General features: G+C 33.2%; 2 protein-coding genes and 1 long non-coding RNA gene across 6 annotated transcripts; 2 read left to right on the top strand and 1 right to left on the bottom strand.

Moving 5' to 3' along the window:
- The first annotated feature begins 29,334 nt into the window (after nt 1–29,334).
- LOC113512973 (transmembrane protein 151B-like) lies at nt 29,335–113,669 on the top strand. Of its 2 annotated transcripts, none has more exons than XM_026896958.3 (8): nt 29,335–29,720; nt 97,706–97,854; nt 103,457–103,660; nt 105,117–105,201; nt 106,635–106,800; nt 107,667–107,790; nt 107,893–108,013; nt 108,429–113,669. In XM_026896958.3, exons 1-8 carry the CDS (start codon nt 29,670–29,672, stop codon nt 109,332–109,334), a joined length of 1,806 nt encoding a protein of 601 aa, XP_026752759.2. In that variant the 5' UTR covers nt 29,335–29,669; the 3' UTR covers nt 109,335–113,669. The 2 variants fall into 2 exon arrangements, with proteins under 2 accessions (XP_026752759.2, XP_031766926.2); XM_031911066.2 differs by having other exon boundaries at nt 103,442–103,660.
- Nucleotides 51,020–55,222, top strand: LOC128200557 (uncharacterized). 2 transcript variants are annotated; one of them, XM_052894365.1, is made up of 3 exons: nt 51,020–51,131; nt 52,267–52,564; nt 53,089–55,222. In XM_052894365.1, the coding sequence occupies exon 3, from the start codon at nt 53,094–53,096 to the stop codon at nt 54,963–54,965; it is 1,872 nt and encodes a 623-aa protein (XP_052750325.1). In that variant the 5' UTR covers nt 51,020–51,131; nt 52,267–52,564; nt 53,089–53,093; the 3' UTR covers nt 54,966–55,222. The 2 variants fall into 2 exon arrangements, with proteins under 2 accessions (XP_052750325.1, XP_052750323.1); XM_052894363.1 differs by lacking the exon at nt 51,020–51,131 and having other exon boundaries at nt 52,217–52,564; nt 53,089–55,221.
- An 11,029-nt stretch (nt 113,670–124,698) lies between the features above and the next one.
- Nucleotides 124,699–133,304, bottom strand: LOC128200566 (uncharacterized). 2 transcript variants are annotated; one of them, XR_008252775.1, is made up of 4 exons: nt 132,909–133,304; nt 126,878–127,059; nt 125,111–125,273; nt 124,699–124,942 (listed from the first exon to the last, which is right to left on the bottom strand). It is a non-coding gene; the product is annotated as an uncharacterized LOC128200566 (long non-coding RNA). The 2 variants fall into 2 exon arrangements; XR_008252774.1 differs by lacking the exon at nt 132,909–133,304 and having other exon boundaries at nt 126,878–128,584.
- Between the last annotated feature and the right edge of the window lie 10,875 nt (nt 133,305–144,179).

Raw genomic sequence — 144,179 nt, 5'->3', positions numbered from 1 at the left:
CGAGGAGTGTAGATGGTATATACGAAATATTTTAAAATAATTATTTTATTAAAAAATACGTGTTGTATGAAAATGCGAATTTTTGAGTATTTATAGATATACGTAGACAAACGTACGTGGGCATAGACGAGAGAAAGCGATCATTTGCACTAAGTATTTGTGATTATCAAAGACTAAATTTTAATTAACATCGTACGACCCCGCATTTATCAATATTGCCTATTAATTGGATAGTACTTAGAAATATTTTACAGAGCTTCAACATCGGTGAAATCGAGTCACAAGTTTTGAACAAGTTTTATTTCTTAAGCAAACAAATCAATGGTTCCATTACTTAAACAAGGGACAGGGCGACGTGGAGTGTAATCAGTCCGTCGGCTTCCTGAAAGGAAAAAAATGTTATTTAAAGTGGCCATCGCTTGAGGGAAAATTGGCAGAAGATTTAATTTCGAAGTAGGACATTCGACGAGATGTTGATGAGAACGCATTAATGTGATGTATAGAATAAATATACTAACGCTCATAATATCCAATGAGGCATTCAAAAACATTTTTTATTTGTTTTAGGTAACGTGGCGAAAATAACATTTTATAAAATCCAACGTGCTAGGGTAGGTTTAAATTAATACCCAGGTGTTGGACAGATTCAAACTTACGATATTTGCGGTATATAAATTGAGGTAATATAATACGGGGGCCACAAGGTTTTCCACTTCTATATAATCTGTATTTTGTATCGGTGTACCTTCAATAGCAAATTCGACGTGGGACAAATTTATTGTTATTTCGTGACAGGCGCCCATGCCGTAGCACGAAAATGGACAACGGAACGTAAACGATCCATTACTAATACGCTATATAGAATAGTGTCAATGTTGGGTCAGAATCGTTTCTGAAAATATAAAATGTAAGAGGGATAGATAGATATATAAATACGAGTGTAATAGCAATATTGATTATTTATAAAATCGCTTTGATTATTAAATGACACATATCGAAGTGTTTCACTTAATTTTTTTCCTCTCTCTTGTTATCTGCAATCGGCTTTTTCATAACAGCCATAATCAGATAGTGCCTTACGTGAAAGTTAGCGTTTTGAGGTGCAGTCCACTGACAGCTCTCTCAGAATGATTTTGTAAAGTTCTTCAGGCTTTAGTGTCCAGGTTCGATACAAGCCATCGTCTCAGTCGTGTAGATTGTTGCACTGTGACTAGTTTTACTCAAATGAATGAACGATTATCCGAATGAGATTTAATGAAAGTCTAGGAACGTAATGAGTTATTTTCATCACCAGTGATAATTTTTACTAAGTACATTTTTTACTACGTAATAATAGTTATCTTTTTACTAATTCTTTCTGTTCAAAATATGCAATAAGTACGTTTAGAAATGTTAGATTATTTATAAGTAAAAGGACTTACACTTTAGTAGATACCCATCATATTATGATGTGAAATTTTACTGTAAACATTATAATTTCATTTAATGATATAAAAGAGCGTAATAAGGTTTCTCAAAAGTTGGCTACGCGCGCATGACGTACCTAGTGTTACAAGCGTTTATAGGCTACGGTAACCCTATTTACCATCAAACGAGTCACACGCTTGTTTGGGACCATGATAGTATTATATTTTTGAAATTGTGTCTCTAACAAAATATATTTACAAAGTAAACGTACCTACTTTAGTCAGTCCTGTTCAATTTCAACTCGGTACGTCGAGTTGTGCATTTGCAAGGGAATTTACGTTGGTACGCATTGAATATTTTCTCACTTCGCTCACATGCAAGTATTGGCATCTCGGAAATGACGTGGGTACTCAGTAATAAGATATTAGAAGGCACACAGTTGGGGTTTCCACGTGAACGATTTAATTTTACGACCCATTACATTCCGCTTATTTCACTCGGTGAGGCTTTGTTAGTTGCATAATTGATTTATATCCCCTGTCAAAACTTACCTATTGTTAATTTCTTACATTCAAAAGATGTTAGAGGTAGCTGTTGTTTGTTATACTTGTTTATTAAATTAGAAGAGATCTATTCATCTGTTGTTATATGAAACACCTATCAATTAGACAGTGCTTATTGGAGTGAATATCTAATACCTATTTATTTATATATTATTAGACATTGGATATAATATTTTTTTTATATAATGTAATTGCTACCCATTATTTATTAAGGAAAATGAAAATAGTGTAAATTAAGAGCATTATATATTTAATAAAGGTCTAGAGGCAAATTGTATAAAAAGTACGGTTACGTTTGTTATTTATTTAGAAGATATGAAGAAGCAGAGAAAGAATAGTTTTGGTACGAAAGCTCCGTCTTGAAAATGAAAATATGTGACAACATTAAAAGATAGTAGTATAAAGAGGTAGCTCGGTAGACATTTACAACAAGGCATTAGTCGGTCGTTCTATTCTTTCTGCCTACTTTAATTCATAAGGTAGTTTGTATGTGAGTATGAATTATATATGCTTTGTTAAGTATTTGAATTTTTTTAAAAATGATATATTCACATTTGGAAATATTATTAATAAAATTAGTATGGCCAAGCTGGCGTTCAAAAAGCTCGGAGTGCTCAATAGAGTTTTTTTTTATAACACAGGGCCCAAACGAGCACGCGGTTCATCTAATAGTAAGTGACTATCTCCGCCCATGATCACCCGCAACATTAGAGGCAATGCAGGTGTACTGCCGGCCTTTTAAAAATGAATATGCTCTTTTCTTGAAGTTCTGAAGATAAGAGCAAAACCGTACTTCACTCCGAATCAAGACTATTATTGTACAAGTCGCAATTCGGGCCCTTCATAGAGTATTCTTATCTGTGGGTCGGAGCACCTAGATACCAACCTGGTCCTCTTGACTCGGCTCAAAAATGGGCTAAGAAAATAATCGACGATCCTAAGCTTATAGATGATGTCGAGCTCGTAAGTCTAAGGCGAGATTTTGCATCTCTTTGTCTGTTCTACCGCTTGTATAACGGATTATGTTCTGAAGAATAGTTTGAAATGATGCCCACAGCTATTTTTTATTATAGCACCGCTCGCCATCGACAGGGAATTCATCCTCACACCCTTAAAACTAAATGGTCACGTACAGTGCGATTTTAAAGAAACTTTCGCCCGTGAACACTCAGGCTGTGGAATAAGTTCCCTGTCGAGGTATTCCCTAGAGACTTCGGTATGAAGTTCTTCAGAAAAAGTCTACCAAAGATTCTTTAGGGTCGTCAACGCGCACGTAACACCTATAGTATTGGAGTCGTCCATAGGCTACAGCGATCGTTTGCCACCAGACAGCTGTATGCTTGTTTGCTACCTAAATTTCTGGTATAAAAAATGGGAGTTTTTTTTTTAACTTTTTAATCTTATTCCTTATTGTAAAATAATGCATAAAAAATTGAGAGAGATTAAATATATTCTTCTTGTTGAAATCATATAAAAACCTATATCTATAAGTTGCGTAATAAACAATATGATGCCACAAAAATTGTAACAATATCCGACGTCTATAGAAGCAAAAAATAATTGGAAACTCCTACATTGATTTTATAAGTTTGTACAAGAGCACAACTCTATCTTATTATTCCTCTACCCACACTCAATATTTATTATACAAAAGTATTGTATTAGATATAAAATTGTAAGTTTGATATCTGACTTCTTCACTCTATGACTCTATAAACCAGTAGTTCTCAAAAAGTACTATGTAAATGTAATAAATGTTTTAATAAATCGCAAAAATAATATATAACATCCCTAGAAGCGAAATGGCATAGGGTGTTGAAAATCCTTTAAGTATATTTGACTCACAAGTTTGCCAGTTAACTACATAGACTCTAGATGTAGATATGACATGTTTTAGACAGTGTTAATTTAACTGTGTCTGTACACTGTGAGTATACACTTGCATGTTCATTTTGTGTGTCCTCCCATGCGAATAATAGTTTGCATTATCTATTTTATACACTACCACAGATAATATAATACTAGGCACTACCTTCAAAGTTAACCTATGTAAAAAAATATAATATTCATACACATAAAAACAGAAAAACTTAAAACAAAATTAATAGACTGTAAATTCACCATTACACTTGGTATTCCGATAGCGAAGTGTAATTGGCACTTAATATTTAGAGAAACAGTATTCTCTAGCAAAAAAAAAACCTATGTGAAAGGTATTCAGATTAATATTTTTTTTATACAACTTAGAATGGCAAACAAGCTGACGGTCCACCTGATGGAAAGTGGTAACCGTCGCCTATAGACATGAGCAGCACCATGGACATAACAGAGTATACTGTTTCGCCCATGATACCCCCCCATGCGTTGCCATTCCTGAGGACTCAGATGTTATTCCTCTATACCCAGTAAATTCAAGCCATATCCCACCCTTCAAACCGAAACACAATCATGCAAACACAACTGCTTCACGATTGAAACACGAATGAGACAGAGGTACCCAAGCAATCGACTTTTGTACAAAGTCTCCCTCCGCACATTAATCATTAACTTTTGGAAATATTAACTTTTAAACTTTCGCATTCAGCAATTCAGCATGTTTTATGGTCTTATATAAACGGATGGGAGACGAGTGAGAACAATGAGTGGGTAAAAGAAAAAAAAAACTAGAAGAAAGAAAGAAAAAAGAAGTGGAGACATGACTGTGCTATATCGGTCTAGTATAGTATAGTTTAGTGTAGTACCAATTTAATTTTCTATTTACGTCATGGTTGACTGGTAGAGAACGCCGTTAGATTTAAGTCCGCCATATGTATACTTACTTATATAAATGTACATTGATATTAAAATAAATAAATAAATTAGTACTAATCAGTGTAGTAACCACGGTTAATGTGAGATTTGGGTCGAAACGTTGATTCAGCTAAATCATCATACTTTATCTAAATAAACGCGTTAATTTCTGTTTCTTATAAATTATAGAGAAACATCTTTGCGAGATACACATTTCAAATATTAATTAATTGGATTACCTGTCTAGTTTGGAGATCATTCGAGATTCTTAATCACATTAATTCAGACACCATTGATTAGATATCACTGGTTTCTAAATTGATAATTATTAATTCAGAAACCATAATGTCTATGGTGGTGAAAAATGGAAACCGCCTCCTAAAAGAAATCTCGGGTTTTTAAATAGAGATATAGAATCCATAATCTGTTTACTAATATAGAATAGAAAAGAAAATATTTATTGTCAGAGAAACACAGTTACAATAGAAAATACAAAAATATTATCTACATATAATAGAAGTGTTTTTCGTGTTTTTACTACATCAATTAACATGTTGTAATTCAATTTATTTATTCATTAAATATTCATTTATAGTATAGAAACATTTTGGAACTAACCATTTTTTATTGTCATAAATTGTGGAAGTAAACTTTTTGTAATAATATTAATAAATCAAAAGTTTTCTGAATGCTATGTGAACAAATTACATCACGAATTTCATGGCGAATGCGGTAAATCGATTTGAGCTATTTGTCCGTACGATAGTAATCGAGCTCGCGCTCGAAGCAGATTGATGACGCTCTCACTCCACACTCCACTTCATGCATCGTATCTCGAAATTTTATTTGGAAAACTTTTTAGTATGGATAAACCTGTGGAAATTCAGTAAATATATCTGTGGATCAGATTTATGACCTTATTCTATTGAATATCTACTATCCTTAGTTTAAATTGCTGTTAAATTGCAGTTGTACCCATTTGCATTTTTGTGGGACTGGTTGAAAACTAGGGCTGTGCAGCTGTACATATCGCACTGAGACAATCACAGCATCAGATGAGCCATATAATGTAAGAAAAAAGTATATATAAGGGAATAAAGCTATCTAGGAACGCCAATTTAATACATCATTGGTAGCTAAGAGCCGACCTGTAGCCTCTACAAATTGACATGCTATCCACATGTCAATTTGTAGAGGCTGCTCGATTAAGTGGGTTATTGGTAAGAGAGAAAGCCTTCATTACTCCCCCAATGGTGCGTATTATGTCATTCGTGAATAGTTGTTGCCTGACAGAATTTCCCAAAGTAATTGGCTTTATATTAGAGTAGCTAGAATAGTAGAATATTCCTGTATCCTGACTGTGTTTCGGTGTGAAGGGTGGGATATGGTATTGAAATTACAGGGTATGGAGGCATAAAATTTTACTTCTTAGGTATGGAAACCCATTGGGAGTACCATGGGCATTATAGTGTATCGTGTACAATCCATGGTGCTGTCCACGTGTATAGGCTTTTCACTTTTTTCCAGGTGGGGCGACAACTTGTTTGCCATTGTACATGTATCATAAAAAAAGTTCCTTAACTTTACCCGCGCGGATCTTGTGTGTTAATTTAAGATATGTCCTACCCATGTATATAATTTCATTCAAATCTGTTAAGTAGTTTAAGCGTAATTAAGTAACTAACATTTAAATATCTTTACAACATTTTTATATTTGCAATATTAATAGTTTGAAGTATTTAAAATTACCATTTTCTAATATATAAATTATAATAATAATATATAATTACTCCATCTTTTAAATTAAATTAATTGTTATATTTATTAATGCCGTATGGTCCTACTGTAAAGGGAACAGCCCCTTCCTTTCCCTTGGATGTCGTAAGAGGCAACTAAGGGAACATAATCGTTGGAAGATGGATAGCAGCTTCCCTCTTAAAATACCATTAAAGCCTAACTGCGGTTGCCAACCCGTCTGCCAAGAGTAGTGCTAGTGACAAAGCCCCTAATAGGGAGAGGTCTATGTTCAGCAGTGGACAGTTAATGGCTGATATGATGATGATCATGATGATGTATTAATTCAACAATTAAGAATAATTTGACATACAACGTCATTTATTAACGAAATAATAATTTTCAAAACAGATTCAGGTCTAGATCGGGTGGAAATTATTTAGGAATGTTTTGTTTGAATATTTATACCAGACTAAGCCCATTTACGAGTAGGCTCACGTAAGTAATTTTAAAAGAATACATCGTCAAGGTAACGTGTAGTCTTAACCATCTAAATAATATAGGCTTTATTTATTTCACTTCTAAATTTAATACAGAAAGACTAGTAAACGCAATATTTGTCACTTTAAACATATCAAGATATATGCACAGTATGAGGTTATGTTTAATAAAAAACAGACTTCAGTTGTGAAAAAAAAACGGTTATTTCGATTTAATAACTAAACTATTGGACCGTACATACATACATATCTGTCATGCCTATCTTCTTCGTTCTTATGTTGTCCTGCTTCGAATCAAACAAACCTCTTTCGCTTCTTTCACATTAATCAATCTTTTCATACACGCTCGCCGGTTACGGGTACTTTTAATTGGGCCCTTCTTCAGCACGTCACCTATTTGGTCGACATACGTCCGCCTAGGGCGGCCTCTACAGATATCTCCATTAATTATTGCTTGATAAATCTCTTTCGTAATTCTTCTTTCATTAATTCTCATCAAATGGCTGACCCAACGCAACATTCCTTTTTCGATTTTTGTTACTACATCGGTTTTTAGTCCACACTTCTCTCTTATCACGCTGTTTCTTAACTGAACCGAACTTGACAAAATTTTTGTGCGACCAATCGGTATAGATACAGATAGCAGCACTATATTATGTAGTAAGTCGTGTAGAGGCTACATTAGAAAGGAGGAAGTGTGTATTGTCGCCTTTGTGGACATTGAAGGGGCGTTTGATCGCACGACATTCAACTTGATTAATCAAGCAGTAAGGAAATATGGCATCCTGTCCATACTTGGTGGTTAGACTATATGCTTAAAGGCAGAGTTATAGAATCTGAATTACTAAGAGCAAAAATAAAATCCATTACTTCTAACGGATGTCCCCTTAGAAGGGGGGTACTGTCACCAATATTGTGGAATCTTGCAGTGGACTCTCTTATGACGTTACTAAATGAAGGGCCAGTCTATACTGCTGGATATGCAGATAGTATGGTTATAATGGTGAACGGAAAATCCCCAAATACGCTATCAGGATTGATAATAGCTCTACACTAATGAGAACGATAGTGTAGAATCCATCACCTTTTAGTAAATCCTGGAAAACTATGGTTATTCCTTTTACCAAACCGAGAAACCTAAAGTGACTCATAACGCCAACCATTCACTGCAAGAGACTAATGTGGTCGAATGTGGTTAAATATCTTGGTTTAATACTTGATAGAGGACTCACGTGAGACTCACTGTAAAAAAACACTAAGAGTCCTAGCTATGAGAAGATCTGCATAATTATGGTAAAGCTCGGGACTGAAACCACAAATAATGAGGTGGATCTATAAAATGATAGTGAAGCCGTTTTTAAGAAATGGAAGCATCGTATGTGGCCTAGAACTAAGATAATAATACACAGAAATACACTGAGTAAAGTACAGAGAACTGTATGTACGGTAAGTGCATTTAATAATTTCCTTCCACTGCATATAGTGATTGAAAAGGAGGCAAGGAAAGGGTTCCATAGACTGCAGGAGACAGAAATATGGAACATATCTATGCCACTTAAAAATTAAACAAAAATGGTAGTCGATAAAGATTTAGACATGTACATGGACATGAGGTATGATAAAATAACACCAAAATACATCTTCAAAAAGAACTTTAAAGTTCATATACCGCAGAGAGAAGAATAGGAACATGGCCCGCCATCTTTAAAGGAAAATCGTATATGGATGGCTCCAAAACGAAAACAGGTACTGGAGCTGGAATCTTTTCAAGTGAAAACGAAATAAGTCAAAGCACAGGTAAATACTGTACTGTTTTTCAAACAGAAATATATAATGTGCAGCTATGAATTTGGATAATAATGTATAAAACAAAAATTTCTGTATTTTATGTGACAATCAAGCGACTATCAATGCACTTGTGTCAACAAGAGTGAATTCAGTGTTAAGAGCTGTCGTAAAAGGCGACTAAGGGAACTTAATAGTCGATGGATGGGCATAACCGTTCCTCTGAAAACATCATCAAAGCTTGATTGCGGTTGTCAACTTCCTTGCTAAGCGTGGCAACTACTGGCACCCCCTTTATGAGGGAGACCTGTGTTAGTTAAGCAGTGAACAGTGATATAATTGATTCGGATAATAAAATAATTTTCCAAATTGAAGAAGTTATGAGGCAACAAAAAAAAAACAATCAAATTGAGAAACTATTATTTGAAAACGGTTAAAAACGCCAGAGTATACTATATGACACGTCTTTTTTCGATATTTTTTTACACCACTGAGGTGGTAAACAAGCATACGGTCCTCCTAATAATAAACAATTACCGTAGATATTTGTGAATGTGAATAGGTATCTGACAATATTTCCCTGAAAAATATTGATCCTTGTCGTTCCGGAACTCAGAAGCCCTTGACCCGGAACTGTCTAAATAACACTTTATGATACAGTAATGCAGTATGGCAATTTTCCATTAAAATACTGCATAGCGTTCCCAGTGACCTTGTGGACTTGGCACTCCTAGCTAGCCAATACTGGTTTGGATCTATCACATAATAATATATTTTTATGGACGTTGAAAACAGACTTGAGCAGTGTTTATATGTAATTGGCCTCTTTGTGTATTGCATAATTAATTGTGCTTTGAGACATTGTTCCATATTATTATTCATGTTTTTGTCATATACCATTCGTCTATAAAGTCGTAACAGGATATTGAAATATACGTAAATAATAAAATAATGACTTCAAAAAAGCTCTTTGCGTCAGCTTTAGCTATTTATTTATTATTATCATTAAAAAGTGAACAAAGAGGGTTGACGTTAGGCAAGTGGCCGATCGTAAAACTAAAAACCAAGTCTTTTTGTAATATGGACAAAATCATATTACGTCGACCCCAAATTATTGGGATAAGGGTAAGAAGATGATGATGATTAAAAAGTGAACAACAATAATTCATCATTATTATTCCAGCCGTTAACTGCCCACTATTGAACATTCGCCTTCTCTATAAGGGGAATTTTGCCAGTAGTTGCCATGCTTAGCAGGTGAGTTGGCAATCGCAGTTACGCTTTTAGAGATGTTTTAAGAGAGACGCTGTTTCCCATCCCTATCCTATTATGTTCCCTTAGTTGCATCTTATGACACCCCTAGAAAAGGAAGGACTATGCCGGGACCACACGGGCGAAATGATAATAAATGAGCTGAGTTTCTTGTCCATTCTTCTCAGCTGAAATTGTAATCCGAACTGGGCGGTATCTGTAAGATTCCTATAAAAATATTAATAAATTAAGTTTACTTGAATATTTTTTTAATAATAACATTAATTGAGTAATTTATAAGTAAGTAATTATTACATTCGAATACAGCCACGAAGAAAACGATGGATTTTTGGGTTTACGTTTACAGTGTCGAATGTCGATCTCATACAGCTAAGTGTTCTTACACTTGTTACGTCACTGTTTACGTCAGCTCGGTGGTTCTCCACTGGCCTTACGTAACTAGTCCATAAAAGACCGTATGGCTCTGTAATAATCGTAGGAAGAACTATTCCGTAGTTAGTGATAAAATAAGCTATAACTCGCAAAGATAATGTTAACTCTGCAAGAACTTAAAATAAAATCATTATGTGACTTGTATCAAAAAACATTAAGTTTTGTTGCTTGAAAATAAATGAAAATGTAAAAAAAAAAAAATAATAATAAGAAATAAGTAAAAAAAATATATTATTTTGCATTTTACGCGACTGTATTTTTCCAACACCTACGAGATTTGTACGTAAGAATTGACGTCGAAATTTCCAGTCCAATAATTATTAATAGATTAAATTATAGACATCCGAGTCTATGATAAGTAACATGTTTCCATAGACTAGTAATTTAGTTGTGAAAAAGCCAGCAATATTTTGATAGACGCCAGTGTGTCGCGTCTCATGGGCGCCGCTGGCTCGCTCTCGGTAAACAGATATCGCTTTGTTCATCTCATAGAAAGTAGACTGGAAAGCCTTGACCGCTTAAACATGCATGTCCTGAGCTCTGGTTCTATCGATTTTCCTCTAGATTGTCGTAAATATTATCTTCTTTTTATAAAGACTTTGAATTTTTTATACTTTTAAGAGACTTTCAAAGCGAGGAAATCCTCAATTCGTCTGATTTTTAACCGATTTAAAAAAAAAGCAGATTCTCAATTTGGTTGTATTTTTTTTATTATTGGAGAGTCCCACGATTGATCACGATCTCACCTGATAGAAAACGATGATGTGGCCTAAGATAGAGTACGCGGGATCACTTATAGTCTATTCACATTTGTTTTAAATTGGTGTAGATTATATTTGGATGGAGAAACATAAGCAGGAAGGGAGTTCCACTCTTTGGCCATACGCGTGTTGCAGGAAGACGCAAAGCGCTTCGTGCATATGAATTTATTATTTTTATTTATATTTATGTGTGTATTTTTTTTATGTTTATTACCTTCGTTAGTTATAAACCGATTTGAAAAACTCTTTATTTGAAAACATGTATTTAGTTTAACCCCAGAGAAATTACATTAAAATCGGTTCGGTAGTTTAATTTTGAAATTAAAATATTTTTTTTGTAGAACAATCGTAAATTATTTACAAACAAAATATTATTAGGGTTACTGATTAAGTGTGGAGTAATAGAAAATTCAAATGAACCGGTCAAGGCTGTTGACAGAGAGGTCTTTTGAGTTTTGAAACAGGTAAAAGGTTCATCCATGTTGTTTGGGAATGTCTTCCGTAACACATAGTTATAAGATGGAATGTCTCACTAGCCATATAACTGGAATTTCGGGTTTGCACAAGTTTCGGTCAATTATAGTGAGTTAGAATCTAAACAATGGCCATTATACTTAACAATAATATTTGCTGCAGTACGTCAAAAGTAATAACTACTAATATGTATTATATTGCTTGTATTATTCATCTTCTTTATACCCTTACTAGCTGTTGCCCGCAACTTCATCCGCGTCAATTTCTGTTATTATGATAAGATTTAATATTATTATGTTGATAAAACTCTTTGGCAAATAATTGGTAATAATGCATTGATTTTGGCCAACTTTGATTATCTTAAAAAAAGTTATAGTGTGTCAATCTTAAAAGATAAACATTTCAGACATTTTTTAGATCATTTAAAGAGGAATAATTCTTTCATACATATTTTTGGATAAGTTGAACCGTTTACGCAGCGTAAGCAACGGAAGCCCTCAAATATAAATAATTTTCCCCGTTTTTGCAAAATTTTTCCCTGATACTACGTTCCTATTGGTTGCAGTGTAATGTTATATAGCCTAAAGCCTTGCTCTATAAATGATCTATCCAACACAAAAAGAGTTTTTCAATTCGAACCAATAGTTCCTGAGATTAGCGCGTTTAAACAAACAAACTCTTTAGCTTTATAATATTAGGTTATATAAATTTTGGATTCGGCGTAATATTAATATTTTATCCATATTACCCTTGGCTTTTAGTTTTATAATCGGCCGCCTGATTGATGTCAACTCTCCTTAGGAATTCATTTGTTGGTGATATTCGCTACCTATGACATAGAGGAAAGTATCGAAAAAAAAAAGAGGGAGACTTTGATAGGATTGAAGGATTTATGAGGAAAAGGGAAAAGGGGACACTGCAGTTGCGTATAGTATACATATACATAGGTTAGAACCTGCAGTGGCTTGAGAGACTAAGGCCTCATACCTGTGTGTTCTTACTCTAGAACTGTACAGATCACTAGATCACCTTTGGTAGATAGATATTATATTACTAATATTGTTAACGTGATGAAAAGCTTTTGGATGTTTGTTACTTTCACGTATATGGCTGTAAAGGAGTTTTAATTAATTTATTTATTTAAATTGTGATCCATAGGTAACAATGGATATAACAATTTAAGAAAATTTGGTTTCACAAATGGTCTATGTATCCTAGAATTTAATATGTTGAATAATTTTTATCTATCAACATGCAGAACGTCACAGAATAAACAGGTCGTCCTTTATAAATGTGAAAATTTGCTATAAAAAAGGTTTGAATATTTTTTGCTCAATGAATGACATAATGAAATTTGGTATGCTGATATATCATACATATTAAACTAGTTGCCCGCGGTATTGAACGTGCGGTATTGTTTCTCCTTTAAGTTGAAAATTATAAAAATCTTTTCTTAATTATAAAAATGTTTACGTTATAAAATAAACCTATTCACCAAATTTTAGTTTATAAACTTACCTCTGGCAAGGTCGTAGGAAGTAATTAATTTTAATAAATAAAAACATAATCAAGGTATATTCTTTTAGAAAAATAAACAAATATTAGATTAATTACTACTGACTTGTAAGTTAGATAAAAAAAACCTGAATTTGAACTTCTAAAAATTTAATATGAAAACAATCCAGGCGTTCACTTAGAATAGGAGAATTCTTAAAGTTAATTTAAGTTCTTAAGTACATTTCAATAGTTGAGTGTTATCTCGGATAGTTTGTGCTTTGAAAGGTCAGGATTAGGTTATATTTTAAATCAGCTACTTATGCTGACTTCCAAACGACTTCAAAAAGGAGAAGGGGAGGGATAGTTCTTAATCGATTTTGAATATTATTTTCACAATAGATTAAATATAATAGGTTAAGTAAGGTTTCTCTTGAGTTGGTTTTATAGTAAACTAACTGTATACCGCAGCTTCGCTCGCGTGAACCAGTACATAAAGCATATGTGCTAAGTTAGGACATAACCTACACGTATACAAAATTTCATTCAAATCGATTCAGTAAATTTTGCGGAAAAAAGTATCAAATATCCAATCACCTTACACACTTTCTTATTTATAATACTCTCAAAAGAATTTCACCAGAGGGAGACTTTGTACAAAAGTCGATTGCTTGGGTACCTCTGTTCCATTCGTGTTTCTACCGTGAAGTAGTTATGTCTGCATGGCTACGTTTTGGTTTGAAGAATGGGATATGGCGTGAATTTACAAATCTGTGACGGTTTGTGTCGAAAAAACTGTTTGCTCAAAATCAAAATGTACTTACAAATACGTGATTGCGCATTCTAAACTAAATTGTTAAATATTAATTATGAATAATTTAAATGTAATTAAATTAATTTTAAATTTTCAATGCAATGTGTATACGAAGTTGTCTTGCTGTTGATCGACATATGTGTGTATGTTTGCAGGCGCTTTTCAACAAAACACTTGTGTTAATGTAAACGTACTATCTATGTATATATGTGTGTGTGTGTACTATTTATATACTATGTCTATACTTCGAGTAACCCTCTCATATTGTTTGCTATCAATGGGTTCATCTAAATAGCACACAACAGTCTTAGCTTTGCATACAAGGGGTGATATAAGATCGACATATCTACAATCAGACAATATTATAGTTCGCATGTTGTATAGGCAATACGTCTATAGAAATGAATGCTTGTTATGATGCAATAGTATAAATTACTACGAGACATTCCTTACAAAACAAACACTTTTTTATGTAATAGTAACAATAATAATATTAAAGTTGCATAATTAGAGTGTTTTAAAATTATTGAATCTTGAAAATACAGGGTTAGTCGTTAAAATATTCTATCTTTAATACGAAATGTTTGCTCTTAACATCTATTTATAGGTATTAGAATTGTTACTAAAACCGTTTATTATTTATTTATTTACTAGTTGTATTCCACGGCTTCACCCGCATTAATCAGAATATATATATATATATATATATATATATATATATATATATATATATATATATATATATATATATATATATATATATATTTATTGCACTAAAACATACAGTAACAACAATAAGTTAATAACAATGTTAGCAAAGGCGAACTTATCTCTAAAATAGATCTCTTCCAGTCCACCTAACACTGTGGCATATATTTTCTAAGTTAGGATATAACCCACCCGTGTACCAAATGTCATTCAAAGACGTTTAGTAGTTTTTCAGGGAAAGAGTAACAGATACAATTATCTATAGATAAGAGACACTTTTTTTAATGGGTGATAATGAAATGGTAACCCCACCTGCGCTCTCGGTATACACTAGTGGGGCACCAGTAAGGTATGATATGTGACATGAAAGCAGGTCAGTTAGCCCATCGCGACGAATTCCACTAGAATTAACTACGATGCCTTCCAGGGGAAACCGCGTGGAGGTCGACCTGATAGGGTGTATTGCGAGCAATGGGTTACTAACAATCCATTACTAACAATCCCTTTCCCCCCTATAAGAGACACTTAAGGTTAGGTTAAATCACTAAGAGATAGTCAAAAAACACATTTATAATATTAGTAGGGATTTAACTTGTGAAGAGCTATGAAGGCACGGTTCTCTCACAATCATCTATTCATCGGTTTTTCACCATTTCATTTCTCTTAAATATATCATATACTGGAAGAAGCGAAAGAGGTTTGTTGGAATCGAAGCATTTGGCGTTCCATTGTTTCTGCCTACCCTAATGGGAGACAGGCGTGACAGATATGTATGTATGTATTTATATCATATACTATCAGATCCTAACATTCTTAGTAACGTCGTGCTACTTTTGTGGGTTAACTTAATATTTACGTACTCTATTAACTTGACAAATGAAATTAAAACTTGATCAGAACTTCGATAACTAATACAGATTCGACCGTAAACTTTCATGAAAGCTTCTTGTTCGCTTTCTACGTTTTCGTTCTATCTTTGTCCTATTGAAAATTGTCTATATATACCAACATATTTTATTAAATTATCTAATACTAGCGATCTGTACTAATTGCACAGCCATGCAAACTGTTGCACGGTAAAAATACGAATGGGACAGAGGTGCCCAAGCAAATGATTATTGTACAAAGTCCTCTGGTATATTTAGGAGTATTACTGACTCAAAATACCACAAGTGCTCATTTACCATCTTCAAAAAAGTGTGATGATAGTCGAATACATGCATGAACACATAAATGTCAGAATAAACAATACCGCTTATTGCACACTCCCATCTCATACGTTGCCATTTTCGAGGACTGGGAAAATAAAAGCGTACGCATTACTGTTTCACGGGAGATATAGGTACAAGTAGGTAGGTAATGTTACTTACAAAAGCGAGTACTTTTAGTACAGCCGTATTATAAGAATAATAGTAACTCTCTTTACTAGTACAGAAATTAGGCTTCAAAAGTTTGTACATATCATTGGTATATTATTTTTATAATCCAAGATCCATATTCCTATACAAATTATACACTTTACCAGAGGGAGATTTTGTACAAAAGTCGATTGCTTGGGTACCTCTGTCCCATTCGTGTTTCTACCGTGAAGCAGTTGTGTTTGCATGGTTGTGTTTCGGTTTGAAGGTTGGGATATAGCGTGAATTTACAGGGTACAGAGGAATAACATCTGAGTCCTCTGGAATGGCAACGCATGAGGGGTATCATGGGCGAAACAGTATACTCTGTTATGTCCATGGTACTGCTCATGTTTATAGGCGACGGTTACCACTTTCCATCAGGTGGGCCGTCAGCTTGTTTGCCATTCTAAGTTGTATAAAAAAAGTTTTAAATTTGTATTTAGAAAAATAAATAATCATCATGTATCATAAGTGAAGTGTTATCATTATCATATCAGCTTTTAGTTGTCCACTGCTGAACATAAGTCTTCTCTTGGGGGTTTTGCCAGTAGTTGCCACGCCTGGCAGGCGCATTGACAACCGCAGTTAGGCTTAGGAGATGGTTTAAAGGGGATGCTGTCGCCTAATATTGCCTTAACTTAGTCGGCTGTTACGACACCCACGGGAAAGGAAGAGGTGACTTATTGTATGCCGGGACTACACGGCAACGAAGTGGAATATGTTTTTTTTTTTTGCAAAATTGAATAGATTCTAATATTTATAAATTTAGAAGTTTCTTTGTTGCCTCTTAGTACCTTATGGCTTAATTAATTATCATAAGATTTGTCTGTCGCGTAGTATTTGAATCGTAGAAGGGCATAGACTACCTTTTTATATCGGCTAATCACATTTATCGTGTTCAGAAGAATTAAGACAAGTATAAATGTTTATAGATATTTTTGAACAGTAAAATAATTTAATCGTTAGAATAGAGTGCAAAATTTTTTATTGCCTCTCTTATTGTGTATCTAGGATTATATTTATATCAATGACAGGTATTAACTACCTCAATTTCCCATTCAGTTGGTCGCTTCAATATAAAAAAAAACCCTTAAAAATGGCATAACAACAGCAAAGAGGCAGGTGGTATGAAATTAGCGTCGTTAAGCGGGATGAGCGAGTGGATAGTCGGACGCATTAGCTGCTCGCCGCGAAATGAAAATGGCGCAATAAAGGAACATGAACCGTAAGGGTTGGTCCGCACTGATGGACCACAGGTAAATAAAATAGGATGGGGGATCGCTCGCGTGAATTCATTAATACATACATACATACATATCTGTCACGCCTGTCTCCTATTAAGCTAGGTAGAAACAATGGAACGCCAAATTCATTAATATGTGTAGTATTTCGGCTATCTTATTAAAGTGATAGTTTCCAAAGAGTCTATTACACGATTTGAATTATTGTATATAAACAAATTATCTTAATGCCAATTTAATTATTATAAATAAATGTTTGTTTAAATAAACAAATATTTATTTATAATAATTATTATATCTATTTAACTGGGAATTACATCGAAAATCTACTATAAATAATAATAACAAGACCTTAAAATATTAATTAAAAGTGCAAAAAAATCCAATCATATTTTCATGTTTGTTAATTAACGATTGACACGTTGTCGAATGGAATTTGTTAAGCAAATTGTATATACTCGTAATGAAAAAATAAAAAAAAACAAACGCAGTACACGTCGTATAAAATAATCATGCCATTTTACATATTATAGCCAAGGGTCTTCTACCTTTTTCTAGTCAAAGGCCTAGTATAGTTTACAGTTACATATATTGGTTCGGCGGTTCGCAACGTAACAAAAACATTCTATTATAAACTAAAAGTAATTAATTAAAAAGATATATATATATATATATATATATATATATATATATATATATATATATATATATATATATATATATATATATACACCTATCCCCCGATTTACACGGTACTTGTTTTACATCTCACGGGGAATCCCGAGCTTATATGCTGACTTGCTGCACATGCACACTGTGTCTGTATTTCTTCGCATAAAATTAAAGTTTTATCTACGGAAAATTGTATTTGAGTGAAAGTTTCACAGTGTCAGAAAGATTTAATTTTTCATATTCGTAAATTACAAGTGAGTGCATAATTAAGATTTTTATAAATTAACATAAATAAAAAAAAATATAGGCTTATAATGTCGAAAGAAGTTAAAAGAAAAGTTATTTCTTTAGAAACTAAAATCGAAATTTTGGATCGCTTTGGATCGTTTAATGTATTGTAATTAAATAAAAAAAACAGTGTTTCCGTAATATATTACATATTTTAACCTGTCAATGCATTTTATTTTTATTTCTGTGTACACCTAAAAATATTGAAAAAAATCACAACTGTTAAATAGCAAAATTATGCATTTTCTGCAAGCTTTTCGATTTACACGTTTTTCTTAGGAACGTATCTACCGTGTAAATCGGGGGATAGGTATATATATATATATATATATATATATATATATATATATATATATATATATATATATATATATATATATTATTTTTATTTAAAATTATTTATTATAAAATTTTACAATTAAGAAATTATTTTAATAAAATTCAATTATGAAGACATTCATAACTGATAGCCGCCCCCATAGTGGTACTTGTAATTCTCAAACTGTTCCTAAGATGAACATTCGTCCATTAGATTGATTTGGTCGTTCGAATTTCTATGGGAAATTGAAAAGAAATTAAATTAAATTAATTTCGTAAGTACACATAAATACTGGTTTAACTTATGTGTAATTAGGTCGAGAAAGCTCGACTAGTTCCGGGACCATCCGGAACTAGATACGCTCAAGATTAGAAGTTCAAGAGTTAAAAAAAAATCTACATAATTTTTCGCCAAGTGAATTTAATGTAGTTAACCTAATATTGGGCCGCCAAAGACGCCACTGCCGTATGCGACCCGCGGGTGGAAGACCCTTGTCATAAGCTGTACTCGCTACTTCGTCCGCAAATCTGGGACTGTGACCGGGATAAAACGTAGCGTAAGTATATCCTGATTAATGCTATGGTATGTTACGCATATGTCAAACCTCATGCAGATTTGTTGAGCCGTTGAACCTCCATGGAGTGAAAAACAATTTCAATATTTAATTATGATCACACACTTTGCATTTTACTAATTTCAAATGGACATATAAATGTTATTAAAATCAAAATTAATTAGTTATTGAGTACTTGAAAAATTTCAAAGAAACTGCTAAAAGGAGCACTGAACCCTGCATAATGTATGTACTATTTCATCACCCAATAATTACGCGTATTGAAATGTAATTTTCATTTTATAATAAATTTTTGTCTGTCTGTCTGTTTGTTTATCTATATTTGTCCCAAGATTATATAAAAACTACTGCACCAAATTGGATGCGATTTTTACAATTGAGGTCCTAACGATCTAACTTGATCATGATTTATGATTGTTGGTTTTCCTATTTCTAAACGATACTAGTGATCTACATGTATTTTATATTAACTTTAATAGGCCAATTTGTGACGCTTTGGGTTGCATTAATATAATTTTCGTAGGGATCCCTAACTTTTTAATATTAATATATAACTTATATTACTCGCTTATAAAGTAATTTCTAAATAAATAATTATAAAGTAGCTCTCTATAGGTGAAATAATTTTTAAAATAGGTAGAGTAGTTTTTGAGTTTATCCGTTACAAACAAACAAATTATTCCTCTTCATAATATTAGTATAGTATAAATATATTGTTCATGTATAAATCTATTCCCGAAGGTTTATTGATTTGCGAAAAATGACTTTGCCTATAATTAGGGGAGGCGGACACCTCTATTAGAGGAATTAGGGTGTGTTTACGAGGCAGGGGTCAGTCGCTAGAGCAAGGTTCGGGCCGTTCGACAGATATTAAGACATAAATTGAACTGCGGTTCGGTATATTCGAATAAATAATAAGATTAGTAATGGTGAGACGCCTGTTTTGTGCAAATTGAACAAAATACGATACTTAAAAATTTTATTCATTCATCATCTTTGCAGTTGTTAACTGTCCACTGCTGAGGAGTCTTGCCAGTATTTGCCACGCTTGGCAGGCGGATTGGTAAACGCAGTAAGGCTTTTAGATGAGGGACGTCGTAGCACATCCTTTTCTCATTAAGTTCCCTTAGTCGCCTCTTACGACACCCACAGGAAAGGAAGGGGTGGCCTATTCGATGCTGGGAACGCACGGATACTTGGGGGGAAGGTATTGTTAGTAATGGGTAGTCATAGTTCCCGTTGCTATCAATGTACCCTATCAGGTCGACCTCCACGCGGTTCCCTCTGGAAACTATCGTGACTAATTTATCGTTGAATTCGTCATAATAATAAATTCGTCATAATTTTCATCCTCTCCTACCATCTCTCACTGATACTCCGCCAGTGTATACTAACAGGGCAGGCGGGTTTTTTTTTTGATGGGTGAAAATAGAATGGTAACCCCGCCTGCGCTAACGGAATACGTCGGCGGGGCACCAGTGAAGGGTGATTGATGAGAATGTAAACAGGCCCGTTAGCCCATTATGATGAATTCATCAGGAATTAATCATGATAGTTTCCAAGGGGAACCGCGAGGAGGTTGACCTGGTTGGGTATATTGCTAGCAATAGGATTCTCAGTCTCCATTACTAACAATCCCTTTCCCCCCAAAATTTCCCCCCAAGCGCAGGCGGGATTACCATGGCATTTTCACCCATTAAATTAAATACGGAGACTTTATTGCATATAAGTGTTTTCTATAGCTTTATTAAACTTAGGTATGAACGAAAGAAAAATTTTGCATTTGTGTATGTATGAATTTTTCAAGGATTTAATTTAAATAGAAATCCTATTATATAGATATGATACAGTCAAAACTTTTAACCAGTCAAAAATACTATTTACTAGCAAAATCAGTCAAAAATACTTTTGACCGTATGCTTTAGTCAATAATAAGGATAACCTAACTATTATCAAAATTTCTCATCAAAACTCTCATCCTCATAATTTACATACCAGCACAGATACCGGTGTTCGAGAATCTGGATTTAGATTACAAAGTCCTTTGTGTCGTAGACATTCAAGTTCCTGGAAGCTCCGTGCTACGCTCTAGTTCAAGTACAGAGAAATATTAATTCTGTATTGAAACAAAATTCGAAATTAAATTCTTCGAATTGTGAATTTTTTTTATACCACTGAGGTGGTAAACAAGCATACGGCCCACCTGATGGTAAGCGGTTACCGCAGCCTGCTATACCAGAGGTATTACGCGCGCATTGCCGACCCTGAAGAAACCTCTTTACCCCCCTTTTGAAGAACCCCATGCTGTAGTCTCTTGGGAAAACCTCGGTAGGGAGCTCATTCCATAACCTGAGTGTTCGTGGGAGAAAACATCTCTGAAACCACGTTGTACGCTACCATTTAGGCTGTAAGATATGAGGGTGAACTCTCCCTGTCGATGGCGAGCCGTACGATGATAGAAAGTGGCCGTAGGCATCATATTATTTATATTTTTCAAAAGATATTTCCTTTCGTTACTTGCATTCTTATTGTTATTATTATTAATGTAGTTAGGAGAATTTTACAGAAGCAAAGCTTTTTATTACTCCTATTATGTATTTATTTCATTATAGCAAGATTTCAAATTAAACAGTAAGGTAGCTTATAAATTTCTAATATTGTAAAAGCAATAATGCCTTAATTCTTAGAAGTACCACTCGTCTAAAGACTCCGAAACGAATGGGTCTCCATAATGAATACTTCCGTGGAAATTCCGAATGTCCAAACATGCTCCACAAATATGTCTAGTAACATACTATTGTTATTAATTATATTGTGAAATATTGAAATGGAAAATAAAAATATTATTATACTCCTTATATTATTATACTTTTATCTGAAACATGGTCCAGATATTCTTGAGTAAGACTTTTTTGCAACACAGGGGGCAAACGAGCATGCGGCTTACTCGATGGTAATTTTTTTTTATATAACCTAAAATGGCAAACAAGCTGACGGTCCACCTGATGGAATGTAGTAACCGTCGCCTATAGACATGAGCAGTGCTATGGACATAACAGAGTATACTGTATCGCTCGTGATACCCCCCATGCGTTGCCATTCCTGACGACTCAGGTGTTATTCCTCTGTATCCTGTAAATTCACTGCCTTCTTATTGTATCTGCTTGCATGACTGTATTTTGGTTCGAAGTATATAGTAGATAAATAACCGGGTATCAAGTTATTATATTTGCAATGCGTGATATGTATGATATCTTCTATGAATTCTTTGATTCTGTTAATTGACGGTTATCATTTTCCATCAGGTGGAGCGTTAACTTGTTTGCCATTGCAAACATATGTATAAAAGATAATTTAAGATTAATTAAGTCTTCCACATGAAAAAGAGTTCAATTACAGCAAAACCAATTGATATGATGTAAAAATTTTGATAACATTTCTATGGGACCAATCTGTATGTATGTCCTTTCAGATAAAAAAAATCCAAATCAGTTTGCAATTACCGGAGTTATGAGGTAGCAAACATAAAAAAATACCATCGAATTGAGAACCTCCTTTTTTAAAGTAGGTTAAGAACATTATAAATCATTCTTCCAGTAGCCCTGTCTGAACATCGATCGTTTGTTTAATCTCGTCCGTAGATTAGTGCAATAAGAGACGACGCCGCATCGCGCCATTAGTGCCGAGGATTCCGCTTCGGCTACAATTTCATTCGTTATTCATGCCCCGCGAACCTTTTTGTTTTTCATAATAAAGCTCGCGTCTTTGAGGATTATCCACCTGAGTTGTTTATACTTAGGCGAAATAAAATCGGGAACCTAACAGGATTGAAGTGTGATATACGTTATATAGGTACTTGTACATTTGTGTTAGTAAATTTGAAACTACCCGAAAGACGTTTTATAATTGTTTTAAAAAAGAATATTTGTGAAAAGGTCTAATAATACAGGATAGACAAATAACAAAAATGCTTGATAGGTGTAAACTCTAATTAAATTTCTATACGTACAGAGTTGCTGACATTGGGTTTTTTTTTAATTGTTGATACTTTTGTTATTGTATTGACTAGCATTTTTTTTAAATTGACATAATTGTTGAAATAATTATAGGTATAAATGATATTCTAATTTTGTAATGAGTGGGTATACTGATTGTCACATCCAATTTGCTATGGATTCTTTTGACATATTCGCGTATCTTAAAACAATGGCTAGTTCATCTGTCATACTCGTAAAGGTGCGCTTCTAGTAGGGTCCGGTCTATTCAAGAATACTGTTTTTTTTATACAACTTAGAATGGAAAACAAGCTGACGACCCTCCTGATGGAAAGTGGTAACCGTCGCCTATAGACATGAGCAGTACCATGGATATAACAGAGTATACATGATACCCCCCATGCGTTGCCATTCCTGAGGACTCAGGTGTTATTCCTCCGTACCCAGTAAATTCACGCCATATCCCACCCTTCAAACCGAAACACAGCCATGCAAACATAACTGCTTTACGGCTGTGATTCTATGAATTTTTTTAATTTTTTTCTTTTGATCAATATGAAGTTTGTAGTAGTAATAATCCTAATAGTTTTTTTTTTTTTTTGTTTACGGTACAGTATTTAAAGCATCCTGTCTTCGCTATTGGATACGGATAACGGAAAACCTACAAAAGAGGGTCTATGGTCTATTTACTAGTAATTTAGACGCAATATTTGAAGAGCATGACAAGGTCCATACGTTTTGGCCGCACTATGACGGCTTACTAAGTGGTTTTTACAGTTTGGAGGAACCGAGGTTGTAGAATGAAGGAAACATATCTAGGGTTAGACCATTCCACATTGTTACGGTAGAGTTAGCAAACTTATTTGTACCCGAGAGCGAGCAGTCAACTGTGTAATGACTGCAATCACTGGCCTATCCTCGCAGTGTAATTTTGGAAAGATAATAAGATCCATTTTAAATAACCCAAAATTTTTTTCGCGTTTATCCAGTATCTATTTGGGGTTGGCGTTGTTTTTTCTTTAATTCATATCTATTTATAGTAATCTCAATACTCACTTTTCTACTTTTTTGTCATGTTTCGTATATTTTATACGAATTTTTTTTCGTGTCTTCCTAGTGATTACTTGCTCTATAGATCTCCCTGTCCACATACTTCATAATTATAGTTTTTTTTTACTTATTTTTTTTTGGATTAAACAAAATTAGTTTATGATACAATATACTCGTAGCTATGACTTCACACTAGACTTGTTTCATAGAACTAAAAGCAAGAAATATAACAGCAGTGGTACAGCGAACAGAGTTGTTTTAAATAATTTAGTTCAGTGTTTAATTGAAAGAAAACTCTTTTAATTAAAGCTGTCATTTCAGTGTAAGGCTAAGAAAAACAACTGTTACTTAGATTGTAATTTGGTTGTTGTAAAAAATTGTGGTATAGTTCTGGCATAGAATGGGTTAAACCTTCCTGTCCCATGAGTGTCGTAAGAGGCGACTAAGGATCAAGGGAAGAGCAGCAGTGTTCGTCTTAAAACATCACTAAAGCTAACTGCGGTTGCTCACCCACCTAACGAGTGTAACAAATATTGGTAAAACTTCCCTGTTATAGAGGAGGCTTATGTTCAGCAGTGGACAGTTAAGGGCTGATGAATGATAATGATGATGATGTAAGAAATATTATAATTTGTAACTTGCAATAGTAGAAGTTGTAATGGCAGGGATTCAGTGGATGCAGGTTTTTTTTTACAACTTAGAATGGCAAACAATCTGACGGCCCACCTGATGGAAAGTGGTAACCGTCGCCTATAGACATGAGCAGTACCATGGACATAACAAAGTATACTGTTTCGCCCATGATGCCCCCCATGCGTTGCCATTTCTGAGGACTCAGGTGTTATTCCTCTGTACCCAGTAAATTCACGCCATATCCCACTTTTCAAACAGAAACACAGCCATGCAAACACAACTGCTTTACGGTAGAAACACGAATGGGCTGTGGCTGTGGCTGTAGCTTAGGACCGTTCCTTTTGGCAGTCTATGGGGGAGGCATACGTTCAGCAGTAGACCAATAATAGCTGAGATGGTGTTGATGAATAGTAGGAGTAATGTTAACATAAATAATGAATTGTCTAGAAAAAGTTCTTAAAAACTCCTTCTGTTACTCTTCGAAGTATAATAATGGCCATTATTTATTTGGTCGACTATTGGACGATTGTATAGAACTGTCAACTGTATATTGTCTCGGGGAGACTAATGGTTCGGACAATTAGGATAATTGGTTTGCCGCTATTGTATATTTTGTATTTTAGGGCCGTATTTGGATAACAATCTATATTTTTAGGGTTCCGTACGAAAATTGTGCAAAGAACCCTTAGTAGGACGAATTTTTCGGTCAGTAATTTAACTATTCTTTTTTTTTTTTATACAACTTAGAAAGCAAACAAGCTGACGGCCCACCTGATGGAAAGTGGTAACCGTCGCCTATAGACATGAGCAGTACCATGGACATAACAGAGTATACTGTTTCGCCCATGACACCCCAAGACAGGACTTAGGTGTTATTCCTCTGTACCCAGTAAATTCACGCCATATCCCACCCTTCAAACCGAAATACAGCCATGCAAACACAACTGCTTCACGGTTGAAACACGAATAGGACAGAGGTACCCAAGCAATCGACTTTTGTACAAAATCTCCCTCTGGTAAATTTTTGTAATCGACATGTTTCTTTTTGGCTCCATGTTAATATAGTTACGAATAAAATAAGTATTTTATACGGAGCTAAACATACTACAAACATAATTTAAAACACTATTTATCTCAACAGTACTTTACAGATGTCTTTCTAAGTAATTAAACATTGTTTAGTCAGTGTAAAAACGTTTATGTGTAAATGTATATACTAAGATATATAAACTATTGTAATAAAACATTTCTTTAAGTACCTTTTATTTTTTGTAAGAGAAATTTTCCTTTGTTTAAGTATAAATAGACTTTTTTTTTATGGGTGAAAATGGTATGGTAACCGCCCTTGCGCTAACGGGATACGCTGGCGGAGCACCAGTGAAGGGTGATAGATGAGAATGAAAACAGGCCAGTTAGCCCATCATGAGTCATCAGGAATGAACCATGATAGTTTCCAGGGAGAACCGCGAGGAGGTCGACCTGGTTGGGTATATTGCTAGCAATGGGATTCTCAGTCTCCATTACTAACAATCCCTTTCTCCCCATAAATAGACGTTAAACATATTTTTGTAGTAAGGCTTTTAAGCTGGTATTGAACACATGTCTATCGCAATTTTAATTTATTATGCTAAGACGGATTGGGTTTATATTAAAGGTACATAAATGATATACTATATCTGCCACTGACTGTCCACTGCTGAACGTAGGGCCTCCCCCTTGGGGGGTTTTGGTAACAGTTGCTACGTTTGACAGGCGGGTTGGCAAGGGTAGTTAGACTTTGATTTGATTAAAAAGGGACGCTGCTGCCCATCCCTCTACCATCAAGTTCCCTTAGTCACCTCTTACACCCACGGTAGAGAAAAGCATGGCCCATTCTATGCTTAGATTATAGGTCAAATAGAAATAATATAGCTTATTTAAGAAAAAAAAAATATCTGAATACATTGGAGCGTAATAAAGGATCTTCTAGTCCTTACTGATAGACAAACATTATTTTTTTTATTTATTTTTTGTTGTAAATACATATATGTTATACATGCCATACATGTTATACTAGAAATCAAGACTAATACAAATAGACGTACTCGTGATTATTATTGTTTCGTACGGACACTGAACTCGTAGGCATCGGAAGGTGAAGGGTTGTTATCGCTCTACACAGCCAAAATGGTCAAAAAAAATTTTTTTTTTATTAAAGATTCTAATACTTCTAGCTTTTACCCGTGACTTCGTCCGCGTGACCAAGATATATCATATAATGTGAAAGGTGGGATATGGCAGTGAATTTACAGGGTACAGAAGAATAACACCTGAGTCCTCAGGAATGGCAACGCATGGGGGGTATCATGGGTGAAACAGTATACTCTGTTATGTCCATGGTACTGCTCATGTCTATAGGCGACGGTAACCATTTTCCATCAGGTAGACTGTCAGCTTGTTTACTATTTTAAGTTGCATGAAAAAATATATTTATTGATTGAATTAAAAAGTAGCCTGTGTCCTTTCTCTTTTCACATAGTCCTTATCAAATTTCATAATGATTGCTTAAACCGTCGTGGCATCGAGAGATTCCATCAAACAAGCTTATCCTCACATTTATATTAGTAAGTATGTGTATATGTTGCTATTTTTGCTATTTTATGATATTATTATCAAAAAATGCAAAAATATCTATTAACAAGTTATTAGTTCCGTTATTAATTGTTCTATGACGTCACTATGCAGTTAAATGAATCCATTGCATTTCAATGCTAATGCAGCGTTAATTAAACAACCACCTCTCTGTACTAGTCATGTTCGCAGTTGAAGTAAAAGCCGATAGACGCCACGTAAGCTTTCCTATTGATTTACCTATCAGATACTATGCGATATTAAAATAATAGTTTTCCGTCTACAATACTGGTAATTAATACTATTATTACATCATATTATTATTGTATTATCATATATATATATATATATATATATATTAATTTAATATATTTTGTATTTAACTTCTCCCTTTTTATGGGGGTAAAATGTTCAGCCATGCGGGGCTTAGCCAAGCATGGTTGACTCTAAATTATATATGACGATAATGACAATGATGAGAAATTATTATTACAATTATATCACTCGTAAGGAGAAATAGGGGATGGTAGGGGGGGCATATTGCCACGCTTGGCAGGTAGGTTGGCAACCGCAGTTATATTTTAGTGATGTTTGGAACGCTGCTGCTCATTCTTTTTCTTTCTTCTTCGACCATTAAGTTTCCTTAGTCGTCTCTTATGACACCCCTGGTAAAGGACGGAGTGGCCCACATAGCAATTACTAGCAATATACATGGTGAAATTAAGTCAACTTCCACGTAGTTGATGAATTCTTAGTGATTTCATCATGATGGACTAATTGACCTGTTTTCACCTTCACCTACCATCCCTCACTGGTGCTTCCCTAGCGTATACCACTAGTACAGGTGGAATTACCATTCCATTAACATCCATTAAAATTTATTGAGTCTCTTGTACAACTGTGATTTGAAATAGAATAAGTTCGTCAGTTAAAATGTCAAAACTTAGGTAACTTCAAAACCTATATACATAAACCATTATATATATATATATATATATATATATATATATATATATATATATATATATATATATATATATATATATATATATATATATATATATATAAGACAAAAGGTATGTGACGCACTATTATGTAGATACTAATATATATATAATACTTTTGTCTTTTTTCACAATGCCCTCTACACAAAGGTTGTCTGGAAGAGATTGTTTAGTGATAAAGTCGCCTTTTGTATTACTTCTCATTAAAATGAACTGTGTTAATTACTTTTATGAATGGTGCAATAAAGTGTATATGAATAAATAAATGTCAAAAGGACGCTAACGATCTGTGCCACCTGTATATTCCATTAATATTAAATTCACAACTGTAAGGATGCAATAGAAATCGTTAACACATCCTATGAAAGGAATGCTCTTGAATATTACAGTTCTACGTGAGAGATATCAAAATTAATATGATTCTACGAAATCCTGAAAGCAATCGTGTGGAAAGCGGTAGAAATACGAAACTATACAGATTAGTATTTCTTGCGAGGTATACATATACATACCTGAAACGTTAAAGAAGTACGAGAATTAGATATACAGTCTTTTTATGTAAACTATTTCAGAAAACACAATTTATCATAAAACTGCAAAAAGCTTAAAACCGTAGCTAAAAAGCCACATAAAGTTCATCAATTTAAAAGAATACTTTTCATTAATAGGTAAGGCACTGGCCCTGGCGGGAATTCAGGGGAACTAATTCACTTTATTTATTAAAATGATATTATCTACCTTGATGCATGCAGGCGCGCTATTCCCCGCATAGAAAACCTTCGCGTATCCATGGTTACGTGACGCTGCAGTGCTTTCCATGCCCGCCCTCCGCCGCAGTAAGCGTTTATACTTCGCTCGGATCGCCCGACCCGTTTCGAATTTCGAACTTCTCACCGACACTCATTTGTTTTTCGATTTAAATTCGAATTCGCGTGTTCGGAATTCAGAGGAACTTATTCTTTTTATTTGCAATTTGCGTTTTGTTTTTGCTTTAAAAATAGAACGTTTCGTAAAAATGACTGAATTGGGAGGTGCATCTTGATAGGGCGAGTTTGGATGCAGTTGGTGTTTTAGTGATGGAGCTAGGTGTATTGTTTTTGTGTGAGCCATGAGGGTTTGTTTTGGATTGTGGATACTGATCACGGCGACATGACGGCACAAGAGAGATCGAATATTTTTTCGGACGACGACGAGGACTTGGTGAGTAGTGTTTCTTATTTCTCGATTATGTAACTGATATCCTTGCGATTTGGATCAGATCCAAGAATGCTCCCTTTTGTTACATAAAATCTGCATTGCGTTATGTTATTTTATTTTTGTAGAAAAAAAAAATAGAGTTGAAAGGAATAATTTAAGAATACAACTGAGCTTATCGAATTATTTATTACTTAAGTACCTTTATTTCATTTTAATCCATCAAAACTGGTAATTCAATAGCTACTGAACAAAATAAAGTTTTTAATTCTGTTTCTTTTATTAATTTGACTAATGCCTACTACGATAATCGAGTGTCTACTTTTTAAAAATAGGTATTTCATTTGATTATTAACTGAGGGACCAACAGAATACTCACGTCGGAGACAAATAATAAAAAGTTTATTTCTAAAAGTGACCAAACCGGGAATCAAACCAAGTACCTTATTTACGCAACTTTTTCTTTCCACTGCAATACGAAAATCGTGATTTTAGTATATCATAGTATTTTCGATAACACCTCCTAAAAAGGCGTTTATGGGCGCCTCATTTTTTTTTTAATAAGTGATAATGAAATGGCAACCCTGCGTTACTACGCTGGCGGAGCACCAATAAGGGATGATAGATGAGAAAGCGATAGTTAGTAATAGGGATAACCAGTCCCAATGCTAGCAACATACACTATCAGGTCGACTTTCACGTGGTTACTCTTGGAAACCATTCTGGTTAATTCTTGTGGGATTTGTCACGACGGGCTAACCAACCTGTTTTTATTCTCATCTATCATCATTTTCTGATGCCCCACTAACATATACTGATGGCGCAGGCGGTGTTACTATTCTATTTTTATCCAACAAAATGTGCCTTATGTATATAACTATAGAGTATCTATAATAAATAGGTACCTAGGTACCATGGAAAATCGGCTATGTATTTCTTATGAATCTTTTATTTATTTATTTATTTATAGGATCACCAACATAAGATATAGCTAAAAATTTCAATACAATACAAAAGTGGATTAGATCTAACTGTTCTTACATTTAGAGGCAACCACAGCATGCTTTGTGTTTGATAAATATTAAAATGGAATTAAATTATTAAATGTCAATAAATTAATAAAGATATTGACAATATAAGTAAATGATGGAAATTGTGATGAAATTATTTTAAATAATAAATAAAATATAATGTAATGGCGAGGTACATCAACTTTTTAATTTAGACATGAACATAGTGAATATCGTTTTGAATATCAAGTTCAGGCTTGGATTACTATCGTTTTTATACGACTTCATTTGTGTAGACTCGTTCTTGTTTGTCATATCTGTCTGTTTACTGTATATCTGTCTAATTACTGTATGCATAATCTGGTGGTATTGTTTTATTGTTACCCTATTCCCTTTGGCCGTAACAGAATATCAGTGCTTTGCTCTTTTGAGGGCGAAGCAATAAACTGAGTTGTGACCATTTTGTATTGTTATGGCACACGCACAAACGATAAATTGTATTTAGCTTTATGTATTTTTTTTTATCATTTATGTTATATCGCTTTTTATGTATATCAATATATGTTATAATTTGTATGCTGTAAGTAATGCAAATAAATTATCTATCTATCTATCTATCTATCTTGTCGAAATTTCAGGAAATATTAAACTTTACTGTCTATGTATTCAAATAGAAAGTTTTACATTTCCCTATATTCACCATAAATTTAACTTGACCATATTATAAAGTATTTATGTATTTAACCCTTTTTGCCCATACCTGAAAGCTGTCTTGATTCCTGAATGGGTACCAGTCAATTCGGCGATTTTATCCATAATAATTATAATAATAATATCTTGAGAAGATTGCTTTCAACAATAAGACCGCCTTACTCTACTTATACAACTGTATCGTTACATTTGTTAATTGTCTTGCTTATTTCCTATATTGTATAATGCAAATAAAGTATACTCATTCATTCATTCACTAAAGCACCCAAAGACCCAATTGACAGATAAATAAAAAAAATAAAAAAGTAACGAAATAGATAAATAAAATAAATAAATGCGTTGGGAGTAGATAAAAAAGCCTATTGTTACAGAATTCTTTTCTTAATTTCTTTCCAGGCACTTTTCAGGATACTGTGATACATGAAAAATATTTTTCTAATAGATGACTAAATTGTTATTACATTACTCTGTTATATTCAAAATACTATTCACGTCTATAAGCAACGGTTATCACTTTCCACCAGGTGGGCCGTCAGCTTGTTTGCCATTCAAAGCTGCGTAAAAAAACAAATGTGAATGATTTGTAAACTTTAAAATAGGTTATAAATTCCAATATGCTTTTTTTACACCTAATGACATTTCAAAATGACATTTATACAGTCTTTTTAGAATAAACGAAATGAGTCCTTTACTTTTTTGTCAAAGTGCCCACGCGAAAATCAGTAGAGTTAAAAATATTCAAGGGCCGGTTAATGAATAAAAAGAAATTGCCGCCGAATGCCTAAGGAATAAAAATTGAGTAACGAGAAAATTTTCGAATAATGAAACTATTATTATTACTCGTGTGAAGGTGTAGCTTTTTAGTCGTAATAATTTCTCGACTGTTTTAGCTGTATACGAAGTAGAATTGTTAAAAGGCTCGAGTTTCCCGAGTCTTCGACTCATTGAAGGCTCGAGTCTCTTATGAAGGCTCGAGTCTCCTATGAAGGCTCGAGCTTCAGCCTCAAGCCATATTGCGAAAGCTCGAGCCCAGACTCGTTTTAAAAGCTCACTACACAACGTTTTGCTTCTAAATAAATCTAATAAATATGTTATTAAAACAATGTATTTTTATCAATTTCACTGCTGAATAACATATTTTTATTACAATTTTGTACCTCGACTTATAGAGGAAACTAAACGCGCCGATCCAGTGTTATCGCTAGTTTTTAGAACTACCCACATTACTATTAATATTATTGTAATAATTGCTTGTATACGCCATTCATGTATTACGAAGGGTTTCACGTGTCCTCCGAACAATGAAACTGATGCCGGAAAAATTTTTTGATCAAAAAATTTATTTGATTATCTAGAGACATACTAGTTGTGTCTTGATAACTTACTTTATTTATCACCTGTATGAGTGAGTACATAAAGTATCCTATGTATTAAGTTAGGATGTAATTTACCCGTGCACCAAATTTCATTCTACCTATTCGTTAGTTTTTACGTGAAACAATAAATGTATATTGGTAAAGGATATCCATCGTTACAAACTTTTCCATTAATTATACTAATAAAATGTGAAGCCTAATATAGTAATATACTATATTTGTCCATGAATGCAATACAATCCATAACCCCACTATTAGTAAACTGGATATTCTGTTATTATCGTAAATAATTACCCTGCAATAAACAATCGATTATTTGTACCATTTACGTCATTGAGTTGGAAGGGTGTTTGGCCAAACAAAGATACGTCCTAAATAAATCTAAAACGATCTATTACATACTCCCACGTATTTCACCTTACTCTATTTTGGTTGTCTGTTTTTTTCTGTCCTAATCTATAAATTTTCTACATGTATGTACATACAGGTATATGCAATTCAGATAAGTATTCCATTTCATGCATGATTTCTATTAATAATATAATGTTTCGAATTGAAATGACTTCAATTAGATAGAATTACAATTAGAGAGATTAATACAAGATCTACATATAAATAGGTACATTTATATTTATACTGGTACGGTTTAATATATTTATTTACTTATTATTGAAAAATATGTATAATTTTAACTAGGTATTAAGTTTTATTTTTAGCTGACACATTTTTATTCTCGAACATTCTATAGTTTTCTTTCAGCTTCTCAAAGGTTGACTGTATGCTTGTATGGGATAAAACGGCTATTGAATATGAAATCTTTTTTATGTATCCAATGTAAATTATGTACAATATTTTACAACGATTTTGCTAAAATATGGCCAACTTTTATATTATTGTGTACGTGAATAGGAAAAAATAAGATATATAACTAAATATATACTCAGTAAGTGGAGTAAATGTGTAAATATAAAACTTAAAAACGTAATAATGCACCTATAAAGGAAATTCTAACGAAATCAGTACAGCCGTTTTTACGTTATAAGCTAACAATAATAAAAGTAAGAAGCTTATGAACATAAAACGCGCTAATAAAAAATAATATTAAAAGATTTATTTATGTATAAAAAATGTTTGATCAAGCTGCCTGTAACAGACGTCGTGCACAAGTATATTATACAGGGGGGAAAGGGATTGTTAGTAATGGAGACTAAGAATCCCATTGCTAGCAATATATCCAACCAGGTCGACCTCCTCGCGGTTCCCCCTGGAAACTATCATGGTTAATTCCTGGTGGATTCATTATGATGGGCTAACTGGCCTGTTTTCATTCTCATCTATCACCTTTCACTGGTGCCCCGCCAGTGTATCCCGCTAGCGCAGGCGGGGTTACCATACCATTTTCACACATCAAACAAAAAAAAAGTATGTTATAAAAATAACATAGTATTTATGCATACATAAATATATATGGTATTATAATTATAATAAATAGTTTCAGAATAAAATTGTTATTCAATGGTTACGAAATAACATTTTTTAATATATTTTATTTATGTTTAAAAATCAAACAAAATTCATGTAAATAGAAAGGTCAATTTATTTTTGTAGTGTTTGTATAAATATTAAAAGAATATAGATCAAACGTTTCTGATAAATGGGATTATATACATATATACTATAATATATACAGTCATATATAAAATAATAACACTATTTTTCTTTTTCTGTACTAGAATATTTTTTTTAATACTTAGCAAAACTGTAATTTATGTTAAGGTCACAATTATGTAACAATGTATTAATAGTAAAAAGGTACTTTAAACATTTGTGTTTAAGCCACTTTATTAATCTCATTTATACTAATGAATAATATAGTATATAGGTTTACATATAAAGTATAATACAAATGTGGCTGTACCATTGCATTATAGTAAAATTACGCGCCAATACCTGAACTGAAACTAGCTCGTATTTCAAGAATCGATGAATCTCCGTTCCTCATGTACATAAACCAACCTACCTCATAACAATAGAGTCACTAATTATGAATATATCTTATATTTAAAAATCCGCACCATGATTTATAGGATCTAGTCTTTTTTTATACAACTTAGAATGGCAAACAAGCTGACGGCCCACCTGATGGAAAATGGTAACAGTCGCTTATAGACATGAGCAGTACCATGGACATAACAGAGTATACTGTTTCGTCCATGATACCCCCATGCGTTGCCATTCCTGAGGACTCAGGTGTTATTCCTCTGTACCCAGTAAATTCACGCCATATCCCACCCTTCAAACCGAAACACAGCTATGCAAACACAACTGTTTCACGGTTGAAACACGAATGGGACAGAGGTACCCAAGCAATCGACTTTTATACAAAGTCTCCCTCTGGTAAAATTAATTTAAGTCTAATTAAATTCTTAGAGATTAAAGTTTTTTTTTTATTATATGCATAACGATAATAAAATTGCAGTTATTTATATAATTAAATAACCTAAATATTGATTATAAATAATGTTTTAGAAAACACAAGATGACTTTACTTCTCTTACTATTATTTTTTTAATTATCAATTTATGAACAGAGACGACATTGAAATTTTTAAGAAAAAGATATATTCCTTCTTAAAAGTCGGAAATATACACCTGCAATTTCTCTAATGTTGCAGGATGCCTATTGACGGTGGTAATCATTTACCATCAGGCGAGCCACATGCTTGTTCGTCCTCTTTATAACATAACAAAATGAGTAATAAGTAGATAACGTTAATATAGACAAAATGAGAGCACAACATTACAAAACTGTCTAAATATTACGGCGGTTGGCCAGAAAAAGGCTAACCCTCCACTCTCGGCAGCACAATAAGAGGGATGGAGTATCATAAATCTTGGAGCACAATGACACGCGGCCCGCGGTAATGTTCCCGTCGCGTATTCTATCTGCCTACATAGAACCTGTTCGGTTCATTTTTTAAGCTTTTGCATATTTCACGTGGCACTGAAATATGATGTTTCTCATCTATATTATGGATAACTAGTCATTACCTGTGACTTTGTTCGCTTGTCCGTAATATGTTGATTAACGGCCATAAAAGTAATCTATTTTCTTCAACATCCCAAATATTATTTATATGTATTGTGAATTTTATGTAGTTTGATTAAGTTATTAAACTGTCAAGAATTAGAGTTATATTATTTTTTTATTTTATTTTTAAAAGGTATATCAACAGTGTAAATACAGACATTAATTTTAATTGATATACAGGGCTTGCATCTTGCATTTACACCAATTACAGATGTACACAACATTTTCTTAAGTCATCGATTACATAAACTGACACCAAGAAAACAATAAAAAAAACATACAAGTGACAAACATAAGAAAACTTAGTATAATAATAGTATAATAAGAATAATTAATACATACTCTTATGATATATTTTTTTTATTTAAATTTTATTTAAATATTTGATTATTATATTAGCGGGTACTTGTCCACTGCTCAATATAGGCCTTCCTCATAAGGAGGATTTTCACTACTTCTCGTTGAGACACTGCTGTCCATCTCTCGAAGTTAAGTTCCCTTAGTCGCCACTTACGACATCAACGGGAAAGGATGGGGTAGCCTATTCTATGCCGGGACCACACGTAATCAATTGATGAACAGACCTAAATTCTAAATTGATTTTAAACCTCTGTCCCATTCGTGTTTCAACTGTGAAGCAGTTGTGTTTACATGGCTGTGTTTCGGTTTGAAGGGTGGGATATGGCGTGAATTTACTGTGTACAGAAATACATAGTAGAAAAAGAAAAGAATAACACCTGAGTCCTCAGGAATGGCAACGCATGGGAGGTATCATGGGCGAAACAGTATACTCTGTTATGTCCATGGTACTGCTCATGTCTATAGGCGACGGTTACCACTTTCCATCAGGTGGACCGTCAGCTTGTTTGCCATTCTAAGTTGTATAAAAAAATATATATATATATATAAATATTTCTTAGTTCAACATCTACATTACACAGATGAAATATTCCTCTCTCTCTTCCACTTTTTCCCTATAGTCGCATAAAAATAAAAGGTTTTTAGAGCCACACGCACGCAACCGGATAATATTAGATTCCACGTAGACGAAAGCTTATAACAATTCCCTTATAATAAGTAACAAATACTTGGTACCACAATACCGCAATATTCCATTACATTACCGCAGTTTCTAATCGAATTGAAGCCACTTGCTCCCACACCGACGATCAAGCCGCAACGTTCAGAATCAGCCGCGCGTGAACACAGTCACAATCAAAATGAACTTCAGCCAATTATTATAATCTAATAGGCGTGAGTTTATTATGATTAATTATAAAACCACACCTTTTTCCTTTTGGTTAAACAAAGAGACTTTTACTTGCTTGGCAAATAAATTATTCGTTATGAATTATTGATAGCAGTCTTATTTTATCTTTTTATGTTTCATAAGGATAATAACAGGTTTTTAATAATTCAAGCAACTAGTTTTATTTAGTAGAATTCTCCATGTCGTTATAGAGTAAGATTGTAGGGAAATATAGCTCTGTTATTTGTATTATTTATATGTTTTTAACCCACATAACAATTGTATGCTACTTACGGAGTCGTATTTATGTTTATGCGTGCAGTGCAGTAAGAAAAGCGTTTGTTATCAGCCTTTTACTGTTCACTGCTGAACGTAAGCCTCCCAATTGAGAAAGGGGGGGGGGGGGTTGTTGGCGACTAAGGGGACTCAATGGTAGAGGGATAGATAACAGCGTCCTTCTTACAATATCACCACCAGTTAGACATAACTGCAGTTGTTAACTCGACTGCCAAGCGTGGCAACTATTGACAAAACTCCCCAGTAATGTTAGCCTATGATCAACAGTGGAAAGTTGACGGCTGATATGATGATGATGATGATAAGTAATAAATTATCCTCTATACAATTAGGTTTTTAGCACATATTATAAAAAAAAAATACAATTACATGTTTGCCACGTTTATATTTTCAAGGTTACAAGGACAATGTCCTAAATGTATATGGACTTTTAAGGTAAACTGTATATCGAGTACACGGGTAGGTATATCTTGAGAGACATTCGAACTACTAGATAGAAGATGCCAATTAGCTGTGATTAGTTAGGTATTGGTGAGATATCAGCTAATTACGGTTCAATTACTACTATTCAATTTCCGATACGGAATGGCGCTATTGAATCGACCCAATGAATGTTTACTTCTTCATTAATTCGCTTGGTGTGTTGTGACTACTTAATTAACATTCGTTTCACAATTATACGATACAAATTTTTACCTGCGACTTCGTCCGCTTGATAGAGATTCACCAGACTCCCTCTGGTCAATATTTATTTCAAATTTGCTAAATTTCATTCAAATCCGTTTTAGGTTAAGTTTTTACGTAACAGACATTCATCCGTCGTTATAAACTTTTGCATTTACAATATTATTGTGAATGTCTATCTATGACTGTTATTATTTGTATGCTGTAAGTAATGCAAATAAATTATATATCTATTAATCTACATACATACATACATATCTGTCACGCCTGTCTCCCACTAGGGTAGGCAGAAACAATGGAACACCAAATGCTTCGATTCAAACAAACCTCTTTCGCTTCTTCCACATTCATCAATCTTTTCATACACGCTCGCCGGTTATGAAAAGATATCTATCAATCTAATTGTTCGTAATAGTAAGAAAGTCCAATAAAAAGATTGAAAAAACACATGTGATGTTATGCCAAATACTAGGAACTGATCCTATTAAAAATTACCAATTTATGGAATTTTTCCGTTTAAAATAGCATAAAAGAGGAAAATGGAAAAAAAATATAATAATATTGTTGAAGAGGGTTTTTATATCGCTGACGTTTGTATTATAAAAATTATAAATAATTCTACTTTATAATTATGAATACTTGAAGTGTTTGTAATAGCAGAAAAGTCCAATTAAAAGTTTAATAAAACGCGTGCATTTTTTTTTATTTTTTTTTATACAACTTAGAATGGCAAATCAGCTGACGGCCCACCTGATGGAAAGTGATAACCGTCGCCTATAGACATGATCAGTACCATGGACATAACAGAGTATACTGTTTCGCCCATGATACCCCCCATGCGTTGCCATTCCCGAGGACTCAGGTGTTATTCCTCTGTACCCAGTAAATTCACGCCATATCCCACCCTTTAAACCGAAACACAGCCATAAAAACACAACTGCTTCACGGTTGAAACACGAGTGGGACAGTGGTAATTTTCGATGCGTGCGGTTTTTAATACCTGTAGCAAAGAACAATATGTAATACATTTATAAAAAAACATTAAACATGTTTTTATGCTACCAGAGGGAGACTTTGTACGAAAGTCGATTGCGTGGGTACCTCTGTCCCATTCGTGTTTCAACCGTGAAGCAGTTGTGTTTGCATGGCTGTGTTTCGGTTTGAAGGGTGGGATATGGCGTGAATTTACTGGGTACAGAGGAATAACACCTGAGTCCTCAGGAATGGCAACGCATGGGGGGTATCATGGGCGAAACAGTATACTCTGTTATGTCCATGGTACTGCTCATGTCTATAGGCGACGGTTACCACTTTCCATCAGGTGGGCCGTCAGCTTGTTTGCCATTCTAAGTTGTATAAAAAAAAAAATGTTAGGTAGTGATGCGCGAATTTACTAATCTGAATACTAAATATTCTACTAACTATTCGAATAGGCAATTCATTCGGATTATTCGAATGATTTTCAAATCAATTAATTACTAATTTTATATATTAGACTACTGATTTCATCCGATTAGTAATTTCATTCGATTACAAATTTAATTCACTGAATTTTTCTACTAATTGCTAAAATCAATTATTAGTATCTAGCTGTTCATGTACGAGTCGATACGAACGTAGCCGAGTTGAGTCGATCGCTTGGAATGTCCTTTTTTTGTTAATGGTCAAGAGCGTTGCCAATTTAATATATTTAGTGAAAAGTAGCAGCTTACCTATCAAAGTAAATTTGTAGTAATTACATATGATGTATGTTTTAAATGAGAGAACTTGACAGTTGGAATTTTTTTGCTCGTCAGTCATTATCCATTATTGATACCGATGATTGATGATTATGATACCCGATTAATAAGATAATGGTTATAGGGAAAGAACTTTGTTTTCATTAATAGTGATTTAGTTCGAATTACTAATTATTAAAATCTTTCGACTGAGAAAATTAGTATATTAATAATTTAGTAATCGAATTATAAAATTCGAATAACAAAATCATCCGGATTCGCTCACCGCTAATGTTATGTAATATTCTATTGCTAACCAGAGCGTTCCGTGCCAGTAATACAAGTATGTAATATAAGCATAGACAACGCACCTACCTACTGAGGATTCTCTTTGAGTACGGAACTAATCAAGCAATATCGCACATGATTCAATCAACTAATCCAATTATAGTAACTCCATCAAGGCTTCATAATAATAAACTGTTATTTTTACTAGTAAGAATAGAATACTTTATCTGCTTCGAATAGGTGATATAGTTCTTATTTAATAAGTAGACAGATCCATATTTATTTATTTTATTTAATACTTTATTGCACCGACATTACAGGATTTTTTTGAACAATTTTCGATAAGTATAGTATAGTACAAAAGGCGGTCATATTCAGCTAATGCATGCAAATTATATGAATATATATTTTTTAAAGTTACAAATTAATTTTACAATATATAAATAAATTTGTTATACATTCGTGTATACAATGTTATATTAATTATAAATTAATTTATAATTAAAAATAATTATATTGTAAAGACTAAAATAAAAAGTCTCAATAAAATATATTCCTTCTTAAGCGACTTTAAAACGAAGGATGTATTTATATTTGATATCTCATAACTTCGTCAGTTATACATCGATTTGGAAATTATTTTTTTTATTTAAAGATAAAGAATCCCATAGAAATTTAATCAAAATCAGTATAGTGCTTTAGTTTTTAATTGAAAATAAATGGCTTTGTTACAATTTAAGTCGGTTTTTTTTTATGGATAATTATTGAAAGATCGACAACACACCCGCAATTCCGTCGATTGCGGGCGCACATGGGTGGTGGTAGTCACTTACCATCAAGTGAGCCGCATGCTCGTTTACCCCCTGTGTTATAAAAAAAACCAAAGATTTGTAAAGTTATAAAAATAAAAGTGACGTATTTTTGATTACTAAAATTGTTTGCTTGAGTCGTACACTGTTTGTCTTCGTTTTATTGTTCAGAATTCCTTTAGGAGAATACAAAATACCGTGTAATACAATTACATAAGCGGAAATTTCTGGGGAAAAAGTCAATTTGCATTCGAATTCGGGAAGTGGTTTCGTAGAAATTCGTTTGTATTGATAACCATTGAATTTGGAAAAGACATTTGCACCCACGTTAGTTAAATTTTAATTTCTTTATTGAATATCATATTATATGAAATTTTAATTCTAATTATGACAATTTATGAATTTACTGTTGTCATAACCCAAAGAATAAGGAAGCTGAAGTAGCAATGGGTAGGTCACATAGCTTGAAGAACCGACAACCGATGGGCGAGAAAGGTTTCTGAGTGGGGACTCTGCACTTCAAAAATTTTTTTTTTATACAAGTTAGAATGGCAAACAAGCTGACGGTCCACCTGATGGAAAGTGGTAACCGCCGCCTATAGACATGAGCAGTACCATGGACATAACAGAGTATACTGTTTCGCCCATGATACCCCCCATGCGTTGTCATTCCTGAGGTCTCAGGTGTTATTCCTCTGTACCCAGTAAATTCACGCCATATCCCACCCTTCAAACCGAAACACAGCCATGCAAACGCAACTGCTTCACGGTTGAAACACGAATAAGACAGAGGTATCCAATCGACTTTTGTACAAAGTCTCCCTCTGGTGAGACGACCATCCACTAAACGGAATGACGACCTCAAATACATTGCAGTAAGTCAGTGGATGCAGATAGCTCAGGACCGTTCTTTATGGTAGTCTATGGGGGATGCCTGTGAGTTTTGTTGAATAAAAAATAATTGTCCTAGGTACTTCATCTTTAACGGTACTAAATATTTCATGACTATTTGAAAACAAATAGATTAACTTTTCAAACATCTTCAAAAAGAAGGAGGTTCGGTTGGTTGTACATTTTTATGTTTGTTGCTTCATAACTCCGTCAGTTCTGGATCGAATTGGAGATTTTTTTTATCTGAATTGATTATACATTTACAGATTAATCCCGTAAAAAAATTATCGAATGTGGGTTGGGTAGCTTAATTTTTAAATAAAAATAACTTTTTTTATTTAAAAATTAAACTATCCTAGTTTTGCTTTAATTGAAGTCGGTTATTTTATAAAAACCTTTAATTATACAGTTTTATAATATTGCTATGGATTTTTAGTAAGTACTAAATAACACTTAATCGTTGTCAGCTTAAATGGATGGTGAAAGAGGAAGACAATCTTATTTTATGCTCAGGGAATAAGGACATATGATTGATTATTGCCTGTCACATGTATACGGAAATATTATAATTTTCTTTTGACACTATTAAATAATATAATTTATGATTTTTTCTTATAGGATGATTATGGAATGGTACCCCACCTGCGCTATCGGTATACACTGGCGGAGCACCAGTGAAGTATGATAGGTGAGGATGAAGTAGGTCAATTAGCCCATCGTGACGAATTCAACACGAATTGTTCACGATGGTTTCCAGGGGAACGTGTGGAGGTCGACCTGAGAGCGTATATTGGTAGCAATGGGGCTATTTGACGCCATTACTAACAATTCCTTTCCCCCCGGATGTTAATGGTTATACCTAGAGAGGTACCATATGAATAATTAGATGGATATGGCCAACATTGTAAACTCTTTCCACCTTAGGTACCGAGGTAACGATCTTTCACGCCTGATAAGGTGCACGATTTGCTTCTAAAGGTCAGATATTATTTGACCTAGTTACTTGTACAGCTCGCTTTTGTTTCAGGCTGCATAATCTAGTTCACTTAGAATATTAAGTATAAAAATTTATGCTTTGTTACACTAAAGGTAAATTCTATTAAACAGTAACATTATTCTTTATTATTAATTATTATTTCTTTTTTTATGCAACTTAGAATGGCAAACAAGCTGACGGTCCACCTGATGGAAAGTGGTAACCGTCGCCTATAGACATGAGCAGTACCATGGACATAACAGAGTATACTGTTTCGCCCATGATACTCCCCATGCGTTGCCATTTCTGAGGACTAAGGTGTTCTGTTCCCAGTAAATTCGCGCCATATTCCACCCTTCAAATCGAAACACAGCCATGCAAACACAACTGCTTCACGGTTGAAACACGAATGGGACAGAGGTACCCAAGCAATCGACTTTTGTACAAAGTCTCCCTCTGGTAAAATATTTTGTCAAATAATAATAATTTCTCTCCCTGGGGCCCTGAACTCCTGGGTTAGTTTGTCATCTCCTCTCCTTAAGGTGGGAGATGTGAATTTTTCAAAAATTAAAAAATAATAGTAAATAATAATAATAAACTCGTAAAATAAATAAAATATAATTTTCATAAGCATCATCCATCATCATCATCATCACATCAGCCGTTAATTGTTTACAGCTGAACATAGATTGGCAACCGTAGTTAGGCTTTGGTGATGTATTAAGAGGGACACTGCTGCCTATCTCCTGGCCATTAAGTTCCCTTGGTCGCTTCTTACGACACCCGCGGGAAAGGAAAGGGTGGTAATCAAATTTAACATCCGCATTGCTAGCAATATACACTACCAGGTCAACCTCCATGCAGTTCCCCCTGTAAACCATGGTTAATTTTTGTGGGATTCATCACGATGAACTAATTTATTGACCTGATCTCTCATCTATTATTCTTAATTGATATTTCGCTAGTATAATATATACCGACAGCGCAGCTGAACTGAGGTGAAAAAGCATTGTTAGTAACGGAATCTAACAGCCCCATAGCTCGCAATAAATCAGGCCGATCTCCATGCGGTACCCCCGGAAATCATCTTGATTAATTCTTTATGAATCCATCACTAAAGGCCAACTGACCTGATTCATTCTCATCTATCATCTTTCAGTGATACACCGCGCCAGATTACATTGATAGCACATATGAGACTTCCATGTTCCATTCCATTCATTAAAAAAAAAAAAGCGTAGGTGGATTTTAACATATCATCTATACTTCTAAACTTATAATAAATCTGTAGAGAGGTCAATTCTGTACATGAAATATATTTTCAAAATAACTATCAGGCGGTGATTAGTGATCGATACTGATGCCAAAAATGCAATCAGTAAAATTTTTGTCTATTTGTCTGTATGTTCGTTATAGAAACAAAAACTACTCGACGGAATTTAACGAAACTTGGTACAATTATTCTTCATACTCCTGGACAGGTTATAGTATACTTTTCATCACGCTACGATCAATAGGAGCAGATCAGTGAAGGGAAATGTTGAGAAAACGGGAGAAGTTACTCTATTTTTAAGCTTCCATCGCGTGTGCAGCCTTAATGGCCACTTTTTAAAATGTAAAAATGTCCACCAGTGCGACGCCGGGACGGGCCGCTAGTTCATAATAAAATGACTATAAACTTTGTTAACAAATCCAACTATTCTAAGAGTGGTGGTAATCTCGCAGAAAATATGCTCAGTGAATTGTGGTAAAGACAATTTTTATTACTTTACGAGGAAAATTTAAATCCCTTATCTAAAACTGTTTTGCAAACCGATTGCTTTTTTTCCTCGTTGGAAATCGGTTTTCTAATTTAGTTTCCTAAGGGAAATAAGTCGGCTGAATGTAAACAGTGTAACGGTATAAGGCGGCTAATACTTACGAATACTCTATCTGGTACTAACAAAGTAAGCTAACAAGCGAGCAATATACATTTTTTAATGATCAATTTACATTTATTATTGTTATTTTTTATTGATATTTTTTTATTTATTTACTCGGTATACTCTTTTTTTAATGGGTGAAAATGGAATAGTAACCCCGGCCGCGCTATCGGTATACACCGACGAGGCACCAGTGGAAGATGATGGGTGAGAATGAATGCAGGTCAGTTAATCCACCATGATGAATTCGACAAGAATTAATAATGATTTCTCCCAGGGGGAACCGCGTGGAGGTCGACCTGAAAGGGTATATTGCTAGAAATGGGGCTATTAGACCTCTTTACTAACAAACCCTTCGCCCCGGTATACTCTGTTATGTCCATGGTACTGCTCATGTCTGTAGGCGACGGTTACCACTTTCCGTCAAGTGGGCCGTCAGTTTGTTTGCCATTTTAAGTTGTAATAAAAAAATATATATAAAACACTATTCATCATCATCATCATCATTAATATATCAGCCTTTAACACTGCTGAACATAAGCCTCCTTCTTGGTTTTGCCAGTAGTTGCCGCGCTTAGCAAGCGAGTTGGCAACCGCAGTTAGGCTTTAGAGATGTTTTAAGAGGGATGTAGTCCTCAGTGGTATCAAAGGCGAAGGAGGTTATTTCTTTCCATCAGGTGGGCTATCAGCGTGATTGCTATTCTAAATTATTATAAAAAAGAAAAAATCTGACGGAATAAACTGTGAATAAGTAAACAAATAACAAGGTTCAGGTGCAGTTCTGAAGCCTGGCGCAGTAATCGGAAGTCGACGGAAGTGTTTACAGAAACTTACTTCTAAACTTGTCGAGTTTGTTCGTTTACCGTCGTTTTATTAACATTTACAAAGTAAAATAGGGTAAGGTTTTATATCATCTGTAACATTCGACTGTTATTTTTTAACGCTTTTAGTGCCATTGATTTTTACTTATATCTACTTAAAAATGCCAAAGAAATCTTTGTCGTATTGATGTCATTTACCCTTGTCTCTAAAAAACTGTATCTTTCCCCAAAAATTATCCAATTTTAATATTTTTTTTATAGCAAGCTAAACAGCGACAGATTTCCCGAGCGCTATGACGCTCGTGGCACTTTTAGTTGCAATGCGCACGAGCGCAATGGCGCTCGTCGGCACTCAAAGGGTTAAACGTCAACGGAAATGAGGTTCTCATAAGGACTGTTTTATTGTCTATGTTACACGATGTCATTGCCATCAATATGAATTGATTTTCACATTTCTTTTTAGAATCGATAGAATACAGTTCCAAGTTCTTTCTATTTTAATTATGACGAAAGCTGTCTTTATTTGGGGGAAAAATATTAATGGTGCACATTTCCGCGTTCTAAATTTAAATATATTTCATATTTTCTGTGTATGAAACATCTCGTCATCTATGGATACTTTTTATTTCTTACTAAATTAGTAACTAATATAAATGATATCTTCACTAATTGTCCAATGACTTCAACATTTTTTTTAAGCGAAAGGATTTACTCCCTCCTTATCTATGGTCTATACTATTACTTTTGAAACAGTATAATTTATTTTTCTATTTTGTGAAGTTGGTTACGATTTTCTTTTACGAATATTATAAACTTGAAAAAAAAAAAACCCAATTTTTGGTCGTTTAATAATAAAGTCGGGATAATTCGATGAGCTTTCATGTACTCGTATTTATTAGTTTTTTATAATAATTTATTACTGTGATAATCTTCATAGAAACTACGAAACCTCCTACAAAATTAGTTTTGTTCAGTTGGCTAACGTAAACATAAATACGGCCCGCAAAGGATCAGAACAAATAATGGTACAAGAAGTGATAGCAAGTTGAAGAGAAATTGGCTGGCGTGCCGCCAGAGTTTCCAAACAAAACTCTGTAACCATAAAATGTACGGAAATAAAACTACATAAAAATAAGGCAAATAAATATACGACGACTCACGACTATAAGCACTAATGGGTATTATAGTACATTACTGCAGCGGCCAGCAACTGAGGCATTGATGGACAAATATGCAAATGTGGGCCGAGGCGTAGCCGAGGCACATATACGTGAGTCCATCAATGCCTAGTTATGGCCAAGGCTTGTATAGTACTTTTCTCAAACAATGCGCGGAAATCAAAAACACAAATTTACTTTTTAAGTTCAATGACGAATAACGAACAATAATAATTTTTCACGCACCATAATGTTTCTTTGTATTTTTTTTTTCAATAAACAGCTTTCTATTTGCAAGCCAGTTCGAAATTTAAATAAAATCTTTTATTACTTGTAGTTACCTCCTTGGTAGCCATGTTTTGAAGTAAAAGGTCATTCAATTTTTAAATTACAGGACAAATATGAGTTTACATAGTAATTTATCTGGCCGCATAACACGACAGATATGGATTTTCATACAACTTTTGCCGGCCGCTGCCTGCATATATCTGGCCAGTACGGCATTTTTTATTTATCTCGAAGAAGATTGTCAAAATAATGCTCACATTTCCAAGTATGTTTGGGAAAACATATTTAAAATAATAAGAGAGGCTTGGTCTTTTAAAAAAGGAATATATATGTGTTTTCAGACACAAATCCATTTCTGCTCGGATCCAGGATAGGCACCAGACATTTTTGGGGTGGGTACGGTCCACCTGCTCCCCCCTCCCCTCTTAAATACGCCTATGCTAATGGGGCAGCCAGAGACATTGGTCGAATTTTTTGAACGTAACTTGACGTGACCATATTTGTCCAAGCATATTGGAATCTATAGTGAAGCGGTAGCGGTAGGCTATCATCGCTTGAATTAATTTGGTTTATAATCGATGTTTTCCATTATTGAAGAATTAGTTGGAAATAAAAAAAAAATCTAAAATGTTGACGATTTTTTAAGTGATAAATTTTAATATGTTTCTCTTTTGACATTTGCTATTGACATTATATTTTTATTTGACTTTTTGTTTGTTTTGAATTTTATATGATTTTATTTGACTTTGTTAATATGGTTTTGTTAATATTGTTCTCTCCTATACAATCCTACAATAACATTAAGTATTTAGTTTATATCTAATCTTCACAAAACATTAATATATTTTGTAAGGCATAGGTAGATAGAAAGCATAGATTTACTTTGTAAGGCACTTGAAATTGCCACTGTCCTAGAAATAATATTTTGCACGCTAATGTTAGCAAAACATGTTAGAACTATACAAATCCTTGAATGAACAACAAGTTTGTCTTTGCACTTACTATGTACATATGTTTGCAAATAAATTTATCTTTATCATTATTAACTTTAAGATTGTGTTCCACAAAAAAATATCAATAGTGAGAAAACCAGTTATTTTTATTTCAAATTAAATTACTGAACGGATTTTGGTCAAAATTATTATTATTATATAATTAAATATCAATCTGTAAGTATATTCTTTAGGCACGGTTTTTCTTAATTGCTTTATAACAGGCGGTGTTTTGAGATAACAAACATAAAAAAACAACCGAAACGAGAACTAACTACTTTTTGAAGTTGGTTGAAAGAAGCCTAAATTCTTCTCCAACCTAACACCACGTTTAGTTATATCTAATTGAATAACTGTTAATTAAGCTGTTAATTTTTTTTTATACAACTTAGAATGGCAAATAAGCTGACGGCCCACCTGATGGAAAGTGGTAACCGTCGCCTATAGACATGAGCAGTGCCATGGACATAACAGAGTATACTGTTTCGCCCATGATACCCCCTATGTGTTGCCATTGCTGAGGACTCAGGTGTTATTCCTCTGTACTCAGTAAATTTATGTCATATTCCACCCTTCAAACCAAAACACAGCCATGCAAACACAACTGCTTCACGGTTGAAACACGAATGGGACAGAGGTGCCCAAGCAAACGACTTTTATACAACGTCTCCCTCTGGTGTTAATGAGCCAAGGGGTAATAGATATACACATTTATAATATTAATAATTACTTAAGAATTATCATAGATAGATATTAGTTTTTGTTCAACCTTATGCTCCCGGCATAGAATAGGTCACGGCTTCCTTTCCCGTGGGTGTCATAAGAGGCGACTGTGGTTGTTAACTCGTCTGCCGAGGGTGGCAACTACTGACAAAGTACCCATTTATGAGGGAGGCTTATGTTCAGTAGTGGATATTAATTAACGGTTGATATAAGTAATCTTTATTGTTCCCACCAAAAGTATATTATTTAAAAAAAATCTATATATGTATATATATGATATATTAAGACCTATTATTATCGTGTAGTGTAGGGTTCAATGCACTCATGTTTTATATTTTTTGTGTTCAATAAATAAATAAATAAGATCATATTGCTAAGACTCTGTGAACTCAAATCGTGTAATTTAGATGCATAGATGCACATCAGCAGTATAATATAAGAGCTAGACAGAAAAAGAGCCGCAATATCGAAGAATACCCGACACGGCCGTAGAATATTAATTGCCGAGGCGAATAACTTTTTAAATTACAACCAAAGTACAAGGCAAGTGGATCACTAATTAGAGGTTTGTTTAAACGGCTTCCTATAACATTAATTCGAAGAGATTTTACCTCTTAATTCCAACATTATTGGTTTGTTCCCTTTTATTATAAGATAATAGTAGATATTTTATTTAAGACGATGGAAATTTTTGTACATAATTAGTAGGCATTGATAATGTGGATACCGATCCGATATCTATATATTGGGTTCCTCCAGTTATTGAGGGAGAACAAGGGATGAGCAGCAGCGTCGCTCTTAAAACATCTGTATAAGCCTAACTGTAGTTGCCAAGCCTCCTGCCAAACGTGGCAACTACTGGCAAAACCTCCTTTATGGGGAAGACTAATGTTCAGCAGTGGACAGTTAACGGCTGAAATAATAAAAATAATAATGTTAAATTTTTTTTATTTATACAACTTAGAATGGCAAATAAGCTGATGGCCCACCTGATGGAAAGTGGTAACCGTCGCCTATAGACATGAGCAGCCCCATGGACATAACAGAGTATACTGTTTCGCCTATGATACCCCCATGCGTTGCCATTCCTGAGGACTCAGGTGTTATTCCTCCGTACCCAGTAAATTAACGCCATATCCCACCCTTCAAACCAAAACACAGCCATGCAAACACAACTGTTTTACGGTTGAAACACGAATGGGCATATCTTAACTACTACATGGATACTATGGGATCAAATGACCTAATATCAATTTATATTCAAGAAGGGCACGGCCTTAACAAAATCTTTAATATTTTTTTCATATTATATTGGACATTAACTGTTTGCTCATTACTTCGTACGTTTGAATTTCAGATGTAGTAAAACCAATGAAATAGCCCACTTCTCTATGGCGTAACAACATGAAATAAATATACACTAGATTTTACGTTAGACTTTTAGGCATACAGCTATGGAAACCGCATCCAATCTAAGATCGAGTTCCCAATTTTATATTTTTTTATCTGTCTTCAGAACTTGATCAGTTTTCGATTGAATCACAGCAAGAATGCATTGGAATTTGTATACGATTCATATCAAATTTAAAGTTTCAAATAAAAGTAAAAGTTCACGCAGTTTTAATAACCTTCTTCGTAAATTTTGCGCTCACTCCATTTCCTTTTATTCTAATTCCTTTACTGTGCAGACAGTTCGTTTGTAGAACTTACTACCTGCCTCTATTCGGTGTGCTCAATCTCTCGCTAGCTTTAAAACCTCTGTTAAATCCTATTGTCTCTCCCATTAAGTGCTATTTTCCCGTGTTCTCTTTTCATCTTTCAGTTTCATTCTCTCCTGTTGTATGTGTGCTTTAAGTTTGTTTATGTTTATATTTGTTTATACGTATATATGTTTGTATATATTAATTTACATATATAATTGTGCGTCACCTAACCTATGTCTTTTTTTCTTTTCTCTATGTCCTCTACCTAAAGGTTGTCTGGTAGAGATTGCTTAGCAATAAGCGCGTCTTTTGTATCATTTCTCATTACAGATAAATGTATTTACTATTTTATAAATGGTGCAATAAAGTGTAAAATAAATAAACAAATAAAAGTCTTAAAACTGCAAGATTTAGATACAAAAGTGAAAATCTGTAAGTACTTTATATTGCTAATATTAAGTCCCAAATATCTACATTAAGAAATCTACTCAACTTTAGATCAATCTATTAAAGCTCAACATTTATCTAAGAAAAAAAAAATATCGTTAGAATACCGAATAAGGGATAAAGTCGAAATGAGGGTTGTGTCAAGGGTACAGATGGGCAAAGCACCGGGTTTAAACCCGGTGCTTTGGTAAAAACCCAATAAACACCCATAAACTCCCATAATCACCCAAAAAAAATAGGTTTTTACGTATTTTTTTGAAAATATGTAAGTAATACCAATAAATTATTTTTATAAATTGTATTGATCAATTCTACAATATTAAATAAAACGTTAACTAATAATATTTCAGGAAATTTTAAAAATCTATATATAATAAAATGAAAGTAATTAATTTTCAGTGTTTTCATGTTGCAGTTGATCAACATGTTGGCCTTTTGCTTCCCGTAGATACTTTAAAATTTCTTCATAACACCTCGTTCGCACACATGGCCGTATATATTTAAATTCTTGAGCCACTAACAGTCCGAAATACTCATTTCTTTTATCCTCTTCTCCATAAATTAAGCATTTAGAACAGTTTGTTTCTTCTTTCAGTAAATTTTCTTTTACTTTATCCTCGTTTTTTTCTTTGTTGCGACGACGCTGGGTAAATCATCTGGACACTGGGTCTCACTATCGCCAAATATATTTGGAGATCGGCTTCGGCTACGGCTTGGCAGACATTTTTTTCTTTCTACAATTTTAAATTAAATTTATTAGAATAAATGCTTCGAACACACGCGATCTAAGTACCTTTTGTGTTTATTATACCTTACCTACCTAGGTATAAAAAGAGTACTTACGTAGATTTTCTTTTATTAACTGTTTTATACGAAGATCTTGATCTCTCAAATTAGCATCCATTTTACTTCCAGTGATTATCAACTAAATTAATAATCCACAAAGTATTAAATAACGTTTTTATGAAATATTTAGCACAAAAACAATACCCTTTAAATATCGATCGTCAGTAACTGTGGCTGACTTACCTATATTCTAGCAAGCAGGACTGCCAGATGTGAAGGGGAAATCCCCAATAAATTGTTGCATGTGACTGATGATGTGAGCATGTTCGTTTCATAATAAAAATGTTGCCAGGTAACCAAAAAGTCGTATGTTTTTGTGCGAATTACGATCATAATCTTTACGATCGTACATTAAAAAATAGACAAATAATAGTATGAGTACGATTTAAATCGTATATCTGTCAACCCTGCTAGCAAGACAGCGACAAAATTACGTTGCATAACAATGTAGCCCAAGCTTATATCTTATGAAATATACGGAAGAGATACGGACTTAGAAAAAACAGAAATGTTGTTCTTTGTGGAAGTCATTGATGAAATTCTATGTATTTTAGCCCGCAAACTTTCTTCAAACAAAAACAGCGCCATCTAGTATCGAGTTCTGTAATTATCTCTTTGTTTATGGATTTGAAGTAAGACCGCCACGCATGCAATACATTATGACTGGGGATTCCCCTATTCGTCGACGCTGAATATGAGGCGACGACAATCACTGTCAAACGTGTTCACTATTACTCTGACTCTGGTAACGTGACTTCCTGGTAACGTGTTAGGTAGGAAAAGCAGTAAAAAAGTGCATATTAAGGGAGCAGATTTGAAATAATATTTATACTTAACAAGAAATAATTAAAGGTAAGTGGATTTTTGAATGATACAATTATATCATGATCACTTAACAATTTTAACTTAAAATTAGATGTATTATTACAAGCTTTTATTTAGCTTGCGTTATGTAAATAAAAGTATGTAGGTATGTTCGTATGTTGATGCAATTATCCTCAATCCTCAACCGACTGGGATAAAATTTTCCATACACGTTTATTTTGGATGATAGTGCATAGTTAGCTGAGAGTCGTCATTGGATAATAATGGTGGATAGCCTAAGATGTGTACTAGATATTTATTTTTAACATAATATGCGTAAGTACCTAATCGAATTAAAGAAGTTGCTGAGAAAAATACAGAACAATACGATAATAAACTAGCGTCTGCGTTTAATCCTCCGAGGAGATGTAATTTTACAAAGGTTTTTTGTATTTATTTTATTATTTTTTTAATAAATTTATTGTAAATAACAAGAAATAATCATTGTAAAAAAATAGGCACTCTATTGTTGAATTTTCGTCAGACCAACTAATCATCGTTCATTTTTTTAGGTTCAATGGGGAGACCTAAAGATTTACGCATATGGGAGCACTACCGTACTTTACCAAACAAGTCTGTTTCTTGCAAGCTTTGTAATAAGGTCTACAAATTCAGTAATGCTGCCAAAATGCTTCAACATCTTATCACTTGTCCAAAATCTCCAGAAACATTAAAAGACTCTATGAAACTTATAAAAGATAGCTCGTCCAAAACCAAAATGTCTGGACTGTCAGAGATAGAGACAAATGATTCTTTTATAAGCCCCTCGTCGTCTGCTAACACTACAATAAATGCTGAGTTTCAAGACACCGATGATCATATAAAAACAGAATTAGCGAGAGCTATATTTGTAACAGGGACGCCATTATCGATGGTGCAACATCCTTTATGGATACAATTTTTCGAAAAATTGCAACCAAAATTTAAAATACCTTCACGTAAAGCTTTAGCGACAAAATACTTAGATAAAATATATAGAGAAATGCGTTTTGAGTTAAATGAGGAACTAAATGCTTGTAGTTACTTACACCTTCAGTGCGATGGCTGGTCTAATTTAAGAAATGAAGGAATAATAAACTTTCTTATATCAAAACCTCAACCTGCATACGTTAAAAGTTTGAATACAGAAAGTAATCCTCACACTAGTGAATACCTTAGCCAAGAAGTTGAAAAAGTAATGAAAGTGTATGGAGCAAATAAGTTTCTTGTACTTATTGGCGATAACGCTAGAAATATACAAAAGGCATTCGAATTAACAAAACTCAAATATCCACATGTTGTTCCTCTCGGTTGCTGTGCACATATCCTTAACTTGTTGTGCCAAGATATTGTAAAGATACAAGAAGTAACTGTGTTTATTATGCAAGCCATAAATATAATAAAAACTGTTAAAAGGAGTCAACGATTAAGTTCCTTGTTGATAAAATCAAGGCAGGGTGAAGATTCTACACAAACACTAAAATTGCCTTGTGCTACAAGATGGGGAAGTCATGTTACTTCGTTAAAAAGTTTGAAAGCAAATAAGATAGCTTTGCAAATATTAACAGTTAGAGAAGATGTGGTAATTTCAAGAGATATTAAAGATTTAATTCTAAGTGATGATTTCTGGACGAAGACAGGGGAATGTATAAGTATTTTGGAACCAGTCACTGAAAGCATATTTTACTTAGAGAGCGACCAGAATCGTTTGCATCGCACATACATTACATTTAGAGATGTACAAGCTAAGATACGTTTTGCATTAAATGAGATTTCGACATTGAGCGAAGAAAGCAAACAGCAGATTCTAACATCAGTATCTTCAAGATGCAATATGGCAATGAGGCCAATACATTTTGCAGCATATATTCTAGACCCCAGGACTCTAGGAGTCGAACTTACTCAAGAGGAAGAACTTAAGGGTATGGAGTTTATCTACAATTTAAGCCAACACTTAAGTTTGTCAAATGTAATGGCAGATTTGGCGTGTTATAAAGCTAAAGAAAACTTTTGGGCCAGAGGATTTGTATGGAGCTCATTAGATAGCATTGAGCCCCTAATATGGTGGAAAGGTATTTGTGGTTCCACTGAGTTAAGCAAAGTAGCGATTCGTATTCTATCAGCTCCCTGTACTTCGGCAGCCACTGAGCGTTCCTTTAGTATCCAAGGCTACATACATAATAACAAAAGAAATCGACTTACAACTGAAAGAACTGAAAAAATTTCATTCATTTGTTATAACTGGAATCTTAAACATAAAGCTGAATGCGAGGACATTCAGTTTAATGAAGAAAATACCTTAGAAGCTTTCATTGAGCAAGTAAATGAACATAACAGTTTAGACGAAATAGAGCCTATCGAACCTATACAATTCATCGCTTGTAATAACTCTGAATCTGACAGTGATTGACTGTAGTTTTACATTTTACTTTCATCTCTTTCTTAATAAACTCAAAATCAAATTAAAAGTTTTTTATTCTGTAGGCTGCATAATAATATTGTCTATGTCCAGTATAGTGGACGTCTTGCGGCTGAGATGACGATGATGAAGTACAAAATCATAAACACCCAAAAATTTGGGTGTTTATGGGGTTTAAACCCAATAAACCCAAAACACCCGGTTTTTACCCACCAGACTTTAAACCCACCCAGGTGGATTGCCCATCTCTAGTCAAGGGTCGATTTATTAAAGCTAAGTAACTACACATAATAGATAAGTACCTCACAAATAAGGCACAATACAGAATATGTGTAGAGTGTTTAATATCAAACATAATTACATTGTTTTAGCGACATTCGTGATCTTGGTAGTAGTAGCTGGTATGACAGGGGGAGGTCTATGTTCAGCAGTGGACTGATGGCAGATATGGCGTGAATTTACTGGGTACAGAGGAATAACACCTGAGTCCTCAGGAATGGCAACGCATGGGGGGTATCATGGGCGAAAAAGTATACTCTGTTATGTCCATGGTACTGCTCATGTCTATAGGCGACGGTTACCACTTTCCATCAGGTGGGCCGTTACCTTGTTTGCCATTCTAAATTGTATAAAAAATTATAATATTACTAGCTTATAACAACAATCTGTGGGACCGGAATATGTTCATTGACTGGGATCAAAAGTAGCCTATAACCTTCTCCATTTCATATAGTACTTGCATACCAAATTTCATAGTAATTGGTTAAGCCATTAGGGCGCCATAAGGTAACAAATAAAGTTACTCACGCATTTATAATATTAGTAAAGATAAGGACACTTAAATACCTATTTATACGCTAAAATACCTATTCTAAAAAGTCCTAAAGTCTCTATTTCGTGACAAAAATCTTTGGTAACTTTGACGGAATGGCAACATAGTTGGTTACCATTCTCGTTCTCGTCCATTCCTCTAATCCATCTCATCGCAAATCCAACGCCAAGCGTGGCCTATCCACAACTTAGGCACTTAAGTGTGAGGAAGCAGCAACAAAACAAACTGCCCTGAAGTTATTTATTCAGTCGATATCGACCGTCTCTGGTCGAATACGTGACCGACCTATGTAAGTTGATTGCCTCGCCTTCAGTTAGCGTGGAAAAATAAATTTGTCGTTAGAAATGAAGGAGCGCCTAGAACTGTTTCGTACTATCAAAGAATGAGTACTCTAATAGTATTTGACGTCGCTACAATTTATTAGTATTTGATAAGTAGATTGTTGGATGACCCCCCACTAGATGGAGTGAAGATCTCAAATGCTATGTAGAAATTCAGTGGATGCAGGTGGCTTAGAACCGTTCCTTTTGATAGTTTATGGGGGAGGCCTATGTTTAACAGTGGACATACAGTGGCTGAGATGATGATTTATCAAATTATTCTACGAAGGAGGTTGTTACTTAGTTTTTTGTGTATATGTTGAGCGATATTCCCGTAAATATGTACCTCATTTGATTATTATCTGATAAAGTTTAACTCCTTTTTGGTCTCATATAGTTTAATTAAGTACAAAATCTGTCTTTAATAGTGAAGCGGTTTTTAAAAGAATTTTTTTTTTAGTATAATCACATATCTAATAATCTGTCCAGAGGGAGACTTTGTACAAAAGTCGTTTGCTTGGGTAACTCTGTCCCATTCGTGTTTCAACCGTATAGCAGTTGTGTTTGCATGGTTGTGTTTCGGTTTGAAGGGTGGGATATGGCGTGAATTTACAGGGTACAGAGGAATAATACCTAAGTCCTCAGGAACGGTCACGCATGGGGGTATCATGGACGAAACAGTATACTCTGTTATGTCCATGGTACTGCTCATGTCTATAGGCGACGGTTACCACTTTCCGTCAGGTGGACCGTCAACTTGTTTGCCATTCTAAGTTGTATAAAAAAATATCTAATAATGTTATATTTTTAATGCGTCGTACAATAAAAATGTAACGTAATTGTAAAGGTTGTCTGAATCCCAAAAATAGATTGAAATCATCGAATTAGAAATACAATCGTGGGCGAGCGACCTGAGACTAATATGGGGTTCGGATGCGGTGTTGGCAATTGTAATGAGTTCCAACAAATAGGAGGTATTAGCAAAAATATACTCACAATTATACCCTCATACACACATTCATAAAAATATACTCATAGCTGTGTAGGTCTCGGCATAGTATAGGCCACTCCTTCCTTTCCCGTGGGTGTCGTAAAAGCCGACTAAGGGAGCTTATGGTGGAGAAGTGAGCAGCAACATTCATCTTGAAATATGACCAAAAGTCAAATTGTAGTTGCCAACCCGTCTGCCAAACGTAGCTACTACGGGCAAAACCGGGAGGGATTATGAGGGAGGCTATGTTCAGCATTGAACGGCTGATACACCAACTCACAGTTGTATTTATTGACTAAATAAAGTTCTCAATATCGTTGGCAAAAAAATTTACTCTTTTATGTATATAAAATGCTTTGGTCTACAAAAATAACAAGACATGATGGGCATTGCAATGTGTTCTGTGATGTCTACAGTTACAATTATTTGCAGTTCCACGTTGTATACAAACGTTTCAATAGGAAAGAGTAAATTTATTTATTTAAAGGAACACCAACAGCATATTGAATTATAGCATATATAAAAAACATTAAATATAATACAATATTAATGCACATGCCTATTATAGGCAAAGGCGAACTTTGTTCTAAATAGCAGCATGCAGTAATAAAACATATATGTATTTGAGATATAAAATAATGAGTTCAGTGAAAAAAATACAAGACATATCTTATAAAATTCTGACATAGAACAAAATTAAAAATAATACATTGTTCTAAAAAACCTTTGTATCAACAGCCAGTATTAAAACTCCAACAAACTTTTCTCTAAAAGAGATTTTTTCCAGTCAACCTAACACAGTGACATAGGAAGTAGTGAGTGTGCAGTATTGTAGTAGTATAGCAGCAGTTTTATCTTCATACACTGAAATTTCTCTATCCCTAACTTAATCTATCCGGATGGGAGGGATTATTAGTAATACGGAACACCAGTCTAATTGCAGGTTTACATCTACATGGTCCCTGAAAACCTACACAATGGTTTTCAGGGACCATGTAGATGTAAGATTTCATCAATCAATTCCAGATGTATACGTTACGAAGAGCTAACTGACCTGCCATTTTATTCTCATTCCATTATCATCCATTAAAAAAAAAACTTAATCTTCCCTTTGCATTGAAATATAGTTACACAAATTTAGCTGTTTGACGGAAGAAACACGTCAGGGACAGAGGTATCAAACTCTGCAACTTGAAATAGGTTGTGGCGGTATACCATAGCACTCTGGAAAGGCATCGCATGAGAGGCACCATAGGTACAATGTATGCTGTTTATAGACAATAATTACCACTTTCCATCAGGTAAGCCGTCAGCTTGCTTGTCATTCTACGTATCATAAAAAAAATCGCCTAAATTTCAAACCACTATATTCGTCAGTCCTTACTATTAAAACCGGAACTAGTAGTGTTGGGGCTATTTGTTTTTATTTAATGATAATGGAAAACAAATTAAACCTGAAGTATCGGTATACGATAGTTGGGCACTAGTTAATTAATTACATGAGGACAAAATCACGTCAGTTAGCCCATCGTGCCGAATTCATCAGGAATGATATTGAAACCACATGGAAATCAAGCTGATATATTGCTAACAATCAGGCTGTTTGATCCCATTCCTAACAATTCTATTCCCCCCTATTGGCACTATTAGGCCTTATAGTTCCGATAATGAAAATACAATCTAAAGGAAATAATGTTTTTCCTCCTCCCTGTCATAATATTGACATTAATATTATGAAATCTTTATTGCAGATGAAGCTCACGTATTGAACGTATTTCACGGGCCCGGCAACTGTCAGCAACACTCAATTTTTTATTTCCTATTTATTTCCAATCGCTTTGTATTGTTTACGTAACGTTTCATAAGGTATCCTCCGTTAAATTGTAAATTATATTTATTTAACAGGCTATAAGTATGATGGAGCAACTTGGCTTCACTGAGAACAAATTTTTGACACTAGAATAGCGACACTCTAATTTTAATTAATAGTAGTTCTAATAATTAAAATTGGGTTCTACAAAAAAAGGGTTCAATTGTAATAGAACCAGTTATTATGATTTAAAAACTAAACTAATAACCAATCTGTAAGCCTTTCCTTTTCAGAGTAAAGAAGAATTTTCCAAATCAATTTACAGCTTTAGTTATGAGGTAACAGACATAAAAAAATACAACCGAATGGAGAATCTTTCTTTGTGAAATTTGTTAAAAAATAGATATTCTTTATTATATGTATTTGAACTATGTATTTATGCAGGCGGAGTGCTGATGAAGGGGGATAGGTGAAAATGAAGTCAGGCCAGTTTCCTTATCGTGACTATGTTGATTTTCAGAGGACTGCATAAAGATCGATCAGTCTGGAGTACTTTGCTAGTAATGGGGCTGCTAGTAAACCAATTAAAGTCTCAGTGACTGATATGGGTTTCTCCCGATAAGGCAATTATTTAAAATTTCTCTTACAAGGTTATTTAAGGTTTTGTTATATTTATTATATTTTTTTATAAAAATAATATACTAGACCAACACTATCGAACGCGAATAGAATAATTAAAATCCTCAAGAAATTAAAAAGCTATTGCGTTACATATACACAAAATAGTATATATGTTACGTTACAGATTGTTTGCTATTCTAAGTATCAATTATAAGCAAAAAAATTTAAGCCCTCAATTTTTTTTAAGTTGCTCAAAAATAAACGTTGAATTCTAAACTCCAGGCAGTAAGATCTAAAGCTACGCGATAAAGCAATCCTCGTTTCTACTTAATTATAAAATTAGGGGATATTTTATTATAATTAAGCTCCTCAGGGATTATCTGAGGCCAGAGGGATTTTTGGTTGTTTTCCTTTAGAGCTTGTTTTAATGTCAATGTCAAATGGTACGGTACACTCAGACTCGAATTAATAATTATTATTAACAAACTGTCTTTTACTCACGACTTTGTCTGCGTTATCGTGGAAAAAAGTACTTTCCCTTTTTGTTCTATTTCATATACCAAATTCCATAGTGATTGGCTAAACAGTTAAATCTCTTTCTTAGAGTCTCACAAACTCACTTTTACGTCCTATAAGTGCGAAAGTTTGTCACGAATGGATGGATGTTTGTTATTCTTTCACGCAAAAACTACTAAACGGATTAGAATGAACAATTACATCATGCATTCTGAAACCATAGTTAAAAATTTATAGCTAATAAATGAATGATGCAGGGAGTCAGTGGATGCAGGTGGCTCAAGACCGTTCTTTATGGCAGTCTATTTTAGCTATTATCCGTCCACTGCTAGACATAAACTTCCCCCATATATGAGTATGTTCTAACTTGGCGCATAGGATACTTTATATACTAATTCACGCAGGTGAAGCTGCGAGATGCAGCTAGTTTATAATATTAATAACGATTGAAAAGAATATTATTTCAGTCATAATTTACAGGCGCTACCTACAGATAATTTACAAATTACGGCTGAAATAATATTAACGGCTCTGTCCATATGAATTTGGAATGCTAATTTTGAATATGATCTTATATATTTCATATAATATAGTATTTTTTTTATTTTTAATTGATTATCATGAAAATATAGAGTTACAGAAATTATGTTACATTAGCATTCAGAAACCACGAAGGTTTATTTTAATACTAAATACATTAAAAATATTCAATTTGTATTAATATCATGCAAGAAGTATCGTTTTAATTTACATTTGATGTTGCTAATAGTAATATTACCCCGTATATCTTACCCGTAGTCTTAAAATCTCTTCAGTTGAAACGTGATAGAAAAGAACCGAAACGACCGAACCGATACGACAACATAACCTTCAAGAAAAGAGCATATTCCTTTTTAAAAGGCCGACAGCACACCTGCAATGCCGTAGGTGTTGTGGGTGACCATGGGCGGCGGTAGTTACTTACCATTAGGTGAGCCGCATGCTCGTTTGCCCCAACAGAAAACATTATTTATTGAAACATTTTTAAAACTTGCACATCCTAATATCCATTCCGAGGAATAAAACAAAATAAAAACCGAGGCGTGATAAGCCAAAACATACGTTGGGTTAAAATGTATCCTATATTTATGTATGCACCTCATTTCATTCAAATCCTTGAAGTTATTCAAACGTGATAGAATATCCAAATATGTTTACTGATTTCAAATTTGTTAAATGTATAAGATGAAATATTGTATAGATATTTGAATATTAAATATTTGTTAATCTATCATACTGTTATACTGTAATGAAGTACATTAATTGACATGAAATTGCAATTGAGATATTGTTTTTTTATAAGAATTGTTAATTTAATATTTAAGTATTTAAAATTTTGCATGCCTAATTGTGGCGAAATATGTGGACTTAGTATTATTTTATCTATCTGTATATTTACCATATTTCTTGCAAATAAATATTCATTAATTAATTCATACTTAAAAGATGGAAAGAATTTTAATGGGCAAATAGACCATACCCTACATAGATAGAACAATTCATATACCTACTACATTTCGATTATTTTGCATATTGACCCATATAAGAATAGCCACAAGATTTAGTTAGTTCTATAATTCGTATTTTATAGCTATGTTGTGTGGAATGTTTTCTAGCATATTGTAAATGCTCCTTTCGTATTTCACCATTTTCAATGGTCATAAAAACTCGAATGGCGCGGACGTGTTTGCTGTATTGAACCTTATGTGACGTCAGTAGAACAGGGAATTCATGATTTATACATTTTGCATGGGAGATAACGAAAAGGTATTATTTTTGTAAATAAATATAAAGAATGCACTCTAATCGTACATATTTATACGTCGTCATATCTTAGTACATATTTGAAAATGTTTTTAAACACTAACCGTGTAGTATTGCCCATTGTTTTCTCATTGTGATTATTTCTTTTAATTATTTATATTTATAATAAGTTTACTATTGTAATCTTTTGGAGAAAACAATAAAGAGTATCTATCTATCTATTAACTTATGAATCTGAAAATTACTAGAAAACTATAGGTACCTGTTTAATAAATTTTTAACCTCTTTTAATCATGAATAATCATTACTATTATTTATATTATATTTGTATAAATTTCAATTAAATCTGTGATAATTTCAACAAAACTTAGTTGTCGTTACAGCCGCGTGATCCCAGCGTAGTATAGGCTACCGTGGGTGTCGTAAGAGGCGACTAAGTGAAATTAATAGACGGGGATTGACAGCAGCGTCCCTCTTAAAGTATCACCAAAGCCAAAAACCCCCTTTTGGAGGAGGATTATGTTCAGCAGTGGACAATAGATGACTGATGTGATGACAATGATGATGAGACTATACATATAGTTACAGTTTATTTCAATAAAACATTATAGTAACAAATAAGGTTCATTTTTACGATATTTAAGTTATATTAAAAATTTATTTATAAAATATTGTATAGGTTATATGCCGTCATTAACTGAACGTCAACAATCAAGGAATATATACTCGTCCATACCTATATCTTTATAAAGAGTCACGATCGATTAAAATGTATTTAGCTATGTGTGTTGTCGGTTCGATAAATAATACTATAAACTTAGATTATATAGATAGTGTCTCCATACAAATATTTCGAGTAATGCGGGTCAACTTTTCCATACAATTTTGTGTGATAAATAGTTATGAGTGATTCTTTTATAACTTGTATATTTATTTTGTTTTACAATTTCTGCATCTTTTTTAATAAATATAAACTCTTTTTTTTATTAAATAATTAAATATAAATACGTAAAGATACATTGTGTGCATATAGAACACTGATAAAAAAATTTACTCGATCTTGAGACTCGATGCTCTGTCTCTATATCTAAGACACCTACGTGTAAGGGTATATCTACGTATAGAATTACATCAAACATTAGTGTGTATGTAATTGCGTGGAGCATCGAGCTTATATATATATATATATATATATATATATATATATATATATATATATATATATATATATATATATATATATATAATGATAGCTGCTTAGAAAATCTTGACATCAGATGAGTAGTAGTAATAATAGTAGGAGCTTTAGTGTGTTCTATCAATGAAGTTGATCAATTCTCAGAGAAATATGCGTCGAAAAACAATAAAAACTTATAAGCCTCTCTTATAGCTAAAAAAATAAAGATGGAATATGGGATGGCAATAGAAATGGAAGGCTTAATTTTCTTGTCATTTTTCAATCTATATTCCTTTGCGAAAGTTGTAAAGTTTCACTAATAGAATATGGGACCCAATTTTAAGTCGCTATTTCTCAAATCCCATCTTTTAATCTAGTATTTTATATATATATATTTTTATTTGATTGCTTCGCGAAATTACTGTTTTATGGAAAAAATATGGATGCAATAAAGAGTAAATAAATAAATAAATAAAATTATAATAATTTTTATTTAAATAAATTAGAAATTTAATTCACATTGGTCCTTACAATAAAGATTTTGCTGCGATGTCAAATTGAAATTTTAAATTTAGAAATAGACTTTTGTAATAGCGACTCAGAATTGACTCTCATCATCATCATCATTTCAGCCATTATCTGTCCACACCTGGACATTGACCTCCTCCATAGGCTGCTATAAGGAATGGTCCTGAGTCAGAATCGACTCTATTCCCTTAGAATAAATAGCCACCATTTCTCATATGATATCAATTCCATCCATTAAGTATGTTCTCTGTAAAGAAGTTAACATGATAATTCAAATATTAATTCCAGTAAAATTATTGTTCAAGAGCATCTCTCCCTATTATACATGTATATACTTATATACAACTCACAGTTTCCAGGCTCTTTTAATAATAGAATTCGTTCACGTAAAATTTCTCTGAAAGGAAACTAGAGGCCTATTCTTACATTAGGTACCAATTTTTCACCTTTGTCCAAAATATCCCAGGGTCCGCTAGTCTAATTCGATTAGGGTTTTGGTTCTTTATACAAATGGATTGGTTTTACATATTTACAAATTATAGTATACGTTAGATCCATCTTAAGGTAATACGATTTTTATGTGTATTGTACTCGTACGATATCTTCGAGTTCCGATAATTGAAAATTATTTTTGGTATCAAGACAGTTTATCTATACTAATATTATAAAGAGGAAAGGTTTTTTTGTTAATTTGTAATAGATAAACTCAAAATCTACTCAATTGAGTTTAAAAATTCGTACAACTATAGAAAGCTGCATTATCAGCGAATATTAAAGATTGTGTGTGCATGTGCGCGTATGTGCATGTGCGCGTATGTGTGTGTGTGTATATGTGTATGCATGCGTGTGTATGTGCGTGCGTGCGTGCGTGCTAGCGTGCATGCGTGCGTGCAAGCGTGCGTGCGTGGGTGCGTGCGTGTGTCGTGCGTGCGTGCGGGCGAGCGCGTGTGCATGCGTGCGTGTGTGCGTGGTGCATGCGTGCGTGCGTGCATGAGTACGTGCGTGGTGCGTGCGTGCGGGCGAGTGCGTGTGCGTACGTGCGTGTGTGCGTGGTGCATGGATGCGTGCGTGTAGCGTGCGTGCGTGCGTGCGTGTGAGCGTGCGTGCGTGCGTGTGTGTGTGTGTGTATGTGCGTGGTGCAGTGGTACCCAGACATGGTAGTATAGTATATTTTCATATACATTTTATAATTTCAGACAAAAATTCCTAAGGCAATGTATAAGTAACATTTAGACTGCTAAATAAGTTAATTTTTAAAAAAAACCTTGCGTGTCTTGCCCTGTGTGCTTTAAAGTATGTACGTCTATTAAATTGATTACATGCATAATTAACGTCCGCAGAGAGCTATCACTTAGTTTTTCACCATTAAGGAATTAAATTAAATGCGGTTACTGTACACGCAATCACTGTTTGTGCTAATTACACGTATTTTAGGTTCTAATAGTGAATTAGGGTAATTAGAGTTAGTATGGTATACTTTTACTATTTAAACTTACGAATAATGGCTGTTATGATAATGATTATGTGTTTCAATACCAAAATGGATGAAATTAAGTTCTTTTACGATTATTTTATGCAACTTAAAATGGTAAACAAGCTGACGGCTTACTTGATGGATAATGATAACCGTTATCTATAGACAATAACGGTATCATGCCAAGGGCGGATTCAGCTTTGGCGCCAGAAGGGGTCACATAGTCGTGGTCATGCCAAGAACTCATAATTTAATTTAGATAACAATATATATAAATAAAATCATTATGTATGTTCAATTAGTGGTCCACCTAAGTTCTGGAACCAGCTCAGCCCCCCCCCCCCCTAGATCTGCCCTTGTATCATGTACATCACAGAGTATTGATGCTAATTATTTTTTTTAGACCATGAAGGTAACAAACAAGCATGCAACCCGTCTTATGGTAAACGATCACTATAGCCTATGGACACCTGCAACGTTAGGAGTGTCACGTGCGCGTTGCCGACCTTGAAGAAATCTTAATACACCCTTTTTGAAGTGACTACAGAACGATAGTCTCTAGGGAAAACCTTGGCAAGGAGCTAAATTCACACTCTGAGTGTTCGCGGAAGAAAACTCCTCTACGCGATTATTTAGATTTATATTTCAAATTCATTAATTCCTCTATATATAAGAAACTTTTTAAAGATGTTTTCGACGTTATAAACAATTTAAATCATTTTTAATTTTTCACAATAAATCGATCACAAGGTCGCGCAGTTGGTATAAATTATTTTGTGACTTCGACGGCCCTTAGGGAAAGTTGTTTATCTAAATATATTTACAAACTTTTACATTTATAAAAGTTATTCATTTCTATAAATAGGTATAAGGACTTCATACTCGTTTCTTTTCGACAAACGTAAGATGTTTAAAATTACAAGAATAATTTTATTTGGGAAAATATGCAAATGAAATCAAAATTATATAATCGTAGTGATCTCCCACGATAGATAATCATGTTAAATATCTTTCCTAAAGTAAATAACTTTCTAGGTTTCTTCAATACATTTCAAAGTTCTCAGGGTGAATATCTTAATTTCATTAATGGGTTTTGCTTTGAAAAAGTTTTGAAATGTACAAATGTAAATTTTGTATACGTCCGAAACGGTTTTTGTCACAAGAATATATATTCAGGTAGAAATGACACTCCCTTGACTATAATGATAATGAATACTATTTTTTTTTTTATACAACTTAGAATGGCAAACAAGCTGACTGTCCACCTGATGGAAAGTGGTAACCGCCGCCTATAGACATGAACAGTATCATTGACATAATAGAGTATACTGTTTCACCCATGATACCCCCCATGCGTTGCCATTCCTGAGGACTCAGGTATTATTCCTCTGTACCCAGTAAATTCACGCTATATCCCACCCTTCAAACGGAAACACAGCCATGCAAACACAACTGCTTCACGGTATTTTGCTCGCTATTTTATACGCGTAGATTTCAGAAGTAGAAAAACCAAAATAAAATAGATCCTATATAGATGGTGTATTAAGATAAAATGTATAGCAGATTTTAAGTTAGACCTTCAGAAATATAACTGTAAAAACCGTATAAAACACAATTTGATGCAGTAGTTTTAGCGTTATGTCAGAACAAATATATGGACAGACAAAATTTTTTAAAATTATTATTTTGGCTTCTATTGGTCTTATTAATACCCCTTATATCAATTTTTTATTAAATATCTCTCAAGTGTAGACTTCGTCTAGTTGCAATTTTATTATATTAATAAGACGTTGGCGCACTGACGGTACACGTTCTATTAAGAGCTAAATCAGTCAGGGCTTGCAAATAACAGACACTGTGAGAGTGTGCATGGGTCATGTCACATTAGAAAATTGATTTGTTAAATACGAATAAATTCGTGACAATCCTCCCAACCTGTGCACGAAGAATGAATTGTAAGAACGAATCTGTGCGTGAAGAAGGGTAAAAGTATTCACAAAGGAAAGTACGTGAGTGTCACTTCCACCCAGTCTATTGTTGTTGTTCTCTGTACTTCGTTTCCTTGTCTTTTCTGTTTCTTTGTGAAAATGTTTCCTGACTTTTACATTTGAAAAAGGAAATCGAAGAATATTTGAATACTTATCCGATTCATTCTTCAGGTCGGCGCACTCATTAGGAATATATTTAAGTGTCCCGAAATACTTTCAAGTTATTTTGGACAATCGCTGAAATTATAGTACATTTTTTTGATTGTATATAAAAATGTGGCGCATAAAAGAGATGAAATGTAAATGGTAAAAAATATTATTATTGACGTCAGTAAAATGGATGACGTCAATAAAATATTTTTATAGCTTTATAATTGGGAAAGGGCAATAATGTATAAATGTATATATTGTCATTTAGAATTGGACTTTGTCCTCAAGTTCGTTACCATAGAATTAATAGTTTCTGTTGATGTTGGACATTATTGATACTTGTTTAGTTGAATTCTTTTATTCAGATATAAATGCAACTTATATTATATATGTAAAAGTTACTAAAGGTATTTGTATGTTTGTTCATCATATCATCATCATATTAGCTGTTAACTATCCATTGCTGAACATAGGTCACTCGTTTGAGGGGGTTTTGTTATTAGTTGCCACGTTTGGCAAGCGGATTGGCAATCACAGGCTTTGATGATATTTTAAGAGTGACGCTGCTGCCCATCCCTCATCCCACCTTAGTCACCTCTTACGACACCCACGGAAAAGGAAGGGGTGTCCCATTCTATGCTGGGACAATACACGTTTGTTACTCAATCACGCTTAATTGGCTGAATGGATTTGAATAGAATTTGGTACACGGGTAGGTAAAATTTAAAAACAGTTTTCATTTGATTCACGCAGGCAAAAGCGCGGAAAACAACTTCTTTGAATAGCAATAATATAGAATATTAATCAATATTATTAATAATTTCACGATTTAAAACTTCTTTTATTTTTTGTAGAGTAATATTTATTTATTTTTTATTAAAAAAAATCAAACTCAATATTTTGAATTTCTATAAAAAAATAAAACCTTTTTAGTTCAGGTAATAAGTGACTAGGTCAAAGATTTTCCCTCAACATCCACAGCGCAAATGTTGATGGCTTATTAAACTTTAAACTCGACACACTTTGACGGCAACTGGCCGAGGAGCGGGAAATTGCTTTGTAATCCGATGAACCTGCTGTCAATTATTTTTAATACTGCCTACGTTATTTTGTATGCGAAAATGTAACCAAATAATGTTACACTTCTTCTTATTTTTTACAATTTACAATATGTACAAAAAAATAAACGTGATATCTGACAGTAGTTATTTATTCAGAATCGGAAATAAATCATTATTATTTATTTTTGGGGTGTAATACTTTTTTTCGCTGTGTCGGCCATCTTTTCCTTTCCCGTGGATGTCATAAGAAGCGACTATGGGAACTTAATGATCGAGGGATGGGCAGCAGCTTAAAACATCAACAAAGGATAATTGCGGTTGCCAACCCGCTTGCCAAGCGTGACAACTACTGGCAAACCCTTCCTGTAGGGCCATATCCAGCAAAGGACAGTTAACGGCTGATATGATGATGGTAATTGCTTTTTTTAAATTTATAATTTTCATGTGTATGTCTGTATAATTTTCATTTATGTTTGTCATTGAGCTTAAAAAGTAAAATTGTGTTTTTGATTTCGCGCATTGTTTGAGAAAAGTACTATACAAGCCTTGGCCACAACTAGGCATTGATGGACTCACATATATGTGCCTCGGCTACGTCTCGGTCCACATCTGAACGTTCGTCCATCAAGGCTATCAATTAATCATCATCATCAATCATCAATTAGTTAGTAAAAATTGGTCCCTTACAAATTTTATTTCAATTGAAATAGATTTTTCTACATGAAAATTTGTAGTTCCAGTATAAACTCCAAACTTAAATAACTACTTGCTAAACTATTAATCAAGCTTGTTAGAGAAATAGCAATGTTTAACGATACAACATTACGCTCTCGTGGGAGTACCTAGTTCTAAAGTACATTGTAAAATTCCTGTGAGCCCTTATGCTAATAAGTAAATATTTAGGCATACAAAATGATATAATTTTCATATGAAATAGAATATAACCTATCTTTACGGCAGCTAACATACGAGGTAGACAGAATCATAGAGTAAGTAAGGTCTCTGTTCATATTTCTATCGCTTCGTCCATTTTTATAATTTGTCAAACATATTCTAAATTACCCAGTTCTCTCAAATAAGCACCTATCTACACTAAAATTAAGAAGAGGAAAAATTTGATTGTTTGTTTATAATGGTATACTAAAAAAAACTACTCAACCTATTTTAAAAATTGTTTCACCTATTTAAAGCTACATTATTAGCGATTATCACAGGCTATATAATTTTCGGAAATTTTGTCTACCCGTGTAAAGCCCGGCCGGATCGTTAGAGATATATATAACACATTGTGATTTGTTAATCTTTGTCGGGTGCCCACGATACAGACTCGCCTAGTGTGGGGCCCATTGTATCTTGGGTTTGTAACTTTGTGTTTTTTGTCAAATAATAAATTTATAATTCTAATATAGGTAAAAATATTTGTTACTGGCAAATATTAAGAATATGTTATTTTAATTTTTCATTTTATACCAGTTTTTCTTTAATGTGTGAAAATAATATGGCAACCCCGCCTGCGCTATCGGTATACACTGGCGGGGTACCAGTGAGAGGTGATAGGTGACGATGAAAAGGTAGGTCAGTTAGCTCATCGTGACGAATTCAACGATAAATTAGTCACGATAGTTTCCAGGGAGAACAGCGTGGAGATCGAACTGATAGGGTATATTGATAGCAATGGGGACTAACCTCCCCATTACTAACAAGCCCTTCCCCTTATTTTATACCAGTAGGTAGGTAAGTAGGTAATTATTTATTCTGTTTGAATAAATAAAAAAAGCAGAAAATAATAAATAATTCCCTGATATTCGTCGCTAGTTTGTGTAGTCTGAAATGTTTATCGTAAGAAAATTTACAGCGGAATAATATTTTCATAATTCTGGTCTAATTTATTTTATTATTTCTGTCTAAAAAGTCTATTAACTTCTGTGAAAAGTAGAAAATAATTAAAATCCCTGAGTTCGTTGCTAGTTGGTTATGTCTAGGAATATTTATCGTTAGGAAAAATTTACAGCACAACAACATTTTTATAATTTTGGTATTATTAATTTTTTATTTGTAACTAGAAAATCTATCAACTTCTTATATATTTTTATTACAACTATTTACTAAATGAATACATGAAATTATATTTTCAATAAAAACAAAATATCTAAAGAGAAAAGCACTCTCATAAATATCTCCGCTGTGTTTCTAAATATTTCCACCATACCTTCAGTTCTTGGAATAACAATAACTCACTTCGTATATTCAGCAATATACTAACTCTACATACGGAGAAGTGCTTTCAGCACTGCATCACGACACATCGCAAACATTTCGAGCGACTACTAAGATAATAAAAGTGAAAGTACAAGAAAGAATAATATATACCATAGACTGGAGTAGATACATATTTTTTGTATACATCTTTTGAGCGATGTCTTAAAAAAAATATAGCTGCAAATAATCTGCCATCGATACTCAAAATAATAAAAAAATCTGTCATCGATATATTTAATTTACTAAATATATTTACTTTATTTTACGATCTCTAATGCATTGCAGGGAATTAGTGGATGCAGGTAGATCAGGACCGTTTCTTATGGCAGTCTATGGGGGAGGCCTATGTTTAGCAGTGGACAGATGGTGGCTGAGATGATCATTTTGGCTTACTTTATTTTAACCAATTTCTAAGTTCTAGTTTAAATGTAGTCTAGTAGTTTTTGTCAAATATTTAAAAGATATTAAGTTTTTTACTTATGTAAATATGTTAACTTTTCAATATTTGAAATTGGTAGCAAAAGCTACCAATGTAAGTAAAATATAATTTTTATTAAAATTTCAGTTTCTCTTTGCGGAGAAAGATTAATTTATTATCAAATGAGCCATCAGCTTAATTGCTATAAAAAATATTAACTCAGAACCTTTTGCCTTATTTAATAAAATATAAATGGATTAGTTTTAGCAAGTGCGACCCCTGTTCAACTTCGGTGGATTTTTCAACTAAGCTTTCAACTTCGAGTACCTAGAAAAGCCAATGTTCCCGATATGCAGAAGGATATAAAGCTGCATTTTATAAATTACTTTCTGGGGACATTATTTTTACTGAATACTCGAAACCAAAAAAGTGCACTGCAATTAGACAGAAATCGCAATTTGCTAAAAATCATCCAAATATATATGATTTTCCAATATATAGTAAAATTGTCTATCCTAGTCAATCGCAATTTGCTAAAAATCTCTCAAATACATAAAAAGATTTTCTAAAAAAAAAGACAAAATTGTCTATCTCAGTTGAGTAACCTTTTTCAGACTTTCCTCTTACGTGGAACACTAGAATAGCTGACACAAAACACTTTGCAATTAGCTACTCGTTATTCTGGCGAGACGACGGTGAACGCTAATTCGCTTAACAGACCAACCTTTTCTGTTTATTTAGTTACGTACCTTTGAGATTTCACTTCAATCACCTACAGTAAACGTGTTTGGGTCGTAATGCTTGATTGAAAATAAGTAACCGTTAAATTAATATATACATATATATACTTACTTAAAACTATTATATACACATATATATAATACATTTTATAACCGTATTGGTTCGCATGGATAAATTTTACAACATTACAAATTTCGTTTTTGATGTTTGTTCAATTATAAAATCAAAGAATGTGCATGGTTGTGTTTAGCTTTGATGGGTGGAATACCATACCATACCATGTCACCACCATCCATCCACTATTGAAAAGATGCCTCCTCCATAAGAAGGGTTTTGCCAGTAGGTGTAACACTTGACAGGCGAGTTGGCAACCGCAGTTAGGCTTCGGTATTGGTTTAAGAGGAATGCTACTACCCATCTCTTGGTCTTGGTTGGTTAAGTCAGGAAAAGGTGGCCCATTCTATACCGGGACCACACGGCGTGAAGGGAGAGGGGGAGGGGTATAGGATATTAAAATTTCTAGATATGGATGCATAACGTTTTCATTATTATAGCCTATTAGCAATTTTGGATACATGAATGTTCTATAGGAAAAAGATAGCTCACAGTAAACTGTAGCCTTTCATATCGTTGACTCGACAACGGCGACTCTTACCGTTTCCTTTCATGCACTATAATCCCATCCTATCAGCCGTTAACTGTCCACTGCTGAACATAGGCCTCTCGTCAGGAGCATTGCCAGTAATTGCCTCGTTTGTCAGGCGGATTGGCAACCACAGTTAGGCTTTGGTGCGTTCTAGTCTGACTAGCAAAACTAAGTTTGTTTATGAAAACTCGATTACACTCATTATAATATATTTGATCAGACTCGTCGTATATAAATATGTACGAGTAGGAACGCTTAATACAAGTATTGTCAGTGAAAGGTTTCTTATCTAAAATCTCTAGACATTTTATCTACTATTTTACGATGTAGATCAGTTGACATTTATTTAGGTTTTTTTTTTTTTTAAAATAAGGAATATTATTTTTATGATTTTTTTTTCAGTTTATTTCTCTTGCAATATCCTTTTTTTTTTTATGAGTGAAAATTAAATGGTAACCTACTAATGGTGAAGGGTGATCGATGAGAATGAAAACAGGCTTGTTAGCCCATCATGATGGTTTCATCGGGAATTAACCATGATAGTTTCCAGGCAGAACCGCGAGGAGGTCGACTTGGTTGGGTATATTGCTAGCAATGGGATTCTTAATCTCCATTACTAGCAATCCCTTTCCCCTCTGCAATATTGTATTGTAGATTGCTATTGTTTGACAATACCTTAAAGATGAAGATGTGTGATGAAAATATGTATTCATAGTCATATCTGACTTAAGATTTGGATATAGATAATAGACGAGGCAATAAATTCTGATTGAGCATCTATAGACGACGGTTATATCACAAATTGATAATAAAAGTAAATAAATTCAAAATTAAGTACATATTAAGTCTCTAAGTTCAAATCACTATATTTAGTCCTCGCAAAATGTTTGTTGAATGGTATAATATAGCTAGTGGACCTATGTGAAATTTCTCGCATCGGGAAATCTTGTCACGTAAACCCATTACAATTTTAGGTTATACTTTACTCCTGTCAGTATTCACAAGAAGCGTCTGGCATATTGTTTATTGTAAGATTGTGAGAAATAGCTGATAAAAAGAAGGGTGTTATTTATGCTTTTGTTGCCCAGAAATGTAATAAATTTCACTTTAAAATTATATTGGTTATTGATATAATTATGAAGCAACGCAGGAAGTCAGTGGATGTAGGTTGCTCAGAATCATTCCTTATGGCAGTCTCTGGGGGAGGCCTATGTCTAGCAATGGACGAATAATGGCTGAAATGATGATGATGTTTATTGATAACAAATTTACATGAAAAAATACTTTTTATCAAAAGGTCTTTTTAGTATTTTTAAATTCAAATTAAGAAATAATTTTTATTCACTTGAATAAGCATATTAGAGTATTCATTTGTTATCAATCTACCTTTTCCATTCGGAATGCCATTTTAGCTAAAACGAACGGGCAAAAGACTTAGCTGTTGCTTTATTTAATAACTTGTATATTATAAATTAAAAACTTGTGTAAATACAAAGTGCCAAGTCCACCAGATAATAACAATTTAGATACATATTAAAATGTTTGTTAGGTATGTTTACTAAAAATAAATCTAACCACTAAATTTACTTTTGAATGATAAACAAATGCAATATTATGGATGAATCATTTTGAATGTATCTACGTATGTACAAAAAATTGCTGTGTGTTCCCGGCATAGAATGGGTCACCTCTTCCTTTCTCCTTGAGTGTCGTAAGAGGTAACTAAGAGGGACCATTAAGATCGAGGGAAGGGTAGTGACGTCCCTCTTAAAATATCACTAATACTTAACTGCGGTTGTCAACCCGCCTGCTAAGCATGGCAACTACTAACAAAGCTCCCCTTATGGGGGAGGCCTATGTTCAGTTGTGAATAAGTAACGTCTGATACGATACGATATATACAAAAAATTAATAGAATTTTCACAAAAATATTTTTCATGTGTCAACCTTCGTATTTTAGACTTTGAATAATTATAAGCCCATTAGCGACATGTCAAGCATACTCTCCATATAGAAGTAAACTGACATTTTTGGAACGTATCAGTTTATCTTTATTTCTTTTTAAAATAAATATTTGTGTATAAAAAATAGACTAAGAGTCAACAACAAACAAAACAACCTCTAGTTACAGGTTACAGGTATATATATATATATATATATATATATATATATATATATATATATATATATATATATAAAAAGTCAGTTTATCTATATATCTATTAAAAAAAAATATATGAGTATAATAAATAGACTAAGAGTCAACAACAAACAAAACAATCTCTAGTTAAATATTTGTGTATAAAAAATAGACTATATATATATATATATATATATATATATATATATATATATATATATATATATATATATATATATATATATATATATATATATATATATATATATATATATAAGCCATTCTTATTCTTTAACCTCGATTTATTACCACATTTGCCCTTCATACGCTTTCTGTTTTTACCTAATGGTTAGCTGGTAGAAAATGCCATATGGCATTAAGCTCGCCACTTGTTTAAAGTTTTATTGTGCTTTTATATTAATAAAGAATAAATAAATAAGAGCATGTCAGATATGCATTAATAGATGTACGTAGGTTAAGTTTTTTTAACGATGTAAATAGTAATGGTAACTCCGCTTCGGCTATTTTATGCTATTGGCCACACATGGAATACTGTTCTCACCTGTGGGCAGGAGCGCCACAGTACCAACTCCTTCCATTAGACCGCATTCAAAGTCGGGCAGCTCGAATTGTTAACGATCGGCGTCTTACTGTCCGGCTCGACCCACTGAAACTGCGTAGAGATGTTGCATCTCTGTGCATCTTCTACCGAATTTATCATGGGGAGTGCTCTGAAGAATTGTTCGGATTGATACCTGCTGCTGATTTTCACCATCGTACAACCCGCCATAAACTAAAATTTCATCCCAACTATCTGGACGAGTGGCGGTTCTCCACCGTGCGTTTTTCAAGGCACTTTCTCCCACGCACAACCACTCTTTGGAATCAATTTCCAGCAGCAGTATTTCCGAACCGATACGACAACATAACCTTCAAGAAAAGAGCATATTCCTTTTTAAAAGGCCGGCAGCACACCTGCAATGCCGTAGGTGTTGTGGGTGATTATGGGCGGCGGTAGTCACTTACCATCAGGTGAGCCGCATGCTCGATTGCCCCCTGTGTTGTAAAAAAAAAAAAAAAAAGTCAAGAACTTGAGAATGAAGTCAGGCTAGTTGGCCTATCTTGACTAATTCATCAGATATTAGCTACGATACTTTCCAGTGTGAACCAGCGTGGAGATTAATCTGAAATTAAGTAGGAACCTTTAAAAAGTTTCTTATTTTTTAACAAAAATAACGACTGTTTTAAGAATTCTTGAAACTTATTTAAACTTTTTTATTAATTTAATGCCATTAAAGGGGAAAACGACATGTCCTTCAAGATATTGTGAATTAGAAACATTCCTTCTATTTATTTAGTTAGAATAGATATTGCACCAGTGGGAGACTTTGTACAAAAGTCGATTGCTTGAGTACCTCTGTCCCGTTCGTGTTTCAACCGTGAAGCAGTTGTGTTTGCATGGCTGTATTTCGGTTTGAAGGGTGGGATATGGCGTGAATTTACTGGGTACAGAGGAATAACACCTAAGTCTTCAGGAATGGCAACGCATGGGAGATATCATGGGCGAAACATTATACTCTGTTATGTCCATGGTACTGCTCATGTCTATAAGCGACGGTTACCACTTTCCATCAGGTGGGCCGTCAGCTTGTTTGCCATTCTAACTTGTATAAAAAAAAAATGTTTGAAGTGCAGAGTCGCCACTCGGAAACCTTTCTTGCCCATTGATTGTATTTTCTTTAAGTTATGTGACCTGCCCATTGCTACTTCAGCTTCCTTATTATTTGGGCTATGTCGACAGTAAATTCATAAATTGTCATAAATGATCAGATTAAAATTTCATATAATATGATATTCAATAAATAAATTAAAATTTAACTAACGTGGGTGCAAATGTCTTTTCCAAATTCAATGGTTATCAATACAAACGAATTTCTACGAAACCTAAAAAACCTAAAATTAGAAGTATAATAAATACGTAATTATATATTATGCGTGAGTTCCAATGTTTAATTTATATAAAGAATCTATTTACATATACATAAATAAAGTAAATATATTTGTATATGTGAGTGACTTTCGATAAAAAATATTTAGCTTTCTGTATAATGAAGACGTAATTGTGGGACCTAAGTTAAAAAGTAATACATAAATTCAAAACAACTTTAAGGTTCTGCTTAAGTTAAATCGTAAATATACATAAAATGTACCAGTTCCGTTGCTTATTGAAAAGAGCAAAGCTGAAACTTTTTTTAACAAGGCGGAAATTTCCGAACTTCCCTGTCGGCCGGGTGGACGTCAGTCAACGGAATGAAGTTTTCAATTTGCAAACGGAGAAATAATTTTATGAATTATTGTACAATAAATAAACTTATGAAAGTACCCGGAACAATATTTTCTATACATTTTCGATTTTCATTACGAAGACTTTATTTTAAGGAAATTAAATTGTCACTTTGTAATGGCTTATTTATTTTTAAATAAATCAATAAAAACAAAACAAACAAATAAAATGACAATGTTTAATGTATACAATATTTTATAGATAGTATAGATGTAGATGGAGTGACTGTGATGAGATTGGAGTTTTAATACAGGTTGTTAACACAGGTTTTTTAGAACATGTATTATTTTTAAATTTACTCTGTGTTAATCTTTCATAAAACGTGTCTTGTATTGTCTTACTAAATTTAACATTTTATATTACAAATACATATATGTTTTATTACTGCATTCTGCTGTTTACGTCAATGGCGACCTTAAATGCATTGCAGGGAGTCAGTGGATGCAGGTTGCTAGTATTTGCGTGATAGAATCCAAAACGAGTATATCCGCAAAATAACCAAAGTAACCGACGTAGACTGAAGGATAAGCTAGTTAAAATGGTCATATAGGCTGGTCATATAGCTTGAAGAACCAACAACCGATGGGGAAGAAAGGTTTTTGAGTGGCGATCTTGTAAGGGCAAACGCAGTGTAGGACGACTCTCCTCACTGGATGGAGTGCGACCTCAAATGCATTGGGGGAAGTCAATGGATGTTTTAGTTATGGCATTGTTTATTTTAATGCAATAAAGAGTTAAATAAATACATGATTATATATCCCGTGGCTTCATCCGTATATATATATATATATATATATATATATATATATGTACAAGTTCTATACTCTACGTTAAGATATAATCCATTTGTATACCAAATTTCATTTAAATCTGTTTAGAAGTTTTGAGAGTGAAATAGTAAACATTCATTCATACATGTACGCTCACATACTTTTGCTAGTAGTACTAAGGTAGTAGTAGGATACTTAATTCTGTCAAAAATGTTGTTGCATTACACATTTCGTTTTTATTTTACATTCTGTATACTGTATAATAAAATACACTTCAAAATATCGAATATATTAATATATTTCTGAAACACCTGTTAATATCACAAATATTCATCACAATTTTCCTTTCAATCCAGTTGTGATTTATTGAATTTGGTAGTGAATAGAGCTTTCTTAAATTGTTGTCAATAATAGAAAAAAATTGTATTTAACAATACAATAATGATACATACTCATATATTTATTTTTGTTTTAATAGTATTCAAATTTGAAAAATATCAAATGAACATTTATATAAATAAAAGTTTTTTTTTAATAGGTGAAAATGGAATGCTAACCAGTGGCACCAGTGATAGATGAAAGGTGAAGATGACGGCAGGTCAGTTGGCTCGTCGTGAAAAATTTGACTAGAATTAATCACGATGGTTTCCAGTGGGAACCGCGTGGAGGTCGACCTGATACTTTATATAGCTACTTTAGCTAGCTTTATATAGCTGGGCTGTTATCACCCATTACTAACAATCGCTTTCCCCCTATAAATAAAAGTTAGATATAAGTAAGGACTTGCGTACACTTATAAATGTGAAAGTAAGTTTGCTTATTTGTTACCTTATAGCGTCATATCGGAGGAAAAGGATTGTTAGTAATGGGGTTTAACTGACCCATTGTTAGCAATACACCCTATTAGGTCGACCTCTACGTGGTTCCCCTGGAAACCATCGTGGTTAATTCCAGTGGAATTCGTCACGATGGGCTAACTGACCTGCTTTTATCGTCACCTATCATTGCTCACTGGTGCCCCGCCGGTGTATACCGATAGCACAGGCGGGGTTACCATTCCATTATCATCCTTATAGCGTCTTATCAGCTCTACCAATCCCTATGAAATCTGGTACATACTTACTATATGGTATGCAGAAGTAAGCTTATCCCGTATATTGGAACACAGACTTCACCATAGATTATCATAAATTCAACTGCGCTTTATGGTAATCATAATTAATTACTGACCTGACGGACACTTGTTTTTTTCTCACACGAGAAGGACATAGCGTACTATTAATTAATTAATAATAACTTAATGTAACTTATTTGTTCCACAAAAATTCTTTTTTGTGGAAAAAATGTTTCTACATCGGCCTCAATTGTTTCATTTCAATTCAGTTGTTTAGATTTAAAAACTAAACTGTTGAATTGCTTTTGATAATTTTTTTATTAAACTAATTTTAAAGTATATCCTTTTAGGTAAAAATAATTTTCCAATTAGGTTGATTTATAATACAACCGATTTGAAAACTCCTCCTTTTTTGAAATCGATTGAAAAGTATTTAGTTTTTTCATACCTAAATATTAATACCGTGGTAGTTATTTTTAAAACATACGATAATTTTTTAACGATTCGTACTTTTTTTTTTACAACACAGGGGGCAAATTATATGAATTGTTCTATCTATGTAGGGTATGGTCTATTTGCCCATTAAAATTCTTTCCATCTTTTAAGTATGAATGAATGAATGAATATTTATTTGCAAGAAATATGGTAAATATACAGATAGATAAAATAATACTAAGTCCACATATTTCGCCACAATTAGGCATGCAAAATTTTAAATACTTGAATATTAAATTAACAATTCTTATAAAAAAACAATATGTCAATTGCAATTTCATGTCAATTAATGTACTTCATTACAGTATTATAGTATGATAGATTAACAAATATTTAATATCCAAATATCTATACAATGTTTCATCTCATACATTTAACAAATTTGAAATCAGTAAACATATTTGGATATTCTATCACGTTTGAATAACTTCAAGGATTTGAATGAAATGAGGTGCATACATAAATATAGGATACATTTTAACCTAACGTATGTTTTGGCTTATCACGCCTCGGTTTTTATTTTGTTTTATTCCTCGGAATGGATATTAGGATGTGCAAGTTTTAAAAATGTTTCAATAAATAATGTTTTCTGTTGGGGCAAACGAGCATGCGGCCCATGGTCACCCACAACACCTACGGCATTGCAGGTGTGCTGCCGGCCTTTTAAAAAGGAAGTATGTATGTATACTTCTGTATGAAGTCGAATCAAATGTCAAATAAGATCATAAAATTTCTGTTATAAACATACATACACACACGCACACACACACACACACACACACACACATACACACACGTACAGAGAGAGAGAGAGAGAGAGAGAGACATATATAGACACCATGGTAGTTAGTTGGCGGTTATATCTTATTGATTATATGGTTATAGCTTATTAAAATAATTGAACCCAATATCTAAGAAGTTAAAATAATTACACCTGTACAAATAAATGAAAAAGAACGCAGAATTCAATTGAAGTAAAACTAAGTTAAATTAAAGTCTGAACACAAGAAATTCTCTTGAAACCAAACTTACCGAATTACTTAAAGTGATATCGAATTTTGACATTTCCCTGTAACTTTAATAAATTCAATCCACATTTTCCTATATAGGCGGAGGTTAAAGCGACTTACAACAAATCGTAATATGTCGGAGGCGTGACTATTAAGTTTTTTTTTATACAACTTAGAATGGCAAACAAGCTAACGGCCCACCTGATGTAAAGTGGTAACCGTCGCCTATAGACATGAGCAGTATCATGGACATAACAGAGTATACTGTTTCGCCCATGATACCCCCTATGCGTTGCCATTCCTGAGTACTCAGGTGCTATTCCTCTGTACTCAGTAAATTCACGCCATATCCCACCCTTCAAACCGAAACACAGCCATGCAAACACAACTGCTTCACGGTTGAAATACGAATGGGACAGAGGTACCCAAGCAATCGACTTTTGTACAAAGTCTCCCTCTGATTATTAAGTTTCACTATTTTTTTTTTAACAAGTTAAGAAACTTAAGCCCCCAGGAATTTGATAACAATAGGCATAACAGACTGCAGACGTTTCGTTTGTTAGTCTACATTTTTTATACGACTTAGAGAATATTATTATTCATGGCCACAGAAAATATCTGTACCTACCTATCTACGGTAAAATGTTATATTTCTAAATAAACAGACATTTCCAACAGTTGTTGTATATCCTATGAGCTTTGTCAGAAATTCTATACATTACTGACGAAGCTTTGTTGGAATCCATACTAATATTATAACTGTGAAAGTGTGTTTGTTTGTTGACCTAATAGCGTCATAACGGTTTAACCAGGGAGGAAAGGGATTGAGGAAGGGAAGGACTTTACCAGCTCCATTACTAGAAATATACCCTATCAGGTCGGGGGTATACCATATCAACCTCCACGTGGTTCCCCCTGGAAACCATCGTGAACAATTCCTATTGAATTCGTCACGATGGGCTAACTGACCTGCTTCATCCTCACCTGTCATCCTTCACTGGTGCCGATACCGATAGCGTGGGTGAAGTTACCATTCCATTATCACCCATTAAAAAAACCCTATCAGATCGACCTCCACGCGGTTCCCCCTGGAAAACATCGTGCCTAATTCTTGTGGAATCAATTCCGATAGGCTAATTAATCTACTTTCATTTTCACGTATCATCTCTCACTGGTGCCCTGGCAACGTATACCGATAACGCAGGCGAGGCTGCTATTTCATTATCACCCCACAAAGAAAAAACGGTTTAACCAATTACTATGAAATTTGATATACACATACGTAGGATAAAGAAAGATGTACGAGTAACGCCGCTGGTGTTGTGGGTGATCATGGGCGACGGTAGTCACTTACCATCAGGTGAGCCGCATGCTCGTTTGCCCCCTGTGTTGTAAAAAAAATGTTAGTTTTTATTTTGGCCAATCAGCATATGCCGGTCACGCCGATGAAGTCGCGGCTAAACGCTAGTATTGTACAGGAAAATCCATATTTTTTTTGATGGGTGAAAATGGTATGGTAGCCCCGCCTGCGCTAACGGGATACGCTGGCGGAGCACCAGTGAAGGATGATAGGTGAGGATGAAAACAGGCCAGTTAGCCCATCATGATGAATTCATCAGGAATTAACCATGATAGTTTCTAGGGGGAACCGCGAGGAGGTCGACCTGGTTGGGTATATTGCTAGCAATGGGATTCTCAGTCGCCATTACTAACAATCCCTTTCCCCCGGAAACTCCATATTTAGACTCGCTTAATTCATTTTCGTCTAAAATATATGTTGGTTGAGATTGGATCATAGAGACTGAATAATGGTCAGGGTATCTCTAATCTTATAACAATGCATGACTGCACTAAGGTGCCTTTAGGTATCTAAAAGATCTTGATAGTAGGTGAATGACCGTGACTATCTCGTTATTGGGTTTAGATATAGAATTATGGACTTAAAGATGAATTGTACGTCTTATAGAACGATAAGTACACTTTTTTAGAAAAGCGTTTGTAAACTGGCATTATGATTTTTTGTGGGTGAAAATCTATCGGTATACACTGGCGGTATACACCATAGGAAATGATAGGTGAAGATAAAATAAAGTCAGTTATCCCATCGTGATGAATTCCAGAAGAATTAACCAAGATAATCTCCAGGGAAAACTGCGTGACATTGACCTGATAGGGAATATTTTAATGTAATAACTACCGGTTTCCTTTACGTGTAATTTGATCGAGAAAGCTTAACTAGTGATCATTCGGGACCCTTAATACGATTGGTTAAGCGGTTAAGGCACCAAACAAACGAACAAACTCATTTTAAGTTAAATTAGTATTATCAAAGATAAGTACATAATATATTTTGTGATATTTTAAATGCCAAACAAGCTGATAGTTCGTCTGGTGGAAAGTGGTAACCGCCGCTAATAGATCTGAACAGTACCACAGAAATAGCGTAATATACTGTATGCATGGTACTCCTTATGCGTTGCCATTCCATAGGACTAAGGTATTATCTCTCTGTACCCTGTAAATTCATTGCCATATCCCACCTTTCGAACCGAAACACAGCCATGCAAATACAGCTGCTTCATGACATAAACACGAGGGGGACAGAATTACACATTCATTTTTCAATTCAACGTTTGTACAAATTTTAACTCTGGAAAATTTATCTTAATTTATATGTACTCATTTGTCGTAATTATACTCTTTTTATAGATATATTATAAATAAAAAATTATATTATTATAGTTATCCTTGTCAGTAATATTTTTTTTATATAATACCACTGAGGTAGCAAACAAGCATGCAATACCAGGGGCGTTGCGCACGCATCACCGATTCTAAAGAAACCCTTTACTCCCTTTTTTTTTAAAGAACTCTATACTGTAATCAGAAAATAAATAAATATGTAATATAATGTACATTTATAAATTTGTGCGTATTAAACACCAATTCGTATATTTCATGTTTCTGAATAACTGTCATTACAGCGTTTGGAACCCGGAAAACTCAATATCCGGTCACAATTTTGTGACGGCAAAATAATAGATGTGCGAACGGTCGCCCCGTATATATATATAAGCTTTAGTTTAGATACACGAGTATCTTATAATATTCTTCTTTTATCTTCTCTTCTATTTATCTTAACTAATATTATAAATGTAAAAGTGCGTCTATTTGTTTGCTCTTGACGCTTTAACGGTTTAACCAATTTATTATTTATTTATTTATACTTTTACACACATTAAAATATGTTCATTAGGCGAAATTAATGCCTGATGGCATTCGCTACCCGTCAACCGTTACGCTAAACAGAGAGAGAGTAAATAGCAGTGTATTGATTTAACAAAATCAATTTGTAAATAATTGTTTTGATAGATAACAACGTTATTACATTTTAATATAAATGAACATACAGGCATATGGAATAATATATTTATAAAAAATACACACATAAATCAAATACAATATAATACAGATATAAATAACTATATGTAATACATATTAATATAATCTAATATATAAAATTCTCGTGTCGCGGTGTTTGTTACCAAACTCCTCCGAAACGGCTTTACCGATTTTTATGAAATTTTGTGTGTATATCGAGTACGTCTGAGAATCGGCCAACATCTATTTTTCATACCTCTCAATGATAGGGGTAACCCATCCCTAAATATTCTTTTTTAATTATTTTTGTAAATTTTTTTATTTTTATTTTGTTATGATTTAGCATTGAAAAATACATACAAATTCAAATTTTCACGCTTTTACAATCAACCCCTGTTGTTTAATTTCAATTTTTATATGCCGCAATAGGGTTGCAAGGTGACAATCGAATATAATAACTGTAGTACGATATATTTTCATGTATAGTTCTAGAAATAATGTATATGGTAAAACAACGTTTACCAAGTCAGCTAGTAAATATATATAAGTCAAGCCTAATTATATAATAATATAGATAAATAAAAAGAATAAATAAATAAATCATCAATTCCAGGCACCTTTGGATGGAGAATAGTAATTATAAACAGTTTTTGCGTCTCACCTGATGGTAAGTGGCTACCGCCATCCATGAGCACTGCAATACCGGATGAATAACTGTATTGCAGGTGTACTAAACAATTTTTTACAAGGAATATGTCCTTTTTTTTGTTCTAAATGCTGCTGATGGAAGATGGTCTCATAGTGAAGAAAAACATAAACTAATTTATTTGTCCTGGTCAATTGATATATTCCGCTCACACAGAAGAACGGTCGCGGGTAAAAACTAGTATTATTATAATGGGGAAAGTTTGTTTATTTGTTTATTACCTCCTAGCATATTAATGGCTCAAGCAATTGTCATGTTTGTTAAGGACATAAGTTGCATTTTATATGCGTGACCGAGTCACGCTAAGTTGCCGGTAAAACTAGTGGATTTGTAAATAGGTATAAAAGACTGACAATAATATCGGAATATTTCTTTCTATACACATTTAATATCTGAGGCTCCGCGCAACATAAAGAAAGGGCTGTAGCTACTACCAAAATAGTCCACGAGGGTGAATAGGGGAGTGTATATCTGTGTGGGTAGGGTGTGTAAGGGTAACATGAATCATAGCGCGGCGAAGAATAACATTCTTTTTAATGTTAGTCGAGTAAAATGAAGTAAAACTTGAATAAATGAGTAAAATTCTGAATAAAAATGAGTAGAACGCAGAGTTCTAAATTCAAATATTTTAAATCGTTTCTATAAATAGGTGTGTACTTATATTATTTTAGCTGTAAAAGTCCACTGCTGAACATAGGCTACTCCTAGGGGGGTTTGCTAGTAGTTGCCAAAATTGGTAGGCGGGTTGACAACCGTAGTTAGGCTTTAGTAATCTTTTAAGAGGGATGCTGCTGCCCTTTCTTCGACCATTAAGTTCTCTTAGTTGACTTTTACGACACCCACGGAAAAAGAAGGGGTGGCCTATGCCGGGTCCACATAGCTACATAACTGCTATATTCATATACATGTAATAAAATTGTATCTAAACGATGTCCGTAAACGGAAGACGTTTAAAATTAAAAATAAACATAAAAATTGACGTGAGAGACCGACTCGTAAGAGCAATAGAAGTTATAACAATATTCTTTAGAATTTTTTCTATTTGTATATTTATTAAAGTATTATACAAAAAGTATTGCACCAAATTGGTTGTGATTTTCACAGTTGTATTTCTGAAGGTCCAGCTTCAATTCTAGCATAAAAAAATTACCAAATATCTAATTATAAACCGTAGTTTATTATCAATATATCAAATACAATATAAATAGGGTTTCAAAGTCGATATATTAAGTGCTCTACAAACATAAACCGTCTTACAAGAAAATAGTTAAACTTGCAACAAACATGTGTAAAATACATGTTTAGACGTCTTATTACAAAAGTGTATCTAACATCTGTTTATGTCTAAACAAAAGAAAATCTATATATTATTCAAAATAAAATATGTTTAAAATAATAAATATTATGATAATTAATTTAATTTATATGTAAATTAAAAATATTAACATTTACTCTGGCGAAATATTTAATCTCTTAAAACAGTGTTTTGTTCAATCCTGTTTACAAGGCCTGTTTTTGTAGAACATTGTTTTTTTTTTTGTAGCAAGACTCTATTGATCCATCAAATTAACTCCAATTACTTGAAGAATCCGAAATCTCCGGACGAATTTCGCCAAACAATCACCTCTGATTGTCGGGTCAAACCGCTGCTTTGTTAACCTTATTCACAGTGTGACCAGAATAGTTAAACGCGGTATAGTTCGGCGTGATAATCAGATCGGATTAGTGATTTGGGTTCGTCCAAAGAATTTTCAATATTATCTTCTAATGTTACGTTTTGAAGTACATTTACAACTTTATTAAAATGAAGTCTTTAAATCGACTTTGTCTTTTTAATGTGATTGTTATTGCCATACCTATGCTAGTTTAGGACTGATTTGAGTGATTAATTTTAAAAAGTTGATTGGAACAACATATACAATGACCATTGTGTGTAAACTATATCTTATTTTTACAAGGAGAATCTCATTGCCAACAGTGGAATGTAAATGAATTTTAAAGTAAGAACACTTGCCCCAATATGGTGTAGAAAGTGCTAGTTCAAATTGAGACAGTTTCAATATTTTTTAATCATACAATAATTACTGAGACACCAATAATTTAATATTTTATTTTTCATTTAAAGCTTGCAATATAATTTCTCCCACCTACTGAGTAATAAACATTTATAATACAATAATATGCATTGCGATAACCCTATTCACGTACAAATGAATAAAAAAAGTTGATCTGTTTTTGGTCAAGAATTTGTATGGAAACACTCTATGTATATAATTTAAATTAGTACATTATATCACATGTAATATATTGTTACACTAGTATCATAGTACGTCTATGAATGTAATATATATGCAAAAGAAGCCAACAGTTTGAGAACTTCTAACTTTTGAAACGTGCCTAAAATATATATTGTATTGTAATGTAAAATCTTCATTATATATTATTTATATTGTACATGTACACATTAAAAGAATTAATATACAATGGCGGATACCATATCCCATAAAGAAATATTTTACAGTCAATCTTTGAGAAGCTGAAAGAAAACTATAGAATATTTAAGGGAAAAACCGTACACCTAAACTTTTTAAATATTTAGTTAAAACTGAACATATGTATAATACAATAAAAAGTAACTGTATACACCTACATACATAAATACATACGTATATATATATATATATATATATATATATATATATATATATATATATATATATATATATATATATATATATATATATATATATATATATATATATATATATATATATATATATATATATATATATATATATATATATATATATATATATATATATATATATATATATATATATATATATATATATATATATATATATATATATATATATATATATATATATATATATATATATATATATATATATATATATATATATATATATATATATATATATATATATATATATATATATATATATATATATATATATATATATATATATATATATATATATATATATATATATATTTCAATAGGGGCAATGAAAATGAAATGGAGTTTTAATTTGAAATTTTTTGATACCGTTTGCTTTAAAGGATTTTAATGATTGTGCCATTCATATTATAACTAAGTAGGTCATTATATCCTGAATTATATTGCTTAACAAAGTAGAAGCAAATAAACATAAATTTTTATTTATATGTTTTCGTGGGTATACGCAGAACAACTCACCAATGTTTTATCACATTTCTATCTGTCAATGGTTTATATACGAGTATACCTAGAGAATAAACATAAAAAAATTATTTTTTATTTATTTTTTTTCTTTAAATATGAAGACATGAAACGCTCATGGATCACTAGAAATCCCGGTAATAAGATTAGCATTGTACCTGCCAACCATAATTTCGGAGTTCATAAGATAAGCCATGGCTTATTCCATATTTTGTAACGTGGTTTATTGTTGCAAGATTTAATATTGAGATTAATCTTACGTGTCCAATTATTACAAATTATTGGATAAACTAATGTAACAACTAGCTTTTACCCGCGAATTCGGATATGGGATATGTTCGTTGATCGGGATAATAAGTAGGCTATATCCTTCTTCAACTAGCTTTTACCCGCGACTTCGTCCGCGTGACCAGGATATGTCCATTGACCAGGATAAAAAGAAGGCTATGTCCTTCTTCAACTAGCTTTTACCCGCGACTTCGTCCGCCTGACTAGGATATGTCTATTGACCAGGATAAAAAGTAGGCTATATCTTTCTTCAATTAGCTTTTACCCGCGATTTCGTTCGCCTGATCTGAGGTAGGTCAGTTACATCCTAGCATCATCATCACATCAGCCTCTAACTGTCCACTGCTGAACACAAGCCTCCCTTGCTTGGGGGGTTTTGCAAGTAATTATTACGCTTGACAGGAGGATTGGGAACCGTAGTTAGGCTTTAGAGAGGTTTTAAAAGAGATGTTGATGCCCATCCCTCAGCCTCCCTTAGTTGACTCTTATGACACCTACGGGAAAGGAAGGGAAAATTGAAAATAGTAAGTCTAGATTAACTATTCGTTCTGAAACTGATCGATTTTAAACCCTAAACCGTATTTCGTTGTGGTTTAGTTTAATTTATAATTTCCAGTTTCAATAGGAGCTTGAGGTAAAGAAGTTTAAATCAATTCATCGACTACTTTTCGAGTTTAGCAATCATAAACTTTTGAGACCACATCTGGAAGCTGGATTTCTTTATTTTTTCTTTGTGGTAATGAAGTTATTTTAGATACATAATATTTTTTGTTTTTACAGTTGAGTATACGAATAAGTTATACTGTTTCCGCACAAAGCAAGCCACATAAAGTTGTCCATGCGAGAAACATGAATTTTCCAAATTTAGCAAAGTTGCTTAACAAAGGAGAAGCAAATAAACATAAATTTTTATTTATATGTTTTCGTGGGTATACGCAGAACAACTCACCAATGTTTTATCACATTTCTATCTGTCAATGGTTTAAATATACCTAGAGAATAAACATACAAAAATTATTTTTTATTTATTCTTTTTTCTTTATACAACTTAGAATGGCAAACAAGCTGACGACCCACCTGATGGAAAGTGGTAACCGTCGCCTATGGACATGAGCAGTGCCATGGACATAACAGAGTATACTGTTAATTCATTCATTCATTCGTGTTCATCGATACTTTTGCATTCATTAAAATATATCTACAGGGGAAACTTAATGCTTAATGGCATTCTCTAGCAGTCAACTGTTACACTTAACAGAGAAAGAGAGATAGAAAATAAAATAAATATGTTGATAAATAACAATATTAATACATTATAAGATAAATGAACATACAGACATATGTACTTATAAAAATTATACATACATAAATCACATCAGTACAATACAGTTTTAAATAACTATACATAATACATATTAATATAAAACTAGTGCCTTATAATAATAAATAATTATAAGGGCTTTTACCCATGACATGGTCCGCGTAACCGGGATATGTTTACTGGCCGAAATAAAAAGTAACATATACGCTTTTCCATACCATATAGTATGTGTATATCTAACTTCATAGTGATTGGTTAAGCCGCTAAAGCACAATAAGGTAACAAAAAAATAGACCCACTCTCACAATTATAATAACTTTTTTTTGTAGATGACAATGGAATGGTAACCCCGTCTGCGCTATCGGTATATGCAGGCGCAGCACCAGTGATAGATATATTCAAGATGGGTGACAATGAAAGCAGGTATATTATGTTGTATACAGATATGTATTTATTTTGATGGACTTCATAAGAATAGAAACATAACCATTATTGATGGTTTAATTAGAGGGTTTGCTGGAAGAGAACCGAGTTAAGTAGATTTATTTTATATATATTATATGTAATATTTTTTTTTGTGTACAATAAAGAATAAATAAATAAATAAATAAATAAATGGTTTTCAGAGGGAACCGCGTAGAGGCCGACCTGACAGGGTATATTACTAGCAATGGGACTGTTAAGACTCCATTACTAACAATCCCTTTCCCCCACGTTTATAAAATCTAAATTAATATATTTAAGTAGGTTTTACTCGTTTAATAAAAATAATAGCCTGGAATCTCAAATAGGAGAGAAGCAGATAAGATAAAGCTCATTTTATGTGACGATACTATATGGTCGAGATAAAATACCCTTAAGCGGCTTCGCCTTAAAGGGTCTTAAAAGCAATTTTTCTTGAGACAAAAAAAAATACAGCCATCCCACAGACCCTATCCTAAGGAAGCGATATAATTCTATTTCGTAACATGTTGGGTACAGATGGTTTAGTCTAAGTTTTAAAGGAAATCGGATAATGAAAAATTTTACATGTGATATGTTTTTTATTATCATCAACATCATCATCATCTCAGCCATTATATGTCCACTGCTGATTATAGAGAAAGGGGGGGGGGGAGGGTTGCCCTATATTATATTTGTATGAAAGTCGACTAGGTTGATTATAATTAAATTTGGTACACAGATTTATATTTATCGACATATACAAAAATACACAACATAGTTTTTATCTTGTTTTACGTGGAAAAAATTCGCGAATTAAAGCTATTAAAAAAGCTTTTAAACATAAAACAATATTATGTATATATACAGTTACCCACACCACCTTGTTCTTAATTCTAATTCTTCTAAAAAGTTTAAAATAGCTCTAAAAAATATTTAATTACAAAAAGTTATTATACACTACAGGAATTTTTCAATGAGAAAATTTAATTGTATTTGTACCTATTTGTTTGAATGTAATAATGTTTTATTTATTTTATGTTAATCGACGATACATATATATATATAATGTAAAAATTTAGTTATGTACTTTATGAAATATTTATTAATGTGATTGCTGTGCCCTTCCAGGGTTCATGTTGATTCTTTACTTTTAATAACTTAAGACCTATATTGTTACAACATGAAATAGCAATAAATGATTGAATTGAATTGAATTAAAATATAATCAATTCAATGTAAATTATGTACAATAAATAATTTACAACAATAACAACAGCATGTTTTAATTTTAAGATAATATATATAATTCAATAAAGTATTTTATTTTAAATATATTTTAATATATGTGTATACAATATCAATTTGTGCCTTTCTTTCTTTGATGTCACCCCTTTCATACAATGTAAAGGAAAATGAAAACGGAACGTCACAACCACAGAAAGGATCCCATGAAAAATATACACGTGATCAGAAACCAAAATGGGTTAGAAATAAGTGGTTTAAAATTATTTTTGGTCATTGACCAAAATAAATGCTCGATCTATCTACCTCTTTCAGTTTTCATCTGACTTTAAAAAGAAGGAGGTATTCAATTCGGTTTTTTTTCATACAACTTAAAATGGCAAACAAGCTGACGGCCCACCTGATGGAAAGTGGTAACCGTGGCCTATAGACATGAGCAGTACCATGGACATAACAGAATATACTGTTTCGCCCATGATATCCCCCATGCGTTGCCATTCCTGAGGACTCAGATGTTACGCCATATCCCACCCTTCAAACCGAAACACAGCCATGCAAACACAACTGCTTCACGGTTGAAATATAATATTAAAAACCGATTTGGAAAATTCTTTTTGTATCTAAAAGGATCTATACTTACAGATTGGCTCCATAGAAATTTTATCAAGATCTGCTTTTCTACTATTAAATCCAATATCGATATCAATCCAATCTATTGCCAATGACAATTTTATACTGCACACATGAAACAACAATTAAAGATTAAGTGAGAATTGGAATCGGTTTGCACTGAGAATTTATACTAATATCTATCTCATCATTTCAGCCATTATTCATCCACTGCTCGACATTAGCCTACACCATAGACTGCCATAAAAAATCGTCCTGAGCAACCTGCACCCATTGGCTTCCTGCAGTGCATTTCAGGTCGTCACTCCATCTAGTGGGGGTCATCCCACAGTGCGTTATCGGTTCTTCAAGCTATGTAATCAACCTATTGCCACTTCAGCTTGTTTATCCTTCGGGCTATATCGGTTACGTAATGTTCATCTATCAGAATAACATGGAATCATTATGTCGCTAGTACTCGTATTGCAATTCGAGAGTGCGAAACGTCTCAATTTCAATATCGATTTATTGGAATTCAAACCCCGTAACTCAATAGTTTCGTTTTTTAAACCAAAATAACTGGTTTTTGCAGAATTTCAGTTGGTTTATTGTGGAATACAATATTATTGTTATATTATAAAACGAATGGGACAGAGATACCCAAGCAATCGACTTTTGTACAAAGTCTCCCTCCATGAAGCATGTTTGCATGGTTGTATTTCAGTTTGAAGGGTGGGATATGGCAGTGAATTTGCAGGGTACAGAGGAATAACACCTGAGTCCTCAGGATGGAAGATATCATGGACAAAATAGTATACTGTGTATGTCCAAGGTACAGCTCATGTTTGTAGGCGACGGTTACCACTTCCAAGCAGGTGAGCTGTCAGCTTGTTTGCCATTCTAAGTTGAATAAAATAAAACTTCATTGTTCTTTACACGTACCGAAAATGGTATGTGTTTTTTTTTTAAACTTTTAATTGGACTAGCCTGCTATTGCAAATACTTCAAGTATTAATAATTAAAAAGTAGAATTATTTAATTTTCCTCTTTTCCGCTATTTCAGATGGAAAATTTTCATAAATTGGAAAACTTTAATAGGATCAGTTCCTAGTATTCGACACAACATCACATGTGTTTTTTCAAACTTTTAATTGGACTAACCTACTATTACGAACACTTAGATTGATAGATATATAATTTATTTGCATTACTTACAGCATACAAATAATAACAGACATAGGTATTACAACATTAATAATACACATTCACAATAATATTGTCATTGCAAAAGGATATTATATATCGACGCATGAATGTCTGTTATTCTTTTACGTAAAAACCACTAAACGGATTTGAATGAAATTTAGCAAACGGGTAGGTTATACCTTAACATAGGACATAGAATATATATATTTATATACTGATTCACGCAAGTAAAGCAGCGTAGTGTAGAAGTAAAAGAATATTTTTTTCTTTCATACGTGTGCCATATTACCACAAAAATGGTCACAACTCAGTTTATTGCTTGCCCCTCAAAAGAGCAAAATACTGATATTCTATGATAAATAATGTATACACTTTAACTATTCATAAATAATAAAATAGAATTAATTAATTTTTACAATACAAACGTCGGCGATATTAGGAATAACAAAATAAATAAATATAATAAATAAATAATTCTTTATTAAGGTTACCAAAACCCACTTCTTATGTTTTACTAATTATATCCATTAATTATTATAGAGGGGTTCTTTCGACATGCAACGCAATACAAATGATTCATGTAGAGAGAATCCAGCCTACTCGTTAACATGGCCAGAACGCAATTGGGGCTGGCCCGCAATCTGCAGAGCAGCAGTGACGCAAACAAAAACCCTCTTCAATAATATTTTTTATAAAACAGGTTGCAAACGAGCATGCGGCTCGCTTAAGACAATGCAGCTATGCTGCTGGCCTTTTAAAAAGAATATGCTCTTGATGGTTATGATGTATTAGGTTCCGAAATGCTGCTGCTGGAAGTTAATTCCAAAGAGTGGTTGTGCGTGGAAGAAAGTGCCTTGGAAAACGCATTTTACCCTATTCTGCTGTTTCCGACAATTTATGGATTTTTTTATTAGGATTAGTTCCTAGTATTTGACATTAAGGGAGAATAAAACAAAACTCCATATGACTGTGATCTCAAACAGAATAGTCAGAGACATTTTCTCGACTGTACGCTTTGCGTTAACTGCAAAACTCCCGTATACAGCATGCAGTAACAGCCACCCATCTAACACGAGTTCATGGAGGAAAGGGATTGTTAGTAATGGAGACTGAGAAGCCCGTTGCTAGCAATATATCCAACCAGGTCGACCTCCTCGCGACTCTCCCTGGAAACTATCATGGTTAATTCCTGATGAATTCATCATGATGGGCTAACTGGCCTGTTTTCATTCTCATCTATCATCCTTCACTGGTGCACCGCCAGCGTATCCCGTTAGCGCAGGCGGGGTTACCATACCATTATCACCTATCAAAACACGAGTTCATGACCGCGTTAATTATAGTTTAACCTGTATGGTAGTAACTTAATTCCATACCCTTAAAAAATATCAATCTATCTCAAAGTTGGTTATTTGATTAGAATTATTTTATTTAATTCTGCTACCATTATGAATGTGATGTTGTGGGTGATTGCCAACACCCGAAGGTTTACTACCAGAAGTTCCACAACCTTCCATATTAGCCATCAATCTATGACTGCCATTTTGTTCACGCACCTTTTGCGACACGTGTTTCACCTCTATACGAGGTATTTTCAGGCAAATTATTAGATTGTTCGGAGCCTAGTGGCGCAAAAGGTGCGTGAATCGCTATCGATTGCAAAAAGAATAGTCAAAATCGGTTCAGAATTGTATTAAATAAATCACTAACTTAAAATAGCTTCAGAATGATTTTTTGTAAAAATACCTATTAATTATTAAAGATTGTGTTCCATAAAAAAAAAAAAAAAACTGACACCAATTGTAACAAAACCCTTGTTATTTCGATTCAAAAATTAAATTACTGAACTAATTTAAATAAAACTTCTATGGGACCAATCTGTAAATATATCCTTTTAGATAAAAAAAAAAAAATTCCAAACCGGTTTAAAACTAACAGAGTATATGAGGTAACAAACATAAAAAAAATACAAGCGATTTGAGAACCTTGTTCATTTTGAAGACAATTGAAAAGAAAAAGTGTTCTTTCTTAATTATATAGTTAAATCTACTCTTTTATTTTTAAATATATATTTCACTAAAATACATTTTTTGAATTTCGAATTACGTCGATATTACCAGGCGTATGCGTACAACCGAAAATTCTATTTCAGACGCCAAATAGAAAACCTTGTTCCACATCGTAACTGTAAACATACTCGAAGATCCCGAGGGCCCGACGGGTTATTAGGTGGATGCAAATAAAAGACATTTCTTCACAATTGCTTCAGAAGGGTTATCCCGTAGGACCCAATACAAACACCGCTTGGGTTCCATCACTAGCTTATTATACTTGATCCTATTCATCTTCAAATCCTCCCTGATAAATATTTATACTAAAATATTTATTGAGAAAATACGCTGTGCTGATTTGACCGCGGTGTTTTTAGTATTTATTTATTTACTAGTTTTTACTTGCGACTTCGTCTGCATGATCTGGGTAAAAGCTTACGAGCTTCACCGTCTTAAGTACTACGTACATATATGTATGTACTTCATGATAAACTAAGAAGAGTGTTTAGTCTCACCTATTGAATTCTCAAAATCAAAACAAAGTAATCAAGTAAGCAGTAGTTCATCTAATGAATATGTGTATATTTTTATATGTGGGTATATATTGTATAAATATTATATTAATATGTATGTTTATTTTATAAATGTTTGTATATATGTAATTACCATCTTATACTAAAATATCAATAATTTTATTGTTTTATATCGCCATCGAGAATCTATGCACATTCTAAAGGTCGATTGGTAGTGAATGCCTATAGCATTAAGTCCACTTTTATACCACATTTTATTGGTCATACATACATACATACATACATACATACATACATATATACATACATACATATTTGTCACGCCTGTCTCCCATTAGGGTAGACAGAAACAATGGAACGCCAAATGCTACGATTCAAACAATATATATATTGGTCAATAAAGTTTACATAAATAAAAGCGTCAAGACATGTAAGAAACAAAAAAAAATTTCACATTTATATTATTATTAATATATTCATTAGTTTTTATCTATATGTCCTCTTACTCGTAATTAGACAAATAAACAAACAAACACACACACACACTTTCATGTTTATAATATTATGAAGTGTTAAACTTTCATGTACATAGCTATTATTTTTTGTTTTTATTTAATTTGTTATATCTCTCATTTAGAGGTAGTTTTAGACACGGGCCAAGGCCAAGTGTTTTTGGAATGTCAGTTCAATGATAGGAACATACATACAGACCAGGCGACATGTATTTAAAACTGTTGCTTTAAGGAGGAGTATATATGTGGAGGGTTGTATACATAATGTATGGAGACTTGTGTGTAAGGTTTTCGGGATTACACCTATTGTAGATAAAACTATTGGTATTGTTTTTACTGTGTGAACTCACCATTGGGATTTTATTTCTATACAGAGATCTAGAGCTAGTTTTTCAGAGTGTGTTTTTGTCAAACAAAAAGGGCGTATTAATTAGTAGGGCCAGGATATCCATGGTGTTACAAGCGTTATTAGGCTGCGGTAACCCCGTTTATCATCAGAAGGGTCGTACGCTTGTTTGCCACCACAGTAGCATAAAAAACTGACCAGACTTCATTCACACCTGCCATCCCTTACTGATACGTTTAATGTTCGTCCAATAAAAAATGAAATATAGATATCTCCACATATTTTTTTTAATAAAAACATATATATATATATATATATATATATATATATATATATATATATATATATATATATATATATATATATATATATATATATATATATATATATATATATATATATATATATATATATATATATATATAAACCTACATAAATAAGAATATATAGATGTTAAATACAAAATATACATATCTAATAAAAGAGAACACATTGATAACAGTCTTGTAATCATTAATAGTAGTAAAGTATTCAAGTGAAATTGGAAAGATAATTTGATGTTAATCTTTTCTTAAGGAAATTGATAGACATTGAAGACACATGAAATAATATAATACAGAAAACGGCATCTGTTTTTCTTCTGTGTACAGTTAGAAAAGATTGGTTTGTGCAAAGAAGTTTGTTTGGTTACTTTTGTGTTACACGAGATACATGTAAATGAAGTATTTTGAGTTACTATTTGGATTAACTTTTCTAAAGTATATGTATTTGCAGTATTCTATTGTGTTACGAAACACGGAATCTCAACTCCGCTATTTACTTCGGGAAACAAGGAAAATTCGCCGGCTATGTTTAATGCGTATAAAATGCTCTATAAAAAACATAATGACTGTAATTTATCTCCATCATTTTTTTCAGGGTTACGATTACGGCAATTGATATTCAGAGCCGACAAGCCAGTGAAATGGATGGAAATTTTTCGCCGTATATAGATATCAGAGGGAGACTTTGTACAAAAGTCGATTGCTTGGGTACCTCTCTCCCTTTCGTGTTTCAACCGTGTAGCAGTTGTGTTTGCATGGCTGTGTTTCGGTTTGAAGGGTGGGATATGGCGTGAATTTACTAGATACAGAGGAATAGCACCTGAGTCTTTAGGAATGGCAACGCATGGGGAGTATCATGGGCGAAACAGTATACTGCTCATGTCTATAGGCGACGGTTACCACTTTTCATCAGGTGGGCCGTATACTTGTTTGTCACCTCAGTGGTATAAAAAAAAAATAAAAATAAGCGTTGTTTTGTGCCCTACCGCCTATTGATAACAATATATCCTATTAGGTGAGACTCCTTGCAATTCCCATTAGAAACCATTGTGGTTGATTTATTGTGGAATTCGTCTCGAAGGACCAACTGACCTGCTCCATCTTCATCTATCATCCTTCAGTGGTACTCCGGCAATGTATACCGATGATACAGTCGGGGTTAATATACCGGGTCAATCATATCTACTCAGTTGTATCTAAGGATAGATATTTTCAAAATCGATTGAATGGTTTCGGAGCTTAGCATGAACAAACATCTTGACACGAGATCGTACACAAAAAACCAGCATACAAACTTTTTTAATTTTTTTTATTAAACTATTTCTTCTTTTGTTACAGCGGCCCAGGCAGCAAAGCCTAGGCGGTGTGCTGAGGCGCGAGGGTAACTGGAAGTGCTTCCTGCTGACGCTTATGATCGCGGGCTGCCTTGGATCAGTCGTGTGGTGCAACACCGCTGAGATTGACCGGGACCTTATTGATTTGGACTCGTAAGTATCACCACCATCACCATCGCTCTTTATTTTATCTGTCTGCTATATTAAATATTATAAATTTACTAGCTGACCCCGTGAACGTAGTTTTACCACTTATTGCGAAATATAAAAATCGCGATTAAAATACAGGGGTTGATCGTAAAACGATGAAAATTTAAAGTTATTTGTATTATGTATTTTTCAATGCTAAATCATATTTAAATAAAAATAAAAAAAAATTGTCAAAACAATAAAAAAAAATTTTTAGGGTTTTTTAATTTTTAATTTATCATTATGGGGTATAAAAAATAGACGTTGGCCGATTCTCAGACCTACTGAATATGCACACAAAATTTCATGAAAATCGGTAAAGCCGTTTCGGAGGAGTTTGGTAACAAACACCGTGACACGAGAATTTTATATATTAGATAGGCTATAATAAAAAATAGAAAAATTGTTTAGCTATTTGTGTAAAAATATATAATAAGATACTGAATGAATTAAAATTGTTAAATATAACTTTATTAAAAAAGACACTGTATACTTGGCTGAATATAAATAGTTGTTACCATATAAAAAAAAATCTTAAATTAAAATGTTAATCGACTAATGTCTTAAAATAACTGGTACAGAATATCTTAAAATAATTAAATAGAGAAGGAGATACACTATTTGTTACCCCAGATAACCAACATATCAATGCGAACATGGAAAGGAAAGACAGATCAGATTAAAACAAAAAGAAAATATGTGATAATTACGTTTTATCCTAGACTCCGAGTTGCAAAACATTGTGCTTTGTAACACTCCATTAAAGTGTAAAAACAAGTTACCCACTGATATGAAAAGCACCAATAATTTCATTACTTTTAAAATTAATCATGGAACTATTTTGTTGAAAGGATGTTTTCACACTTTGGACGAATTAAACAATTATGTATTTGACAAGTAATTTAATTTCATTATTATTGTCTATAAGTTAATCAAATTTTTCTAATTTTACTTGTAGCTTATTTAGCTTATTTCACTATTTTTTCTTATATAATATTGTTACTTATTTCAAATATAATTGTATGATTGTTATGGAATAAATGAATATGTATATATAATATATATGTCACGCAGACGTATTCGCAGGTAAAAACTAGTAATACTTTTCCAATCTGTGACACATATAGTTTATATCAGATGACCCATCGCACGGCAGCCATTGAACAATCCGGATCTGTCCCGTTATCGGGGATTCTATCCGACGCCTATAGAGTTGTGACAGCGCAAAAAAGCTTTATGGGGTTAGATACGAGGATTTGTGAAATCCGACTTTACTCACTAGCGCTCTACATAAATGATTGTTTGATCGATAGATAGACTGATTAATTGAGAATTTAGTTATTTTACCATTCACTTACTTTTTGCTCGCTCCTTGTTCGTGTGGATTTTAGAAATAGGATAACCAATTAAATAGCTTTAAATTAAATAGCTTCTAGATAATGTATCAAGATTTTCACATAGACTAAATTTTAGGTTAGACCTTAAGAAATAAAACTGTGGAATCCACATTCAATTTTATTTAGTATTTTTACCTGATGTGTTTGCATGGCTGTGTTTCGGTTTGAAGGGTGGTATATGACGTGAATTTACTGAGTACAGAGGAATAACACCTGAGTCCTCAGGAATGGCAACGCACGGGGGATATCATGGGCGAAACAGTATACTCTGTTATGTCCATGGTACTGCTCATGTCTATAGGCGACGGTTACCACTTTCCGTCAGGTGGGCCGTCAGCTTGTTTGCCATTCTAAGTTGTATAAAAAAAAAAAAGATGTCCTAACAAACAGACATATTATATTTGAGAGAATATTTGTATAGCCAAATTGACTATTTTTCCCAGAGGAATACAAATCAATAAATAACAAACATTTTGAGCCTCAAAGACTAAATAAATAATATTTCAATTTCTGTTGGAGTTGGATTCAATTGTAATCAACATTTATTTCAACAAAATTTTGTTATTAATTCTTTTTTCAGATAGAAATAAATTAAATAAATAAAATAATTGGTTTATATTTGGCGATGATATCGAATGAGATAACCGTCTAATTTGGGGCATCTCTTTTTTGAAATCCGTCAAAAAAAAATATTTAATTACAGTATAAAGGACTACTTTTCTTATACTTTGTATATTATTATTATTTATGACTTTACTACTTACTAGCGACGCGCCCCGGCTTCGTACGAGTGCAATATTTGTTTGCGTAACTTTTAAACTGTTCAACACATTTTAGTGAGGCTGGTATTTTGGCGTGTGTGAAAGTACTGCACTGGTATTCTCTAAGATTTCAAAATGAACGGCTTGTAAGATTTATTTTACTTTTACCATTAAAACCTTTTTTTGTTGAGATATTAAATGTAGGTATGACACCATATACCTACGCAGACTTTTTTGTAAAGCTAAAAATAATTAACATTTTGCTATAGATTTTATTACTTTATTTCAAACCACACCATATACTAGAATTGTTATTGACTTCAATTACATTTATTGTGATTAATTATTAAAAAATACATATTAATCAAATTAAAAAGTAGTGTATAGTAATCAGAGATAATATACCATTCTAATAGCGAATGGATTTTCAAAATTTGGCAGTAGTACCGGAGATTACCCCGAACATCGAAACTCATAAACTTTACCTCTTTATAATATATAGTTTTTTCAATCTAATTACACGTAAGTTAAATCGGTACTTATTAAATTATAGTATGGATTTATTAGCTAAACAAGGAATAGATACGTAATATGTTACCATTATACTTCATGAATACCATTAGCGTTAAAGTCAAAAACTGTCGTTTCCAATAAATCAGTCACGAATCAGCCAAAAATATCCCTGCAAATGGATTGATACCGGTATCGGACCGTAATTTCATTTGGATTAAGCTAATCTGTTGCGAGATACCAATTATTGTCAATGTCCCGTCGGTTGTTGGTCACTGCAGTCGAATTTATTATTCAATATTTCATAATACATTTAGGTTGATAGAGACTTTTGTGAATCAATATGTGGCCCACAAAGGTTCTGTTCCATTTTTATACATATTTTAACATAATCATAATATCAACCGTTAACCGTCCACTGTTGAAAATAGACCTCCCCTTATGGGGGAGTAAGGGGAGTTTTGCCAATAGTTACCATGTTTAATTGAGATTGGCAACCGCAGTTAGTCTTTGGCGATTATTTAAGAGAGACACTGCTGCCCATACCTCGCTCTCCCTAAGTCACCTCTTATGGCACCCATGAGATCGGAAGGGGTGACCTATTCTATGCCGGGACCACACGGCTATAATTTAATATTGTTTTGTATTAATTTCTTGAAATATGATAATAATTGTTCATGATATTGAAAGAATACAAGTTAATTGAGAGCTTTTACCGAAAACGCTGCCTAATGCATTTGAGCTAGAAAACAATGTATGGTGGAATTGTTTCTCTTTTATAGGTCTACAAAAAAATTTGCGATAGCATATGTCTATCTTTTAAGGATAGCTTAACATACCCATCTAATTATACTCGACGCAACAAACTGAAGCAAAAAATGTAAGCATGGACTACTAGCCGTGCAAACCCGGGGCTGGTCATTAGTAGTTTATAATAGAAACGAAAGAGTTTCCATTCTTATAAAATTCCTTTTCCTTCAAAATGGGTATAAGGTTTCTTCAGAGGGGGTAACGCGCACGTGACATCCCTAGTGTTGCAGGTGTCCATAGGCTACAGTAACCGTTTATTATCAGTCAGGCTATATGCTTGTTTGCCACTTTTCTGCTATAAAAAAATCTTGTTCGTATTAAACACTTCTATAACAATAAAACAATATCATCAAAATGGATCAATATATTGTTTGTATCTATATACAATAGAGCAAACTGACTGACATACTGACATAATGGTTCAAACCGCTGGTCCCGGAAACTTGAAAGGTACAGAGTTTGTTGGAGTGTTCGTGACAATTTAAGGAAGGAATTCCAGCTAATCTCGAGGGATTGTTGTAAAGTTTGGTACGGACTTGAACTGAAATACTGCGGATGATTCTGAACTTGAGCTAAGTGTGAGTAGGATACCTACTATGGGATTGATGAAATAAATGTACTATTTCTTTTTACCTATTATTCGAGATTTCGTATGCGCGACTGGGATATATCCATTGTCCGGGATAAAAAACAGTCTTTGCTCTTTTTTATATATATAGATAGATAGATAGATATATAATTTATTTGCATTACTTACAGCACACAAATTATAACACATATATAGTATATAGTACGTATATATTAAATTTCACTAATTCGCTAAGAGATAGAAATAAAAAACACGCTTTCAGATTTATAATATTAGCAAGGGTTAATAAATTTTTTGGTCAATATTCAAATAAAAATTTATTAAAAAACTATATAAATTGACCTAAAGTAAACTTATTAAGTTAAATATTAATACGTAAAATTATAAATATAGTTAATACAAATACAATAAAAAAATCCGTTTTTATATTATATTAGATCCCAAAGTTATTCAATATTAATCATGGATCAAAGGTGGGAATTGATTTAAATGGAATATTATATGATTTCTCATTAACGTTTCATTGGATGCGGGTTCGTCAACATTGGAGATTGTAATATTAACCTATTATTACCACGCTGGCAGAACAGCTTGGTATATGATTTTATATCGGGTTTTCTTCGGTCAAGAATTGACGACATAATCGCGTAACATAACCACAAAATATGACTCAGACGAATTGCTATTTTTCTTTTTTAAAACAATTAAATAAAAATCAGCAGAAACCACTGTTTTTAATTTAGCTAAAAAATATTAAACTCCTAGACCTGGAGTATCAAATAATCTCTCCAGCCATTTCTAATAAGAGTCGAATCTTAATAGATTGATATTCGATTCTGATCAATCTCTAAAATAACTAAAAATCGTGAGCAATATTTACTTACAATTAATTATTTTTATTAAATTTAAACCATCTTTATTCAAATGGACATGCAAGCACATTTAAATCGTTATTTTTTTAATCTACTACGAGGTTTAAAAGGTTGTTATCTATTGAGAAGAGCTCGCAAGAAACTCAACAGTTACTTTTTTAAATCTTTGTTAATTTTATGTGTATTTATTTAAATGTACTATGTCTAAAATTACATGGTCATTAAAAGTTCGTGCATGATCGACTAACACCATGCACATTTGTTATTCAAGTAATCGTATCAGCTTTCCTCATTTGTTGAATTAATTTCGAATATGATAGGACTCAATTATTATTTATGTGAAATGTGAAAGTTTTTTTTTTTATTTATATATTTAAATAACTTTATTAAGCAAAAGAAAATATGGTACAAAAGGCGGACTTAATGTTAGTAGCATGATTATTTAGATATTTATTACTCAATCATGCTTAAACAGCCAAATATATAAATAAATTTGGTGCATGGGTAGGTTATATTCTAATTTAACACATAGGATACATTATTTATTGATTCATGCGGCCAAAGCCACGGCAATTAGATAGTAGTAAACAATTCTATTAACATCTAAAACAGTTTCGTCTACCTCAGGAACCCGATCAAGAGGACAGTTCGCGAATCACCGTGTGACGTCGGCTATGCGTATATACCCATCGCATTTGTCCTGCTTCTCTACTTGGTGTACCTGGTGGAATGTTACCACAGCACGGCCAGGATTCAGCTGGCAAGAAGGGTAGATGTCGCCGCCGTCAACGCCAGAGTTCATTCTATGAGGACAGCTACGCCGAGAGTTTGGTAAGTTACTTCTACACGTATTCTTAAATAAGAATCTCTTTAGTAAATTCAATAGAGACAGCGTATTCTGTGAAGACTACTTAGGTAAGTTGCTTGTATTCTAAGTTAGTCTTTTTAGCAAGTTCAATAGATGTAGTCATTGGATTCGTTAACCTGATAGAATATTACAACAGGGCCGTTAGAATTAAATTGACTAGAATAGTAGATGACGACACTGTCAACACCAGAGTTTATTCTATGAGGACAGATACGACGACAGCTTCATAAGTTATTTGTATTCTAAGATAAGAATCTCTTTATGAAGTTTATAAGCAGCGCATAGACCTGCAGATACATTTTGAGTACTTGATGAATGTTACCATAGTACCTATCAGAGTAAATGTCACATAAGTTAATACTAAAATTAATTCTATGTCGACAATTACACAAAGATTTAGGTAAGTTGCTTGTATTTTAAGTAAGCAGTATAGTTAGTGCCTATATAAAAAATATCGTGAAAAATGATGTAAATGTCATATTTATGTAAGAACATACAGCAAAGAGAGAATGAAGTCTTTTTTAATGAATGGCATAATAATTAGGTTTCATAAAGGAATGTTGCGGAGATGAATGGTAATAGAGTGTTGGAACAGAATTTTTCAAAGGTAGTAATTCTTGATATTTGAAATGACGTACTCTTCATTATAACAGTATTTGTATTTTAATTGAACATCAATTATGAATGAATGAATAAACGAATGGTTTAGAAGAAACATTAGTAAATAAATAATTTTTAAATTAATTTAGAAATTAATCAATTTTCGTCCATAAAACATGCAGAAAGAAACTCAAATTAAGCACATATTCGTTTTTATCTAATTTATATTTATGTTAAGATAATTCTATGTACCTACATGGCACAGTTCAATATAAAATATAAATGCGATCTGTAAAACTTTTACATATGTAAAATTAGCTTTATTCCTAAGTTAATAAGTTTAGTACATATAAGGAAGGTATATTCGTGGTTTTTATTACTCATATACTTATTGCTACGTCTTAAAATTTTAATAACGGTTTAGCTCTCCAAAATATTTTATTCTTAATATGTACACGAGTATTATATACTAGCTTTTGCCTACTCCTTCGTACGTGTGGATTTAAAAAGCAAGAAAGAAAATCAATGAAATAAATCACTTTTAGTTAGCGAATTAAGATTTTAAATTAGACCTTCAGAAGCCCAATTATAAAAATCGCATCCAATTTGGTGTAATAGTATTTCATGTTACCAAAACAAACAGGCGAACAGACAAAATTTCTAAATAATATTGATTTGGCTTCTATTGCTCATAATTAAGAACCCTTATATCAATTTTTTTTTAATATTTTTCATATACACACGTTTTTCAGTTACAATTTTATTATAATAGTATAAGATATGATATATAGCACTACTGATAGTTATGTTTTTGCGCAGGTGGAAAGCAATATGCTACCATTACGTGAGACGAAAACGGCAAGTCACGCGATATCGGAACGGTGACGCGTATACTACAACGCAGGTATGTGATAATCGAATCACAGCTTGGTACCTATAATCTGTTTTTCCATGTTTACCATGTATTGGTATGTTATTAGTATAAGTAAATCTAGATATGTTTAATTAATAAATGAGTAAATATTGACATGTTTAAATATTAAATGAGTAATTCTGAACATGTTTAATTATCAAATGAGTAAATCTTGGTATGTTTAATTATTAAAATAACATTTATAAAAATAGGGTATTTTTATTATAAACTAGCTGTATCCCGCGGCTTTGATCATGTGAATGAATACATAAAATATCCTATGTACTAAGTTAGGATATAACCTGCCCATGTACTAAATTTCACTCAAATCTGTTAGGTAGTTTATGCGTGAAATTGTCACTCTCACGCAAAATCCATCCCTACAAACTTTTGAATTTAAAATAAATAATGGCATTTATTCTCACTGTATTTTTATTTTTAACATCAGAATAAAGAAGAGACGGAGATTGTTTATTAATTATAGAAAAACAGATAAAGATATGTGGCGTAATGAATTTTTTGTATATTTTAATTTGGAAAATTTAAAGTAAGTTAAATATGCGAATTTGTTCACTGTTATGAAATGTCATATATATGTAGTATTTGATTTGAAGGAGGTCATATGGTAATATCAAAATAACTCGGTCACGCGGACGAGTTGTAGATAAAAAGTTATATAAATTTTCGCGCAATTTTTTGCACTACGTATAACTTATATAACGTTTTAGAGTTTTGCTGGAAAAATAACGTGTTTGTATTTACATACGAGTGTTTGTACATACAACGGTATGTAAACAAAACACTGCCGCCATAAAAATTATCAGCCTACCTATATACCTATACTATGATAGGAGGATTTATTAAAAAGGGCTCTTACTGGACACTGCAAATTAACAAGCATATGATCCAACTAGGCTGTAACCAAAAAGTGTTTATAGATTTTGTCACAATCAGGAAAAAAGGCCGCAGTACCGCAAGCCTCCCCCATAGACTGTCATAAAGAACGGTCCTAAGCCACCTGCATCCACTGACTCCCTGCATTTCATGACGTCACTCCATCTAGTGGGGGGGTCGTCCTACACTACGTTTACCCGTACGCGGTCGCCACTCAATAACCTTTCTTCCCCATCGGTTGTCAGTTTTTCGAGCTATGTGACTAGCCCATTGCCACTTCAGCTTGCAAAGTCGCTATATATCGGGCTATGACGGTTATTTTGGTTCTTTTGCGGATATTTCGTTTTGGATTCTATCGCGCAAAGAGACTCCGAGCGTAGCCCACTCCATAGCACGCTGAGTAACTTAAAGATATTACATACAAGCAATCGTATAGGACCATGTTTCGGTTCCATAAGACATCATAATATTAGTACGTTTTAATTAATAAATAATTATAATAAACAATTATTAATAATAAATTTCAATAGGTATACTACGAACGAGTGAACACGCACAGCGCGAGTACATCGTTCGCGCACGCGTGTTGCGGGCAACGCGATGCCTCCAGGAACTTGGTCCTCGACATAAAAACACCAATCACTAAAGTCCGTTTCAGTAAAGGTTTCGCTTTCGCAAACATCGAAGCTGCCAGTGGTGAGTGATAAAAATACATTAAAAATTATCTAATTGTACATAAATTAGAATAAAAGTATTATATTTCTGGCTTCAAACTGTGGGGGTATATATGCAAAAATCTATTTAAAATATAAATACACAATTATTAGTTTATATAGTACTTACGAGCCATTCTTGCTTCGTACAGGTGGACACTAATACTAAATATATCCTTCATTATCCCTGAGTAATATAATGGTGAAAGAATTTTTGAAATTGGATCAGTCGTATAATGAGTTTATTCATTATAAACATACAAAAATATAAGTCTTTCCTCTTTATAATATAAGTATAGATTTATTCTACGCAATAAAGATAGTATTTTTATAGGAATATAAAGAAACACAAATCTGCTTTAAATTTAGAAATTTGGCCAATTGCAAAAAAAATATTTAGGTTTATTCTTTCTTGATGGGTTTAAATGAGCTTACTATATGCTCTGAAATCCGAAACAAATGTCAATCTTGAGTATAATCTATTTATATAATAATTTTAAATCAAATCCATTCAGCTGTTTAAATGCAGTTAAAATAAAAAAAAAAAATAACAAACATCAAATTATCATTCATTTCTATTTTGGTTAAGTATTTTCCCTCTCACATTGCCTTACAGAACGTTTTTCGAACGTTATTATGTTTGCCATTTTAAGATTCCCGAATACAGTGAATGAAATTGAATTCTTATATTTAGACTAGCCTCAGCTTCGATCAAATAGTTGATATATAGTCATGAATGGAAAATAGACGATTATTCATAACACAAATATTATTGACGTGACAATTTTAGTGTCACAAAATTATCTTTTTAATTTAACAGTATTTTTTAATAAGAGTAACATATTTCAGAATTTGAAGACCAAAGATCGAGGTTCTTTGCTGAACATGAACGGTTTGATGATTTCATGGAAATGCGAGAAGGACTTGATTTAATTGGAGTCAGTTCTTTCAAAGAATATATGGTGGCTTACAGGTATAACATTTGCAAGATCTTCATAATTCCACAGTTATGAAATTTTAAAACATTGCTTACTTGCGTAGAAATTACCTTTGTTCACCTAATATTTTGTTTCAGGGAAGCCGATCGGTGTCCCTGGTATTCCTCACAATTGCTCTTCTGGACGCTATCCTGCCTTTTACTCTCTTGGCCTCTACGAATCCTCATAGAGTGCAATACAGCTTATGTACATTATACAGTAAGTATAACTCACAATTAGTCTAAATTTTTAAAATACATTTTATAAGCAACTGTAAGTGATGAAAAAGTTAAAAACTCATCTGATGGAAAGTAACCGTCGCCTACACATATGAATATCATAGACATAACAGAATGAACTATGTCGCCCATGAAACCACGTCGTATAGTGGTATTCTTCAGGACTAATTTGTTAAGAAGATATACCAAATAATTATTTAAAGGATAAACTTACGCAATGTTGTTTGACCTTCATTCTGTAATTCATTTTTCGTATACTATTAAATCTCAGACTAAAATAATTTGTTCGATCTTTGTAATAAGCACACAAGAGAAATCCAATTAAAACCTCCTACGCCACGAAGTTTCTGTTTGTTTTTAAATTATCGGCGAGTAAAAAAAAATTATTGTTACAGATAACAAAAATATTTGGTACAAACTACGAGTTAGATCCCAGTAGACAGCTAGATCTTGACACACATCTATCAGATACGTTACCACCGGTGACAGCCACCAACTACGCATGGGCTCTCGCCGACGAGCAAAGTGCCGTCCTCTGTTCAGCTCCCCGTCCATCCAGAACCCTCCCTCTATCACATGCGTCTACTGTAGATAGCCTCGAACTATTTGCTGCCATAAGAGGCAACTGTGCCTTAGTACCATCTTATTCTGAAGCAATGCGGATTGACGCCGCTTTGAGAGAGGAACCACCTGAAAATAGCACTTCTAACAACGGTGTATTAATAGATATCGAACCGCAAAATAGACCAAATCGACCGACCATGAAAGCTGCCTCTTTTGATGAACCTCCACGAAGACATAGGGTTACTATAGCAAGCACACACTCGAGTAATAGCATTGCAACAACTGCTAGATGTAACGAAGCAAAACAGCAAAATAGACGATCTTGGGCGGGAGTACTTACGACAGCTAGAAGTGCTAGACAAATTATTGAAGACATCAGAACGTCCAATCCAGTGAATTACCAACCTATGCCAGAATCCCAAGCTAGAAGAGAAGGGGAAGGTACTCTGTATTATTCCAGGGAATTGTCCCCTACATGTTCTAGAGATCCTTTTGGTGGTCGTGCACAAACTACACCTACAGATGAGCCACCATCATATGAAGAAGCCTTGAGACTTCCAGCCTTGAGAAAGCTCACCAGATCTATAACTGGAACCGATATAGCAGGATCTAGAAGGGCCTTCCTAAGAGATGTGCTTGCAAACAGAAGATCATGTTTAGAAGGTGTCGGGGTGTTGTCAGAAGCTAAGGTGGTAAGATTACCCCGCAGCGATTCAGGTGACGAGACCCCTCTATAGCAATTCTGCAGTAGTGCTGCAGACTTTTATGGTGCAATAAAATATATAGTTTAGTGTTCGTGTAGAAATACGTGGTCGTTTGTGAGATATTGAGGCCATGCAGTGAGATTACTTTTTTAATATTACATTATACAAGATGCTTTGGAATTGTCTTATATTCTGAAGATGAGCTTGAGCAATTATTAGTATTCGATAATGATTAAGTAAAAATTAACGTCTACCTATAAATTGATAGTTCGAAATATTAAATATAATGTATAAATGTAATTTTATGATTGACGCGAGGAATATTTTGTTATTGCCGTATTTTTACTTATGTAAAAATATGCAATTTGATACTAAATAAAAACGAACTGTAATTTAAAAATTAAAAGGTACTTTTAATTTTTTATCGCATCCAATTTTATTATATATATAAAAAATATTAATTTTTAGTCAATGTTCAATCCCCTCAATTTTGTTAGAGTGTCCTGGGTGTTTATAATTTACCGTAGTGAGACACGATATCATACAATTTATCGTCGTAAACAATATCTAATAGGAGATTAAAATGTTGGCAAATATAACACTTTTAATTTTTAGTCTCTACGAGTATATCGTGAACATGTGCGGAAATTTAAAAGTGTCTTCTTATTATTAATAAAATAACGTAATGATATTAAGCTATATTACGGTAAATTATAATAACGTCCAAAAGTCCCCTAAAATATGTGGGTATTAATTGTATACTTACTTTTAATGAAAATTTCTTTTGGCAATAAATATATTCACCTATACATATAAATAAGACTATAGTAGATTCTGAGTGACAGTCGCGTACCACAAAAGTACATTAAATTTGATTATTCGTTACGTTTCTATTTGAGGAGGGACCAGAGGGAATAAAAAAGGCTACTTTATTCGAGGGGACAAGATGGGTCTTTTGTTGGCATTTTGGATAATATACTAATAGATTTGTAAGTAAGTACCTATATTATTTAGGTATAAGGCAGTGCCTTGTATCCTCGTTTAGATATAGAGCAACCAAAATAGAATTATAATATTCGTATCCACACTTATAGTGGCGCTTTAATACCTATTTATGTGACATTAAAACATATTTTATTAATATTGCATTTTTTTAATGAGATAATGATATTTTCAATATAAATTTACGCAATTTATTCTGAATACTGCTGCATTTTCTTTTAGTGTCAGTCAAAAAACAAAACGTTTTAAAGTACTATAACAATATTATTTATATATAATTAGATAAAATCGGTTGTAATATTAAAATGTGGCTGCAGACTTTGTAGTAGGTTTAAATTGTCAACGATAACATGGCACGCCCTCCAAAATCTAAACAATTCAAAATGTGTGAGTAAAAATATTTACAAGGTTTCTATCAAGGAATATAAATAAAATTTCTCTGGCAACCGACTTGCTCCCCGCTCCACTACTGAAGATGTTTCCACACAAACGTAAACAGAGCACCGCGTCTGTATACGGTCCCAAAAATTGAAGTAAAATGTTGGAGGGGCGTACCATATTAATGTAGATATTTTATACCATAAATTACGCGGGCTTTTATAATTTACCGTAATGGGGTATATTATTCTACAGTAAATTATAAAAGATACAATACTATAATATTTACCGTCACGATATAATATGACAGGAAATGTATTCAATAATAATATACCGAGATGTATTTGTAACTTTGCGCCAATATCGTGGATGACGTTGCGTACATTTTGTACAACCATTATCGTGACGGTAAATCAGTATGATATCGTGACATGCAACGGTGAAATACAGAAGCGCCCTATGGGTAACAATATATTTAAGGTAAACCGGTGCACATTTTTAATTAATAGTAGATAAATAGGTACTTAGTACTTACATTATAAGATTCAAATCTCTAAAACTGGTTTAATACTGAACTGTCGATATTATAGACAGTTACCTTAAAATATTACGATCTTGTCGCCATAGTGATAAAACACATTATGTACCTCCAGATGGTCGTAGGTTCAATCCCTGCACAACATAAATATTTATACCGGTAATGATCTGAGTATTTTCTAGGCATGGGTAATATCGATATCAGTGCGACATTTATATATTGGGTTTTTCTGGATATTGACGGTGGAAAAGAGTTCTTTATTTTTTTCGATATCACCCATACCAGTCTATATCATTTCTATATTATTTTCGACAGGATTCTTCAGTTTGATATTATATATTGCATAATCGCCATTTAATATGTATCTGTTATATATAGATACGATATATCTATTAGATATAGGGCGAATATATAGATACTGTAACAACAATATATAGATATTACTATATATAACCCAACCCTAGTATTTTTTCCATATAATTTGTATGAATTTGCATTTATATATATTTAAGTATTAATTAGAAACAAAATTATATATATATATATATATATATATTAAATATATATATATATTCAAATTATAATCTATTTATTATATACACACCTTTTATACACTATAAGTATCAAAAATAAAACCTTAAAAAAATTACTTAAAAATAGAAAATATCTTTGAGACCTGTATCATTTGTCTTAATACAAGCTCTGCTTAATGTGTGAGAGAGAAGACGCAATGAAATATTTTCAATTATATTTATGTTACTTAAACTGTATTTGTATATAATTTAAAGTCCAATACATTCAATACTTAATACCTACATTAATATTACTCACCTCTATTAAATGAAACGTAATTTATATTTATATATATAAGATGTGATTATTAGACTTATAAATAACTCCGTACGCTTGTAAATAAGATTGTAACAAATTGATTAGTTACTCGTAACGTATAAAGTGCCAATAAATTGTAAGAATAATTAAGATATATAAATATAGATGTAATCAGGGAGGTTATGCTTTATATTTAGCTTCGTGAAGTTAGAAATGGAATGTGCAGTATCTTATAAATATTAACCAACCAAATTGGGATGGTTTGATAAAATATATAAAGAGAATAATTAATTATGTTATAAACGACATCTTTCATTCTTGGTTGGTTAGTAATCTGCAAATAGGTTCACAGTAGGCTCGATTTTAACTAAATAGTAAATAGTTTTTTTTTTTTACAAATCTAAAGTGATTGAAGTTTTCTAATTATTTATTTTATTACAATTACAAAAAATAAATTGAATGAAACTAATGTAATGCAGATATATCAATATAAATATTTCTTTTTTGTACAATAAAATAAAAATTCCAGCCTAATGTGAACCCATAATTACTAGGTCGTGTAAGAACAAATTTTTTTGGAAAGATTTTATAGGCTTGTAGCCTGAAAGTAGAAGATATAATGTAATAAGAAATTTCAGTACGACAAGTTATACGTTGACGATCCGATCATAAATTAAAGGACGATACATGATACTTTTCAATTTATATAGTAGTATAAATCAAAACTAATTAATTAACTATTTCATTTGTTAATCAATTTAACTCTTTAAATATTAATATAATAATTTCAACAAAACTTAGTTACCTTTTCATTAAATTGTTGAAAAAAATTTATTCCATTTTTAGTTTATTCAAAATTGCAATAAATTCTTTATTAAAATTACCAGGACCCACATTATTTTTATACACATTATTATTATTATGATTATCTACCTAACCTACTTTTATTTTTATTCTTTATTGTACACAAAAAATATGGTATCAGAATAATAATTAAACATAATAGTGCACTAGGGCCAGCTTATGGCTAAAAGAGATTTCTACCAGTAAACCCAATATGAGATAAACTGACAGTTTATTCGTAATTACAGGCATATATGTATACCAATCGACTTAAAAGTTATGGTTAAAAATAAATAAATATATACACTTTTTTTTGTAAATTAGCCAGCATATGTATCGTACTAGAATGAATGAAATACTAGAATGAGTCTAGATGGTCAGCAAATATTCTTAAAATAGTTTTTATTTTTAAATATATAAGGGTATTTTCAAATCCCAATGCTAATGGTTTACATCGGGTTTTCCTTCCTTAGGATAGTATTAGAGTTGGCCCGGACCCTACGCATCAGGGTTGTGCACCGTTTTTGCATAAAAATGAATAATATTTATGGATTGTCAACGTTTAATAGATCTGCTATGCTTGGCTCATAAATAAATGAAGTAATATTAGTAAATTATATATTGTAACCGGCTTTACCGAAATGTTGCCCAAACAACATTACGAGTATAATTGTAAAAATTATGTGTACATTATTAAGTAGTTTACGCTAAAAATTAAATATTTTTCATTGTAAGACAAAGGAAGTTTATTATTTTCAATAAACTATGTTACGAAATTTTCTGGGTTTTATTATCATTTGTTTCATTTACATATATTAACATTTTTATCTATAGCTATTAAGAGAATGTGTGTCTGTGCCTTGACATAGAATGGGCCACCCCTTCCTTTCCAGTGGGCTGTCGTAAGAGGCGACTAAGGAGGGCAAGCGATGGGCAGCAGCGTTCCTTTTATCTCCGAAAACTTAAAATCTTCAAAACATCTCTAAAAGCCTAACTATGGTTGTCGAACTGCCTGCCAAGCATGGCAACTACTGGCAAAACTCCCCTTATGGAAAAGGCTAAAAATATTTCTTAAATCTGTTGATAATTGAACAAGTTGCCGATTTTATTTACGAAAAGCATTATTGTTATGGATAGTGTTCCTGTAACAACTCTGTATGCGTTTTCATTGTTTCAGAAACTGTAACTATATAAGTTTCAGATTAACTTTAAATTACATAAGTTAAAGTTCGTAGTTTCCAACTAAGGATATGCGAAGCTGCAACACTATTCTACTAACCAACTAGCACAGTAACATAAAACAAATAGGAAGTCAGTCGCAAGAATAATATCAACTATCTCTTACATTCAAATCAATGAACAGATAACTAAACGGAGCATTTAGTTACACTTCGAGTCAAAGTAACAACTTTAACACAAGTATATTTTGATCCCTAAAAATTAGGCATGAAAATTACCGCTACATTTAATTCATTATCACTTAGTGAAACTGTTATTTTTATTCACAGTAATATCATCAGTGACAAATCGTAAAAAAGTTATTATTTGCTAGTTAATAATATAAATAATAAAAACAAGCAGCCATGCACTCCTCGACCATAACATGTAAAGTACTAGGAAATACAATAATTACACTAAACTCACAAGATGCACCACATCACACCGCTACAGACACGCACACACACGTATAGAGCTATGAAGCATAAAAATAATGTATATGTAGTAATATATATGTGTATGCATATTTGCATACACACAAATGCAATAAAAGAGGTTTGGGTCTCAGCTTTCTTTTTTCCGAAGGTTTTTGGGACGGGTTGTCTGAGAAAACCGGCAAATTAGCCGAGAATGAAGTACATAATAAATAATAAGAAGAATATAAATTACGTGTAAAATCGAAACATACATACATACTAGAGAGAGACTTTGTACAAAAGTCGTATACTTGAGCACCTCTGTCCCATTCGTCTTTCTACCGTGAAGCAGTTGTGTTTGTATAGCTGTGTTTCGGTTTGAAGGGTAGTATATGGCAGTGAATTTACAGGGTACAGAGGAATATCACCTGAGTCCTCAGGAGTGGCAACGCATGGAGAGGAGGTATCATAGGCGAAACAGTATACTTTGTTGTCTATGGTACTGTTCATGTCTATAGGCGACGTTTACCACTTTCCATCAGGTGGGCCGTCAAATTGATTGCCATTCTAAGTTGCATACAAAAAATATCCTTTCTTCAGAAGTTGGGCAAAAATAAATACAAATTTAGAAAGTCCTCCATTGACAACCACAAAACTTGTCAGGCAGAAGCAACGCTATCCCTGTAATATAGAGGCCTCATAACGAATTTATATACGAGGGAAATATTGTGTCCCCTACCCACTACCCTCTTGTTTCGCATTAGAGCCAGAGAATTCAATTTGCCCGTTTTCATTTTTATTTCACTTTCGATTCCACGCTCGATTCGGCATTTCCCTTCGTTATTCACGTATATTTATCAAATCAGAACAAATAAAGACATACATGTTCCCATTTGGGACCAATGTAAATACCAAAAGAGTCAATTTGAAAAATTATATATAAAAAAAAACATTAAAACTAATTATGTGGTTGTGGCATACGAGTAAAATGGACCACTCGTTCCTTTCCCGTGGGTGTCGTAAAAGGCGATCAAGGGAATTTAATGGTCAAGGGATGGGCACCAGCATCGTTCTTAATACACCACCAAAGCCTAACTGCGGTTGCCAAACGTGGCAACTACTGGCAAAACCCTCTCAAGCGGTAAGCCTATGTTCAGCGGTGGACAGTTAAAGGCTGATATAATGATGATGAAAAATAAATAGATACTGGACAAGATTTTTTTTTATTTTAAAAGGTACATCAACAATTTAAATACAGACATTAATTTTAATTGATATATAGGGTTTGCATCTTGCATTTACACCAATTACAGATGTACACAACATTTTCTCGAGTCATCGATTACATATTAACAAAACTGACACGAACAAAACAATAAAAAAAAAAAAACATACAAGTAATAACATAAGAATACTTAAAACATAGAATTATTAAAACAGTGCACACAGAATTTAAATTATTAGTTATAGAAAATTATGGTAGCATTATGAGTACTATATTATAAATGTGAAAGTGAGTATGTTTGTTTGTTTTTTTTCCCTTTAACAACTTAACCAATCGTCACAGAATATACACCTACGGTATACACATATTACTTAGGATGGAGAATGACAGGCTTAGTTTTTATCCCGGGAAATCAGCATAATCCTTGTCATGCGGACGAAGTCGCACGTAAAAACTAGTATTTGAATATTTTTTTAATGCTTAGTAGCTTTATACAAAAGTCGATTCCTTGGGTACCTCTGTAACATTTGTGTTTCTACCGTGAAGCAGTTATTTGCATGGCTGTGTTTCGGTTTGAAGGGTCGGATATGGCCTGAATTTACAGGGTACAGTGGAATAACACCTGAGTCCTCAGGAATGGCAACGCATGGAGGGTATCATGGGCGAAACAGTATACTCTGTTATGTCCATAGTACTGCTTATGTCTATAGGCGACAGTTACCACTTTCCATCAGGTGGGCCGTCAGCTTTTTTGCCATTATAAGTTATATATAAAAAAAAATATAGGTACGTAAATAATTACATTTGGTAAGATTTAAACTCGCCTGAATGTATTTCTCATTTTTCTATGCATCTAATTTCCATTTTATGACAGAGTTGAGCTAATTATGCTTTGTTCCTTTTACAAGAATTTGGAAGTAAAAAAAGTTAATGGTGATTATTTAAGAAAAATGTTTTTGAATACTGGCCAGCTATTTGCTCGCTACTACGTACGCGATTTTAGAAAAAAGAAACCCAATAAAAACAAAATCACTTCTAGATGACGTATTGAAAGAAAACATACACCAATTTTAAAGCTACACCTTTAGAGACGCAACTGTGAAAACTGCATTTAAATTGGTGTAGTAGTTTTTGTATGATGCCGAAACAGATATACAGACGAACAGACAGACAAAATTTCTAAATAAATATTGTTTTGGCTTCTATTGCTGGTATTAATAAGAAATAAATAAATAATATTAAAAACATGTTTTTGTAAATACCTTTCATGTTGCTGTGTGGTCCCGGTATAGAATAAGCCACCAATTCCTTTCCCGTGGGTGTCGTAAGAGGCGACTAAGCGAAGTCGAGGGATGGGTAGCAGGGTCCCTCTTAAACTATATCTAAAACTTAACTGCGGTTGCCAATCCGCCTGCCAAGCGTGGCAACTACTGGCAAGACCACCGAGAGGAGGAGGCTTATGTTTAACAGTGGACAGTTAAAGGCTGATATGATGATTTTACATGTACAGACATCACTTAGTTACAATTTTATTATATTAGAAAAATAAGATTAGATATGTATCGTAACATATTTTTTTTTCTTGTTTTGTACACTTAGCCGAACTAGGTATCCCGTCCTCGCTATGTAATACGGGCGACGGGCACTGTAACTGTAAATAGTCGATTTTTACAGGACATTCTTTTTTTTTTAGATTCGAAGAGCATTGTAAGTTTTTTGACTATAGTTGATCCACAAGCTACTCGTGTAGAACACCTGACAAAATGCTTTTAACAGGGTTATTTTTACTTGTTTTGTACATCTAGTAAACCTGCGGGCCAACATGTTACTTCTAACTGCCAATGCTCTTCTTTCGCCTTCTATGTCCAGGTCATCTTTCTTTTGAGTCCTCTTTTTTTTTTGCAATTTAGAACAATAAATAAGTAGAGAAATCACATCTGATTGAAAGTGAAAACCGTTGTATAGTTACGAATATACTGTGACGTTTCACCCGTTGTTATTTCACTTATATACGCAGCCGACTTTTGTATGAAGTTTCTGTCTAGTTTATTTCGATATAAAAAAGTGTATCCCCTTTTTCGGAAGAAAGGAAACATTATCCAAGTTTTGTTGAAGAAGGGGTTAAAATAGTTAACTCCCAAAAATCATAGGATAAAAATTTTAAGGGGAAAAACGGAACGGAAAAAGTAATCAAAGCTAGGTTTAAGTTAGGTGACGTTTAGGAAACTAAAATTAAATATTAGTTGGGGTAATTTCTACTCCAACTAACATTTAAATTTTTTACAACAAAAAGACTAGGGAACTGATAAACTAACAAAATTGAGGAATAACACAAAAAAAAATATTGTTCAAACTGTTTAACAAGCATTCCTTAGTAAGGACATAATTAATCTAACATCATAGTAACACATATTTATACAAGCTATTTATTTACATGGTACTTATTAATTGAAATAATTTACGCCCAACAGTTGCTTAAACAAATAACTTAAGAACGCAATTATGCGACATGAAATCAGAAGCAGTAGAGCATGGAAACGTTTAGTTTTGTTATAATAGTAAATACCCTGTTTAGATATTATAAGATTGATATGTTAAAAAATAAAAAGCTCAAATTAAATGTAGATTAAATAAAAATTCATTATCATCTTACCCTTATCCTCATTTAAATAAATTTTGGAGTCGACTTACTTGTAACATGTTTTTATTAATATAACCCAAGGTTTTGGTTTTAATTTTACGGCCTTAGTTTAGTTTTTTGAAATAAATTATAATTGTCTGACTATTAATACTGTTTTTATCCATTCCATTAAGTTTTTTTAGTCGCCTCTTAAAAATTTAATGGGCAAGGGATGGGCAGCAGCGTCCCACTTCAAAACATCACCAAAGCCTAACTGCGGTTGATAATCCGATTGCCAAGTGCTGCAACTACTGGTAAGTTCCCCTCCCCCCATCCTATTTTTGGGGGAGATCTATATTTAGCAGTGGACAGTTATCGAAGCATTTGGCGTTCCATTGTTTCTGCCTACCCTAATGGGAGACAGGCGTGACAGATATGTATGTATGTATGGACAGTTAACGGCTGATAATTACCATGATAGTCTATTCAATTAAAAAACTCCATTAATGTATTGAAACATATTGGTTTAAACAGACGACAAATGTTTTATATATAAAACAATTATTGTTCTTTAAAAACTCAAAAAAGCCAAAAAAATTTTCTTTTAGTTAGTTTTAAAAATTGAAGAATCTAAAAATTTAAAATATTAGTTTTTAAATGAAGAATATAAAAATTTAAAATATACCTAGGAAATCGCTACTTCCGAATTACTTTTAATAAATGGTATTGTACTTGTTATTCACCGAGTAATCTAGTAAGTTATAATTTTATTTCTTTGAGTGACAGATTGCATCCCTACTATAGGCAATACAAAAAAGAATTGCATCTAAAAACAATCCAAAAAAACTAAAAGTACGTGGAAACTAACAGCTCTCTCGATGAAAAAATTAAACCAAGTCTTCCCTCTTTCTATATGGCGGTTATTTAACTCAAAATTTTCCACACGATTTTTCGAAAATTTCCTTTCATACAAATTTTGTACTGACAATGTAAAACAAACACAACAAAAGAGAATTAGTAATGGGTATCTAATTGACCGATTTTTATTCAATACACATTGACCACATTTTTATAGGAACTTAATTCGTTATCTCTTTCTACACCATTAAATTTTCTCCTCTATCTGAATTGTAAATGTACATACTTACTCTTCACTGGATGGAAATATATTTAGTTAGCTAAATCTGTTATATTATATGGCTCAAAACACGTGTTTTGATCTTTTTGTTAGGTCAGGAGAATCGTAGCTAATTGTTATATAGCTGAGTTGAGTGATCATTTTGTGTTACTGTGGCACACGCATGAAAGGAAAAAATTGTTACTAATTGTATGCATTTTTTTTATTCTTTATTTTTTGTACATTTATCTTTTTTGTGCTGTAAGTAATGCAAATAAATTATCTATCTATCTATATCATCACTCACTAGTACCCCGGCAGCATATACCTACGAGTATAGCGCAGGTGGAATTAACATTCCATTATCACCCATTAAAAAATCCCTCGACCATTAAGTTCTCTTAGTCGCCTCATTTATTTATTTGAAAATTACTCACCACACTTACAGTCTCCCAAAATGTGTAGTGAGCCATAGGTTTATTTTACAAACTTACAAATTTAGTACATTTTAAAAATATATCAATTTTGTCATTAAATATGTCAATATCTGGCTGCTGCTACGGGAAAAGAAGATATAGATACACTTTAATGTAGTCATGAGATGATGTAGACATGATGTATTGCTAGCAATACACCCTGTCAGCTCGACCTCCACGCGGTTTTCCCTGGTAACCATCGTAGTTAATTCTAGTGGAATTTGTCACGATGGGCTAACTGACCTGCTTTCATTGTCATCTATCATCCTTTATTGGTGCCCCGCCAGCTTATATCGATAGCGCAGGCGGAGTTACCATTCCATTATCACCCACAAAAAAAAAACAACAAAGATTTTATACCCGTCTACTCGCACGAAGTCAAGCGGTTCATTTGTTTATTATAACATATTAGCTTTCAGAAATGGACACCCAAAAGGAGAATCACGATCATAACGGAGTATTGTTGGTAAAGCAGTTTATGTCTATAGGCTATACTTACCATTTTTCAATATGTGGCTGTCACTTTGTTAGCCATTCACAATTTCACGAATTTTCTTGAGGAACTTTCGTGAGAAACCATCGTAACGTATTAATCCAATTAATATAATAATATTGTAACTAAGTGATATATGTATGTAAGAGACAGTTAAGAACTAATATGAAGGCTCTTAGTAATACCAATAAAAGCTAAAAGAATTATTTGTTTTGGTATCATGCAATAGTTACTGTATTGTGTTGCGGGTTGGATTGACACGACGAGGTTTGTGGAAATGTATATTTCCAATGGCTCAGTTATAACTGACAAATTTTAAAAAATAAGAATGATCTTTAATACTAAATACAAATAAAGGCAAATAATATAAAAACTGGTGAGGCGATACATTGACCTAGTACGTGCAATCGAATGTAGTTTTCACAATTATATTCCTAACGGTTTAACTTAAAATCTAGTGTATCAAGATAGAACATATTAATAGGCTGTTTGGGCCGTAACTTGGTTGCGATTCCGTATTGCAGTAGGTTTTTGTTCGCGCGGTTCGGTAATGTCGACGCGCGCGAATGTCTCCGTTCGTAAAATGCTTAATTAAAAAACTTATAAACCCAAAGCAAAGTATCTACATTCAAGTTGCACCCTGAACGTTTCTGTTTTGTGTTGTGACAAAAGCTGTATGGATACTTGTACTATTCACTGGTGAAGTGTGTGGATTCTAGTGTCTTGTGGTACGAGACAGTTCACGTTGCTACGCATTCTCCATCTTGGAACTGCTGCTGTTCAGCCAGCCGGCCTCCGTAAAAGCATATCGGTATATAAGGTGAGTGAGCCAGTTTATTCGATACTGCTGCAATAAGGGAGGCAGCAACCAAGTTCTAGAGTGTACCCAGGGCCCCATACGTCTGACCCAGTAGATTTCTTGTATACCTAATTGTGGGTATTGGCTCTCCATGGCCACACCATAGGCCATCTTGAAATAGTTGACTATTTCCTAAATATACGTGTACGAAGTAGCGGGCAAAAGCTAGTTACAAAATATAATTTTCCAACATCTAATCCTTCACACTTCGGACAAATAATTTGTAATCGATAACCTGATTATGTGAAGAGGGCGCTATCGTAGTCGGTAATCCAATTATACGAAACCGACACGACGATGACTTAATTACCTCGAGAGCCGTTCCTCGAGTTCCTGTGACGTCACTTTTATAAAATTATTTAATTACACTGTTGTATGCTTTATTGCCAAAGATTGACTTGTATATTACTTTTAGATTAGTCTTTTCATAATTTTTATAGTTTATCAACCGACTTAATAAAAGGAGAGAGTTCTCAATTTGAATTTATTTTTTGTTACCTCAGAACTCTATCATTTATAAACTGATTTGGAAAAATATTTTTTATCTGTAGGGATATCTTCATCTCTCCCTGGTGCCCCATCTATGTTACCGATAACCAGGCAGGATTACCATTCCATTATTACCAATTATAATGTCTTATCGTGTAAATGCGTTAATTGTGTGTAATCCCGGCATCGAATAGGATATTATTGGATGCCGGAACCACACGGTACACACCATTTCCTTTCCCGTGGGTGTCGTAAAAGGCGACTAAGGGAGCTTGACTTGGCTTAAGACATGAACAGCTGCATCCCTCTTAAAACATCACTAAAGGATTGCTTGGGTACCTCTGTCCCATTCGTGTTTCAACCCTGAAGCAGTTGTGTTTGCATGGCTGTGTTTCGGTTTGAAGGATGGGATATGGCGTGAATTTACTGGGTACAGAGGAATAACACCCGAGTCCTCAGGAATGGCCACGCATGGGGGGTATCATGGGCGAAACAGTATACTCTGTTAGGTCCATGGTACTGCTGATGTCTATAGGCGACGGTTACCACTTTCCATCAGATGGACCGTCAGCTTGTCTGCCATTCTAAGCTGTATAAAAAAAAGGCTAACTGCGGTTGCCAACCCGTCTGCCAAACGTGATGACTACTGGCAAAACCCCTCTTTATCAGGGGGAGACCTATCTTCAGCAATGAATCAGTTAGCGGCTGATATGATGATAATGATGGTAAAGTCTGATAGAAAGTGTCAACCACATCTAAAATGAAGCGCTCTTGAAAAAACAACTATTTACTGACAATTTTAAGAGTCCTATGTCCTATTTTCTCGAGAACAGAGACGCAAGAAGAGAATTCCACTCTTTTACAATCCTCATTAAAACACGACTTTTAAATTATTATATTACAATCGCAAATATCGTTCGAAGAGTCCGAAGCGTAAATAGAATTCATGAAATTAATGGCTTTAATACAATCCACCAAATTAATTTATTTAAATAACAATGAGAATATTTATTTGACCGTAACAAATAATTAAGGTAATCTTAAATACGTTCCCAGAAGGAAATTAATTGGAACAAGGAATAATTTACATTGTGATCCGGACCGTGGTCCATTATTTGTCGTCAATTTACTGTAATTGATGCTTTTGTTCATTAGATTAAATGTTAATACTATTTCTATTGTTAAACTCTAGTATTTCATTCATTTTCATTTATTTATTCAATAACAATCATACAATTGTGTTTGAAATAAGTTACTATATTTTATAAATTAAAAAATAAAGAAATAAACAATAAAAAATTCAAAGGTCAATTAAAAAATAAAACAAAAATTAAAAAAAGGACGCAGTTAATGATCATTATTCCGCGGGGATTATAGAATCTATCTTGTGGTTTCTTTATCTATGATCAGATGATCATAGATAGAGATAAACCCATCCATATATCACCCATATCTATGGAGATATGGGTGATATATCTGTATCAGTATTTTTATGAGAAGAGTCGACATACTGCTCTCTTTATATGATGATCTTTTTTTTTAATGGATGAAAATAGAATGGTGGAACCAGTTCAATTATTAAAAATTGCTTCGTCAAAGTTGAAAAATATCATTTAAATATATTTTACAGGTGGAATCAATATCTGCATGTGCATTTAATTTAAAGTAACCTTCGTTATGTCTCAACCTAGGGTTTACAATACAGGTGTAAGTATATTTTTTTATCAAGACTGATGCTGCTTTTTTCTGTGCAGAGCTAAATCTTGCTTGTTGTGAAAACCTACTTGAAAACACACGATTCTGCGTCCTAAATTTAAATATCTATTTTTTAATCCAATATGTCTATGTAAGAGGTCGTAATCTTTTATTTTAATCATTAGATATTTGTGGTTTTAATTGTAAAGCAGTTTTAGATTAACCATGTTAATTTTGCTACGACTAAAACATTTATTTTTCCTTCTGTAAAAGCTAAACAGACATTTCACTTTGTAACATCATTGCTGAATACAAATAAGACAAAAGTGTTAATTGAATCGAAAAAAACTCATACGAAATCGAGCCTCGAATTCCGCGCTTGACACCTATGACAAACCTCGATATCGGCCCAACAAAGGCTCCTTTTGTCGAAATAAATAAACGTACACACGACGAATACCAATTGAGGTTACGCCGACACTGTATTTCGAAATTCAATCAACATTTTCTACTTTCAGCACGAGTTTATTAATTGAAGCTTTATTCCAAAACCCTCATTCCAATTGGTATTTTACGAGTACTGTCATTGATTTTTAAGCGATATTTTTGTAGTTACCTATGCTACACGATTTTATTGAAAATTCTAAACCAATGTCGTTAGTTATTCTATTATTAATTATTTATTTCAGCCATTAACTGTCCATTGCTAACGATAAGCTTTTCCCATAAGGGGAGTTTTGTTAATAGTTTTCATGCTTGACAGGCGGGTTGGGAACCGCAGTTAGACTTTTGGTGATGTTTTAAAAAACACGCTGCTGCCCATTCCTCGACCATTATGTTCACTTAGTCGCCTCCGACAATATCTACGGGATAGGAGGAATATTTATAAATATCTCCTCGTTCATCGGTTTATTATCTTATATATAAAATTCTCGTATCACGGTGTTTGTTACCAAACTCCTCCGAAACGGCTTTACCGATTTTTATAAAATTTTGTGTGCATATTGGATAGGTCTGAGAATCGGCCAACATCTATTTTTCATACCCTCAATGATCAGGGTGACCCTCCCTGATATTTTTTTTTAATGGACAAAAAAAAATATTCTCCAAATAATGTATATGGCAAAACAACGTTTGCTGGATCAGCTAGTAACAATATAAAAGTCGCCATTTTTAATTTTAGGGAATAAAATATGCTTGTCATATATCAATAGTATATATCATAATATGTATCATATTTTACACATACAGACGCAAACTTTATCTCAGTCGTCATAACTTCGAATAACTTGTGCAACTCCCTTCTTGTTCTTTTCAAGTGAGTCGTCTGTTGACTCATTTACTCGAGTAACTTCAGGATAACTTTAAGTACTGGATTCTTGACTTTTTATCATTTTGCTTCCAATTTTCTTATATGATATGTATTCATTCATATATAGCGCTGTAAATATAAATATATAATAATGGTTAATCAAAAACAGTAATGTACAGAAAGATCGCCGTCGATTTTTTTTTTTAAGTAATCATATAGAGGTATTTAGAATAATTTAGAATAATAGCGGTACAAGGCAAACGTTCTCGGGGTAGATCGCCAACGCGATGGACTGACCTCATCAAAACGGCTACACAGAAATCTATTGTGGAATGCTCTCGCTCGGCGGCGAACAGAAGTAGATGGAGACATACTGCGAGGACCTCAATCGCGAAGGAGAGCCTCACCGACGATCCACCGTCATTGTGAAAACCACGACCACTCTGCCAAGAGTGTACGACTGAAGAGAGAGATTTAGAATAAAATAGAATAGAAAATATTTATTGTAAGAAAAATATATAGTACAATATAAAATACAGAAATATTATATGTAAGAAGTAGCTCATATTCGGCAAAAGAACCGGCTCAGCTGATGCTGTAAGTGTCCCAGTGCATATTGCACTAGCACGTATATAGCACAGCACTGGTTTTCAGCAAGCCCCTCTTTTAAGAAAATACAACAATAAATGTGCCCTTTTTAAAGTTGTTTTATTTTTGCATTAGAATATTAAAATCGGTTCATTCTTTGTTATATTTTCATTAAAATTTTCATTAAAATTCAGCCTCAGCCATTCTTAAGGATTATAATATTAAGTAATTTCACTGCCGTATACAAAATATTTGTTTTTATGCTACAGACATTGGAAAATATAAATACTTTATAGAAAAAGATAGTTATAAAATTATATAAACCAAAAACATTAATTAATTCGTATTAAATCCAACATATCGTATTATTTTATATTAGTTGTCAGTAACATGTAAATCTTTGATTTTACAGAATTTACTCAATCCTTGGAAAGGCTTGTGTAGGGACATACAAATAAAGAGAAACTCTTTATAGAAGTTTAATGAGTTATGTTGGATACGATTGTATTCAGGCCTTAATAACATTTCCAGGAATAACTCTCAATAGAAGGTTATTGCATAAGTAATTTTATACATTTTTCTCGTTGATTTTCTGGGAAGAGCTGATATTGGAAGATAGCGATGGGAATACTACCTTGGAGCTGATAGGCTTAGATTATAGAATAAAATATAATAAAAAAATAATATTCATTTATATAAACTTGTACGAAAGTATTTTTAAAGTGTCAATGAAAAATCTTGTAAGAAACATCTATTTTAAATATGTTATTTCCAACTATAGAAATTTGAATGGATACATAATATATGCTCCTACAAGCATCATCCGTTCACGAGTATGACAAAAGAGCCAGACATCGTTGTTTTCAATTATATTATAAGAAAGCCAACATTATAGTTCACACTAACTTGGGTCAAAATATCCAATTACGTCAAAAATTCATCATCACTATTATAAACGAAAGATAGAGAGATTCAATCCAATACAAACAGACAATTCTCTTTCAAACACTTTGCTTCAACTACTAACCACGACTTACAAACTTTAGTGGACAAATCGAAATGTATTCTAAACGGGCACCGTGAACGAAATGGAAGAGCACCCCTTTCCTAGGATTGGAGGAAAGTCAGTCAGCCATTGTAAGGATCGACAATCACAAACTTTCCTTTCTTAATTACACATTGGGTATAATTAGGAAAGGACAATCTTATTATTATCAAAGAAAAGTGCTGATTATTATTATTTCCCAATTTCTCGCACACGACAACCTATTATTTCCATTTCTTTGGGAAGTTCAGAAATCCCTTCTCAGTTATCAGTAGTCACCTATAGATATGTTGTGCAAACTCTTGTGTTACACAACATATCTATACATTGTGACTTACACTATTGTGTGTATTTTGAACTCTAACTAGGTTCAAAATTTTATTAAGAAAGAAAAATTATATTTTTTTTTTATACTTTTTCAATATACAAACTTTTTTCAAGCATTCAATCATTTTTGAGCCATTACGAGGAGTAACGTGGCCGGCTCGGTGTTCGACCGCCATCAATTAGGCTGGAATATTTAGCCATTCGCCCTAGCTCGTAAACTCCGCTCGCCGGCGTAGCTTGATGTTCCTCGTTTGTAGGCCCAACCTAATTTAATAGCTTGTCAACTCTGTACAAATAAAATATATATTCTCGCCAATGTATACTTTATTGTATATTAGGAATTTCGGCTAAGTAATTAATGATGATAATGCATGACTTTGTGCGTTACATATGTTAGTAAAGTTTGACTAATGTAAGTTTTAAAATAAGTGATTTAAAAAAGAAAATTCTCAATTTGGCTGCAATTTTTTAATTATATGAATGTTAATTAATAATTACACACATCAAAAGTGTCAAATCAAGATCAAGTACTTGGTAGAATCGAGTATTGCCGCAATTAAGGATTTTTATTTTAACTTTTTTTTTATCGTTATTAATTCTGTTCAGTCAATTTAAACTTATTTTCAAAAAAGAATTTAAACTGATTTTAAGTACGCCAAGTAGATGTGATTGTGTGATTCGTATCAATGGTGGTAACACAGTTTTTTTTTTAATCTTACAATAAAAATTTGAAAAGTCCTCATTTTATGCCATTTAATTAACAGCATCAATTAACTTACTTACTGACCGAAATAAAAAGTAGCCTATATCCTTCTACATACCATATAGTATGTGTATACTAATTTGTATAGTAATTAGTTAACCCGTTAAGATGCTGTAAGGTAACAAACAAACAAACTCACTTTCACATTTATAATATTAGTAAGGATTTTACCACCTAGCAACTAAGCAAACAGACAGATGGACTTTTGTATTACAGACGTTTGTATTGTTTGAGTCGTGTTTTTGCTGCCAACAGCTGTATGCTAGCATTGTTCTGTTCTAGTTAGAAAGGCGAGATAGTGCCAGTGAAATTACTGGGAGCGGAGGCTTACCTTAGTTATCAGAATAGATTTTTTTTTAACTGACTTCGATAAAAAGAATGTTCTCAATTCGGTTGTATTTTTTTATGTTCCTTACCTCATAACTCCGTCAGTTGTAAACCGATTTGGAAAATTAAGTTTTATCTAAAAAGATATGCTTACGGATTGGTCCCATAGAATTGTTTCATTACTTTTTAAATCACAATAACTGGTTTTGCTACAAATAAAGTCGATTTCATTTTTTGGAACATAATCTTATATTATCGAAGGGTGATACAGAATGGTAACCTGTACTATTAGCACACATTGGTAGACTACCAGTGAAAGATTATAAGGTAAAGATGGAAAGAACTCAGGTCAGTTGGCTCATCATGATGACTTTGTCGTGAATTAACCACTATGGTTTCCAGAGGAACGGCGTGGAGGTCAACCTGACAGGATATACTGCTAGCAATGGGATCACTACTTCTTATTACTAACAATCCCCTCCACCCAGGATAATATTTATCCCACTGTATGCTATTTAATTCTACTAACTATGACAATCCCCTCCTCCCAGAATGATATGATGTCACAGTGATTTATTAATCCTTCTAAGCTTCCACTATTGACCACAGGCCTCATAACGTAAGCAGAAAAGTAATTATTGTTAAAACTTTGTTATATCAATATTGGTGCAGTCACAAAAACAAAGTACATAAAAAGAAAAAACATTTAAGTAATTGTAAGTAAAAGAAGCGATCTCGTTTCTATTGCATATTTGCCCGACAACTTCTGGGGATGGTGAATAGTGTGATATAAAATAAAACAGGTGGCGTCTAAGTGTAAAGACGACCATTATTAAGCCTTGGTATCCAAGACTTTTTAAACCTCTTCCTTTCCCATGTGTTTCGTAAGAGGCAACTGGCGTTGCTGCTCATCCCTTGACTATTAAGATCAAGGGATAAGCAGCAGCGTTCTTCTAAAAACACTACCAAAGCCTAACTACGGTTGGCAACTCACTTACCAAGAGTGTCAACTACTGGCGAAACCCGCCTTACAGGAGAGACCAATGTCAATTATCATCCAAGTTAATGCACGGTTGGCTGTATATAAAAGCTTCAAGTTGCTCAACGAGCTATAGAGAGGACTATGCTTAGAGTTTCTTTGCGTGATAGTATCTGAAATGAGAATATCCGCAGAAGAATCAAAGTTGCCCGAAGATAGGAATCTGTGGGCCTACCATGAAATGTTTTCCGAAATTTCGAAACCGAACGAAACACAAATTTAAAGTTAAAATTACATAATATTTACCGTTTAAAAACATTAAAAATATTATTGTTTTGGATTTTTATGGTAGGATTTATGACGAACGAAATGTTAAGCTCCATTTACTGGGCCGATTTAGGTATGAACGAAAACACGAAATTGAGTCCGAAACTTCGGAATTTCATTTCATTAAGTCGATAGGGAAAATAGTTTTTTTCTCTCTTGAGTAGTCGACTTTGTATAGCCACAAACGGTTTAGGATGATCCCTTACTAGATGGAGGGACGCATTTACATGCATTACAAAGAGTCAATGGAGGCAAGCAGCTCAGGACCGTTCTTTATGGCAGTCTATAGGAGAGGTATATATTCACCATTGGACATTTAATGGTTGAAATGATGACGATCCGAGTCAGTAACTAGTTTTCTTATTGTGGCACGAGTATATTGTCTTTGTAATAATACATAATTAACAAGCTCGAGGTTGTAACACATTATAGGGTTAATAATAAATTAATGTTATAAAGCAACTTGGGGCTGCTTAAGTGATTATTAAATATTAAGATGGCCGACATTATACTTGTCTCCAATCTATACCATTTGGACTTGATATCAAATTACTCCTCTCCATCCAAAGGTTGCCTGGATGAGATCGCTCTTAGCGATAAGGTCGCCCATTGTTTTCTCATTGTGATTATTTCTTGTAATCATTTGTATTTATAATAAGTTTACTATTGTAATCTTTTGGAGGAAACAATAAAGAGTATCTATCTATCTACCTACATACATTTCTTATTAGTGGTCAAGTAATTATACTTTTGTTTAGACGGTATCTTTTAGATTTTAATTGTCCGATTGCTAAAAAAAGTAATTAAGCTATATGCATATGTGTTTGTCAGTTATTTCAGTACAGCCTATAGTCTAACTGTCTAGATAATTCCACTATAGAATGATTAATTTCGCTTTACTTGTAAAGATGATATTTTCAAGCGGTTTTTTAAAAAGGAACATGTTCTTTTTTTTTATACAACTTAGAATGGCAAACAAGCTGACGGCCCACCTGATGGAAAGTGGTAACCGTCGCCTATAGACATGAGCTGTACCATGGACATAACAGAGTATACTGTTTCGCCCATGATATCCCCATGCGTTGCCATTCCTGAGGACTCAGGTGTTATTCCTCTGTACCCAGTAAATTTACGCCATATCCCACCCTTCAAACCGAAACACAGCCATGCAAACACAACTGCTTCACGGTTGAAACACGAATAGGACAGTGGTACCCAAGCAATCGACTTTTGTACAAAGTCTCCCTCTGGTTCTCAATTTCGTGATTTTTTTTATATTTATTACCTCATAACTCCATTACTTTTTTATTTAAAAGGGTACACTTTTAGATCAATTCCCATAGAAATATTATCAATATCGGTTCCGTAGCTTAGTTCTTAAATCAAAATAACTGGTACTTGGAACTTAAAACAAAATAAACCAATTAAATAAACACAAGTCATTTGCCATTATAAACGTCGATATTTTTTGTGTACTAATGGACATAGGTACAAAAGTTATTTTAACTTACTGATTATTTGTTTTACAAAATAACACCTAATCCAGTAAAATATATTTTATATATAAATATATTTTACTGGATTAGGTATATATATATATATATATATATATACATACATATCTGTCACATGTTTCTCATTGGGATGAGCAGAAACAATGAAACGCCAACTGCTTCCATTCAGACGCATCTTTTTCATTTCCTCCACATTCATCATTTTAAATAATTCGACTTTTTGTTAATACTGATATATATTGTTCCTATTATGACTAGGTGGGCGATATATACCAATGATATCATATATAATCACGTTATATATCTTTTTATAATAAATAACTACACCTTCGTTCTGAATGAGACGTTGTTGCAATGTGATTGTATTCATCCAAATCAGGAATATAAGATGCAGACTGAAGCCAACACTTATACTTCTTATGTTTAATATTTTTAACATTCATCATTGACATCTTATTTAACATAATTGGAGTTACAGAATTAAAGTGAGAAAAAACATGCGTAAAGTTAAAGTATATATTGTGTACTTTTTGTTTTATTTCATACTAATTTGATATATATTGTTAGAATAGAAAAGTAAAATAAAATATAAAAAATAATAATAGGCCTAATGACTTTTATATATATACTTTTCCAAATGATGTCCAGCATATATACAAAATTTCGTTAGAAACAATTGAATTAAACTCATTTATAACTGCGTGGCTTATTTAATTGTCCGCTTTAAATTCGTACCTATGTTTTCTAAATGCAAATTACCTGGATGCCAGAGTCTAAACACAATACGCCCTCCATCGGCTTGTTGGGCTTAACGAGCTTTTAAATTATTTTGTAAAATATATATCAAAGCACCAAAACATTGTACGGACGATAACGAATATAATTTTACATTAAGGTTGTATTTTTCAAATGATTTAGAAGTTATATTATACGAGTAGAAGAAAAATAAATTTATAAACATTGTTTTTGGGTTTTGTATTTTAGACAACGGTTAAACTATTTTATCAATTTCAAGAAAATTTACGTAGAAATATTTTTCCAAAACCTAAAATACAATAGAATAGAATATTATTAGAAATTATTATGTACAGTTGCAAATTTCCATTTTTTGGTTTTCAAAAATAACTCCCTCTATATATAATGATTTACAATCATTTATATTTTCATTTCAAAAACAAAAGACAATCCGAATTGTTTTATCCCAAATATATTCAGTTACTTACCTAGTAGGTAGTTAGGTTTTTTTTGTAAGTGTATACGCGACACTACAAATCCATTATTACTTTTTATAATAAAAAAGAGGGTTCGCTACCGTATTTATCATATATTTTTTTATGAGATAGATCTTAAAAACTAGATAAAAAAAACTAGGTTATAAAAAAAAGTATTTTAATTACTAAGCAAGTCGGTCACCTTAACAGAGTCGCGCAATTATCATATTGTTTTACCGCTATTACCATTTATCTAGCTCTTGAAAAGACGCCATGTAAGCTCTAAATATCGCCTTTTCAAGAGCTAATGTTTCAGCAACACACAACGACAATAGTGTCTTTTAATTTTCTGTATTAAACGGCAAATGTTTGTTGACTTTCAAGACGTGCCCTTTTGTTAACTCCTACTTATTTATTTCTAAGCTACAACATTCTAACATGACTTGTTGTAATACGAAACTAAGTTTGCATTAATTCTAATAAAAGTAACCTTTATTCATCTAGGATATATCTGTGAATCAAATTTTATTAAAACCTCTTATCCAATTAAACATAATAAAGTAAATAACAAAATTCAAACATCTTGACACAGAATTTAGCTCATTAATACTTATTATAAAATTAATATGAGCTATAAGGGGGAAAGGGATTGTTAGTAATGGAGACTGAGAATCCCATTGCTAGCAATATACCTAACCAGGTCGACCTCCTCGTGGTTCTCCCTGGAAACTATCATGGTTAATTCCTGATGAATTCATCATGATGGGCTAACTGGCCTGTTTTCATTCTCATCTATCACCCTTCACTGGTGCTCCGCAAGCGTATACCGTTCGCGCAGGCGGGGTTACCATACCATTTTCATCCATCAAAAAAAAATGTGAGCTATAGGGGGGAATAGACTGTTAGCAATGGAGTTTGACAGCCCCATTGCTAGCAATATGCCCTATCAGGTCAACCTCCCTAGAAACCATCGTGGACAATTCTCGTTGAATTCGTCACGATGGGCTAACTGACCTTTATCCTCGCTTATCATCCTTCACTGATGCCCCGCCGGTGTATACCGATAGCGCGGATTTATCACCTATAAAAAAAAATATGAGCTATAAGAAAAAAAAATTGAAATTGAACTATCAAATTATGAGACAGCACAATGTTCAACAGTAGACAATTAACAGCTGAGACGATGATGATGATAAGAAATAAAATGTTGATGAAAATATGATACTAATATTATAAATGTGAAAGTGAGTTTATTTGTATGTTACCTCTTAACGGCTGAACGAATTATTATTAAATCTGAGGAGCTACATAGGTTACCTTTTAGACTGGTCACATGAATAATTTGCGGGTAATAACTAGAAAGAAAAAATAATATTACAATAATTAATGCATGATTGAAAAACAAAACAAAGTGGGCGAAGTTCAAACGTTGCAATGTTCGGTTTCGTTTTATAAAAAAAATTACACAAAATTATACTTTTTGTAGAATATTTAATTTTTCAATGAAACAATAGGTATAAGTGTAAAAATTTTATAAGTATTACAAAAATGTAATACGGACGGGTCTTAGACGGCGCGCCTTTTTTTTCCGGAATATCGAATCCCTTTAAGAATTTTTCAAAGGATGCCCCATTGTCGCAGTGCGCCTTTTTGAAACAATGGACGATACGATGATAGGTGGCTGTATTTCGAATAGATGTTCCTATATACAATGTTAAAATCTCGACAGTATCTTGGGCATTCCGCTGTGATATAGCATTTTCGAAGAAACACTTTCATTTTAACAAGAGCTATATCTGAAATATAACTTTATATACACGTGATACGTGAACACTAACCCAGAAAGAAACAAACAAACTTAAAACCTTTGAAATGTGGTGCGGGAGAAAATTAGCTGGAAAGATCGAATTAGTAATGAGGAGGACCTACGTAGTGTTAAGGAAAATAGACAAATCATAAAAACTATTAAAGTCAGAAGAGAGAAAATGTTAGGACATTTGATACGACACGACGAGGTTATGAACATCATAATAAAAGGTAAGATAGAAGGAGGGAAAGGAGGAAACCAAGGCATAGTTACATCGAGAGATCAAAGAAAAAGTTGGTGTCGTGTTGTATCAAGAAGTGAAGAGACTCGCTGAAAATCGTAAAAATTAGCAAGAGCTCCACCGACAAGAGCACAGCTCTTAAATGCTTATGAATGAATGAGATAATATCAAATAATAATTAATTTTAAACTATCAAATAATGTCAATTATATACAGTTGCATAACAAATATGAATATAATTTGGCAAGAACCCATCAAATATTAATTACTGCCTAATTTATCTTTCCTTAAAAACCTTAATTAAATTGTTACAAATTGTACACGATGTGGACTTTTTTATATCTTTCTTCTTTAAAATTTACATTTTATTCTTTTTCTGAAACCTGTTACTTCTTATTCTAATTCTTATTCCAGTCAACCTAACACAGTGGCATAGAAAGTAGTGAATGGGCAGTAGTAGTGCTAAACAGAAATAAATATTTACATAAATTAAAAATCATTATATATATTTGTAAAAAACTAAAATAGAAAAAAAAAATGTTTTACGTTTCATTACCTGTTTATCTTGTTTACGATATATACTGTTGTCCTCTACTTGGTTTCGGTCTTTTCCTCAACAAACAATACATATACCTATTTTTTTTTTTTTTGGATAGGTGACAAAAGGGATAGGGGGAAAACGCCATATCAGTTCATGGGGATACGAACCGCTAATGTTTCGAGACGTAAATGTATGTATAACAGACATAAATAGCATCGCCTTGAAGCAAAGTAAAGAATAAAAAGGGCTATTATAAATATAAAAAATAGCCAAATCCGTCCAGTCGTTTTCAAGTGACGTACTTACCAACCAGCAGCATTTAATTTTTATTTACATATGGAAAATAATGCAGTTGATAGAAGATGCAGTAAGTGCACATTCTATTATAGACAAATTACAGTTAAATGATTTATTAACTAAACTAAAATTGAATTACTATATAATAAATTTACAGTATTTAAATAAATATTACAAAATTTTAATTGATTTAAAGTTAAAATTTGTTATCGAAATATACTTACCGAGTATAAGAAAAAAAAACATACCATAGATATAAATAGTAAGCTCACAATAAGTATATATTGTAGATATTGTACCTACTGTACTTTTCTTCAAGCTACTTAAAATAGAAGGGCGTTCTTAATTCGAGTGTATTTTTTTATGTTTTTTACCTCTTAACTCCGTCAATTGTAAACCGATTTAGTAAATTTATTTTTATCTGAAAAAATGCACTTACAGGTTGGCCCAATAGAAATTTTATTAAAATTGTGTCTAAATAAAAAATAGCTAACTTTGTCACAATTGAAGTCGGTCTTTTCTGTGAGTCACAATCTTTATTTCTTCTAATTCTGGTCCATTTAGTTTAGAAAAAGTGCCCATTAACCTTTCTGTTGGAACAACAAGCTCGTATATATTTCATGTCGCATTAAACCTAAGTATTAAGACCTATTTAGATCTTTTATGGGTATGGAACCATTAAATTTCGCCGATTTCGAAGGATACATTGGATTATTTTACTGAACAATATGTTATTTTGCGGAATTCTATATCACTGGTTATTTGATTAAAATATTTTGTTTAATTCCGCTATCATTAGTATATATAGAACGGCCAACACTCGAAGGCTAATCACATATAATTTTTTTTAATGGGCGTTAACCCTAGAAAGATACTCTACGTCCGCGAGACGTACGCAGTTGTTAAATATTGTTATTTCTTTTTATCTACAATACGCAGCGCACTGTCCATCTCAGTCAACTCCGTCGGTTGTCGGAGCTAATGTTGGATGGTGGTTCAGCAGCGGTAAGTGATATGGGTACCTAGATACAGCTATGTCGTACGTCTACGAGACGTATGATTATCTTTTGTGTGACTTTCGCGAGATTGATATTTTTTTTGTTTGTATGTTTGAATGTATATTTTTTTTATATTTAAGGTACATGTAATATAGCCATAAAATGATTAGTCAGAGAGTATTAATGAGGAGGAAATTGTGCAATTTTTGATGGGAAATGATGATGATTCTGCCCAAGAAAGTGGTAGCGAAGTGGAAAATCAACTCTTCGAAGATGATGTACAAAGTTATACAGAAGACGAGTTGATCAATGAAGCTGTCGAAGCTACAGATAACCCTTCTGACCAAGTGGAGTCAGTTCAATCGACGGAGTCTACTGTCAATATAATTCCCTTGCTGAACACTCGCATAGTTACCCCGCCTAAGCAAACGCTTCGAGGGAAAAATAGGTACTGTTGGTCCACTGTCAAAGGTAAAAGTCACGGAAGGACATTTTTTAAATGGATAATAATGGAATGGTAACCCCGCCTGCGCTAACGGTATACGCTGGCGGGGTACCAGAGGGAACCACGTGGAGGTCGACCTGCTTGGGTATATTGCCAGCTATAGGGCCTTTAGTTTCCATTACTAACAATCCCTTCCCCCCTACGGAAGGACGTTAGCAATAAATATTATTCGATCAGCTAGGGGACGCCTAATAGATGGCCAAAGACGATATTTTATAGCATGCTAAATATATCGTTTGTTAACTTATATATCATATATTGTCATAATGTACTCATCAAGAATGAAAAGCCATTGAACAGGAAAGACTTCATGAAGAAATTGAGCACGGAGCTAACTTCAGCTTGGATGGGAAAAGATTGGAAGTTCCGACCTTGAAAAGGTACTTACGCCACAATATTAAAGAACTGCTACCAGAAAATAGAGTGGATGATAACCCGGAAAGAGAGAAAGAGCCTGCAGCAAAAAAGAAAAGAAATTGTTTGCACTGTCCTTCAAAGATAAAAAGAATGTCCAAAATGGAATGTGTTCTTTGCCAAAAGCCTGTTTGTAGTAATCACAAAAAAGATGTGTGTTATAAATGTACTTAAATTATAAGAGATGATTGTTTCTGTTATATTAAAGACTATTTAGCATTTATACCCTCAAAAAGTGTCATTATATTTGTAATTGAAGACTGATAGCCACATAGAAACTTCCTATTAAAAAAGTTGAATTATATTTTGTGTACTTTTAAGAGAGTTTTATGTTTATTGTTTTTTCTTTTAATTAATTAATATAATAACTTAATATATGTTTTATTACTTAGTACAATACTTAAACTAATATGCAAGACCCTATAAACAATTAGTAAATGCATATATATTAAAATATTAATTAATAACGAGGCGTACGTCTCTGAGACGTATGATTATCTTTACCGCCATACCAAATATGATTATCTTTCTAGGGTTAATGGAATTGTAACCCCGCCTGCACTATCGCTATACGCTTGCAGGGCACCAGTGAGGGATGATAGGTGACGATGAAAACAAATCAGTTAGCCCATCTTGACGAATTTCACTAGAATTAACCACGATGGTTTCCAGGGGGAACCGCGAGGAGGTCGACCTGATAGGGTGTATTGCTAGCAATGGGTTCATTAGACCCCATTACTACCAATCCCTTTCTCCCCAACCACATATATTAGATTAACCTTTTAGTAAATAAATTGTATGCGCATTTAATTAAGTAATGTTTGCTAAATAAAGTTTTTTTTTTTAATGGATGATAATGGAATGGTACCCCACCCGCGCTTTTGGTATACACCGGCGGGGCACCGGCCCATCGTGATGAATTCAACAAGAATTGTTCACGATGGTTTCCGGGGGGAACCACGTGGAGATCGACCTAATAGGACATATTGCTTACAATGGGTCTGTCAAACTCCATTGCTAACAATCCTTTTCCCCCCAAAAATAAAGCTGAATAGGTATGTATACTTTGTTTTAATTATATTACAGACTAAATAATTAAATATATAAATTATGTAATTAAACCAATAAATATAAAATAAATAAAAATCCCAATGTGTTTTTATTTATTTTTGAAAGTCATTATCCTTTTCTTAAACAATCGTAATGATAAGTAATTAAAAAATCTGATGGGAAATGATAACCGTCAACTGTAGACCAGCAACATGTATATCACAGGATACACTGTGACGCCATTGTACCCAATATGTAGGTCGATAATTACTTTTGCCATCGTCAGAGTCTACTCTCATTTTATTTTCATATAAATTTAGTTACCGTTAAAGTTACGATTATTTTTTATTAAACATAAATTATATATCTTAAATAAATGTAACCAATACAAAGATAACCAATACATTTTTAACGTTCAATTTGATACATATCTACTGGTTTTATTGTTTCAACAACTAAAACCTTCAAACAAATAAAAACAATAAGAGAATGTTTCCGCTAAACTTATGAAAGGCAAGTCTGTTGAAATTTAGATATTCAAAGACATTTGCATGAATAAGTTCCCGCATCTCGGGGTCTGTCCTAAATTGTTCCCAGGGGAGAAGATAAGGAAAACAGGGGAAAGAACGCACGACCGTTTCCGCTTGTACAGAAGTAATTTACTTTGCATTGTGATGAATCAAACTGGCGTCGTCCAGAAATTCTAGTTATTTATTGTGACATCAATATTTCTTACTGGAATTACTTTATTGGGATTACGTAAAAAATTCAATTCGTAAATACCATTTGTTCGTTTTTAGTTTTAGATGTTTTTTTATGCAACTTAGAATGGTAAATAAGCTAACGGTCCACCTGATGGAAAGTGGCAACCATCGCCTATAGATATGAACAGTATCATGGACATAACAAAGTATATACTGTTTCGCCCGTGATACGCCCCATGTGTTGCCATTCCTGAGGACTAAGGTGTTATTCCTTTATACCCTGTAGATCTTTCAGTTTGTTTTAAAATTTAAATTTATTATTGAACTATTTTGCTGTTTTACTCTTTTGGGTAAGCTGACTGAGGTACTTAGTTTTTTGTTTTAGTTATTATTTTAAACTCAAAAAAGTAGGTAGAGAGATTTGTGTGCTTGTAAACATTTACATACTTCTAATACTAGTTAACCCGTAACCAGGATATTATTGTAATAACGTCAAAATATCTGGAGGTTAAATAAACGATATCTCGTTATTAAAATGTGTAAAACTTATTTATTTTTTATTTTATTTTTTTTCAACTGCTCAGAGTATTCACATGGATAGTAGTCAATTAAACTTCTTCTATTTTATAAATAAAACATGCATACATTAATTGTACATATTGTAGTACAACTCGCGCCGCACGTCGTTGTGTCGGCTTATTATTACTTAATGTTATTACAGACATTAACTTAACATTTAAATTTAATAATTCCTCGAAATTATTATTTTATGAACCATCATAAACCAAAATTACAATAATTTTCAGTTAAGTCTATTAGGAAATTAGCTTATGGCCTTTAAAAACTTCAATATGATATCAAATTGAAATTTTAAGTTTAGAGATAGGTTTAAGAAATGTCGCCTTAAAATTGAATTCATTGTCACTTGTTTAGTTTTTTCGGATAGCTTCGTGAACTACTTCGAATGTCTCTAAGATCCACTAGTGGTCCGCGGACTACCAGTTAAGAACTATTAATCTAGATGAAAAATCATAAATAAAGTAAAATAATCGTAAATAATAATAGCCGTGTAGATTCCGGCATAGAATAAAATACCGATTCCTTTCCGTGGGTGTCGTAAGAGGCGACTAAGGGAGCTTATGGTGGAGGAATGGGCAGCAACGTCCCTCTTAAAACATCACCAGAAGCCAAACTGCGGTTGCCAACCCACCTGCCAAGCGTGACAACCACTGACAAACCCTCCTTGTGGGGGAGGCTATGTTCAGCAGTGGACAGTTAACGTCTCATATAACAACAACAATAGGGAGATAGGGATTGTTAGTAATGCAATATACCCTGTCAGGTCGACCTCCACGTGGTACCCCCCGGAAACCATCGTGTTAAGTCCAGGTGTATTCATCACGATGAGCTAACTGACCTACCTTTTCATTCTCACCTATCATACCTCATTGGTGTCCCGCCGACGTATACCGTTAGCGCAGGCGGGGTTACCATTCTATAATCTTTTTTTGTTTTTTTTTTTTATATACAACTTAGAATGGCAAACAAGCTGACGGACCACCTGATGGAAAGTGGTAACCGTCGCCTATAGACATGTAATACCATGGACATAACAGAGTTTACTGTTTCGCCCATGACACTTTCCTCTGTACCCTGTAAATTCACGTCATATCCCACCCTTCAAACCGAAACACAGCCATGCAAACACAACTGCTTCACGGTTGAAACACGAATAGCACAAGGTACCCAAGCAAACGACTTTTATACAAAGTCTCCCTTTGATTATCATCCATAAAAAAAAAGCAAAACAATAATACGTCATCATTTGATAAGTTAAACACCACGATAAACAGTATAACAATATCTTTAAAAGCATATAGAAATTAGATAAAGCATCGTATTGTATGCAGCAATAACTCAGTTACAACACGATAGTAAAACAAACAATTGGTCCGGCAAACAGTTACAAAATAAATACCTAATAAATAATATATATTATGGGTACAGTATGTAACGTTTTGTTTTGTTTAACTACAACTTTCCGCGACGTTGTTGACCTCCTAATGTTGTGTTGTTCGGGTTTCCTTTAATGTTTTGTTATTTTTAAATAAAAAAAAAAAAACAGGAGCTTTGCAATACGACTGTTTGTTTTGTGTATGTTACCCCCTGTTTTCGACTTTGCAGATCTGATCTTATTATTTTTCAATCGGTAATATTTACTCTCACATAAACTTACTGCTTTTACCCGCCACTTCGTCCGTATTTCCTAGATACATGTATTTGCTGACTCGATTAAATACTAGCCTATGTCATTCTCCATTTCATATAATACGTGTAAAGCAAATTTCCTAGTGATTGATTAAATCATTCAGACGCTATACTATTTATTCTTTTTAAATTATTATATATATTTAAAATAAATAATAATTATTTATATGAGAATCCTTACTAATATGACAAAGCTGAAAGTGAGTTTGTTCGTCCATTTATTTTATTGTAACCCCTTAAAAGCTTAACCAATTACTATGAAATTTGATATACACATACTATGTGAATTGGAGAAGGATATAGGCTACTTCTTACCACGGTCAGTAAATGTATCCCGATCTCGTAAACGAAGTCGCGTGTAAAAGCTAGTAACTGTATAAAACTACGATGATAAGAGCCGTTTTAAATGCAGTCATACCATAGTTTTACCAGAAGGAGACTTTGTACAAAAGTCTCTGTCCCTTTCATGTTATTCCCGTGAAGTAATTGTCTTTGCATAGCTATGTTTAAATTTGAAGTGTGCGATATGGCAATAAAATTACAGGGTATAAAAACATTACACCTCCTCAGGAATGGCAACACATGAAAGGTATCATAAACGACTCAGTATAGGTACTCTGTTATGTCCATGGTACTTTTTTTTAATGGGTGATAATGGAATGGTAACCCCGTCTGTGCTATCGGGATACGCTGGCGGAGCACCAGTAAAGAATGATAGGTGAGGATGAAGCAGGTCAGTTGGCCCATCGTGACGAATTCAACAAGAATTGTTCACGATGGTTTCCAGGGGGAACCACGTGGAGGTCGACCTAATAGGGCATGTTGCTAGCAATGGGGCTGTCAAACTCCATTGCTAACAATCCCTTTCCCCCCTGTCCATGGTACTGTACATGTCTATAGGCGACGGTTACTACTCTCCATCAAATGGGCCGTCAGTTTGATGGTCATTTTAAGTTGCATATAAAAAATTAAAATCGAGAATAAACAAATAAAATTACAGCGCAAGTCGTGTACTCGTATTTCTTTTCCAATACAGTTATGGTTTTCCCACGCGACTCGAGAGAAATAAATATTACTTCTAAACCTCTAACGTCTCAACCGCAGAAGCAATACTGGCGTGTGTGGGAGGAGTCGTTACCATCAATCAAAGTTACAAGTTTTGTACGATTTGTTCACGTAAGTTTTACGAGATTTATCATGTGTTGCCCCGCGAAGATAGAATTACGCACCATTTATATGGATAAAGCGTTGTCTTTGTATTTAAAAAAAATGGAATTGATTATCATTTTAAAGGAGTTAATTGCACATAGACTCGCTCTGAATAGTGTTGTTACATTTTTTATTTTGTTGTTTTTGTGCCGATGACCTTAAATGTTGCGGCCTCTTTGATCGGTTTTCTCACTGGCCGCAAAGACATTCGACAAAGACTAACTTTCTTTACAAGACAAATTAATATGACGATGAAATAAAAATGAAACCATAGACTTAGTAAAACGTACTACTTAAGAAAATGAATATCATTTTTAGACATGAAATTTACCTGTTTATTTCATCTTCAAAACGTCTAATTTCCAATCTTCTCGACCTTTCAAGGGAACAGAACTGTAAATAAATAGTAAAAGAGGACGATAATAGCATTATTCATAACAACACTATAATTTTTTACATTATCATTGTGAAAAACATAATAAAAAAAATATTAAATATTTTTTTTAAAGCTAACAAACAGACGGCCTGCAATGTTGTCGCCATTCATTCCACGGATATCACACAATACACAGTGATGCCCATGGTACATTTAATTTCTTTTTATTTGACGACACAAGCAGTACCATAGACATAACAGAGTATACTGTTTCGTCCGCAATACTGTCCATGCGTTGCCATTCCTGAGGCCTAAGATCTTGTGCCTCTGAACCCTGTAAATTCACTGCTATATCTCACCCTTCAAACCAAAATAGCACAGCCATGTTAAAAGCAAAGCAAAACTGATTCATCGTAGAAACATGAATGGCATAGAGGTACCCAAGCAAACGATATTTGTACAAAGTCTCCCTCTGGTATATTTATATTTTATACTTTAAATAATTTTAATATAAAAAGATGATATCATCAATTCTTCATTGTACGAAATGCCACGCAAGCATCGCACTGTCTTGTAAATAAGTTGAGACAAAGAAGACCATTAGCTGTTGTTTTCAGAGACAGAGATTAATTACCCGGCGATTGACGAAAGACGGGGTAAAACCCTGAGCGCCATTGGTATGCAAATTGTTTTGGGTACGCCATTAATGGGTCAAATATTGTAGTGTAATCAAGTTACTTATATGACTACTAGCTTTTACTCGCAACTCCGTCTGCGTGTATGGTACGAAGTAGCCTTCATCCCATACAGTTATCTACAGTAGACATGGATAATATGAATACCGATCCGATGTCTATATATTGGGTACCTAAATATTGATGTCGGATAAAAGGTCATTACCCATTTTGATATCACCCATATAGGTCAGATATTTATTTTAAAATATGTTAAAAGTTTGTTAGGCAATTTTTTTTTTTTTTGGATAACACACTTAACACACCAGTATATAAATATTGTAACTAAAATATATAGATAAAATATATTGCTATAAATTACCTACTTCTTAATCTACATACCAAATTTAATAGTGATTGATTCAAGCGTTAAGAGGTAATAAATAAACAAAATCTTTCACATTTATTATATTAGTAAGGGTGTCTTATGTAAATACATTTTAATTATTTAAAGAGAACGTCATAAACAAACAAAATCATAAAGTATGATTTTGTTGAGGGTACACCAATTGAGAAAATTATGCTTTTTTTAATGGATTATAATGGAATGGTAACCCCGCCTGCGCTAACGGTATACGCTGGCGGGGCACCAGTGAGAGATGATAGGTAAGGATGAAGCAGGTCAGTTAGCCCATCGTGACGAATACAACAAGAATTGTTCATGATGGTTTCCAGGGGAAACCACGTGGAGGTCAACCTTATAAGGCATATTGCTAGCAATGGTGCTGTCAAACTCCATTGCTAACAATTTCTTTCCCCCTCCTAGAGAAAATTATACTGGAAAAAAAAACAGTTGGATCCACTTTTGTTTATGCAACTGGCAAACAAGCTGACGGCCCACCTGATGAAAAGTGGTAGCCGTCGCCTATAGACAAGAGCAGTACCATGGATATCTGGAAGTAAACACTTTCAATAGATATGTGAAGAAGTGCTTGTATAAGCCAACACAGTGGAAACCATATTTTTGATTGATACAACCTTGTATTGAATCTGTGACCTACATAAATAGATTTCGCAATCACTTTTAGTATAAAGAATGAGCTCTGTCTGGCTCCTCTATCAAACCATCTCTTTGTGAGCTTTTTCATCAGAAAAATTCTTTTGAACAAGTTTCTGTCCCTGCTCAATTAATAATACTTCT

The sequence above is a fragment of the Galleria mellonella genome, unplaced genomic scaffold (assembly GCF_026898425.1).
Source record: "Galleria mellonella isolate WM207_F2 unplaced genomic scaffold, CSIRO_AGI_GalMel_v1 utg21, whole genome shotgun sequence".
NCBI lineage: Eukaryota > Metazoa > Arthropoda > Insecta > Lepidoptera > Pyralidae > Galleria > Galleria mellonella.
This window is presented reverse-complemented; position numbering and strand designations above follow the sequence as displayed.

What these genes read in the sequence shown, in the direction of transcription:
- LOC113512973 (XM_031911066.2), top strand. Translation starts at nt 29,670, where the DNA reads ATGACGGCACAAGAGAGATCGAATATTTTTTCGGACGACGACGAGGAC. An exon ending in ACGCGTATACTACAACGCAG is followed by an intron (nt 105,202 to 106,634) that starts GTATGTGATAAT and finishes AAATTTCAATAG; the next exon opens with GTATACTACGAACGAGTGAA. An exon ending in GAATATATGGTGGCTTACAG is followed by an intron (nt 107,791 to 107,892) that starts GTATAACATTTG and finishes ATTTTGTTTCAG; the next exon opens with GGAAGCCGATCGGTGTCCCT.
- LOC128200557 (XM_052894365.1), top strand. Translation starts at nt 53,094, where the DNA reads ATGGGGAGACCTAAAGATTTACGCATATGGGAGCACTACCGTACTTTA.